General features: G+C 30.6%; 1 protein-coding gene across 3 annotated transcripts; it reads left to right on the forward strand.

Moving 5' to 3' along the window:
- Positions 1-991: 991 nt before the first annotated feature.
- LOC121116493 (innexin inx2) lies at positions 992-91575 on the forward strand. Of its 3 annotated transcripts, XR_005863878.2 has the most exons (8): positions 1001-1172; positions 22803-22929; positions 67937-68319; positions 68556-68759; positions 72056-72417; positions 86618-86883; positions 90889-91158; positions 91228-91575. XR_005863878.2 is itself a non-coding variant. In XM_040710749.2 (7 exons), exons 3-7 carry the CDS (start codon positions 68119-68121, stop codon positions 91032-91034), a joined length of 1179 nt encoding a protein of 392 aa, XP_040566683.1. In that variant the 5' UTR covers positions 992-1172; positions 22803-22929; positions 67937-68118; the 3' UTR covers positions 91035-91575. The 3 variants fall into 3 exon arrangements, 2 of the variants coding, with proteins under 2 accessions (XP_040566683.1, XP_040566684.1); XM_040710749.2 differs by having other exon boundaries at positions 992-1172; positions 90889-91575; XM_040710750.2 differs by lacking the exon at positions 22803-22929 and having other exon boundaries at positions 992-1172; positions 90889-91575.
- The last annotated feature ends 31499 nt before the right edge of the window (positions 91576-123074 follow it).

The raw sequence follows: 123074 nt of genomic DNA on the forward strand, positions 1-123074 counted from the left end.
ACATATATTAAGACTGTTCAAAAATGATCTAGTTATAGTATCAGATGGTTCTAGGAATATTGGCCGAAATTAATTTTCTTGAAGGATATTTCACCGAATGTCAATTTACCGAACAGACATTTCGCTCTCCTACGTTCCAATCTTTGAGTGCCTCCCCGAATCCTATCAGTAGTTTTTTCTTACCACAGACAACCGCCCTTCTTTTGACACATCCTGGAGCATAACTAGGTGGAAATCACTGCTCTGCTCTAATAGTATATTTTTTCATCTATCCATGAGTCTTTTCAAATATGAATAATCCTCCATGTCAAATATTTATAATTTATTGATAACGAAGAAGTGATGACACTTCTTCCATTCGAATTGCTGTCGTGTTTGTTTATTATTTAATTTATTAGAATACTACAACGATAAAGGATTCGAACTGTGTTGTGCTTATATGATAATCATTAATTAATATAAAGAAGTTCTTTCAGCGAAATAACACTCATTAATTTACCCATTTGAAATATATAGTATATGAGAAATACTTATTCATCATTATATCATTTTAAATTGAATTAAAATATGCAATTACATACATCAATATATCATTTTACGGCCGAATCTCAAAATGGTCCTTTGGTGAAATGTCCGATCTTTAAAAATAGTTTCTGTCAATAGTTTGCTTACAGTATCAGACGGAAGGGCATTCAGCTTAAATCATAATTGGCGAACATTTATTACTAATAATTATTGGAGAATTTTATTTTTTCATAATTAGGATCATTATAGGGAGCAATTTTATAATAAGTATGTACAATATGAAAGGGTGTGTGAGAGGAAGACGAATATAGGAACGGAAAAAGCACTCAGAGAATCATTTCAACTCTCTCCGCTCTCTCCCCTCTCTTTGTCATCCTTCTTCACATCTTTCCCTAGTAGACACGAACAACTTTTCCTTCTTTTTTTTTGTTGTTGTCGTAAGAAGAAAAAAAAGAAGTATTTTCTTATTGAACGTGTGTTGCTCCTTGAAGTGCTATCCGAGAAGAAGTAATGTATCAATAGTACACATATAGAGTGATGAATTAACCAATTGTTGATCAATCTATCTAAATACATGTTACCTATATACATATCAATGTAATTTTAACGGTGATTGGAAAGCCCTTTTCTTGTTTGTTGGAAATAAGGTAAGATGTGTCTTTAATTGTGAAAAAAGGGATATAAACATTATTATCATCTTTCTTATTTATTTTTATTAAGTGATATAATAGTTTTAGGGGAGTGATCTCCAACCGGTGCTCCTCGGAGCCCTTCGACTTCCTAGTGTATTGTCAAGGGCTCTCCGAGAAATTATAGAAATAATTAATAATGTATAGTACATATGCCGCAAGATATAAATATATAAACTAGCATTGGGGACTCGAAACTCGAATTGGAGCTGAGTCCATATTTTGAAGACTGTCCACTGTACTTGATTCCACAATCAAAGACTCGAAAGCTAATTTATACTGAACTTAAAATAAACCTAAAACTATAGACCCTCTATTATAGTAATGGATTTGAAATGATATCGAAAGAAATATTAGGACTTTTTCCCCATTTCTGAAAAATACATACTCTAGGACTCTGGAGTGAGGAAAAGGTTGGAAATAACTGTATCAGAGTATCGTTGACCCAGTTTAGTATAAAACTGTTTCTCTCCTTCATTAATTCTGCAAAGTCTCTTTTAAAACACATTACTGGTCAGATCCATCACTCATCAATAATTGTCTTTCATTAATAAGGAGGAAAAACATTTTTTTTTTGTTCTTTCAATCAATTCATTTTCTTTGTAAAAGCAAAATAGGAAAATACATACTATTAAAGTTCATTTAAAGAAATGAATGAAAGTTGGACCAAAAAACACCAAAAGCGAGGCCAACAAAAATTATATCAGAGCTATGAAACTCAAAACCTCATAAAGTAATTTTATTTGGTTAAATTTTCTATGTTTTACAGTTAGATTTGATCTTTTAAGGCAGTGCTTCCCAACCTTGGCTCTGCAATCTATGGACAAGGGCAGGGCTCTTCATATTTTCTCAAAATAAAGTCATCAAAGATTACAAGGAAATGTCTTTTCTAAATAAAATAAATTGTTCAAAATCCTAGACCTAAATAGTTGGGCAAAATTAGCTGCTGCAACCTCCTACAAGATTAAGCTAATGGGCGCCGTAATGATGAAAAAGTTGAGAAATACTGTTTTAAGGTAAACCCTAATGATGACGTGGCCCTTGTCAAAATGAGTATGCACCCATTTTTTCATACAACAGCCTAAATGAAAAAGCTACGTCACTCAATCAATCAAACACTTTTTTCTCTCGTTACAATTAATGAATCTTAACACTAATTAACAATTAATTAATTTTGGTTGAGTCAAGTCCGTCTTTTTTAAACTAATTAACATCTTAATTTCCCCCGTAGTTTACCTAATATATTATTAATACTTTGATGCAAAACAATTACTGTCCCTGTAGTTTTGAGAAACCTTTCATGAAAGTTGTAAAAATATATTATATTAATTCAAGGAGTGCGGATACTTTCAACATCATTATTAAACTATTGGTGAATACCCATGGTGTTAATTGGTTTTTAAGCTATTTTATTTATTTGGTTAGTCCAAACTATTTGGTCAAGGCTCTTACTTTGGTAGAAGATCTTCCTGAAAAATCGCATTAATAGTTTTATTCAATTATAATGGACTCAGAGTTGATGGTCATTTCATGTGAAAAATAACTACTCCTATATAGAGGGTTGTCATGTGACTTCATCATTGTTGATGACGGCCATTTTGAGGTCTAATCCATAATATTAAGGAAAGTAGTAAACTATTGGATACCTTTTGGAGGTCTAATAATTAATATTGAGGAAAGTAGTCCACTATTGGATATCAAAATGGGACCAACAAATAAAAATACTTAAATTTAACTGTGTATCAAAATTCCATCTCTCTATTGCTTGGTTTTATTACTATATATCTCACCCTAATTTAAATTAAAAATCTGTTGTTACATCAAGTAATTACATAAGTATGTTGTTACCTGCATCAAGTTGGACTCAATGTAGGTATTTAGTCTTTTTTATTCTTAAAGCCATTTGATAAAGTGTAATGAAGATTTATTCGAAATTTGTCCATTTTATGTAGTAAAAATATCAAGTTTGAGCCCCCAAGATGGTGTCTCCTTCAATTGTAATACAATTGATGACGTCATTGAAAACTCTGTATAGGTTAGTTTTTTAATTCCAGCGCCATTGATTAAAAATAAAGAAAGAAACAATGCATGAACGAAAAAAAAAACCCAATGAAATAACTTAAATAAATAGTCATCGGAAAATAAACTATTTTCATAAGTGTAAGAAAGTTTAATTTAGTTTATAAAAAATGTATTTTTTCATTTTGTAGAAAAATACTTTAAAATAGGCAATTTATTCAATTTTGCCCCTCCTAAATATATTGTGTTTTTTTTTCTAGCGTTGACAAAGTATTTTGATCAATAACATTTTTATTTGACTCTTCTTAGGGTCGTGACTAGGATTTTTTGACAATTTTTGACAGATTCTCATACAATATTAGATGGTATTTCTTTTTAAAACTACAAATGACCTCTTTTTTTATTTATAAAATACATACTTTTTTGATGATCGTTAAAAAAAAAAGTGTTTACTAATATCATTTTTATTGATTTGCGTCTAATTTTGACAAAAAATCATTTATGTTTATAGATTAAGTTTTTTAATACTTTTGACTTGATCATAAATTCAATGTCTACTATAATGAATATTTAATGTACCCATTATACCTTTACAGATGAGTTTAATTCGTTCCTGGACCGAGCTCATAAGTAAAAGCAATTTACACCATAAGAAATATCCCATCTCCAACTTTTGACCAGCTTGTATATTAGGGTAACTTTGTGTTCGGAATCCACTTTGTATCTTGCAAACTCGTATATTGGGGAACTCGTATCTCAAATAAAATTATTGTATTTGAATTCATTATATATAGGGTAAATATCTACACTTCAATTTGATACTCTAAAAGCAAAAAAATAAATGTCCCTTTTAATATATCTATTTGTATAAGACTAGTCAAGGATTTTTCGATGAAGGATACATTATTATCATATATTGTGTATATGTATGCCTTGTTGCTATCCCTCTGATATTATTATTTGATGATAAAAATGCATTGAGGTAGGAGTGATTTTATGGTTAAATAATGTACAAACTATATAATTTGAAGATTATTTTTTCATGCCAATAAAGACACCGTAACGAGTACTTATGTATATATGTACATAGTAAAGTGAATTAAGCACTTTCAATAGCCAAACAAAAAAAAAAATCCTTTTTTGATATCAAATACTTATCAAAGAGATGGGTAAAGTAAAAATAAATAAATAACTACATTTGTTTGTGCCATTAATTAATTAAATCTATTCAAAATATTTATTAGCAATTTTTTGTTCATTTCCACATACTTTGTACTAGGGTTTTTCATATTCCTAAGAACATTTTTTTTAAATTACGTTATCCCGTGAAATACCGTATTCCTTTTAAATAACATTACTTGAACCAACTTTTGAAAAAAACTAACTAACTTAATTAGTCAGTGACGGTGAGGTTTTTTTTATGGAGCTGGGAGTTGTATAATAGCGAAATACAGAAAATGATTAGCGTGGTAAAAGTCAATTTACGCTCTGCATATAACTAGAATCGCTAAAACTTTGAACCGAAAGATTCTTCAATATGTATTTTTAGTCAACTTGTACATTACAGGAATCAATGAAATTATTTTTATAAAAATATGAGACATCTGAAATGACAAATCTCATACAGCTTCAAAAATCTATTATAACAGCACATAAACAAGCAACGTGGCTACTTAGAAGGGAGGGGGGGGGGCTCAAACCACGTCTATCCTCGTTCGGAGGGGGTCAACCTAAAACCCCGTCGACATGAATAATATGCAGAGATGGTATAAACCACGTTATATGGAAGAGAGGACTAAAGTTTAAAGTATAGAAAAAGGATCAACCTTGTCTCAAAAAGATCATTTTAGAGGGGATAAAGGAACTCGTGGTTCTAGGGGGGTAATTTTCCTTTCATTTGAGACTCTGAGAAATGTCGGGAAAACGGAATTCCAAGAGATAAACTATACACATAACATAAAAATTAGTAGCAACGATATTCTATAGTTTCTTTTTTTGGTGTTGTGTGAATAGATAAATAATTATCATTTATACAAAGAATAACTTTATTTCTCTTTTATATAATATACAAAGAGCTAATTAACTTACTTAAACTCAAACTATAATAATAATCATAACAAGAGAAGCAACACAACAACCAAAGTAAAAACATTCAAAATTTACGTGTCACATGAGAACAATAAAAAAATTATATATACGCCATATTTTATCATTTCATAGAAAAAGGATCATCTCATGAGAATTCAATAAGAATTTTGCCAAAGTATTGAGTCAAAATAATGTAGAGTGTATAAAACACTAGGGGAACATTATTCAATTCTGAACAGCATTTGCTTGTTAAAACACTTAACGTTGAAATCGATTATTTCCAGGATTTAAAGAGTATTTACATAAATGTACACCCACCAACAAAGAATATGACTATATGTAGTGTTATACCAGTCCTTATTTATTTATTCCAGTCTAGTCTATTCTTAAGAAAGGTCCTTAAGACCGTCAGCCATTAGGACTGTAAGTACAAGAACTTATTTTTTATGAGTTTGCTATGCAGGAAGGGACGACAGTAGTCGTCAGTCTTAAATAAGGATAGCCACAACATAAAATATAAATAAATATGAATTGGAAAGAATACATCTATTTTCAATAGTGTTCGGAATTCAAGTATATGACCTAATATGAAAATTAAAACGGGGTTTCCCCCGTCAGCTGTTCATTTTTCTATCACTCTTGCTCCTTATTAATGTTAGGAATAACATTTATTGTTCCAACTCGAATTCATTAGTGTTAGTTTAGCCGTAAACAATTACATAAAGAATAGAGGATAAAAGTTGGGAAAAATTGGTTAAGTAAAAATTGATTTTAGACTGTTTTTTTTTCTCTCTTTGTAAAGGAAATGTTGAGATATGAAGAGTAACCATCATATAATTGGGAATAAATGACTTACTTCGAAATTTTCATTATAATTTTATTAGAAATGTTGAGAAATGAACACGGTGTTAACTTACAAACAGAAAATTATACTTTGTGTTTTGTTGTAAGTTTGAATTTTTTTCTATTTTCGCCTTATCAGTCTTTTGAATTGGCCTTTTTTCTGATTATTTTTGGGTTGAGACATACAGTGAAGGTAACAATAGTCCAGCATTTGGTAAGAAATAGTTAACTAACAACTGTTTCTGGGCGCTTTATCTTTCTCTCTTTAAAAGAAAGGCTGAGAGATGAAGAATAGAAGATTTAACTAAATGATTTTGGGTCATTTTCTTTTTTTTTTAAAGAAAAGGTTGACAATAAATATCACATCGTTATAAAAACATTCAGAGGTCATTGCCTATAGATCGATTTACAGGGTCATGCACTAAAATTGGAACAAACTTCGACCTCATCCAGATCTCGTATGAGTACATCACAGCTGAGACTTTTTCCTGCCCATACAAGTGATTAAATGATTAATACCATAAATTTATATTTATTTTTAATCAGTTGTCAAGATAAAGAAACACAATCACTCATTCAGACGTGTTTAGCTAATGGGAATATTATTTTAACGCAAATAACTCCAGAGTTAATTAGGCTAAAGTGCAATAAGTAGTACTATCTGATATCCCCTTAATTTAACATTCCAAATTGCTGCAGTTGGTCTAGATCCCGTATTGTGAACCAACTCTGAGACCGTTTTTGGAAGATTCACAATTTTCTTTGTGAACGGTAAAATAGTCACGATCGTTTTTACTTCATAAATTCATTTAAATCGAAGTATTGAAAGGTAAGAGTTGAAATAGTATAAAATGTCAGTAATACCAACGTTTTTAAATGGTAACACCTGCTCTAATACAGTTTTGAAATTTTGAAACTCTGAATAAAACCAAGTTTGTATGATCTGGCTTAACTTTACAATTTTCTCAGTGTCGTAGTTTTTCAAACAATAGACGCTTAATGGAATTTTTTTCAAAGTTGTGTACATTTAAGAGTTCTACAATTGTTAAAAGCATAATTTAACTTTAAAATCAATATTATTAACTCTGGGACTATTTATATAAGATTAATGTTTTGATTTATGACGTAAAATGATTACTCCGTATTATAATTGAGAGAGTGATTGAGGTCCATGGAGGTTATATTGACATTTGATATGCTATTACTATCTATACTATTCAATAAAACCAAAATGATCTCAGAATGCATATGTTGAGTATCTGGAGTACGTCAAAGTTTGTTTTAATTGATCCCGTATAGACAATATATGTATATATGGAGTTGAAGGGATCTCATTTTTTATCGACCTATCTTAACAAAGACAAATGACTTTTATATATATGAAGTCCGGAGTCATCATCATCATTATACTAGCTACTCCATACATACAAAAAATGATCATTAATGTATGAAGAAATAATACTAACAAGTGAACTGTTGCACCCAGAGTATCAATTTTCTTTTTCATCAATTGGAAAGTAAGAAAGGGGAATGATGTGTGTACCTATGCACACACATAGATGGAGAGTTTGATTACCTATCTATAAATGTAAGCAAATGTGTTGTTTCTATGACAATTAACCTCTATACTTGGAATTCTATATACATGGAAGTCTATCGTCGTTATTTTTTTTAATGCTCCCCCCCCCACCCATCACCAACTTGAGTCATAGAATCTTCTTCTTTTATGAACTGTATACAGTTAAAGTGCATAATTTTACTTATTTGATATAATTTGCCTTATTTGACTCCGATTTATGTTTGTACACATAAAAGAAAAAAATGACTCATAGGGGGAAAAGAAAAATGGCGTCTTTATAGCAGATATCTAGAGTTCCATGGTTTATCTATCTATTCTACATATTTATACATAATTAATAAATGTCTTTTTCTACCTTTGTATGGCCTACAGGCGGGAACTTTTATCAGCCTCCACAGCTAAATTAATAACATCATTGACTAATGTTAGGATGACAATATTTTGATTTTCAAAAAGGAAAACATTTGACTCAGGAATATTTGAACTTAATAATTGTAAAAATACAGTAATATTAAATGTTGATTTTAAAAACGGATTTTTTTAAGCTCAAGATATTTTGGATCTTATTTATCATTTGTTTTTTTTTTAAAGGAAACCTTTTAGATTTTTTGTACTTCATTAATTAAAAAGATATTTTCTATTTAAATTGATTTTTAGAATGCGTCATTTTTCCTTCATAAAAGTATTTATACATTGATCTTTTAAATAGTCGATATTCATTTCAACTGTTTGTCTCACAATAAATATGGACATTTTACAGGTTTATAAAAAAGTCACTGCACGCTTATTCTAAATTTAAAAAAATTTCTGATAAAAAAAAAATGAAACAATGCAGAGGGAGTTTCATAATAATGCTGTCAATTATTGTTGAAAACATATACATGGCCTACAATTTGCCTTACATTTCATATTCACTCTTTCTGTCTCGAAATTGAGGAGAGCAAAAACAGAAAGTTGAAACTTCAATTATCACAACCTTTTCATAATAAGAAAATAACTTACTAAGTGAAGCCATTAATATATTAGCAATTGCCTTTTGGAGACTGAGAAGTGACTGATTTGCCCCCTACGACTCCTTTAGGGAGTATCATCTTGTCATGGTTCATTTTAGATACAAGAAAGAGGCGTCAGTCCCTCAGTTCACGGGTCGACTCTGAGTCCCTCCCCCTGATTCTACTTAAGACACGAACTCACAACCTCCTCTACATAATGAGACCTTCCATCTACTTATTTTCTATATCTTCCAAATTGTCTGAATAACTCGAAAGAGTCGAGATCCTTTTTGCACTACTCCAATAATAAAATATAACTCGCGTCGCATTCCTAATTTTTAAAAGGTTGTGATGATTGAATGTCAACTTTGTGTTGTCTCCAATTTCGAGATAAAAAAGAAAATATGACGTGCATGCCAAACTGTAAACCATACATACAAAAAATCAGTAATCATGCAACTTTTCATGGCTAAAGTCTTTCTAAAAATAAGAACGCAATTTTCAACTGTTTTGCTGCGCATATTGGGAAGGGGACACATCTGTTCATGTAGGAAATAGGACACAACGTCGAAAGATCAAACATTGAAAAGACACAACGTCGAACAGTGGGTCTTGCATATGGATAATACAAGACCCCACTCTGGAAATCTGGTTAGCAACTTCATCAATGTTAATAAGATCAATCTCCACTCTCTCCAACTCCCCTGAACTAGCTCTTTTGGCACAAGTTATTTCGGACTTATACCATAACAAGACTTGTATTAGTTTCATTTTTGATAACTGTGCAACGTTTTGTCTCTTGACATAATGTATAATTACCCCATTCATTAGTGTTGTGGCATTCCTTCTTTATTCGGTCCGGTTCAGTCTTAGGACTAGAACTATTGGTCATTGGGATCGGTCTTTAAGACCTTCAGTCCTTTGGACTGCGAGTACTTGAACTGATACAAAAAACAAGAAATATATGTAGTTACGGGATGCCATCAAGGACTGATCTTTATGAGTATTAGGACTTATATGCTGGCCTGAATTGAAGGGGATTGTAGTTTTCATTCCTAATTAAGGACCAACACAACACATTTATTGTCTGAGGAGTTCAGTCTCCCATACCTTGAAACCCCTTGTTTTAAACGAATTCATCAATTAAAACACACAGAAAAGAACACCATTATCCTCCCCACTCATAGTACAAAATCCCTTTCTTCTCAATGCATGCAGATCCCTGAAAATGAAGCAAAAAGAAAAAGAAGAAGAAGAAGAAAAAAAAATAGATTGTAGCCAGGAACATTCTTTTTTAATGAAATGTAAATGAGACTATAACATTATGCAAAAGAAGAATGGAAGGAGTTACCCGTTTCGAAAAAAAACGAGAAGGGTGTAACAACACACACCATCTTGTTTCTATAGGTTTTCTATAAGCTTCAATGAAAAGAGAGAGAGAGAGAGAGAAGAGGAGAGATGAAGTTGGTAGACCAGGAACAACAACTCACTTCATCATCATGCCTTAATTTGACTTTAAATCTTTTATTTTACGATATATATATATATAAACAAACTTCAAAGAATAAAAAGTTAGAAAAAATAAAGCCTTCAAATCAAAAATGTATTACGTCCTTTAAGTACACTTTTAAGTAAAGGAAAAAATAAATTAGCCAAAGGAAATAATTTTATTTAAATATTACTTACATGTTGCATTATTAACTTATCAATTAATGCAAAATTAAAATTAAATGAAGATTACCTTTATGCAAAATACGTAAATAAATCCATTGCAAGTTTAAGCATTTACAGAGTGAAACATAACATTATGTGCCAGAATATCTCCCAGAAACGTGGAGGCATGGTCATAATCACAGGGGGAGGGGCTACTAATTTTTCAGCACTAGTAATTATCGGCTAATTAATGGTGATTCATCCATAGTCACACTATTTAGATCCTCAATAATAATAAAACCATGATTATGGCAATCATATGGGTGTGTCTTTATTTATTTGGCCCAGTCCAGTCTTACAATCGGTCCTTCTTGTAATCAAAAACTTGAGACTCGACTTGTATTCGATTGCTAATACTCGCATCTCGAAAGATAGTTTGTTCTACATCCAAAAAAAAACATATGAAAACCCTACGGATCCTACATTATAATTATGGAAATAAATCCAATGTCTCCAATTGGATTCTATGAAAAGATATTCATCAACTAGGACGTTTGAACAAAAAATTGAGATTCCACTTGGACTTGCAACTCTTGGAGTTAAATAAAATAGTTTATTGTACTTTAATTGTAAAACCAATTTGAATGTGGGACATTTTTTGGATCCAACTTGCCTCATTGGTGGGGCAACTTGCTGCAGCAATAATGAATTATCTATCAATAATAGTAGATAGTTATTGTAGTAATTCAAACAATTTTTAAATAATAAAAAAATACATATTTCAAATAATTAAAGAACATGAAAAAATTACTCATGCCTCTCTAAGAGTTGTATCTAATGCAACATTTATTGGTATTTATTCCATCAAAATACTGTAAAACAGTTTTTAAACTCTTTAAAGAAATTTGTACGGGTCAACTTGACTTGTGCACCAACTAGAACTCTTTTCCCTCGCGTAGTTGGAATTACATATGGTACAAAAAACTGTATAATGTACATATTACTAATAAATATATATATGTATATTAATTTATCAATTAATGCAAAATGAAATATATATTTGCACTCACAAAATGTGCATATAATATGTTTAAGACATTTGCACATAATATTCTCTTGATCCATTGTACATAATATGTACGCCTTTGAGTAGCAATAAATCACTTGTCCATCATACTTATAATTGATATCCGACCTTTATGCACAAAAATATTATCTACGAATATGTGAATCCTAATGCAAATCTTTGTCTATCATCCCTTAATCAGATATCTATATACTTAATATGTACATGAAGATAAGAACGGGTCATTAGAACCGACTTTTTGAATGCTCTTGTTTACATCTATGTATGTATCAACTATAATTGATTAGTCATCATTCGTCATAGTCAATTGACTCTTTGATGAGGTAAAGTAAGGCTCATGTGTGCACATCTATATAGATATAGAGAATAATCTCTATTGTCATTTGATTGATTCTGTAATGGAGTAATACGAGAAAATAGTTGCCAAATGGAGGAAGTGGCTTTTGAATTCATTTCAAGTTACAAAATAATGAAGTACGTAGATTGTCATATCCTGCTATATAAAAGAAAGATGGATAAATTGGGAAATAAAGGAGCTGATATTTTTGTTAATGTTCCAAATGTTCAATTCAGCTTTGTGTATAATTATATGTAGTAGAAAAGGAGATTCACTCCTCAGATATTAAATCCTAATGACAACAGCTAAAATAAGAAAATTTACTCCTCAGTTTGCCAACTCCAAAAGAACGGCCCGCCTGAAAAATATACATGATTTTGCTCAATATGATACAAAATTTTACCATTAATATATGGAACATCCATCAAATCTTCAATAATTGTATTAGCCTCTTTCCATGTACTGTAAATCCTTAATCTAATCTTTTTCATCTCATTTTTAGATTACAACTTGTACAAACATAGACAATAATTGTGATTTCGAAGATGATAAATTAAGTTTCAACGTTTTGAAGCGAGATGACCCTTAGACAAATTCCGTTGTAAAAAAATACATCTCCCTTATATTTGAGTGTATTCTTATTTTCGAAGTTAACTTTAGATACATTCTTAAAGCTATCCAATTTTGAGACATGAATGGGAGATTGACATAAAATGCTCATTGTCAATGCAGTGAATATTAATAATTTTTGAAAATCTCATTCATTTTTTGTTAATACTTGGTAATAAAAAAATAAAAAAAATGAAATTAATATTTTCTAACCATTTTATCTTAATATAAAAATTAGATAAAAAAGTATTAGCCACATATAAAATACAGAAATGTGATTTGGATTTTTCACCCTAACGTTTGTTTTGTAAGTAAAGATGTACATACATGATTGTGATTGTTATTTTTGGCTTTCAACACAAAAGAATCGATGTAATACAATAACAATTTATGTACAGAGTGGTTCCCCTCTTTTATTTTATGGAAGGTATGTCCAATCCTTGGTTAATTTCAATCCACAAATTATTATTGGACTTTTTTTTTCAGAAATACATATACTGTAGACAACAAAGAAATCTGAAATCAAATAACGTTAGAGGCTCAAAAGGGGGTCTTGAAATTTATTAAGCAATGTAATGCTAACCCAATTTCTTTCATATGGTCAAATATGTACGTACATTTTGTAATAAGGATAATTTGTGTAGCAGATTGGAGCACATGGTCCTTGTTTCCATTTCAAATACTCTACCTACTTTTTGGGGGAAAATAAAGAGGGTGGGGTTTTTTACTTTGGTTATAAAATGTTACAAGTCAACATTAAAGTGGGCTGGAATGAAAGAGAAAAAAATTTAGAGAACATATTTTTTTTTTTAAAGCTATTTTTTTTGTATGAAAGGATCATATGATTTTTTACTGGCCATTATGCACACTTATAGAAGCAAAATATTATTTGTTGGTATAAAGTATTGATAGTTAAGGCTTTGGGCCTTTTGATAAATTTTAGTCATTATAAAGGGGCGTCCGAAAGGGTGGCCTTTAGCCCCAAAATATTTTTTTTTTTTCATTTTATTAGAAAATTAAATTTTTGAAACTTTTTCTCATAAAATTATACATAATTTTTCAAAAAAATTTATATTTGAAATTAAATTTTGAAATTTTTTTCAAAAAAATTAAATTTTTTAAAAATAGTTTCCATTTTTTTTTCTTAAACAATTAATTATTTAAGAATAACTATAGATTTTTGAAATTTTTTTCCAAAAAATTTAATATTTAAAACTTTTTTTTTTTGAATAACTGTGAGTTTTTGAAATTTGATCTTCGAAATTTTTTCAAACAAATTTTAATTTTTGGATTTTGTTTGAAAAAAATTTCAAATTTCCAAACCTCCCCCACCCAAAAAAAAAAAAAATATATATATTATACCTGCAGACAGCCGTCTTAATAGTTGCGATTATTTTAATCTAATTGAATATTTAACGCTGCATATTGAATTTAAGTAGTTAATCCGTAGATAAATGTGTCATCTTTTATGTTGACACAAATGTATCTTAAACCTGAACACCTTATTTATTTTTTTGCCCTAAATATAATTTTATCAGATGAATAACATTTCATATAAGTAATATAACGAAAAAAAAAATTATTTGATTACTTTTTTTTCTAATTACCTACTTAGAGTGTTTTTTTGATGCAAAGTTAAATTAAAATCTACTCACGCTTACCAATAAGATTCTTTCAGATATAAAAAGTAGCAAATTGATACATTTTAGTATTTTTTTTTTTGTTATGTTGAATATGTGCAACAAAAAACATTTAAGGGCTAAATATAGTTTTTTTATTTGATTAAAACTAAGACACATTTTGACACAATTCCTTTTTTTTTATAACTCTGTATAATAAGTTTACTTTTTTTTAATGAGGAAAATGGATTATGTCGTCACAAAGAAGCAGATCATACTTTTATCAATAGGTGAATAGCAAGGATTACGGATTAGTTTTTAGCCTTCTTAGTAGATGGGTAATTAGGTTTGCTTCTTTCGTACTGCTCAATTTATTAGATCAAATAAATTAAATCACAAAATATATATCTAGATTATAATCTACATATAATATCCATCTAATAATTGATGTAAGATTTTTGTTGTTAAATCAAAACCGTCTGCGCTTTATAGGTCATTTTCTTGACTACTTTTTGTCTTTTTCTTAATACTTTCCGCTAAGATTATCAGAGCTCAACGTTGTACTACTAAAACTTGGATTTTCCAAAATATTCTACTAGCAGAATAATGACGTCACATGAAAATCATTGCCTCTCTCCCAACATTTCCTCAAAGAAGAGACATAAAATAAATAGGAAATGAACTAGTAACAATCCAATTACAGCCTACAATAAAATTTTGAGCAGCTGGTTATTATGAAAATTGGATCATGACGGATTTGAGCAGGGTCTTTTACGTTAAATTAATCTCAGAGAGCATCTCTTTGAGCCGTCAAAAGACAGCAAAGCCGAGGAAAGACGTATCAAAGCAGCAAGTAAACATATAATCCATATAAAAGAAAGCCGGGGCATTGTCCTTGATGAAGTTTTGAGAGATGTTGTCTGTGTGTTGCCATATCCAATCATTCCCATACTTCTCATTGAAGGACTCTAGCTTCAGATAATTATTGAGAGGGGCACGGCTTAAATCTATATAATCAGGTACAAGACTGTGAGAATGAGTAAGCATGTATGGGACGTTAAAGCTGCATACTTCCGACCATTCAGTCTCTCCATTGGACAGCAAAGGTTTTTCATTTTTTCACTAAAAATGCAACGTCACAGTCCCTAAATGCACCCCCATGTTTAAAAAACCAGACTAATTCGTTCGCCATCCCAGCAATATTTCTACCACTTAGACAAAGTTAATTTACGAACAAATTACAAATTACGACCCTTTCGAACTTATTGTAAGCCAAAACATCGAATATTTTTTGATTTTTGAAATACGCATACAATTGGCAAGATTTAATGCAAATTCCAACAATGCTGCTAATATTAAAAAGGCCAAAGGTCCAGACTTTAAAAGTGCTCAATCTTAAGTGCCGACAATTGTAGCTTTATTTACTAATCATGAATTGTTGATGTTGTGTTGATACCATTGTATATATATTATATTTGAATTTGAATGTCTCTTACTTATTAGTGTTTAAAAGGAAATTATTATTAATCGTTCCTTGTTTTTTTTTGGTTTAGTTATGCATGTACGTACGTAATCTTTTTTCTTCTCCATCTTGTCATGATGATGGATAGACTTATTCTTCCTTAGTTGTACTTTTTCCCTCTATTCATCCCTTAATCTATAAATTTTGTCATACCTTTTCACTTTTAGTAGACCAAACATTCATCTTTCTTTACAAGACACTCTATGAAAATACAAAATATGTGGTAGGTAGGTAGAATGCCTCAAGGATAAGGACAATTTTTTTTAAAGAAAGAAATTATCTCATACTTGCAGAATTAATTAATAGCTGTCTTAATATTACTTAATGTTCCTCAAATACACCCTCTTTTATGACAACCAACCAAAGGAAGAAAGAAACCCTTAAAGTGCATTCCCTCTTTTTTATATTAAAGAAATGATAATATGAAGTTCTTAAAGATACTTACTTAAAACCTTGATACAAATAAAAGAATACTCTATATTCTTTTTTAAACTTTCTTGTTGAAATGAAAGAGAGAATGGAATTAAAACAATCCTGTAAAGAGTGTCTTAAGGAAGTAAAATAACTTTATTTGTTTTTGTACAAAAGCACAATCCTATTTCAACATTATCAAAAACTATTAAATACAAAATTCAATCATATTATATACACAGCTTGATAAACAGGGAGAGAGGGGGTTTCACGTACTACTTAAATTATAAAAAATATGCTGAATTTTAGTAAGAAGAAAATATATATTCTCCGCCCATAGCCAATATAGATAAAACATAAGTCTTTTTGATTAAAAAAATAATTTAGCAGGTTAAGTAGCACACATTATTTTACACTCAAATAGAAAGTGTTTGGATGTTTCTATATTGTTCCACAAAAAAGAAGCATTTCTTCGATTAACTTTGCCTGAGTACTACCCAACGGGAGAGTGTTCCTAATAATTCTGTATTTTAAGCAATAATCAAACCCTACATTCTGGATAGTCCTCAACACATCTATGTATTATACTCTAAAAAAGACAGATGGGATTGAATTAAAACTATCGTGTAATGAATCAATTAATCAATGGCAGCCTCTCAGGGGGGCGTGAGAGAGGTGTCTCCCTTTGAGACTAATATTTCAAGGAGGCGGTCAATTGAAAATAAAAAAGAAAAAGATTCTTATTTTTATTTCAACAAAGACTAAAAAAATCATATTTTATGTTAATAATAATAATACAAAAATACATGATCGAGAATAACTTTTATCTAAATATAAAAAATCAGATCAAAATTATTATTTTTTAAAAAATGTTCCGGAGTGACAAATTTTGTAAATCTGTGTACAAGGGGTGGCCCTTTTTACACATGGTTACTTGAATGAAATTTGAACAAGGTTAGCACTAGTCATAAAAAAAATATATATTTTATGATTAATGTAATACATTTATGTTCGCAGAATAATGATTAATAAACCTACCAAGATTTTTTTTTACTTGCAGAACCAAAAAAGTTATGGAGAATAATGTTGTTTAAAAAATTACCCACGATAAATACTTCGATGTAATGTTATTGTTTCAAATTTATGTCCAAAAATTCTTAAAAATAGAGGTTTTAGGAAAAAAAAGAAAAAAAATTAATAAATTATGGAGAAAATGACAGATATTTCAGTTAAATATCAATTTATATTTGTCAAATTTATATGCAAACAAATTTCCGGACAAATTTCTACAAACTTTTTTTTCTTCATCGAATCCAATATTTCATTGCAAATACAATTTTTTCCACCTAAAAAAAACAAAAACGAAAGTGCTATTTTCATCTAGATCTTTTTTGTCCATAACTTTTTTAATTTTGCATAAATTTAGAAAACTTGGTTATTCGTATTGTTGTTTTTTAAAACGTTAGTCACTTTTTAATTTATAATTCAACCTCTATCTAGTCTCCTTGACTTCCAACAAAACATTTTTTGTATTTTGAGTATTGAATAAGTCCTTTTATATGACCCCCGAAAATAGAACCCAATCGTAGCATGACAAAGTTCAAAAGAGGCACCAATGCAAAGTTTCAGCTCCCTAGGTCAAACGGTGTGGGCACCATAAAAGACACACACAAACTGTAGTATATATATGTATACTTATTATTATGGGAAATACGTGTTAGGGTTGGTACAGTACGGGTTTATAGCGTAGTTCTGTTTGGTATGATCCTTACGGTTTGGATATTTTACTTTCGATACGGCACATATATTTATAATCACATATTTTGATATTATAATTATATATATATAAATAAACTGGAGCAATTGTGGTGGTGATTATTTTTTATATTGATCGGGGAATCAAAAATGTGTCAATTTTTAGTTTTAACTTATTATATATATATATGTCGGATGCCTTTTTTTGTATATATCTCTATTGCATTAGGCAAACATAATTTATACATATGCTTTCAAGTATGAGTATTTTTATATAAATAGAAAGTAAATATAAATTAATATTTTCATATTTTTTCATACCTATGTACATATTCACATAATATTTGGATGATGTTTGTAGGTACAACATATTTAGATGTGTACACAAGTTGCAGGATTTGTATATGTACATCGTAACAGCATATCCATTAGGTATATGAAACAGGATCTCTCGTACATACGTGTCTTTTAAATCAAATCAAATACTGTAATTACATGGGCTTACTAAGGGGATGGGCTGGAGGGCTGAAATCCACCCCCCCCATTAAGGAATGTTTACTTTTTACTATATTTTTTTTGGTCAAGATGAAAAAATTTTACTTAAAAATAGGAGTCAACATTTTTGTTTCGGACAAATTATGCAGCAGAGCAAAAAATTTAATATTTAAAATTTTTTTTGTAAATAGCTATGGATTTTTGAACTTTTTTTAAAAAAAAAAAAATATTTGAAACTTTTTTCCAAATATTTAATTTTTTGTGAAAAGCTGTGGATTTTTGAATTATTTTTTTGGAAAAATGGAATATTTGAAATTTTTTTCAAACTGTAATTTTTTTTCCAAAATGCTGGATTTTTTAAATTGTTCGGAAAAATTTAACTTTTCAATTATATTTTGTGAATAACAATGGATTTTTGAAAATTTTTACATAAAAATTCAAATAATTAAACAATTATTTTATTTATTTTTATTTCGACTACCAGCGATAAAGAAAGCCTGTAAAGGTTTACTTATTTTATAAAATATAAAAATTATCGTTCTTAATAATAGTCATTCATTTATATTACAAATATTAAAATATAAAAATATAATTAAAACGTGACAGTGCAGAATAGAAAAAACAAAGAAACAAGTGTCACACCAAAAAACAATTTACTAAAAATTGCTTGAATTTATCCCCACTTCCCTGACGAAAGCAGAAAGGTATTTTGTTCCAAAGAATAATAGATCTGTAATAGAAACTATACTTAAAATGACAATCTTTGGTTTTGATGGTGTTTTGAGTTGAGAGCCTTGTTTTGTGGAACAGATAGCCTTTATTTAGTATCCAGGTTGGGGAGATAGGTTATTTAAATGATAAAATCCCATTTATTAAAAAAAAAAACAAAGAAAGATACCAACTTTACACATAAAATAAAAGTTGTTCAGAATTTTGAATTATGTACATAAGGCCATTTTTAATTCTTATCAGACCAGATCCCAGGGCTCTGGAGGGCAAGTTTTATTTTTCACTAATAAGTTGATTTTTTTTCAAAAACAAGATCGAGTTTCTGTGTCTCAATGTTTTTGTGACAGTTATAGGTTGTAGATTTGGAAATTCAAAAAAAAAAAAAAAAAAAAAAAAAAAAAAAAAAAATTAAAAACAACAAAAAACGAATTATTGTACTAACAGAACGTATATTAAATACGCATCAGTAAATCTTAGTATCTTCATTATGTTTGAAGAAGAAACATGGCAAGTAACCAATGACAATGACAATAAATAGATCATTGGGTCAAAAATTTGAAAAAATGGCTTTACATTTACCGAAATAATTATTTTCACATGGTCAATGAAATGTTCCATTTTCAAGAGTGTCTCTAGGGGGTGCAGGTTTGATTATATTTTTATCGAATGGACAGAAACGGCCAAAAAGTTGTATACAAAGAGGTTTTACAATAGAAATTTACATATTATATTATTAATTGTTTAAGTTTAGAATTTTAACATAAATAAACTAAATATAAATAATATCTTTTTCATTTTTCATCGGTTATCTTTAAAATAGCATGTTCGTGATAGTATTATTAGGAATGACTCTTGCTGCATGTTTCTATGTGTCTTTGCACAGTTTTTTTAATTGTTTTTTTGACTATAAGGGTTAGAAAAGAATAAAGATGAACTGTCATTCGCTTATCTTTCATAATATTCTCAAAAATCCTTTGTCTTATTCTCTCTTCCTTTTTTCATCTCTAAACCTTATAATTTATTACAAAAAAAAGTTTGCAAAGATACTTTTCAAAATGTGGCGAGAATAATTCTAAAATTTAAAAACTCTTTATTTTTGTATTTTATAAAATGGTCGTTTGTTAGTAATTTTTTTTTATTTTAAAAAAAGGCTATTTTAAGGCTGCCATGGCCTCGAAGGGGAAAAAATTGTTGGCAGAACCATCTGTTGATCCTTAATAACCTACATGAAAAATTTCAAGAAAATCTATTCAATGTTTTTGCCATGATTGCACCTCCCCCTACACACACACAAAGACATTCACATTTAATCACACAACGTAGTTCGAAAGGTCAGGGGATGAAGGAGGTCATATTTTCGGCTTCCAGAACCCCGTCACATTTTTTCTTGCAACAATGAGCTTATTTACGATGGAGCAGAATCCTTTTTTACCTTCATGGGAAGTCCGTGTCTAGCAAGGGCTAAAATCAAATTCTTTATAACATTCAAGTAGGAATACTTGTTGATTTTCAGACATTTTTCAAACTAATGAGGTTTGGTGCGCCTTCCATTGGAAGAAATGACGCCAAGCACCATCCCAGAAGCAGGTTGTTTTGTCCCACCACTATCTGGTTCCCTAGAAAGGTCTTCTCCACGCTCTGTAAGCTTCTTGGCAGTAGTCACATGCTTCCTGGGGCAAGAAATAATATGGTACAACTACCCAGTTGAGAATTGTGCGTCGAAAATATCTGATACACGCGCTGTTTCTTGGACTTTATTTTGAACGGAGATGTAGATAGAATCATAGATGGATCAAAATTGTCATGTTTGACCTAAATAAAAGGCAAATACCATAAAAAAAAGATGAGATAAACTATAATGATACAAGTAATCAAAGTGATGTTTCTGTTTTGTTTCACCACAGTATACAAGATTTAAATTAAATTAATTTTCTTAACTATTTTTAACCCTTTATTTATGAAAATATGAATTTTATCATTCAGTAGAAGGAAGAAAAATATACACTGATTGAAATCAGCCAACAATAACGTTTGCTTAAAGTTTGAAACGTGTTACTTATTTACTGATCTTTTATAGATTGAACTCTGTTCAAGTTTGACTAGATGTGAGTAGTTTGTAAATAGATTGTAAATTTTGTTAACATTGAGTTAGACTTTGATTTATTAATATAACTACCAACATATGTACATAGGTTACTATCCAATGAATAAATAATGAAAAATGAGTCTTTAAAAAATCCAAAAGTTAAGAATACAAAATTGAAAATCTTTTAGTATATACATATATATGTATATGTAGTAGATTCTTTAAATCTCAAAAAAGAAAAAAGAAGTTTAAGAAAAGATAAATTCAAGGATTAAAGAAAACGTTTGGAACCATTTTGTGTTGAAAAGGATCTTATTATAGAAAGATAAGGAAATCATAAAAATTATTTTACTTTTTGTATGTACAAAGATGCTGAGATTGGAGATAGTTCCAATATTTTTTCTTTTGGCTCAATTATTTGAAAGTGTCTTGATTCAGACGCCCTAAAATTTAATTAATTACAGACTGGGGACCAAAAACTTTACTAACAAAGGGATTTTTTGGAATCAAGAAATGGCAACTCAAAACCAATTGCTGAATTATTTAAATATTATATTTTCATTCAATATTTCCTCCTTCGAAGGTAATAACAACCTCAACACGCCGGCGAAAATATTTGCATCTCTTGGCAACGAAGGGCATGTCCATGGTGTACCAAGCTGTCATGATGGGAGCTCAGAGCGTAGCCAATGGGTTTTAGGTCAGAGCTGGAGGAGGGTCACATTGAGGTAGGCTAGAAGTCAGTCTATTGCTGAAAAAGCGTTGTTTCTTTTTGGCTGTATGCGAGTTTAATGGACTTCTTGATATTATAAGTAGTTCAGTTGGAGATTCCAACGGTCTCTGCACCCTTCTCGGTACTGACATGGACTGGTAGACGATAGCACACGCGTTGCCTTTTTAATGCTGCTCTGGAATTTTTTACACAAAATTTTTTTTGTTTTTGCTTTGAGCTGTCATTTAGTCCATAATGAAACCTCATAATTAACGATAATAGAGATAAAAGGGTAATGAAATGCTACTACAAACTTTGGTTCCCCAATCTGTATATCAATCAATATATGTATGGTATTGTTTGAACCTATATATACAATTCAATGATTTTTCTACAAATTACATTTGAATGCAACTGACCTTGGATACAGGGAAGGTTGCAAAAGTAAAAATATATTTAATTTTTGTTAAAAATTGTACAAATAATATTTTTTGATGAATAAAAAGCAGGACTTTTCAAGTTGTTGACTGATTAAATTTCAATATATTATAATAGATTAAGCTACGATATTATTTATATCGTATAAATTCAGCCTGAAAAACTTTTTCAGAGCCCGGTTTAGACGGAAAAACATAATTGATTTGAAGTGTAATTATATATAATCTGTATTAGAAAATTGTTGAATAAAACTAAATACCTTAGTGGCCATCAAAAAAAATAAATTATATACCTAATAATAAGAAAGAATAAACAATGCAAGGGAAATTATGACACTTGTTGCAACTCTCCCATTTGTACTGAGTGATAAAGTATCTCAAATTTTCCCCCACTGGAAAACAGACCTTTGAATTTTAATAAAATTGTATCGAGTAATGATAAAGAAATCAATGATTCAAATAATATCAGTTACAGAAAAACAGTGTGAAAATTGGCTGCATTATTACAAAAATAATTGAACTCTTAAACAAACTAGGTGTATCCTATTTTTGTTTTAATATCTTCAAAAAAAAAAAAAAAAAAAAGACAAAAGTTAATGATTACTTATTTTCCAGGATAATTTGCAATATATATTATACAATTGCAATGTGGATTTTATGGCTGAACCATTTTGGAGGTTTAAAAAATAAGGACTTACTGCAACTGCTTCGGTCTTCCCTACATTGATTGGACGCATCTATGGTATGTGTTTTTGTGTTATAATACGGGATTATTGATGGATTTTTTTTCATTTTTCTCGTCATTTCATGTCCCCTCACGATTTGATGATGGGTTAGTTGTAAGTACATTCAGACGTATGTCGTATAATTCTTCGTCTCTCATGTAATTTTGACCCTTTCCAAACACATTCTGTCAATTTTTTTTATTTCTTAAATATATATTTTCGGACATATAAATAAGTTACCCTCATATTATATTATAACCTTCAATCACCATGACTCAGTCACATTCTTTCATTCAGGGAAGGAATGCGTGTTTCTTCCCTGCTCTCATAATAAATGGATATAGATTTTTTGAAAACACATCCTTTTTTGGGTGGAGGGGGAAGGGTTTATTCCATAAAACTTATCCTTTGATCAAGAATTGCAAGAACAAAAAGTTTTATGCAATCAAGACTTTTGACATCCCATTCTCTTTTGCCTTGCAAAACGGATGCCACATAAATCAAACATGCATTAACTTACATAGTTATACTCTTCTAAACTGCAAACCACTTATACATATAAGTTTAGTACAAGTTGAAACTTGTACTAAACGCATATTGGATCATTAGACTATTTAATTGTTACATCCTTTATTTTATTTAGTAACTTTATTCATGCTATTATTTCATTTGCATCTATTAAAATCACGCATTTAGTATATACAAGCAGTAGTATCAGGTATTGCAGGGAGCTATTATGCTTCCTTGAACAGACAAACTTTGCTACTCATTGTTACTTACCGTTTTTGATGAACTCAGTCACATGTAGATATTTAAATCATAGATGATAGATCTTCTCTCCTCAAGAATAAAATAATTATAATAAAAGCTCCAGAGGAAAAAATAAGATGACGTTATGATGGATGAGCCAGGGAGTACTTTAGTCTCTAGAGCGCTATTTGCCCTAGCCGTAGCTACACTCTCTCGATGCTACATGCCAAACACCTGCAAAATTTTATTGACATGACTAGACAATTATTTCTTGGATCTAAAATATGAATATAATATACATTATGGAACAATATATACAGTACACCCTGTATTCACAATTAATGTTAAATGCAAAATTCTTGCGAGATTTCATTGGCATGACTACATCCTTATTTTCTAAATCAAAAATATGAATATGATATATTTTCAAACATACAAACATCACTAAATTATTTTTTACTCGCTAGATAGCTCTTTAATTGAATCAATGTTACTTTTTGAAGACTTTTTCGCAACAATAAGCAAGATTTTGTAAATGAACAGATGTTTCACTCAATTCAGTCAAATTATATCAACTAACTGAATACTTACATTGTACCTCATGGTCACAAAATGAAATTGCCTAATTCACTTAATAAAACAGCATTTTAGATTAAAGAAAGCTAAAGTTCATATTATTAAAAATACCCAGGACTGAAAATTTGTTGTATTAGTTAAGATTAACGAGTGTGGACATTTGAACTTACTAATGTGCTATAAATCCAATTAAATATTAAGGAGTCATTTTTATTGAAAATGTCAAAATAGAATCAATAAATATATCAACCATTCATGGAATATTCAATTCTTGCATAATCCTTATGACTGGTACTCTAAGCTCTGAATCTATTTCTTGCTTGCAACTTGGACAATTTGGTTATAAAAGTTACAAGTTGTACAAAGCATGTATTTATTTCGCTTGACTATATGCCCGTAATAGTATTCAATATTTGAATAAACGTAAATTCACGTTTGGACCGAACATTATGAGTAGTGTCAAAAAAAGCTTTTGCTTAGATAAACATTTTATATCTTCGAGTAGAGCCTTGAATCTGTAGTGGATCTTACAACCCTCTTCCTAAAAAAAAGAGAGAAAAAAGTACCACACGAACCACAATCTTTTGAAAATTAGACAACTATCAAATTATTATTTAACCATTTTTAGGAATTGTCCAGAGCTTAACAAAAGCTAAATCATATTCAATAATTCAACGTTTAGAAGACTGATAAGGGAAAATAAAGAGACAAATACAGAACAGACAATAAAACACTGTATAATCCCTCATGATAGTGAAGTAACGCCGTGCTAAGTGTGACTCAAGTTCTCAACTCTGTAGATAAATACACATAAAGACTTCAGATTGAGCTCTTTCGAATATTTTCTTAATATTTATATACTATTATAATTTGTCATTTTAGGAGTCCCTGTCAATAAATACTTACATACATCATTAATATATAAATCCAATTTCTCAATCAAATTGTCAATAGACGAATACTATTCGTCAAATCCTCAGCAAATTACAAATGACTCTCTATCAATCAAATTTATTGTACGCGCTAGTTATATATTATTTCTATAAATATTGAGAATTACAGAAAAGATTATTAATCCATTTTTTTTAATGAATTTCTCCTAGGATTTTTATATAAAAGCCTCAAAGTAATTAAAACTTTTCAAACATGTTTTTTAGGAAAAAAAAAAAAATATTCGTACTTACTTAGGGAAGATTCAAATTTGAAAATTCATAATTAATATGTGGAAATTTTGTTTCATTAATGCACAAAAAATAGTAGTCAAATATTACTATTAGTATGCTTAAAAATAGAGTTTTCATTAATCGTATTATTAAGTGTTATGTTCACATTATTTGCATTAAACATAGGTAATATAAAAATATATATATTAGGGTGATCCTTGTCCCTCAAAAATTAAATTAAGACATTTAATGTTTTTTTTTTTTGTTACGGTGTATGCACTTAATGAATATAATAGTATAAAACATGACCTAGAAAGCATGATGGATTTTTTTCTAGTTGGGAATCTGAACAATGATTTTTTTTCTAATTTTCCAAAGCTGCTATCAAAACAATTTAATTATTGACAAAAAAAAAATCTAGCAATAAGTATAAAGTAATGACAAGTGTGTGGCATTGGTACTTTGTTGGGGAGTTATAAGTAGTTTTGAAAATCCACGGATTTTTTAGCTCACCTATTTTTTTTGGAGTTGGTATATTGAAGACTATATGTATTGTCATACCTAAGCTGTTGTTATTACCATTTAATTTCTGAAGAGTGAAATTCCTTTTTTACTGTAGATTCAATTATAGTCAAAACCTGATTGAACGTTTGTATTTGCACATAAAAGCCAGAGTGTAACACTGAGGATTGAAGATCGACATCGGAGTCATTCTTGCCAATGTCCTTGTTTATTTCCTTCTCTCCCTCCCCCCGTCACAGCTGCTTGTATTTGAAACGCCATGACAGCTAAGTTGTTCTCCTACAAAACTCAGGTCTACTAGATCATTTTTTTATTTTTAGCAAACTGGCAGGTGTAATTTTAAACAACTCTACAATTTCTTATTAATATTTAACTGGAGTGCAAAGGCGATAAAACTATTAAATAAGTAAGAAGAAACATCCCATTTCTAGGTTTTTTAATGTGTCACATGATTTTATGCTGTATACATATTTTAATTTAATATTTTTTACCTACAAGGTGTGACTTGTTGAAGTAAATTATGCTATTATAACCAAGAAATGAAATGCATAATTTCAAATGAAGTATTTACAGTACTTGGAATGTGGAGTATGCAAGAATTGAGTATTTCATGGATGATTGATATACTACTGGTGTTATTTTTGTCCATTTTACTGCAAATTAGTAAAATATAAAAATCCCATGACACATTATAAAGTTCAAAAGATTAATAGAGTTTAAGATAAAAAAATTACAACTTGTACAAAGAATATACAATAATCATATCTCTATTTTTATTCGAAAAAAACAAGTCTCGTGTAATCTAATATATTTAGCTAAAAAAAGTAATTGTAATTTTTTTTTTTTTCAAAATTCCATTGGCTTTGTTTTCATTGTAAATAAGAATATATGTATTCAAATGAAATCGCACAGATAGGTTGATTAGGTTTCATACTCAATGCCAAGAATAGGTTAAGTTTGTTTTGACAAAGTTTCGGCATCAGCCTCATCCTATTATACTTGTATTTATGTCTATAAAATATATCTTAATAATATACTTAAAGACTATGCTTAATGTGTTAGATATTAAACATATATATATAAATATAGAAGTTGTTAAAAACGGAGGACATTAAAGTTAATGTTCCTTTAGCAGATGGTTTACTTTCATCTTTGGATTTGTATCTATTCAATAAAAACTTTTTTTCTAATATGGATTATAATAAATTTAATCCAATGAATACTTGTCTTTCATTTTATCTACATATATGTATGTACATACTCAGTATTTTTATATATACTTGTGTACATAGTATGTTCGAGTAACTTTTCCTTAATGAAGTCTCAGATAGACATGTTAATTAAATGTATTAAACGCTCATAAATGAAATTTGATTCGTTTATACAAACATACATAGTTCTCCTTAATTTGCTCCCATCTATTTCAGCTATAATTTAATTATGTATGCCAAAAAATTATTAAATGAATTAAAAGTTTAGCTCAAAACTTTTATATTCCAGCTTGCTTTGATGTGATGTTTTGTAAGTGAGCGCAATGATAAGGGTTCGAAATGAAAAATGAATTCAAATTAATTTAAGGGAATATATAAATTATAATACCCAACACCGTTCTACTTCACTAATGTATGACTATTCTTAAGCTTATTACTTGATTTGAGTTGTATTTAACTTTGGGAAATATAATATTTCTAGTCTCATAACTCGATATGGGTAATACATTAATATTTTACTGTCTTTGTATACTTATTTACTATTCTGCCTTGTTACTGGGTTCTAGCACACTGCTGAAAAAAATTATAAATATATTTGATGATGTTTTATGCTGCAATAATATGTCTTTTTACACTATGCAACAGCATTTTCGTCCGCCGGCTAAAATCCACATTTATTATTGTTATTGAAGGCATAAAAACACGAACATAACCATTAAAATTTTTCATCACAGTAGATTTGGCCTTTAAGCTATTTTTTTGAAGTAGTATAATTTCGATTCAGAGCCATATTTTTGAAATAAAATAACTATGGCGATAAAAATTTAAGTCAATACCAGTTGATATAAAAAACAAAACATTCCAGCATTAAAAAGATAAATTATTTATTACGTTATTTTATATAGAGTTCCTACAAAATGGTTCTAATCAAACAAATATTTTATAAGCTAATATTTTTTTCAATTGCTGTCTAAAACTAAAGAACACACCTTAAATATATATCAACTTCAAAAAATTTGCTGTAGAACAAAAAAATTTCAATTTTGATTGATTTTTTAAAGTTAACTTTTAATTTTCGAAATTAAATATTACAAAGTCAATTATTTGAATAATTGTTCCTCTAAATTTATATGTTAGAGGCAGGAATTTAAATATATTTCATATATAGTGTATTTGATTAGTAATTATTTCAGATTAAGTAATCTAATTGTCTTATTTATATATTGTTTTCTGAATTTTTCCTTCCTTTAAAATGTTCAACACTTCTTACAAATAATTGATATTATTATATTTAACAAAGCATTTCATTAGATTACATATTTATTGAATATTGTATAAAGAAACAAAAAATTAAACTGAAACAATCAATCAAAATTGAACTTTTTTTGACCCGTCCCTGATATATGTCATCGAGAAACATTTCAATTTTGTAAGGACACTCTGCATGAAATTGTTATCACTTTCATCATAGTAAAGTAACTCATTTTACCAATATTCTTATAAGCATAAGATCCTTGATATGTTATATTGATTGAGGATGACAATATTTAGAAAAGTCCGTGTCTTACATCATTACTTTTATTGTATCTACCCCCTTTCCTCCAAAAAGAAGCAGAAAAAAGTCACTAAATCAGTTGCTACATGGCCAATTATTCCCAACTATGGAGTTATTACTCAATAACTCTTACTCAGTTGTTCACAGCTTCATAAGAGCTAAGCATAGAGAAATAAATTATAGAGGCGACAAGGATTTTTACTTGGGTTAGTTAAATAGACAGAGAAAACAAATTCTGATATTTATAAGTTGTGTGGGTTCTACTAGTATATATCGTGTTGAAATCTGGAGGAAAACAATCAGCCTATTAAATTCATGGCTGTTTCGGAAGGATAATAACCCTTAAGTATGCCACAGTTACAGCTGAAGGCAATGGTTGAGCCTTTGCGTACCTATTCCCCTCTATACTTTCATTTTCATTCGTTTAGAAGACACTGATAAGGGGAATAAGCTGAAAAATAGTCAGTGTATATATTTATATTAGTTAAGTAACGGCATGTTCTATGGTAAGGCTTATGCGTCCGATTCGGACGCATCTCTAAGATTAAGGACGGTACTGGACCAGGCATAAAAATCGTGTGACCCAAACCATCCTATGAAAGGGATAAAAAGCTCAAATGATAGAAAGAAAAGGGGATTTACTATCAACATTTATTTACTATCATACTTTGGCCTCTTGAGTAAAGAATTGCCTTGTGCTCCACACTTGTTGAAATATATGTGTTTACGTACATAAATTGTCATACTATGTAGTGCATTATTCGATTGTGTGTCTCCTGGATTCAATAGACATTTAAGGAACAAGAAAATGAAATATTGTTCAGGAAGTAACTTATGTACATATTATTATTACACATATATTTACAGTATAAAGAGAGAGAAATTGATAGGAATAAAAGAAGAAAAACAACAATATGATGATGACATTCTTAAATTTATGTACTTTTCATCTAATAGTAGAATATATATAAGTATAAATCCTTGTTTCTTAAAGGGGTTAGATGTGTAGTGTAGTATGTATCATGTATTTAGCTTACACTATGATGATACATACCCTACAAGAAAATTGAAAAATAAGAGAAGTTGGGGAGGAATAGGGGGGATTGATTCAAATCCTTTGAATAAAATAAAACAAGAGAAAAAATATATTTTGAAGGAAATGAAATTCAGAACAACAGGGAGGGTTGGAACATGAAAATCCTTATCTAAAGGTATATATTAGATGATTAAATCCATATCACCAACAAACATCTTTTCATAATATCAGCTTATCTTGTTATTAATGCTAGGTTTCATATAAAATATGCATGCGATTTTTTTACCACACAAAAAGATATTTTCCTTCTCCAAAAAATTCCCCTATTCCAATGTATTTTTTTTTTTTTGGTGTGCTTATCCTTAGAGTTATACAAAGTGTGGAACCAAAACTTTCAGTAGTATTTAATTACAATATTTCATTACGTAACTATATGACAGGTGAAAAAAAATAAACAAGTTTTGTTTTTGTCCCATGTCTCTAAGTTTAAAAATGCCAGAGCAACATCATCAAAAGCAATGCGTGTGCGATTTCCTACGCGCCGTTGTTAGTGCTGAGAAGGTTGCCGAGACATTTGGCATCCCCATTAAGACTATTTACAAAATTAAAAAGTCCAATACACCCTCATAGAGCCAAGAAGAACCAAAGCTTCTGCACTAACAATATGACTGATTTTTATCCTCCCACCATGTGGCCCTCCTCCAGTCCTGATCTAAAACCCCTGCACTTTGCTCCAAGCTGAAAATGAAGCTTGGCACACTATGCACACAACCTTCATTGTCAAGAGCTGTCCACTTCTTTACCGGGGTGTATTGGCTGTTATTGCCTGCGAAGGAAATCATAGTGGATAAAAAATATTGTATTTAAACCATTCAAGATTTGGTTTTGAGTTATTTTTTCTTGATTCCATATAAATCTCATTTTTCGTAAATTAGTTATGCTACTCTAAGTTTTTGATCTGACAATAATATGATGTTACGTAAATTAAAGAAACTGAGAAATGACGTTCCTACGGTAACCCTGACAATTGTCTTAAAGGATCATAAATACAATTCATGTTAATATGTTTGTTTCTTAAGAATGAAAGAATAATGATTAAAGCTTTCGAAAAAAACACTGCTCAGATTGCCAACTAGAAAAAATCTCTTACGGATTTTATGCCATATTTTCTACAACTCTACACATTCCCTTATCGATTTTAATGACTTTGATCAACAGATTGTTTTCATGTAATGTCAGTACTATTCATATGGGCCATCTTGGAGCCCTAAGCAATCAAATTTTAATAGAATGAAAACACTACTTTTTATTTAGATTAAAGTGAACTACTGCCGTGTATTTAGATGTCAAAATGGGACAAACAAATAAAAGTACTAAACGCCTATAAAATATCTGCCTCTTTAAAATCTATTTTTTATCATGTAATTTGATATTACATCATTCAACATTTTATTTTATATAATTTAAACAGTGAATTAAAGATTACATTTGCAAGTATCAGATATTTTATTTCAAATCCGAGTCTCAGAACGATAAAATAACGCTTTAGCGTTTGAGAACAATTAAATTCTGATCCATGATTTGGAATACAGTTTCGACAGAAATATCGTCCTAAATCAGTATAGGAAAACTAAGAAAAGGCCTTCTTTTTTAAATAGAAATTCCTAAGTGTTCTATGCTTTTCAAGCCTATCATATCGATATTTGTCAGTCAATCGCAAAGCTTTACATTTCTAAAGTAGTAAAAATCTCTTTCTCGTATGTGCTATAAATCTTGGCTTTTCCCTCTCTCTTTTGTTTACTGGTTAAGATTTATACAATCAATTTTCTTAGAAGGTCTCGATTAATACCATGTTAGTGGTGAACAAACAAATGAAAAAACAAAAAAAAAAACCATTACTTTTATTTCTAAAGTAAAGTGGAAATCATTTTTTTGTTTGTTGTGGTTTTAATGTTACAACGCACTGTTGATTAACTATAGGGCATAGTAGGATGTAATTATAGTACAAAAGTATGTAAGTTCCTTAAAATGTAATACATTTTTTTTAATATTGGATCAGAGCATGGATTCCTGTTAACAATAGATATTTATGTAGAAAATAATATCCCTTTTATGGAAAAAAAATAATTTTGCAAGAGAAAGAAATAGGGGGGGGGAGGGGGGGGGAAGAGATGTTAGACAGTTCTCACTTTTCCCATACATTGATCGAAAAGAAAATTAAATTAAATTTCGAATACTAACATACTTTTTGTATATTTTTTGTGTGCCTTATTGAATAAAATGGCAATACTAATGTAAATTCAATGCACTATGATTATTTAAAAACTCCGTATATACTAAGGAAATATAGGCTTGAATGATTCCAATGTCGATCCTCAATTCTACTTTGAGTCCAACAAGGACTTACCCTCATAACTTCCAACAAATTCTCAGTGTTCCTCTCCATCTTTTATGAACACACGCACATTGGGGCGGTGCGTATTAAGTGTTAGTTTTTAATGGTATGCTGCAGCTGATGGAAGGAATGCTGCAGGACTCAAAAGAGGGTGCTTTAGCGAATAAGAGGGATACGTACCTGCTCGCACACATAGTTACTTTTGATTTTTAAATTTTCTCTCCTCAATAATTTAATAAACTATTGAAAAAAGCTTTGGAAATAATAAAAAATTAAAATAAAATTGAAAACATCTGGTAATACTTAATTACAAAAACCCCCGTTTAATTTAAGAGAGGGGAAGTTTTTAGATTTAAAAAAAAATACTAAGTCATACTTCAAAGGTTTCTTCAAAAATACGAGTAACATAAGTCAGCAAGGTCAAAAAAAGATTTTTTTGTTAAATATGTATTTTTTAAAAAGAGATAAGAAAATCGGGACTTACTCATCGAATTAGAATCCAGTTTTATCAATTAATGATTATTTATATATTGTATTTGTAGTGTGTTTCTTTAGATTTTTAACAATTTTGTTAGCTGTAATATGTGATTTGGTTTTATCTGTAGTCTGGAGTGACAATGGATGACTCACCATTAATTGACCAATAATTAATACTGCTGTTGGTATTTTTTGAGGGGTGTTTGTGGTCCTTATAAAGAAAAAACTCTAAAATGATATTTTTATTTTATAAATGCATAGAGCCAAATATTTTATGAACAAGTTTCAGTCAATTACATGCTTTATATTCAAATTTCTGGAATGAGTTGAAATGCTAAATTATTTTTACTATTGTTTTAAACATTAATTTGATTTATGAGACTTAATTCGACCCAGATATAGTCTTTCAAATATACTCTACTATGCTATTTTCTTAAAATATGCTTAGAAATTATCAAACAAAAAAATAATTATTCTCAATTTACGAAACACTCATAATGCGAGGTGTTCGTAAAAAAAAGTGTGTACACGTAGAAAAACGATGAGGGGAGGACCATGAGATGATATACGTGTGTAAACATTAGTCCATTGTATATAGTGTTGTGTTGGTCCTTATTTAGGACTGAAAACTGGAGTCTGTTAAAGTTCAGCCTGATCTGCTCAAGTTTAGTCCGACATGTCAGTCCTAAAACTTATAAATTTCGCTCCTTAATGACGTCCCTCAACTTTATTTATTCTTTTGTAATCAGTTTTAGTACTGACAGTCATAAGAACTAATAGTAGAAGTCATAATACTGGACTGGACCGAATACCGGACCAACTGTTACCTATTATTTACTCATATCTATTATGCAAATTTAGAGAGGTGTAGAGTCATTTTTTTACAGTTTTCCTTTATGTAATGTTGTAGAACACATAATTAGCTGTCGATTGCTGAAAAAAAAGGTTATAGTCGCCACCATTTGTACACAGAACGAGAAGAGGATTGAGATAACAGGGCTCCTCCGCGTGGAATTGTCCGAGAAGGACATCGCTGTTATCTCAATCCTCTTTTCGTGCAGTGTGCTCATGGTGGCGTCTAGAACAATGGTTTTTTAGCATACGACAGCTAATTATGTATTCTACAACATTGTTCATTGGAAATTTGTAAAAAAATTACTCTTAACCTCTCAAAATTTGCATAATATAGATGATTAAATAATAACGGTTGGCCCGATAAATAAAGACTGACCCAACACCAATTGTATACCATATGTAAGCTAATCCTTTATGTTTATTGTCTAGAATTATATTATTTCTATTTTTTCTTCTAAATTTCCTAATTTAGGGAGATTATAAATCCAGTGCGAAGTCTGGGTCAGCCTCTCCCCCATTCTCTAGATCTCTCTTTTCCTTTTTTTTTTTTTTTTTTTTTTTTTTGAATGGTGTTTCTTCAATTTTGTCTTACATAATAATATATTAATCCATTTATAAAACAACGTCTTTATTCCTTCTTCTTCTTTGATCACTATTCTTGAGACGATCCCCTTTATGTGTTATAGCTTTTTTTTGCTACTTACTTTATATTGGTATTAAAAAGAAGGAGAAAATCTGGCTTATACCCTTTTGTAAAGACGACACCACCCACGTTTGTACTAACATATGTAACATTGGTTATTATACATTATGTTTTTAATAAATACAAGTTGTTTATAGATACAAAATATGAACTAGAATCAAGCATAGGTCTCTCAAGTCTAACACAATTGGTGTGAGATCAACGCGTTTTTAAATAATCTCACGCTACACATTCCATGTATCGCGCATTTGGATAATCCATCAAAAAAGTTCAAAATGGCTGATTTTGAAACACACTGTTTTCGAAAGGAAGTCACAATTGAGATAACATACGAAAAGTTCTTACGCTGTGCAAAAGCAAGGATTTTTTTGAAGCCTAAAAGTAGTAGGTCAAAACATTGGAAAATATAGTTATTTATAGATAAGATATGAGAGGCTTCTTTCTTTTCCAATAAGTTTTTGCAGAGCTTGGATGTATGTTTTGGGCTGTTTTCTTGTTGAAAACAAGTTGTAGAACATTTTGAAGAATGCTTGGAATGATATAATCAAGACTTGTGAGTTAGTTACATTAGCCTTTGACATTCAAAGTTGTTATATTCAAACTTTCTAGTTTTATCAATTTGTTTAAATATAAAAATAAAATGGCCGGATTGGGTTGGTCGAGCCTTCAGTTGATAACTAAAGTTGATTTAAAAATAATCATTATGCTTGCAATTAGTACATACCTACTTTAAAATGAATGTATTTACTATAACTACAGATCTCGGAAATTTAACTTTAAAAACCACAAAAGTAATCATTAATGTTCTTCAAATAAAAACAAACAAACAATGTACAAATGCTAAAACTCTCAACTAAATGCATCTGGCAATTTAAATTTATTAATGAAAGCATGTCCTTGCTATAAGAATATACAAAAGTGAGAATTGAGGAACACATATTATGAACATTAAAGAGACGTTATTAATTGATGTACATATATATATATGTAAATTCTAATTAATATGGAATGTACTCATGTGTAATGTGTATATAGAGCGATGAGTCTCTTAAATAATTTGGATAATGGATGAGAATTGAGTGAAATTAAAAAGTGAAAATAGTCATTATACTTATATATGTTACAATACGTAGTTAGTTTTATATATGTAAATATACAGGCTGGTTCAGAAATAGAGACCCATCAAACAAATTAAAAAAGCCATAGTTAAAACATGGTTTATATTGGAACATTTATAATACATTTCTACAGGGTTCATATTGTCTTACAATTGACCAAAACTTTACTCTTTGTCCCTAGCTTGGGGGTAACATTTTCCAGAATATTTTGCTCCTACAGCTCCCATACGGAAGTCCTTGTTGAGCCTATAAACTGCATCAGTCACCCCCATTAATACAACCTAACTTGCAAAGATGAAAAGGAAAGCCAAAAGTGCTCAAAATTGTATTTGGACCATTTCTACATTTCATTTGCAGTGTGAATTGAAGCCCCATCCCGCTGTTCCAATTTTTCTGACTTGGGTTACAAATTCAGAAGTAATGCAGGATTATATTATATATATATATTGCGTGTTTTTTTTTTTTTTGGGGGGGGCCTGGTTTTTAAAAAATAAATCAAAGAGCATATTTTAAAATATTGCATATTTTCGAAAAAATTTCAAAAGAGTACAGTTATTCATAAAAAAATATTTTTTTTTTTTTTCAAAAATCAACATCTAATCACTAAAAAAATCAATTTTTTGAAGAAAAATTCAAATATGAAATTAAAAAAAAAAAATCAAATTCTAGATTATTTAGAAAAAAATAACAAAAATCAACAGCTAATATATAAAAAAATCAAAGTTTAAATATTACATGTTTTGGAAAATTTTAAGAATCCGCGCACCTATTTACAAAAAATTAATTATTTTATTAAAAAATTTCAAATATTAATTATTTGGAGATTAAAAAAAAATTCAAAAATCTACAGCTACTAAAAAAAAATTTCAAAAATCTACAGCTACTAAAAAAAAAATCGTCTATATGTATATTTGTTTTTTTTGTAAAAAAGTTTTGAAAATCCAAAGTTATTCACAAACAATTAATTTTTTTATTCAAAAATTTCAAATATTACATATTTCGGAAATAAATTTCAAAAATCCACAGCTAATTACAAAAAATTTAATTTCTTTGAAAAAAAGTTTGAAAGATTTGATTACAAATATTAAATTTTTTAGTAAAAAGCAAAAAAAAAAATCCTTCATTTGGGCAGGGGGTCCATAGCCCTCCAGCCCACTTCTGAAATTATCTACACACAATATTCTTAATTTAATTATTTTAAAGTTAATGGGGACGACCCTGTATTTATATATGACATTTTTGTAAATGTTTTTGAGTCTGACTCTCTCTCTCTTTAAAAAAAAATACGAAACACACATTTTTATTGTAATTACCAAGACAATAACTGAGACGATTATGTCTTTGCAATTATATTCAAACATGGGCTAAAAAACAAATAAATGTTTATGTACATATGTAATATATTCAATTTTAATGGACTTAATTTAATACATACTATGTTTCTAATACATATGTATGTCTTTATGAGTCAAATAATGCCTTCAATTTCTGCAATTCAAAAATATGTTAACTAAAATAGGGACTATTTAAGTAGGTACATTATATATAAATTGTAGATAAATACTTTTTACAGAAACTAGGGATGTATCGATTCCCAAACTTTAGACGTACTGTCCAAACAGTATCAAGAATACCATGCTTATAATTATAATACATATATACTTTGATCAGGTCTAAATTAAGAATAACTACAAATGTGTATGAAATATACTTGAAATTTTATTAAACTAAGTCAATTGGTAAATTCAGATACTTTACTATCCAATTTTAGTGAAAATGAGCCTTTGTAGAGGGTGCTTTAAGATTAATCATTTTCAAGGACCGATAACAAGGACAAGAGTGCACAAAACGGGACGGACCCATTTTAAATGCCGTTTTAAGGAAAAGTATATAGTCCTAATAGAAACTTTCTATTCAGTGTTGTCTATAATGTATAGAGATAAGAAAATGTCTAAATCCCTGTGAGTGAAAAAACCAAACCTGATCATAAAAATATGATAATCCTCAGAGATAACCTTTCTTCTGACTTTAGTGATTTTTGTCTGCTTATTTGTTAGAAATTTTTATATAGGGGAAAAAAAAATTATGAATAAAAACACTATTATCTTGCAGACATCACCAACATATACTTTCTTTTTTAAATTTTATGCTCGCTGGGATTTTTACATTTTTTTAAAGGTCTTTAATTTACAAAGTATTATATTAATAAAAAATACATCAACAAAAATTGGATGATTATACTTAGCAAAAAAATAAACATTGTAGTTTAAAATTAGTTCCCAAAGAGAAAACCTACCTAGTCACAACATCAATATAACAAATAAACATTAAAAAAAATAACTCATCAATTAAAAATATAACAATCTATACGTCTATCTCTCTGTAAAATAAATAATAAAAAAGATACCAACAGCCAAGAAAAACATAAAATACCCAAAAGTCAGAAATCTAAAAAATAATTATCGGAGATAATTACAAGATCCATAAAATTACTTGTGTATTATATAAGTAGAAACTTTTATGTAAGTTAAAATTTGTCCAATCCGCCAATTTTTTATAGATCAAACTGTAAAGTGAAGTCCAGTTTCCTAAAGTTACTCCGTATTTGTCCCACTTAATCCCAAGAACCTCTGAACGTTCACAAACCTGGGGACTTTTTTCACACGTTTAATAACTAATATATGCAATTAAATTTAAATTAATGAGTTTTGAATTTTAATAAAATTATTTCAACTTATAATCAATTTAAAGTAGAAATAATGAATGCATTAATTGTTCTTAAGCTGTGATATCTGGAAACTTGTCGTCTCATAATTAATGATCATAAAATATATTTTATATATAAAAAAAAAGAGTATCCAAAATTTATAAAACAAAAGAATCAAAATTTACACAATGTTCGTACTTGGAACATCTTGAAATTCTCTCAAGTTCTTTAAAACTATCATTATTACAAAAATATTGATCTTCAAAGAAAATCAGTTTCAATCGCATATCTCTAAAAAAAAGTGAACAAAAATGACTGATTTTTTAAATTTATAACTGATATCTTATTAAATATAATTCAAATGTAATTATTTTTATGATTATAGTTGTCTTGATGTTTCAAAAAGACAATTAGCTAAAAAGTTTGGCCTCCCCATAATCTATATACTTCCATGTGTCTAATAATGTCTTCCATTTGTAAAATTCAAAAGATATTTTTTCTTCAATTACTGGGACAATTAGTGTAAGTACATACTTTTTTATAAGACCTTCATTTGTGTTTAATGTTTTTATATATAAAAGTAATTTATAGAGAGTTTAACAATTTTGTTATTTAATTAGTAAGTAATTTGATAGTAAGACACACACAAAAGAAGCCATTATATTATTGTATTTTGTATCCTTTTGCAACAAAGTCTTTTTAAACAAGCAAAAAAAAAAAAAAAAAATGTTTTTATTGTTTTATCATGTTCATTCTATCTTGAGATTTTGTGCCTTTCTATATTATTTCATATGTATGCATTTAGTTTATTTAGATTATACCTTGCTCACTAATCAAAATAGTGAAAAAAATGGCTTTAATTTCCGTAATATTCCTTTAGAAGATTGAGGGTAGTTATTTATCATGTAAAGCAAACACACCTTAAGCATGGAATCGTATATATATATATGTAGTATGTCTCTAAATGCAAGTTGCTTCTATTTTTATTTATTTTTACTTTTTTGCTATTTGAAGGAGTTTGTCCCGGAGGTGTACTTTGAAACTTTTAAAATCATCTTTATTAGAAGAAATTTGGTTATAGTTAATACAAAAATGTTCTTCTAATAAATTTCAACATTTTCATTAGGATTTTTTTTATATTACATTAATTTAAAATGCCCACCATCAGCTTATCCAATGAATGAAGTCTGAAATTTATAGATACACAGGAGATCTGGAAACAAATATTCTAAACTCGGGCTCGACCAATATATTGATGCAGCTATTGACCAATTTTATATTAAACGGTAGTTGGTGCCAGTTGTCGATCATTATCAACATCATATTTCTCAAATAAATAAGATCCAGTTTTTTTTATATGAATGATCAAAATTGAATTTTTTAAATGATATATATATTTATAGTTACTTATTATTACTTAAACCTAATTGCGGCCATTTTTGAAAGTTCTTAATTAATTTTTTTGACTCTGATAATTTATGTCATTTTTTCGTTGGTGTAACAGCTGTCGAAATGACTATGTCTTGGCTTTGAATTTAAGTTGGGATATCTAAGTTTGAATCGGAAAAAAGATATCGGCGTATTGATGGTTTTTTTTTACCCACAAATAATCTGTATGGGTATAGCCTCTAAAAAACATTGATCAGTCTTTAGTCCAAAGTCACAAATAGTGTACCTAGGCTGTTGTATTTGACATATGTTCATGTTAGTAAGCTGTCATTTTGCATATTTTTTGAGGTATTGACACTTCAAAACTTTGCAAAACAAAGGAATTGAGTTGTGTATTACAATTGTTGTGAAACGTTTAAACTTGACCATTATTACACAAGGTTTGTTGCTAAGAATATGACTCTTGAAATAAAGGAAATTTCTTGATCCTTTGCCGCCCTTATAAAATCCAAAGTAAGCTATCAAAAATGGATACCCTCCCCCTTCCCCATTTTTTTTCCTAATTAATAACTCTGCTACTAAAATATGAAATAATAAAATCTTTAGAATAACGATAACAGGTGCCGACGAAAGGCAGTTTTTGATACAAAATTAAAAATGTAATATGTAAAACCTCACTGTCTTAAAAATATACTAAGACTGATTGGAATACTATTATGATGAATTTAAAACTATTATTTATCAACTTGAAAAATAAACTCAACATCATCACTTTATATTGAGTAGGGTAAACTGGAGAAAGTTGAAATATGTTTTATTGAATTACTTGGAGATGCTTCAAATTAAATAGACCAACAATTTATGCAACAAACATACATCAATTTACGAATAGTCAAACGAGTTTAAATAAAATTATCATAAGTATTTTTTGTTTAATCTTCATTTGAATGTAAACTTCCCGGTACATCCTATGATCAAATCATCAAATTGACTTTAGGCTCTTGTTGGCAGCTATTATCATTGCCTTAGATAGTTTTTTTTTTCATATTTAAGAAGCTGAGATGAAGTAGAAAAAAAAAATGAAAGATATGTATTTGAAATTTTTAAGGATTCATAAATTATGAAATATACCTTGGGAGACCTTACTCTACAGCAATTTTGGCCTTGAGTCATTTCAACGATCTTCTTTTCTGTTCCATCGTTGTTTTTTATAGAAAAAAATCTTAAATACTTTCGTCTTAGCAAAAATTATGTGTTCGCCAAGGTTCCCTCCATGTTTTAAATGCACAAAATATGGGATATTAAATGATAAAGTCTACAATGTAAATTCAACATACAAACTACAATTTGATTCACTTACGCAAAAATGTACACTGTATTTTGTTATCCGTTGATATTTTTTTTGTTTCTTTTCCTCTTATTAGTAGTATTGTGTCAATACTTATTTAGTACAAAAGACTTCAGTCTCATTGGACTCCTTCTCGATTCAACTTTCATTATTATTTAATCGGTTCTAGTATTGACAGTCCAGAGGACTGATAGTGATAGACTTTGAGGAAAATCAGATGTATTTTTTGGCTGGCCCGTCTTTTTGGAATTGGTAGTCTGAAAAATGGATTTTATTTTCCTTAGCAGTTGTCATTATTATTTAATTCCTGAATAGTGAACATCCTTTCCTAAATAGATTCAATTAGTTTCAAAACTTGATTGAACATTCGTGTGTGCTCATAAGAGACGGAGAATGATCTTGATGATTTGTTGTGGAGTTTTAATTGTAAGACCTTCTTGACCTCAGAGTGAAATGGGCATCGGCATCGGAGTAATTTCAAGCAATTCTCCTTGTCTATATCCTTTTCTCCTTCCTCTCTTGTTACAGCTGATTGTAGCGGATCTAATGAAACGTCTTGGGCATTATTCTTTTTCTCCTCCAAAAAAATCTTAAAATTGTCAGGGTTACCATGTTGATTTTGGGTTTTCTTTTTTTTTTAGCATGCCCATTCTACTCTGGATCTTTAGGTCCTAAGAGTGGACTTGACCCAATAAATAAGCATGGACACAACACTTCTTATGAGTTTTCTGAGCTTTAATTGGTTGAATAATTCCCACGAAATAATTGACGAACATGCAATTGATTTTTGATCTTTAATCTGTTCTTTTTGATGGAAAGGTTGCAAATTTAAGGAAATACATATATAAAGAAGTCCTATTAAAGGTAAGTGAGTTAATCAGTGTTGATCACTAGGAGGAGGGGTGGGGAATCCCAGTGTTTTGATGTTTATGAAAATGAAGAAAATAATTCAAACAAAAACATTTCCATTAGTTGAAGAGTTTCATGCTACAAAGAATTCTTTTGTAGGTAGTTCAAGTATGTAGACAATTTGTATTTATATTGTACATGGATGTTTGTAGGAGGTCGATAGAGACAGTTAAGAAGAGGATGAAGAATACGGAGATATTTCATTTCTAGGGCAATGAATAATAACCTGAGATCAATGTTTTGTGTACAATATACCTACGAAGGCGAGATAGATAGAGTTGACGGGAATAGAATGGGTTTAAAAGAGAGGGGAATCCTTATATATTTTCATAAAGGATTTTGATAAATAGCTTAGAAGGGATAGAGAATAATAAAGATAACATTTTATTAGATAGATATTTTGTGTCTCCTTCCATTCTGCTTGTATGTTATGTTGTACATAGTTTTTCACACATTTTCTAGGGTACATAAAGGGAAAATTATCTGTTTATTTCAAGACTTTTTTTACTATAACATATTAAGTAATCACAGATTTTCGTACATTTGAATGGATTATTATATTAGTATTTAAGTCTTTGTTACAATAAATCAAACACTCTCCAATATACAGGGTCTGACAACATAAATTCCCTTTCCCAAAAGACAATAAAACAAGTATTTTTAATCAGAAAAGTTGTATTTTTGGTTCATAATGATAGTCAGCATTTAAAGTTTTGTTTTACATAGTTTTAAAAGTCTACTGATGTAGTAGAAAGAAATTGAATGTATGTTTATATTTCAGTTGGAAGGTGAGAGTGGATACCCCTTTAGTTATGAGACTGCATACATCCATTAGTCTTGTGTCTGAAAAGAAAAGAAGGACAGAAATACATACTTTTGATACTCAGCAACTTATCGATCATTTTTTTTAACCACAAGGAGCCATCCTAAGACTATTTAAACCTTCGTATAATATTGATACATTCCTGTACTGATCTTAGAAGTTTAGACTATGACTTCAGACCCCAGTCTTTTAATCGGCTATTTTTATTGTTGTTGAAATCATTAATTTTTTTCATCTCCATCTTCAGGTTCGTGAGTACCTTATCTCTCCTGAGTAAAATTTTGTTGTCAAATTTTAAAATTATTTGTGCAAAGGACAGCATTAAAAAAAAAAAAATCAGCTAAAAAAAAAATTAAATGAATGTTGTCAAATTGTATTCAAAAAAGTTTACTTAAAAATATTTTGTTTATACAATATATAGTTTTTTCTTACAAGTTTTGTATAACGTGTTCTCAAAAATTTGTCAATTTTTTTTTTTTTGTCAAAAAATTACTTTCCTTCTTCTTCTCAAAGAAAAATCCCGGTTACAGCCCCGTCGGTCGTAACCAACTTTCTCTATTTATATTCAGAAAATTCTTTAACAACGAGATATAAGTATTCTATCCAGACATTTAGGTCGTTTTTCAGAGTCCCCAAATTATCCACATTTTCGTATATCTGCATCCATACAGGAAAAGGGTGGATATTGATACTATACTTTTTGAGTAATTAGAATCTATATGAATAATTTTTACTGGGGTTAATTTCAGAAGAAAATAGTTATTCTGAGACAAACATTTAAAAAAAAAAATGTTACGTCAAATATTTTATCTGTTATTTTTTTAATCACATGGGTACAAGGAACTTAAGTTTGTTTAAGCTGTACAAAGGCATAATTTGAGAGCAAGAGTGTTGAAGCAATCTAACACTGTCCTCATCCAACAAATATACTGACTCTCGATCAATGAAACCATCGGACTAGTAATGTATCGAATACTCTCTTCCATTGCTTATAATTATCTACTTTTGACATATAGATATTCGATATCCGTTACACTGCATTTTTAGAATTTAGATACATCACTCATTCATGTATTATAGGTAGTATTGTGTTAGTACTTATTTAAAACCGCAGTCAAGTCCAGTCAGACCTTATAGAAGTTAAAATATCGTGACGTCATTCATAGGTTTTTGTTTATTTAATTACTCTGTTATATAATATAATAAATTATATAACTAAGTAAAAATAATCTATAATAAGTTTGTTTTATAATGCACTATAATGCAAAAATGAATATGTTTTGCAAGATATGTACAATGTTCTTAATAAATATCTCAGATATATTATTGGGGTTAATAAATCATGGATATATACATGGAAAATTTCAGGGACCGACAGTTAAAGACGGGTTACAAGGACTAGTAGTCCTCACAACCGGTTCCAAGAACCGTTTCTAAGACTGGCCCGGATAAATAAGAACGGATACAGCAGTATTAATTGTAGGTACATATTGAACAGAGATAATGGAAAATACATTTGAATAATGATGACGATAGAAATTAATGATAATTAAAGGAAGTGGAGCTTGATTAAATTACATAAATACATACATATATATAAAATGTATGAGGGATTAAATGGTGATGAATATGCTGTACGTCATAGGCTTTCCCAAAGACTCTGGATAAAAACGTTCTTTTCTTTTTAATAGATGCAATTTAGTCTCTTTTTTTTCTCTCTATCTTTTAATAATAGTAATATGTATCAACCAAGATAATCTCCCCCCTATTCCCTTCCTCAGTCTCATTATTATCAAGTGATGATCCTTGGGATGGATGTATGTATTGTATATATAATATGTAACCAAATACTTTGTTCGAAAGAAAGAAAGAGAAATACAGAATGGATGATATAAGAAGACAAATGATACTTTACACTTCACTGAATGAATCCTATAAAAAGAATAAACAAAAGTGTACAAAATTTATATTTCCCCAAATGGCATTTAATTTATATTGAAGTTGAACAACATTTATTCCCTTCATATGAAGGAACACATAATTTATTGACTTTCACTTTCTCTCTGGGTCTCTCCGTTCTGTTCTTTGTATTCTTTCAAACAAATAGGTATATATATACAATTAAGGGTAATTCTTTTAAACGTTTCCAATTTTCTCTGCCCTCATCCCATCCCCCTATAAACCGGCTTTAATACAAACACACACTAATTGAGATTAAGTCCGGTACGAATGTCACTCTACCTCGTAAGTTGTTCATTATGCTTCCTTATGACAACAAAACTCTGTCTTCTTTTAATCAGGAATAAATACGTTGTGTACTTTTGTAATTTAAGCTGTACAATAGACATCGGGTTTTTCTACAGCGGTCCATTGCACTACTCGATTCATCCAAAAATTCAGAAAACGTATCAACCAAGATGATGAGGACCCACTAACGATGATTTCCCAGAAGCCTAGGGAGCTGAAAGCGGCCGAAATTCTCCAAAGTCCTATTTTGTTGAGGAAAATAAACACAAAATTGCGAAGAATCCCGGCCAATCTATGAATGAGTTCGCTGACAGCTTCAACGTAGTGTCCCGTTCAACTTGCCATCATGTCATCAATAAAGACACACAGTGCCACACCTATGCATCTCAGCTTCCAACACCATAAAACAAGGAGAAAAGCGTTAGCTGAATCAAGGTTTTGATCAAAGCTTAAACTAAAGCCTCCTGTAAAAGATCATGTCTGGTTATTCTCAGAAGACACCATTTCTGTCAAAACCAGAAGCATAACACGAGGAATAATAGATAGTTGGCAAACACTCCTTATAACGTCCTTAGGATCATAAAAGCCAAGTATCCAAAGCAAGTTATGGTTCTTGGCATTGTTAGCTGTGAAGGTACAATTATGGCGCCTTTCATCTTCAAGAAAGGCCTGAAGATCTACACCAAGGCTTACATCAGTTTTCTACCTGCATTAATGACGATTTTATACCCATGATTCTGAATTACAAGGTTTCAATACGCCACCAAACAGTAGCTAAATCAAAACTGAACAAGTTTTTTTGTACCTCATGTCTCTAAGTCTCAAAATGTCAGAGCAACAGCAAAAAAAGTCAACGCATGTGCGATCTCCTCCCCGCGGGTTTCAATGCCGAGAAGGTGTCAGATACCATTTACATCTCTATTTTGACTGCCTACACCTTTAATAATTCCATTATGGACTATATTTCCTGGCATTTGCTAAGAAAAAACAAAATTTCTGCAACATAAACATGTCTGACGTCTGGTATTCCCCTATTTACCCCCCTCCGGCTCAGACCTCAACCCTCAAGACTTTGCAGTTTGGGCCGTATTTACCAAAAATATGTGCTGCACCTTCTATTCAAATTTGGAGATACTAATAGCCAGTGATATGTCGTATACAAGTTGCGACTAGTTTGCACAATCAAAAAATGCAATGTTAGCATCAATAAATAGCAGGTGATTAAAATGACTGATGTTATAACTAAAAAAGGAACACTTTATACATTAAACATTTACTCTTTTTTTTCCTTCCTATTTTAGAACAACTTTGTATGTATGTAGCTAGTTCGGGATGCTAATCGGTTGCATTTTTACCGCGCATGTTTTTTCTTTTGTTTTTGAGTTGACAACTTGAAGAGTGAACTTTCTTTTCTTGAGCTTCTATCATTATCCTTTTATAGGTACTGCATTCAAAATGTTATTGAATCGGAATAAACACATTTGCGTATCTTCATAAAAGACAGAGAGTAATCCGGATGATTTTTTGCGTCATCGGAGTAATTCTTGCATCTGTCTTTGTTTACTGCCATCTCCCCCTCACTCCTTGTAGAGGATCTAATGCACATCATGCTGCTTTCCTACTAAACATTCTTCAAATTGTAAAGGTTACTATGTTGATTTTGGGTTTCTTTTGATTTAACATGCCCAACATGTTACCGATTAGAATCATTGTAGTTTAAAGTCACATCACCTACAAATCAAAATAGTTATGTTAATTCGTTAGTTGTGGATATGATGACGTTTTAATTTTTGTAAAAAGTTTCTCTTTGGGTTTATTCCTTTTACGTTTTGATACAACCGTAAAAAAAAATTCCAATGTATAAAATATTATTATATACATAGATTGAAATGAATAAATTGCTTTTGTTTCAATAGAAAGTACCCATTTTATATGGATAAGGCACTAAGTGTATTTATCTTAGTAAGAGTCAAAATATGTAAATATTTAATGAACTCTCGTAGATAAATATATTTTGGAAAGTCAATTTATGTACGTGGGGAATGCGAATTAATAATGACAGAACTAATTAATTGCAAATGTTTATTGATATAATTTGATAGCATATTCTCTCTCGATCTCTTTTCACTTTTGCCACCGCCAAATCTACCTTTCTACTCACTTTTTTATTTAGATTTCCCAACTTGGGTTCGTCGCCCCCTCCAAATCATTTTTAAACTCAGCCACATATCTTTCAGCAAAATGCTTTTTGGCCAATGAAAAGAACAGAAAATATGGTGGTGAGGAATTGGGCAAATGAGGCTGGCTGTCTCAAGCCGTTTTGAGGCCATAAAGCTTGCTACTGTCTTTGTAGAATGTAAACGCGCATGGTCCAAAAAATAAAAACAATTTTAAATTTAAAAATAGCTACCTTTCAAATAAAATGGTCGAAAATTGTCCGAATAATTCCTAAACAAAATGCTGTATTGACAGTTGTTCTCAAGCTATAGTAATTGGTGTGAATTAGTCCCTCGACGTCGATGAAAGTAATCACCATAACATTCTTTGCTGATCTAAAAACCTTTAGTTACTATGAGAGCTTGATATCCTTTCAAGACCTATTGACGAGATTGCTTATTTGTTCGTGATTTGATGAAATAAATATATACAAGATTCATAAGCTTTTATGACTCTTTGAAGGTGTCTGGGATGGATATACCTGCATGTCTGTAATTTTTTAAAATACACATATCCCTCCTTAACATTTAAGTACTTGAGTATGTAATCTGGGGACACACCTACATCATCTTTCAAGATCTTATTAACAATGTTAGTTGGATATCTAGACTTTTTTTCCTTGACAGTTACACGTCAGACTTGACTTGAGCCTATCTCTCTTGATTCGAATTGGGCTCATGTGCAAAGACTCGTTACTTGAATTTGACTGGTATCAGGTAAATGGCACGCGTAAAATTTGACTCAAGCATTGTCTTCCATGAGGGGGTTGAACTCCCAAACAGCTCGGATACATAAATAGAGTTGAAAAAAATATGACCAAAAAACACATGTAAACTTTTGATAGTTGGAACCTGAACAGTGTTTTTATGTTACACAGCTCCATCATTATTGATTCATTCGTAGGGAGGGAACCTCTAATAATAAAGTGCTTGCGCTCTTTATCAAGATGGAGAGTGAGGCTAAGGATTTGTCAAGGAGTTGAAAGTGCTGGACTCGGTTTAGAATTGAGGATCGACATCTTTACTAGATATGTTGAAGGATTTATGTTCATAACATTTCTACTTATCCCATAGTTTCTTGCAACTAATCTAATAAAACGTCATGAGAAATATCTGATCATCTCCCAAATTTTCTTAGAACTATCAGGGTTTTGCATTAGTTTTCGGTTATTATTATTTTTTTTTTGACATAACGGCGGGTCATATTTTTTAATGTTATTATATTTTATAAGCCATTATTAAACGATTCCTTTAATTTAAAACTATTTTACAAATAAAAGTTTAGAAAAAATAGGCTTTAGTTTGTGAAAAATAAGGAAGGGAGAAAAATGAAGGCTCCAATAAATGTGAGTTTGTACATCACATCAGTTGGGAAAAATACATAATTATTAGTGATGAAAATCGAGTACAATTGTTAGCTCACTGTTATTTTTAAGTAGGTTAACTAAATAGTGAATTTTTCTTTTTCTAAGCTGTTGTCAAAATTATTATTAATTTCAAAGGAGTGAACTTCCTGTTCTATTACATAAAAGTATATACAAAACTAGATAGAACATTTGAGTGTGCTCATAAAAGACGGAGCGTTGATTGTGAGGATTTGTTGGAGAGCTATAATTGCATGCCCTTGTTGGACTCAGAGTAAAACTAAGGATCGAAATTGTAGTATTCCTTGCCTATCTCCTTGTTTACTTCCATCTCCCTCTCCTCCATGGGCACAGCGTCTTGTAGCTGATCTAATGAAACGTCATGACATCTAATGGTGCTGGTTGTCATATTTTTTACAACTCTATACACAAATGTATGCAAATACGGAGTATTCTTTAATAAAACAAATTATTTTTGCCTACATACACCTGGGTGATACTTGGTAATCTCGAAAAAGATTAAATTTATAATTAAAAATACTGAAAAAAAAATCCATTTGTGAAAAAAAAAATATGAATTTTCTTTCACACTTTATCATTTGTATTTGTACTTACATACATCAGGTGAAAGCCTGGCAATTATTTGAAGATTCAAGCTTAAATTCATTAATTATACATAAGTGTACAAATATCTATGTAGGTTCAGAAGATTCCTGTTATTAAAAAATGAAGTGAAGTCCATAGGGTTCTCATAGGGTGACTCAGGATTTTTATCAAATAGAGACCAACAGAGCTTACTCACTTTTCCTTTCTTCCCAATCTCTGAAATGTCTTTCTAAAAAAAGATCTGGATTTACTGGAATGATGAGATTTATGAAAATAAATAGTTTGTTTCCTTCTATGCATAACGATGATATATAGTTACTGTGTATGAGTATATTTTACATATATTCATACATACGTACGTATACAAAATATTCAGTAGATTATATGGTGTACCATTGTTTTTGTTATTTTCTTACAAAAAAGATATTTCAATTCATAATTTACTTATTCTATTATCCTAATCCACTTTGGGATATGTTGATTTTAACTTTGAAAATATATTTAAAATCAAATAATACTGAATAACTACACACAGTAGTACAACACAACGCTTCGTGCACTAACTTTATATAAACCAAAGAATGAGAGGCTTATCAAATTTTTCGCTTTCAAATCCCTTCCTTTTTGTAGCACCCCTGATTTGATTCGGTGGCCAAACGCTGAGGCTGTCTACCTCATGAAGTCTTTTGACATCTTGGTCCGCTCCTTCAAAAAGTCAACATATGAATGCTGTGTGACACATTGACACACCTACACAAGCTTCTTAAATCATGGGATGAGCAGGGACCACAAAAACAAAGGTCTAAACGTAGCAATAATCTTGGATTGTCTTAGCATAGAAAGATGGAGTCTACTCACACGTAGTGTGTATTGTCAACGATAGCTTCACCACGGTTTGTCAGTGCTTTGATGTATGAAGACCCTTTTTTTCAATCCTGAACCCTCTACAGACTTAAGAGGCTACAACTCCGATCATAATTGTTGTTTTAGATTCTAAGGACAAGCTTATAATTATGTAAATGTTAATTTCTCAAGTGTGCGTGATTTTTTTGTAGTTGAGAAATTGAAAAGTTTTTTGTACTTTCCTAAGGTATAATTATTCTTATTTATTTAATATTAGAAAGATAATTTGTGAACGTGAGCTCATGAATCATGGAGGATATTACTGAGGGTTTGGTGGGAATTTATAAATGTAAGTAGTTGATGGACTCAGAGTATGTAGAATTAAGGATCAATATCGGTGTAATTCCTATCTACATCCTCGCTGGATACGGAGTGGATTTTGTGTTTATTTCCTTCCTAGCTCTCTCATAGCTGCTACCAGCTAATCTAATGATACATCATATCAGTCTACCTAGGCTCTTCTGAAACATCCTTCAAGTATAAACTCCATTTGAACTATATGAAGAAATTGGAAGTAAATAATGGACATCTTATTTATACCATTAAAGACAGAGTTATGATTACAAGTGTTATGATAGAAAACACGTTTAACGCCATCACTGAAGCGATGAATCATTATTTTAGCTTCATAAAATAAAAGTATATATAATAATTATTTGTAAATATATTTACGTATGTATGTACCTAGTAGGTAAACGTTCATAAAGGATGAGATTCAAGATATAAAAGGTTGAATCCAACATACACTACCTTTTCTAGAGCATCCATGTTTTGCGTTTATTAACATTCCTTATTCATTGAAACATCCTTAATGGGCCGTGTGAATACCTCCAGGGGCTTCTTCTTCCTCCTTCATATTTATATTCTCAATGAAAATAATAAAAAGATATATTCCTCAATTTAATTATTATGAATACCAGAGAAGAAGGAGAGGAAGAGGTAAAAAAAAAACTCTAATGTTGTAGCTAAGAAATTGTATGTATGTAAAATAAACCATCATCCTACCTCAAGGGTTGAATATTTTCATAACCTATTTTCACTCTCATAAACCTCTTAAATATTCCTCAAATTATAGTGATGTTTGTAGAATCTATAATTATTAAAGAAGAAGAAGTAAACTATTCAAATTAAGTCATTGATTGGTCATCTCAGTTCATTTGTGAAATATAAAAGTTGTAGCAAGTTGTACAAGTTGAAACAAAGTAAAATATAAGTAATTTATTTCCTTCTTTTAAAAAAAACAAAACCATTTTCTGATCCACATTTCAAAAAAAGTATTCTCCAGTATCCTTTATAACTTTTTATCCATCAATTTATTGACCATGAAGTATTTAGTTTGATGGTATTGCATCGCATCTATGTTTTATATAAACCCCGTCTTCATTCTTAGGGACAAAATCTTTTTTTAAATGTAGAGCAGGTTCTTCCAGATCATCGCTTTACTTCTTATTCCGTGTGTCCCTAATTGAAACATCCATGCTTTTCTCTTCAAATCTTATGTATTCAAAATTGTCGACTCCAGTACTCTAACTCCTTCAGTGTGCCGTCAATTTCGCAGAAATTCAATTCATAGCCAATAAAAATGAAGATTTTTTTGAACTAACATATTGATATTAAAAGCAATCACGCTCTGTACAAATGGGGTCATTCGCAAGTTTCTTTCTATCGTTTATTCTTCTATAATACTCTATATACTTACACTGCAGGACAAACAATTTGTCAGTCAGAGCAAAGTCCTTAAGAGGTTTGTAAGAGTGAATTCATGTAATCCGTCATCCATTATATGAATCACCATTAATTGTTGTTGCACTTTCCGACTACTCAAAATTTCACGTTACTATCAAATGGCTAGGTTAAAAATTAAAGAAATATTTGCTCTAATTTTTTTAAAGCCATAATAAAAAAGTTTGTTTATGGAAGGTAGTTTTATGAACATCCATGTTCAATCATCCATTTAAAAAATAAATAAACTTTTTAAAGAAGTAAAAGTTTGGAATATTTCCTAACTCAAAATTTACATTGATTTGATGTATGTTCAAATACGTATGCTATTAAAGTAGTTTAATTGTGCAAAATGAGATCAAATAACATATTTTTATGAGGGTCATGTATAAAAGTAGATTATAAAAACAAATATATTTAGGGCATAGTTAATGAACATTTTTCAAACTTATTTTTTTATATTACATTTCCGGACTATTTGGTATGTTACTTTGATATTTTATGTATGGAAATGATAATGTTAATGAGTAACACTAGTTTAAAAATTTGTATTCTTGGATTGTGAGGGTAGAGTATGTTCCTGATTGCTTTTACATTTTGAAAAATGAAAGTGATTTATAAAACCCAAAATTGATACTTTTGTGGCCTAATGAGAGCATCAATAGACTTTGATAGCTTTTTATAGCTTCATGCATACAAAAATATTGTATGAAGCAAAAAATTAAAATTAATTATAATGATAATTTTGATGTTTCTTGTAGTAAAATGAATAAATAACTCGTCATTTATATCCAAGGGCAACAAAAAGTTGAAATTTTTTTGACTAGCATTGTTAATTAATTAATTGGTATTACAAACTAATTTTCCATAATAAAATTGATAAAGAGTTAAAATCAAAATTAACTCAAACATATATTTTTGTGGCTGATTGTTTGAAAAAAAAATTGAATAAACTCCTTAAATTCCTTGTAACAATAATTTAACAAAAGCTATTTTGGAATTATGGATTTATTGATGTATAGAACATAAATATATTATATATTATTGATAACCTCCGTGGGCATGTTTATAATTTTTGACGAAATATAGTAAAATAAGTATTGTCAAAAGCTATAAAAACTATACCGGTAAAAAAAAAAATTCTTACTTCTTTTAATTACATTCGTTGCTTCAGGATTAAAAAATTAATTATATCAAGAGTGAGAGAAGTAAATAAATTTTCTAAAATGACCAAACCATGGTTATCAAGAGTTAAATAGTATTGAAATACACAACAACATAGGTTCAGGTCAAGTGAATTCCTAATCGGTTAATTAACAACAGGAAGAAATGACCTATGGGTGTGTGTGTTTACTAATAGTTTCATAATGTATTTTTATACCAGAGTTGTATTTGAGTCCAACTTTTCCGAGTTCAAATCCAGTTCAAGTTCACCTCTTTCTAAGTGCAAATCATGCCCGTGTAAAAATTTGAGGACTACATTTCCGAGTATATAAATATTAAAACCAAATATTTTCTAAAAATTTTGATTGCAAAATTGTTCCAAAAACAGTCGCTGCTATTTATATTCCAATATTTGTTGTTATTGGACAATCAAAACACACTAGTCAGTTATTAACCATAATTAGTGAGTTTTGAATGGATATTCAAGCCATAATAGGGAGTTATTGTGTTCTTCCCATTTCAAAAATCAATCTTCTGATTTTATTGAAAAATTACATTAGACATTTTGTATATTAGGAAATTTCCTAAATATACAAAGGTAACTTTTTAAAAATTCGATACTTTCTTGAATCTTGAAGGGTGTCTGAAGGATATTTATTTAGGTAGGAGGCAGTTTAGAAATTTGAGGATATTTTTTAATAAAAAAACAATACTCCTTCTTCCTTGCTTTATAAATGACATTCTTGTTTGGAGTGAGGGGAGGTTCAGAAATTTGAGAAGTTAGGAGGCAATGTTTTTATGAGATATAAGTTTGTTTTCTCTGAACTTGGCTATTTGTACATATGATATAGGTACAATCAATGATTACTAACTTTCAGCAGAACAATAAATAATCTTCTATTCGGTTATTTTCTATTTAATGGACACGCCTTTTTGGATAACCCAAAGTATTTTTCTGGCTCAAATGATTTATATTAGATATACTATGGTTTTTTCATGGGATGAAGGGAGAATGATGACGGTGTATAAATCATTAATCAATATTTAATACAATATATTAAATATATGTATTAGTTGTGGCGAGATACATACACTATTAAGAATCGTAATGATATTTTATTTCATTACTTAGAATAGCCAAGGAAAGTATCATCCATGTTCCATGAGCCATAGTAATACATAATAGCTGTATATAATGTAATGTTTATTGAAACTAAAAAAAAAACAAAGAAAATATAGGGTCAGGGGCTTAGGAATGTAGATTCGTTTATGGGCTTAATGTCCAATCATATCTGGAATGCAATCGATGATAGTTCCTCGTATTTATATACTATGTGCGGGTCATATATATCCACGTAGATGTACACAATTTTTTTTTTTTTTTGCGTACATTTATATTCTTCAATCAATGCTAATAATTATCTTTGCTTTCTATTAAGAATATGAAATAATTCTCATCATTCTTCAAAGGTGTCGTAAACGCTCCCAGTCACAATTTGAGAGCCAAATGTAGTCAAATATATATAGTGTTATTAATCTGGTAAAGGCTTTAAACCAGTAGTTTTTTTAACCTTTTTTTACCTCCATTGCCAAATTCACATTTTCAAAAAGCCCAAAGAAAAAAAAAATATTTTTTTTATTCTGAAATTTAATGATCTTCTTCATCTTTAAAAAAAAAAAATAATAATTCCTTAACAAGGTTTTTGTACAAAATTTGGATCAACTGACCGCAATCTAGGCTATGAGTTTTTGAATAAAAAAATATATCTTTATTCCGAAATTTGCGATAACTTTTTAAAATTTTGGTAAAATTGATAATTTTTCGGTGATAGAGTCATAGATTAACTCCAGGAATCAGCCCAACATCCAAAAAGATTAATAACTTCTGAGAAGGACTATTCTTGAAGCTTCTTAGATAAGAGAAGTCAGCAGAAATGTAAACATGTAACAAGGATGTAAAAAATTGTTTTAAAACACAAATACACTTTCATAATTGATGAAATCTGTTCTTTCCAATGACGTGAAATGTAATAAAATTGGGATATTCAAACTAGAGGTAGATGTTTTAGTTATTAATCAATATTTTTTGTGGACACTGTTTCTAATGAACGATTTTAAACAATACCTAATTCTTCCTCCCTCCTGAGCATACAAATTCCCTCCCGATTAAGAACTACTCCTCTAGACAATGACTAAAGTTCCTGGATATCCCAAGAAATCCATGAAATTAAAATTCTAAGCCCAGAATTTACTGAAAAATCCTTTAAAAAATATTTAGCTTTATTAAGTAAAAAGATACAGTCAAATAAGGAAAAAGGAAGTTACTACTTTACAGATGAAAAGTTGACTATATATACCCACATTTTTCTTAAATCCGAAGTATATAAAAAAACTCCGTTTCGAATACTTATGTAAATTGTTTATATCTAACACAAACATTTTTTTATTTTAAACACTAATATTTATTCCATATATTCAGTACTTGTTTTGTGTTATTTTTGGTGTCTTTGGGTACTTTATTCTCGTGAATTTTTAAAAAGTTAATACATAAAAATGAAGAAAAAGTGGACTTTATGTGGATTTTTACTTCATATTTCTTGTCTGCAAAGTATTTTTATGAATTAAAAAATAGATATATGAGAAAACGTTGACTTTAAGCGACTTTTTTTATGTTTGGATTTAATTGTAAATGGACAATTTCTGGATTTTTGTTTGATATTGTTTTTGTGTTGATTCACCACATATGTATATGATGAAGCTAATTTTGTTATTATGTATGTAGCTTCTTTTTTGAGGGTGTCAACACTTTGTTCTGATATAAAAATAAACACTTCAACAACAGAAAATGTCCTTTCGTTTATTTTCTGTTTTCAGGGACGGCTTTATCAATGGCTATAGAGCATACAACTGTAGTTTTATGTAGGATCTCAAATGTATGTAATGTGAAGAACTTCGAGTACATTGTCCCCTTCCCTACCCTTCATAGACATTTGTACAATCACACTCCAATTGTCTTTCTTAGTACCTACATATGTATGTACATAGCAATTGAGTACTTCTCTGCTTATGATTGAAGTATATCTATATTAATATGGTGTGATGTCATTAAGAGCTCCTTTAGAACCACCATAAAAATCGGTGGATACATAATTAGGGCCATTATATCTATATAAAAAGAGATTTATGTATAAAAGGGATCCATTGATCCACTTTTTATACTGAAAACTCCGCGATACAAGAAAATTATCTCCTTTCCCCTCAAAACAGATAATATTGGAACACTGCTCTGCAATGGTTATATACAAATAAAATATAAGATAATCGACATCCAAAATACCCTATTAACTTAATAGCTATAACCATAATCATTTTAATAAAATTTGAAGACTTTCTTCTTAATAATATTCTTCACATGATAGTAGCAGCATGAAAACAGATGACTTGGATCTATAATTTTATGGTTTTTTCCTACTTTTTGTTTTCTGAGTCCGTATGTTATGTTAAAAAGCATTTCCTTCGATGAATACTAATGAAATAACTCTTGTAGTATTCTACATTATGATTCATTTTTATATTTGTCACTTTTGGAGTTGACAATGTTTGTAAATATAATTGATTATTTACCTTTATTGTATCGTACAACCTTTCCTTTAAAAAATAAAAAAAAAGCCCAAACACCATTAGGTAGTTAGTTGTCAGTTAGTGCTTATTTTTCTGAATTTATAATTAAATTTGAAGTCGTGAACGCTACCAAAAAAAAAATAAATCCTAAGTTTCCCTATATATATTAAATAAACGCATAATAAAGTTGATGTATATTATTCATATAATCTAGCAAAAACCTAAAAATGAGTTAGTTCAATTTTTGGGACCATGGACCTCAGTTTCATCTATAATACTTAATAAAATAAAAATCCTGTAACTTGATTAAAATCGATTATTTGAATGAAATAAATAGAAGTTTTCATTTTTTTGACAATTTAAAGATTTTTTAATTAAAATCCGACCATGAAGAACCATTTTTTTTTGCACGTTTGATGTTTATTTTCTTGTTCAAAGGAATAAAATGCAAAATAAGAGATCTCCAGCTATATATAATATGTTATTGAATACACCATAATATAAATATATACATATATATAACAGACAAAATTGACTTAAGATACAAATTAAATGAAAATGCTTTAATTAAAAAAATAATCATCGATTATAATCGATAATTGATTTTAAAATACCTTCTACCTCTAAAACTGACACTGATTCGGCCATATTTCCTCTTATTGGGAAATCAAACTATGATTTACCTAGAGAAAGAAAGAAAAAGATGTATTCTTCAATGAAAATACAATGTAGATTGTGTATTTTAAGGATCATATCTAAAGGATATCCAAACTGAAAAACAAGTTAGACGTGCGCATAATTCAAAATTAGGAAATATAGCCAAAATTATTTTAATAAATAAATAATAATAAAACAAATAAAGATTAATTAAGACAGTCGTCATGAAATTATATTTTTGTCTTTATGGAAACGGAAAATTAGTAGAGCACCATAGCCAGAGTTGTATAAAATATGTCCTCGAAAGTTGGAACAGCATTTTCTAGTTGGCAATCTGAAGAAACTTTTTTATTTTCTCAAGCTGCTATCCTTTTATTTAATTTTTCGAGAATAACTGATGCATAAAAGAGAAGATTAACAATGAGGGTTTGTTTGAGAGTTATAAGCGTAAGTTCCTTTTGGGCTCGGAGTAGAATTGAGGATTGACATCTGACTAATTACAGCTTATAAGTCCTTGTTATGTATGGATATATATTTGTGCTTATTTTTCTTCCACTTATGTCTGCTTGCAGCTGATCTAATAAAAAGTTATGGCTGTTCAGCTGCTTTCTTCCCAAAATTCCTTAATTTTTTTTATTATTTTTACATATCAATAGAACATTTTTTAGGTATTTGTCTAAAATAATATATTATCAACGTATAAAGTAAGACGAAAGAATCGACAACTGAAAACAAAATACATTGTAAATTCTTATTTTGATGAGGAAATACTGTTTGTTATTGATATTTTCAATAAAATTTAAGTAAAATGCAAAAACTACTAAATATTGTTATAATTAAATGTTATACTTACATAGTTTAATTGTATATATATATATATGTATTTATATTTATACATTATAACGATTAATTATCGGGAAATTGTAAAAAAATATTCACTTTCTTGCCTACAAAAATTGCAATTAAATCAATATTGCTGCAGAATTACACTGTAAAAGCTCATGTTATGTTTGTTTGATGATAAAATATGAATTATTTAGGTTTCAAATGCGTTTACTTTGTCTTTAAAATAATTAATAACCTAAATATTATTCATATTCTAAACAAAATCCTAATAAAAAAGTAGATTTATATTGACTTTTACTTTACATTTTCTCAAAAATGTCAAATTCCACATTAAATATACTCTCATATTTGTTAACAACTTTACATTTTTGCAGAAAATTAATGTATTTTTATTAGTTCAGCTTTTTTTTTCTTACTCAAAATTGATAAAAAGTATATGAATATTTAAAAAAATTGAATTTAAACGAAAACCTGTTTGGTAGTGAGAGCCCTTTTATAAATTCAAAATGTATGCGTGACATACTACTAGAATGATATAAATATAGAACATAAATATGTTAAACTTTTTTGTGTTAAATTGTCTGTTTAACTCTTCAATTCAATTGCTCCCATGAGACATATAGAATTGAATAAGAATTATGAATACAAATGCTACTGATAATAATATGAAACGCTGTGGAGAAAAAATATAATCCTTTGAGCATGAGGGTGAGATAATTAATTCATTTATGGTAGATATAATGATCATTACTCGGTAATGACAAGTGTGCATCATTATTTTTTAATGAATTTACTATTAGTAATAAATAGAGAAGTCAATTTTAGTCTAAAAAGTATAGTATAATTTTGTTGGTGTTACTTGGCTTTTAAAAAGTCTTTCAACAATTAAATACTTGATTAATCCTTAAATCTAAAAATAAAACCACATTCCTTGATGATTGACAACATTTAATAAATGACAACTACGTTTGACACGTAGTTTACTGTGCCTTTGAGACAAGAATGATTCAAATATCTCAAAAACTTACCTCCAGAAGAATTGACACATCTCTTCACTGTGGTGGGACATTCTGACTTCTTCTAGGCAAACACAACCATGGATATTCCTCAGTTTTTGTTCAATACTTTTTAGTGATCTCTATATATATCATGTTTAACCGGTCGTCCTTAGCGAGAACGATTCTCTAGTTATTGCAAACCGGTCCCCTAGAAACTCAGAATCCTTTTTCAAGTTGTGTCCCCCACTTCCTTCTTTCCTTGAGAGGTCTTTTTCATCTTGGCCACCTTGAAAATGAGGCTACGGGAACACTTCACAATGTCTATAATCTCTGCTACCTCAATTTTTGGCATCCAGAAGGTCTGATATCCTCTGCCTTTTTACTTCTTTCTCACTCATGATGAAAGATTTGAGAAATGTTTCTTATTATTTATTTATGCAGAAAAGACAATAAATTAGGAATATGCAGGGAAAATCACGAAACCTCTCTATTTTGATTAATTAATTCGCATTTATTAACAGTCGACGTTTTGCTTCTGAGCCCACTATATATATTTTCTTTTTTTTGTTGGGTGGTGAGGGGAGGGGGGCATAGGCCCAAAAATTATCAACACTGTTAATTAATTACTCATATAAATCGGTTTATTTTGTATATATACTAGCAGATGTTTCCTGCTTTGCAGGGCTGAATAGAAACAAAGCATGAAGGTAGCGGAAGAAAGACAGAGTTAGAGAAAGGGATGTAGAAATATACAGAGGGAGAAGATAAGACGGAAGAGACAGAGAGAATGAGATATATATGTAAAAAAAAAGTTTTTAAAGGTTTTATTACGGTCAAAAACAGCTTTTCATGACCTTGGAGGCCTAAAAACATCTTAAGAACAAGCTTGAATATGTTATACGTCTACTTGCCTAAATTTGAGACCGATTTGATTGACCATTTTAGATTAAATGTGTGATAACACCAAAAAAAAACTTATAAATATGTAAAATATATTTAGGAAGGTGCAAAAGACAACGATTGTTGGCTAAAAAATTATACTATTTAATAACGGAAAAAATATAATTTAAAAAAAAGGATATCCAAAAATATGCCTTTTTTCAAAAAAAAAAAAAAAAAAAAAAAAAGTCCCCAAAAATTTTAATTCTAATAGTTTAAAAATTTTTACACAAAAATTGATGACTTTAGTCATATATAAGTTAATTTAAAACTACAAAGAGGGGTTAACCATTTTTTTGTTAGCTACCAACCCCCCCCTTCTCTATGTAGAAAGTTCTGGCAGAGCTTAAGACAAGAAAATAATTTGACAGAATATTTATTACTATTATACAATATATTATATAAGGAATTTGACAAAAAATAAATATGATTCTTTGTTCCCTTCCGAGTACTTTTAATGCATAATTGTATATATAAAAATAAACAAAAAAACAGTAGAAGGGAAATTTCCCGAGGGGGGACTGGGGTGGAATATTTTATGCAACACGTTCCACAAAGAATAGCAGCAGTATATATATGAACGTGGTCCTTGTGCACGTGGTTCCTCGACGTAATGAATAGATGAAGAATATAAATAAATAAATATTGAACGTGATAGGAAAGAAAAAAGAAAAATTCTTATTTATTATGTTGTATTGTTTGGTTGGTGGGTTGGTGGTGGTGGTTCCCTATAATAAAAGCACTGGAGTGTCTTAGTCCACAGATGAAAATACAGATAATGAACATAATAACCCAACAACGTGTCTCCTTTTCCTTCATCCCTTTCTACTCAATCCATTAATTCTATTACTTTCTCTTTCTTAATCCCTACACCTTACCTATTTATGTTCTCTGTAAACTATTAAATCCAAGATATGGTTTTTACTAGTGTTGGACTCGAGTTATAGCTATCGTGTTCGAGTAATTGAAAATTGAACTTTTCTGCTCGTTATCTGTAGTTTCACTTTTGGACTAACAAATAGGTTTGTGTCAGTTCTCATTTATTCCGTCCTGTCTTAACGCTGGTTCTATTGATTCTTAGGACTCTCAGTCCTTGGATTTTTTGCAGTATAGAGTAATATAAAATGAACATATATTATTTTTAATTAATTATAGTATAACTTATTCTAGTATATAACAGAGTAATTCAAAAAATACCCTTAATGGTGCCACAAGGGATCGACATTACTTTATTTGAAGACCCATAAGTGGAACTAGACTGGACTACGTTCCTAATTAAGGACCAACACAACATTAGTAACAAAGAAGAGTTCTCTTATTACTACCTCAACGAGACAGTAAAACAAATTGACGAAAATTGACTCAAGAAAAAATCCCACAGGAAGAATATGACTATGAAATTTATAAGGAATTATCCCACGTGGCATTTTGTTAATGACTTTCACTAATCACCCAAAAGTTGACAAAAAATAAATAAATTGCAGATTAGTTAATAGTAGAATACCAAAGTTGCATAAACGCTAATCTCACCATAACTTCTTAATTTGATATATATCTACTGGCTTTTGACTATTTGATATTTGAAACTATAGTTGCAGTAACACACGTAAATGGGCTAAAAAAAATCGATTGTTTTTGGTGGGGATGTTGGCCGCTTAAGAGGTTTCATATTCGAATTATCCTTTACTTTTTTTTTTTTCCACTGCGGGGAGGGGGGATGCTTGGCCCCTAAAAAGAGTTTTAGGTCAAGAATGAAACACATTTCTGCCCCTCCACCTTGTATATTGAATATTCATGATTTGTCCCTTGTTGGAAACCTATTACCTAAACGAATTCCTCAGTCTTCATTTGACAGCCCCTTCCATTAAAATAATTTAGTTAGTGGATTATCGTTAGCAAACCCATGAACTTGTTAGATTAGCGGAATTGGTTAAGTGGAAAGGCCAAGAAAATTAGCAGTTCAGTGGACTAACGAAAAATTAGAACGTACCCACTTTTAGTAAAATTGGTTTTTATTTAGTTAGAGTATTACTCGAATCCAACACTATTTTTTTATGGTTATTATTCATCTACTTTGTATTTTTTATTTTAAAGATTTTTATGCATCATTTAACATTTTATTTAGTGTTTATATTTTGAAAAGAATAAACAAAATGCTCTGAAATAGGGGTAATATTTAGAGTAGTCAATTGATTAATACTTGAAAAAGTGTTAAACACTTATTTATTAACAAAAATTGTTAAAATTTTTGTACATACTTATTCATGAACAGATTATACGAATTTGATAATACAAAAGTAAACTAAAATGATTTTTCTCAAAATTGCGCCTGGATAACATATTTTCTACTCTCTGATAAATTATCGTCAATTTCAACCAACAAATTATTCGGAGACACTACAAATTGTACCTTGAAAATAATTATACATTGATAGATTATTTCTGAAATACCATTCCAGCCATAAAATATGACTCATAAATCAAATGAACTTTTAAACTATATTTACTTACATTCTTGGATTTCCTAACTCATACGAAAAATTTGAATACAGAGCTTATAATTGACCAGGATATGTCTATGAAATATTGGACTATATGGATATTGTATGTAAGAAAAAAACATATTTTTATGTTTGAAGTTAGCAAACATTATGTCGGTATTCCTTCTACTATTTGCCAAATACCAGGTCTGCGCCTATGAAATTATACTTTTTTTTTAAATTTTGAACGTTTATTGTGAAAAAATGGTTACAAATTTAATTTTCAAAATATGCACCTTCGCTAGCCACACATTTTCCCATCTTTTAGACAATTTATGGATGCCTTTCCAAAAAAATTATTCGTCTTTGGCTGCAAACCAGCCATCGATCCATTTTTTGGCTTCAGCGTGAGAATTGAAGCGTAAATCATTGAGTGCGTGGGCCATCGAAGCAAACAAGTGTTAATCGGAAGGTACAAGGTCTGGTGAGTAAGTTGCATGAGCAAGGGGTTCCCAATTTTACGATTCAACAAGATGGCGGATGGCTATAATACAATAAATGATCAAAGCTTAACAAGCTTTAGTGCGAATTCAGTAGATCAACGATCAGAACAGTAATAAGGGGAAGATCCCATAGGCTTACAGCTGACAAATAATTAATACAAATTTTTGATGTGAGGATCAAAGCGATCTATTGCCGAATGCGGATTTGGAATAATATTATCTGTTATGTATCTTTTATTTATAGAACGATGGGATTAGTGTTAACCATACTCAATGAATGCACCTTCTTAGTAGAAGTGTCAGCTTGTATATATATTTTATTATCCTAGTTTTATGTACATTTTTTTAAATAGAAATCCCTTACAAATATAACTTAGTGTAAGATTGTACCCTTAATCCGATCGTCTACTTTATTAGCTCTTCCTCCGGTCCGTTACTTCCATACTTATGTAGTTTTCTTGGAACACTACATACATTATCTAGGTGGAAATACTTTTTGTCAGATGAATAAAAGGTTCTAGTCACCATTTATATTAAATGTCAGGAATATTTCTTTGTTGGGGGGACTATAAAACTTAACTTTGTCTAATATGACTGTTATCTTGAGAAAATTCCTCGTCTACTGATATCTTTTTCACCACAGAATATATTCTCTTTTTATGATACCACAATTTATCATTTCCTTTAATTTTCCCTCATAACGTATGCAACTGTTTTTTTCTTTTTGCGTAATTCACCTTATCCATTCAGTTAAAGGGGACAATTTCTAAAAACTGCGTAGTAAGTAATATAAAGTGATGAAAATAACTAAAAAAAAAGAACCAAAAGCCCTGACAATTTCAAGAATATTTTGTAGTAGGGAAGAAATAATTTTCATGACGTTTCATTAGATCACCTACAATCAGCTGTCATAACGGAGGAAGGAGAGACCGAAATAAACAAGGGCATTTTCTAGAATTACTCCGATGTCGATCCCCAATTCTACTCTGAGTCCAACAAAGACTTACAATTATAACTCCACAACAAATCGTCAGGGTTACGATCCGTCTTTTATGAGTACAGATGAATGAGCAAACAGGTTTTGAATATCATTGAATCTATTTTGGAAAGGATGTTCATTACTCCGCAAAAATAATAAGGATAACTACTAAGGAAAAGAAAATTTATTCTTCAGATTAACAAAACCAACTATTTTGTACAAATATTGATCACGTGATCATTGTTTCGCCACTTGGTTCATAATTTTGGTGGAAGGACGCCATTATGCTAGGAGTTAATCTATTCGCGCACTCTTTTCTTTTGTGACCAACTAAAGGCTATTGGGTACATTGTATATGTTTGCCACCCCGTCATAACTTTTCTTTCTATCTCGAAATGGGAGACCCCGACAGGGGAAAGTTGAAATTCAATTATTACAAAACTTTTAATACTAAGGAATTCTCTTCGCTAAGTAAAGTGAAGAATATACTATTGTCATTGAAGTAAGAAAAGGGGGGACTCAACTCTTCGAGATATTCAGACTATTGTCACTTTAAAGAACCATGAAAGTCCCATTACGTGGGGGATGATGTTATGAGTTCCCCTCTTTAGGGGGGGGGGCAGAGTCAAAGTTGAAGGATGAGGCCGGAGGAGACAATACCGTTTGAAAAGTTTTAGCGCCTTAAAAATTAGGTGTGATCTCCTCAGGCCTCATCCATCAGTCCACGGATCGACTTCGAGTCTCTCTCCTCCTACTCAAATAATTATTTGCTTAGTATTAAAATATTGCGATAATTGAATTTTAACTTTCCCCAGTCACTGTCTAATTTCGAGATAGAAAGATAAATTATGACGAGCAGGCAAACTTATACTGTGTACCCAGGCTATTATTTGTATTTATCTATTACTTATGAAATGAAGGATATAATTAAATTAGAACCATTGTGTAATGAATATCTTAAGGAAATAAAATAACTTTATTTAGTAATTCTTCTGTCGCTAACACGAAATAAATAGAGCCACCGAAAAACATATTCTAATTTCTTAAGATATTAGTTAGTCTCATATAATTTTTGGGGGAGCAATTAACCTATTAGTAACATTAGTGCATGAAAAATAATATAATTACATTCATAAAGATATATTAATATTTCAAATATGCATTTTTAAAACATGATTTACCACAATGGAAGGTAAGAATCCTATACTTTTTCTTTATGGGGTATCAGTTTTCACCAAAACGATCTAACCTAAAACGAATATAATTTCAAAAAGGAAGTGCAGTTAATTAATAAATTTAAAATATATGCCAATCCGTTGGAAACTTTATTTTTATTTTTACAAAATCTAAGAATTTTAGTGAAACAAAGTATTTCACTTCAATGTTTATTTAGTTCAATTATTAATTATTACCCCCAACATCAGATGTTGCGATCTTTTTATCTAAAAATATAAAATATTACCTCTGAGGTATTTAAAAATAATAGACTGTGAGTTAAAACCCCCGAGTTTTTCTAGTAAACCTACTTTTCAATCAGAAATGGAAAACTTGATCAACGTCTTGAGAACGTTAAGAAGTTAAGGTCTTTGAGTCATACCACCCTTTTTTCCTCTTCTAATCATTGAACTGTTTTATTTCTTAATAAACAAAAATAACCTCCCTAATTATGATATGTGAGACATAAGCTGTAATATTTTAATTTATTTCAAAATAGATATATATGATTTTTTTTTAATATTTGTTATTTGATAGAAATTTACATGATCATTTACTTCTCATACTAAATTCGAACAATCATAGTTTGGATCTTGACAAAAGTTTTACAAAAGCAAAATAACTTATTTTTTTGCAAAATGCCTCTCCATTTGATTTTCGTTATTTTCCAAACGTCAATCAGATCCAGACAGTGTTCAACAATATGAACAATTTTCCCCACGTTTTTTAATAGGTTCAGCCATTGTCCACCCTTCTGTGTTGTATATAAGATCTGTCAATATATGTGGTGCTTCAACATAATAACAACCTTAAACAAAAATCAAAGAAAGGAGAAAATCCTAATTTAATTTCTTCTTATAGGTATTCATATATTCTAATATTTTATTGACATATTGGTGTCAATTATAGGCTTTGTATTCAAATTTGTAGGATGAGTAAGGATACCTAAGAATTTTAGCTAAAGTAGGAAATATTTATTTGATTTAAGAGACTAATATTGTCCCCCATATGAACTTTTTCAAATAAAATCCGTCGATTTCTCATTATTTTATTGTGACTATCAATTTTGTCTACTCTGAGTTCAATTTGAGAGACACAAAAAGGGTTAATATGAATAATTTGCTGATGGAAATGGGGGAAAATTTATTTGAATATAAATGTAATAGGGCGTGAACAAACTATAAACAATATATTATCCGCAAGGCGGTGCGACAGTCTGTAGTTTGTGGTATAGTAGTTGTTTAAAAAAATGGCGTAGGTTTAGAATAATTTTTACAGTGCCCCTCGATTTGAGTACTTCACATTTATATTTTTTATTAAAAATACCATCATTCTAGGAGTTATATTATTATGCCTCAAGATGGCTTCACTCAATGTTGCTTTGCTCACAAACTAATATATGTTTGTAAGCAACGCTCATTGGCCATTCGCAATCAATTTTGAGGAAAATCATTTGCTTTTCTGCTAACAGGCTACTCAGGAAATATAGTTGTATAAAGCCTGAATAGATTCTGAATAACATTAAGAATCTGTCCTTGGTATCTAAACGTCAAATAACTGCATACGAAGCAGACATTATTATGGTTATGTCTCTTTTATCAAATATCCCTCCCCCTGCAGATATCAGATATGATAAAAAGTACCTACATATAATCAGAAGAAGACGAGAAAGCCGAGGAGAAGCTCTCTTTAACTCAATTCAATCATAATCATACATTATTAATATGATCATAGGCTGTCTTACCCCAACTTACTTTAATAACATCTTAATCAGATTAAAGAAAAATAAGTGAACCTCAGATGTGTTTTATCACGTTCAACATACATATATAATAGTATTATTATATTATATATAAATTCATATCCCTCTAGTAACAACGTGCATAATATTACTTCTTCATCCCAAAAAACAACAACAAAAAAACGATATCATAATGTGTACAGATACGATTTGCATATCACTTTATTCGGCAGCCGGGGTATTTTGAAAAAAAAGAAGTATTTTCATAAATAGAGCTTTATTATTTGATTCAAGAATAAGAATAAATAGAAAATCAAACAATTGCCAAACCCATTGTCCTCTGTAGATATATAATTTAGATTAAGGTAAATAATTTGAGTTAATTAAATGGGGTTTTATTGTTTGAAAAACAGTTTATTTTATTGAAAAGTAAAAAAAAACAATATATTTATTTGATTTTTTTGTTCATTTTTTAGAAAGTTAAAATTTCATTGTACTAAATATAGAAAATGCCTTATCAAATAAAATATAATTCCTTTTAATTAATGACATTCTTTAAAGATTAACAATAGGTTCGTTCTAGGATAATTAGTGTTGAAACTCTGCCTTGAACCGATTTTTCTTTCTACCCTTCATATATAATTCCTTTTTTATCAATTTAAAATGGAATTTTGCTACAAAATTGGTCTGAAACCCTGGACCTTAAGTTAATATTTCTCAAAGTGTTGACTGTTTGTTTATTGGATTCATACTATTGATAAAAAAAATTGTTAGTATGCCAGCAAAATATGTGACTGTAAAACGTCGGTTGAAGCACAATTGACGTCATGAACAGAAGTTTATTAAAATATCAATCCAGATCGATTTTTTCATGAGAATGACCCAATTTAATCGATATACTATATATCCCAAATCCCAAATTTATGGACCGAATCCTAACAATACTATTTTTGATGAATCAAATTGAAACGTACAGCAATAATCAGTCCGGATTACGGTATTGCAATGACCCTTTTAGTAATAAAATCCTTCATTTACGTACAAAAAGATTATAATGATACATAATTGTACTGAGAGTCTTAAACAACGTAGTATACAATCTGCAGAACTATTTATCCATCTTAATATTATATTTTTAAACGTTACATAACTCTATTTTCATAAGATCGTAAATATTTAACTAATGTCAAACTTTGATCTTATCTATCTGTCAAAGTTTTAACTTTCCATTTTCATTTTATTCCATTCTTAGTCTAAAAATTACATCATATTTATTTCATTTTCAGATACCCATGTTCTTATTCTATGATGAAGAGAAAGTAAAACTCAGCAACGGTGGAACGTAGAGACAAAGTCTTTCTTCAAGCATTCCCCAAAGCTCAATTGTTTGATTTGATATCCCTCAAATCAAATTTTCCTTAATAAAGAGCTCTAAAAAAAGAAGAAGATTATATTCAACAAGGGATTCATGTTTAAAATGGGCGGTGGAGGACCCACCCTGAGTTTGGACCTATGGTATCAACTCCGACGTTTAACAGATCTTCCTGATATTCGGATTGACGATTGGTTCTTTCGACTTCACTACTGGGTCACATCCACAGCTTTATTCCTTGCCTCAGCCATTGCTTTTGCAAAACAGTATTTTGGAGATCCCATTGAGTGCATTTTTGTAAGTATAGAGGGTGGAAATCAGAGAGGTGACTATTGCTCAATGATTTCAAATATACACATATTATATTCAACATTTTAAATCCAACAATGGAGTTAAAGGATTGATACCCAATAGTAAATATATAGTCGTATATTGTGTAACCCTTTAATATATTCAGGGAAATATAAAAGTTTTTAGGAAACAAATTGAATTTATGTACAAATGTGTGTGCTTAAGTATTATATAATTTATAGGATGCTAAAGAAGGTAATGAAATGAAGGCCGTGGATGCCTACTGTTGGCTTCATTCCACCTTCAATTTAGACTATAATCTACTCAAAAAAATGAATGAAAACCCAAAGATACGAAATCCTTGTAAGGGATTTTTCCAATTTGAGGACCAACCTGATACAGACACTCTCTACTACCAATGGGTTCCATTTTTTCTACTATTGCAGGTATGTAATTTTTTAATTATAAGACTTAGTGTCGAGACAGCAAGGCTTTCAATAATAAATTAAATCCTAGTATAATCTAGGATATAGAGCAATAAATAAAAATTTAATTCAAATTGTTAGCGCTTGAGTAGCCTGCATTTCTTTTTACTCCATCATAAATTTAGACCTTGTTTTAAAAAATACATTATTTTAGAGCCTTTTTAATGACGTCACAAATGACATATCTATTGAAAGGCATACCATTTATTCAGATATGAAACAAAATGAACAATATAAAAATAAAATTCAGATATAGGAAACAAAATGGCTTATTGAAATTGATTTAAACTTTGGTTGTTTATAGGTCCTTCAAGATAGCCGACTTTAAACCATTAGGTCTATTACTCATTTTTTTAAAGTTTGATCGTATCGAACCATATTGTGTGACCTTGTTTGTGACTCTAGATATTAAATGAAAGTAAAGCCTTTGACTTCCTCACCCTAATGTATTCTACATTTATATAAATACAAAAACATAGCACATATTACCAATGAACACATTAAAAATTATTTTTAAAACTTAAAACCTATTATAGAATAAGTAAATTCATAGAATTTTCTATATTTACAGAGCATAAAGGCTAACTACCTAATTCAAACTTTTGTCACTATAACCTCCAAAAACTTTATTCAATTTTATTTCTATGAGAAGGAATTAGTTACTAACAGAAAACAAAGGAATATTCTAATTTGATTGTTCTTTCGGATATGAATTGGTTAATCTGTTAACATGTAATCACTTGTGCAATAAATTGTAGCATTTTAAAGAAAAATGAATTGTAATAATACAATATTTCGTGATGAAGGCATAAAAAGATGCGGAAGAGTAATATAGGTGAAATAGGCCCAGGTGGTATTATGTATGCAGAGGATTCCGTATGAAGTATACATACTCTCACGTCATCATCATTTCTCATTTTTAGAATTGTCGGTCAAAGAGTTAATCCTCCCCCCCAAAAAAAAAAAAAAGGACTTAAATGAAGTCAATTTTATGGGCATCTCAATTTCTTACGTACTTACCGGGTTCGGAAGCAGAACGTGAACTGTTAATTAATGCTAACTATGTAATTAAAATAGAGTGGTTTTGTATTTTTTTTACTAAATATTCCAAATCTCCTGTCCTTTCTGCATAAGTAAACAACAATAAACATTTCTCAAATCTTTCATCATGAGTGAGCAAGAAGCAAAAACACAGAAGGTACTCTGACCTTTTGTATGCCAAAATTGAGGTGGTAGAGATTATGGAGATTGTGAAGTGCTCCAGGAGCCTCATTTTCAAGTTGGCTAAGATGAAAAAGACCTCTCAAGGAAAGAGGGAAGTTGGGGACACAACTTGAAAATGGATTCTGAGTTTCTGGGGGACCTGAAGAAGAAGATCAAGGAAGCCCCCACAAAACCCATGAATCGCATCTCTAACGAGTTTGACGTGTACGAGGGGACAAAAGGGAGGGATGTGAAGGAGGGCTGTGAAGGAGGACTTGGGGTGTCCTCTTACGCAAGGACCCCACGCCACCTGTTGACAGAAAGGAGACTGCAGAGATGCGAGAAAGTTTTTGTGTGGATCAAGGCAAATGTATCCACAGTAAAACATTTCTCTGACGGTAAGATTTTCACCGTGGACCAGGTTTACAACCGTCAGAACGACCATTGGCTTGTGGAATCACCAAAGAAGGTCAAGGGGTGTTCCGTACAAAACATCTGGCCCAAACAATGGTCCTAGGGGTCGTAGCGTCCGACAATAAGAAGATGGATACCTACTTTTTTTTTTGGATGGGGAGAAAATCGGCCAGGAGGCCTACTATAAGGTGTTGAGGTTCACCATACTGCCCTGACTCAAGGCACCTACCCAGAGGACAACTATGTGTGGACCCAATAGGGTGTACACTCACACACATCGACCAAATGTCGGAAGTTCTGCGCCGACAATATGCCTGATTTTTGATCCAAGGACATGTGGCCATCATCTTCACCGGATTAGAACCCGTTGGACTTTCTTCTGTATGGCACTTTAGAGAGGGAAACTAACTGGACATCTCACCCCAACGTGGACTCACTGAAGGGTGCCATTGAAAAGGAGTGGAACAACTTCTACGAGAAGTTCATCGTCAACTCCTGTAAGGATTTCCGTCGACGTGTGGAAGCTGTGATTGCTACTGAGGCGGACATATTCAGTGAACAGATTTACAAAAGTCGTTTTTCAAAGTTTTAACCAAAAAAATTTCAAAATTATTGACATTTTTCTAAAATCTGTCATTCAGTCCACGTTTTGTTTTCGAACCCTGTATAAGATTCTGCAAACATTTTCTTGAATTGGTTGACTCTGAGTGTAGCTATGTTTTAAACATTGAGCATCCTTTGAAAAGAGCTTTTAGGGACTCTCAAATGGGGCTTCATAGTTCATACTCCACAAGTCTAAAATTCCCTACGTAGCGTTTTTTTTGTTGAGATAAACAGCCTTACTAAAAATGATCAAAATCGGTGATGATGCTACAAGTGTTGTACACTTCACACGGAATGCCCTTGGAGTAAATTGCAATGGTATTATAGCAAGGTTTATTAGCAACAAATTTTATTCCGCATTAAGAATTTACTTACATAAGGAATGATGTCATTGAGACCTCAAATACAGGATATAAAGATAGAGAATAATTGAGTAACCTAATATAGCGTTAATAAATATGGAATCAAGGAGGGGGAGGGGGAAATGACTACATTTTTTATTTTTTATGTGTTAAACATATGCACCTAATGACGTCACTATAAAGAGAAAGAGTTACTTAATTAATGTTGTGTATGGGTCCTCCGATTTTCTCATCAGTTACCCTTGTTCTAATTGCATTGGTAAATTGTCTGGGGTTTTGAACGGTTCATAATGATGACCTCACGTGAATATGCTCTAATTTTAATATAAATTATTTGTAAAAGACATGGTATGGAAAAGCATTAGCTAATATATATGGAAGAAAGATATATCCAAGATATTTTTGAAATAAGATAAATTGTCTAAGTTTTTTTCTTTCTCCCTCTTCAATGTATACTTTCTATTTGTTTTCCATACAACTATCATTTACAGCCGATATCAACTAGAAATAAACATTATTATATAATATAATATATATTTTTCTTTTATAATTAAACAATGTAACAATTGGTCAAGGAAAAAAATAGTTTATAGAGCCTTGAGAAAGGACAAATAAATACTAAAACTTTTGAGCACACATAAGTCACAAAAAAATCTCTATAATAAATATTTACAGGCTCTTACATTTCGAATATCATGGCGCCTCTGGCAAAGCTTTGAAGGAGGTCGGATGGAAGAGTTTGGCCTGGAGGCCAAGAAGCACTTAATTCCAAGTGATTCCGCAGATATAATTGCCAAACAGTATGCACTCCTTTTTCGCACCATCATTCGTCGAAATAATTCCTACTTTGCCAAATATTTCTTTTGCGAAGTCCTCAACGTCGTAATTGTTATTTGGAACATTTATGCAACGGATGGCTTTTTAGGAGGAAAGTTTGTGCATTATGGATCTCAGGTCTGGAGGTTTTATAGAATGGGCTCGAGGGAAAGGAAATTGAACGTGAATCCGATGTGCGCCTTGTTCCCTACAGTCACTTCGTAAGTAGCTGTTAAAAACATTTCATACATTCATTTCTTTCATTCATTCAATCAATCATTTTATTTGTATTTATTGTTTACATATTTTAAAAAGTAGGAGGGAAAAAATAAGAATGTACTAATTTATGTAAATGCTTTAAAGCCGAAGAAAAAATAATGCCTAACACATTAGAATAATGAATAATAAATTCAAAAAGTAGTTTGTTCATAAATATACATTCAATCTACCATATATGTAGACTTGTAAAGAGGTAAGTATGTAGAGCAAGAAAATAAGAACTAATACCCATTTTTTTACATTTGTAAAGAAATTGAATAAATTCTCTCTCTAAACCCACAAATGGCTTAATAATAATAATCAAAAACTCTTTTGAAAATCGTTAATAACTATTTTTAAAATATGTTCGTATATTTAAATCATATTTTTTAGAATAAATTCTAATATACATACATAGGTATGTATTATTATGTGTAAGTATGAAGCTATTTTTTAAAAGTAGAAGCAGTTTCGATTAATGTATGTAAGTAATCCTCAAAAGCAATGTTATAATGTGAGTACATTAAAATATAATTAGAATAATGTGCGTTTGGATATGACGCCTTCAGCCTTGAAGTTATCCATTCAAAAGGTATAAATAGAGTAGACATTTTTGTAGGGGGAAAAAGAGTTGGAGGAGAAGGTGGGAGCGATACATATGGTAACACCTTGATATTATCAGCTGTCAATTTGAGGGCGGAGAAAATGAATAAATGATATAAAGACAATTAAAATAGCATTGGACCAGGGAAAATATCCTAATTGTAGTTCAATTCATATATATTTATTTTATTGTGTATTTTTAGAACAATTTACACCAAAGATAGGCGAGAACTCTTCTTTCAGAGGGAGATGTGAACGCACATATGATTAATTAAATAATGAAGAAAAAACAACCTTCTTTCCTTTTCCAATTTCTATACTTAATTTTTCCTTGCAAAAATGTCAACTCTGGCATAACACTCCGTTACCTCATTTTCACAAACTTTTAACTGTATTTTATTGTCAGCTGTTGATTGGTTGAATTGGCTATTGTGAAAAATACCCAATAATTATTGATTATTCTTTCCATAGTTGAGAATCATCAGATAATAACAACCAAATCATTTTGGTGCTTTATTTCTTTTTTTTAAAGAGAAAATGTTTTTATTTTCATATTTGTAGTTATTAAACAAAATTGACAAACTTCCAGGTAATGGAGCAAGGCCTTTTTATTTTTTATAAACTTTAGATATTTATATATCTTCTAAGATGGCCGACTTTCTTCTTAATATAGTCACATGAAAAGGTTCCATCATAACAATCTATATAGAAACCAAAATATAAATAATATTAAGAGGATTAAACTAAGAATATCAATTGTTTTGATGACTTTTTAGTACCTTGTTCATAATATTCATTTTTGTATCATTCATTATTTTTTGTTTGGGTTTTATTTTAAATCAATTTACTCGATAAAAAGCCGGACATTTGATTAATTTATAAAAAAAAGTTACTAAAACGGATGCAAAAAGAAGTCACCATAAGATCAGTTATTCCCAAAGTTTTCATTATTCTTGAGCTTCTCGGAGTATTTTTTCTATTGGAGGGGGAGCCAATAATTTTGCTGCAATATTTGGGTAACTTATTTTTATTTTATTTTTAGAAAATACATTTTTTGATCATCTTGATAACTTTGTACACCCCTAGACAGTGCACTACGGAACTCTATTTGGGTATATCTGTCTAGTTAATACTTTGCTGCAAATTTTTGTTTCATAGTTTTAAGGATTCTTAATATAAAAATGGCGGCAGTACTCGGAATTACCCGGAGTTATTAGACGTAGACAGACTATGCATTGATAATATAGAGTCTAAATTCCTAAGAAATCTTCCGCTTTACTCTTTGTTTCTCATGAGCACACTAATGAGTTGGGTACTTTAGTCTTAAGAATAAGGTACTTCCTGGTGGACTCACGTTACTCACGCCACATCTAAAGTCAGTATTTTATATAACGTACTTCCCTTTTCTTGAATATGAAATTTAGCCACACACATTGCTTGATAAATATGAGTCCTTACTTCATATTTTATAGTATTGAGTTGTTTGAGTTAATTCAAACACCTGGGAGACAGGTTTAAACCTAGAAAAAAAATTAAAAAAATCAAATATTCAGCAGAAATTACGGAAAAATGTTCCATATTTAAAAAAAATGTCTTCAAATTTTTTGTATCTTGCTCCAAACTTGAGAAAATCCCATACTAGCAAAGAAAATTGCCTAAAAATTACTTCTCAGGTAATAGCAATGACTTTTATGTTAGTTTATAGAATTGAGAGGCTAGAACACTCCGGATTCTAATAGTCAGATGTATCGACGAATTGTTCGAGGTGTTGTATTATATTCAAATTAAAATAATTTCATATTATTCAAAATCAAATGTGACGGCATTTATTGAGAACCCTCTTGAACCATTGATAGATATACATAAATTGCTTAAGGGCGCTGTTATCCCATGATTTTATGTTAGGTGTGCAGGGAGTAACTTTATTATTTACTTTTCTAAACTTAAAAATCTTACATATTAGAAAACTAAAAAAAAAAAGGTTTGTTTGGAGCATTAATTCCCCAATAAAAGTCTACATGAACCCTATGCCTCGAACATGTCACTTTTGTCTGATGATGTCCCTGACATCTATGGAATAATTACAAAATCCCAGTTGAAATATTGATCTTACATTTAGTATTTTTTTGTTTATAAAAGTGGCTATTTTTTCAAAGACATTTTGATCCCCTCGTTCATTTTTACGTAAAAGGACTCTCCTTTTTTTCAAAAAGATAAAATATATTTTAATGTCCGGAATTTGACATATCTTTGATTATAACAGATTAATAAATATCAATGGTTTTGATCATTTCATAATGATGAAGTCGTCTCTCATTTCCTTTCCAGCTCCATATGACATATACACAGATATGAAAACAGATTTATCACAAATTGCCTTCCAAAAAAAAAAAAAAAAAAAAAAAAATACATAAGTTTTTTTAAGAGCCATTTTTGATACATCAAACGAGATATCATTATTTATTATTACCATTTGATAAACATAACCAAAAATGAATTTTTACCCCTATGTACTTACTAGTGATACAACGGATTCATAAATGGTGGTTCCGAGTTCAATAAGGTTCTTTGCTTTAACAACTTCCGGTTCTTAATAGATCATAATCTAAATTGTTATCCGATTCTGACCGGGTTCCTTAACTAAATCTTGTGATCTGGTTCTTTTTTACTCAATTTTCTCCAAAAATATGTAGTACCAATGTAACACTAGGGACGAGTAGGGAGGGGTAGAGACAAGCCATAGAGAATATATAGTGACGCAGTTTTAGATGATTACACTGTAGTAGTGGACTATGAGTCAGCGGTTGTCAAGAAGATAGCTATATTATGAATTAAAACATGTTAGCTATTAATACTTATCGCTTATTAGTTATCAGTAACAACTAAAATATTTAAATATAAGACTACAACATAAAATAAAGACAAATATTTTTACCCTGTCCTAGACAAAAATTTATAATTTGTTTGAATGGAAAAATATGCTATTATTATGTCCATGGAAATAAAGGATTAAATATCGCACAGATGGGTATTAATGTTAGCGTTATTCAATTTCGTCAAATGATAGATTAATAATTTTGGTTTAGTAATTTATTTTAAAAAATAAAACAGCACTACTATGAGCCATTTTGGAAACTAATTTGAATTATTGATTTCAATGACGGATGGATAAAGGACTTCTTTTATAATATCTGGCAAATACAAAATTAAATAAGTAAATAGATAATAACCAAACATAAATGATTATAATTGACACCACAACCTCTTCATTAAAAATTACAATATGTCCTAACTCATATGTACGTCATACATAAAGTTATTTTATTATTATAAAAGTAGTAAGTAATATAAAGAAATGTAGGATCACTTTAAGTTTTCTTTACTTATAATAATAAAGTTGATTGATTTACTGCCCCAACAATGTTAGAGCTCTCAATGAAGCGTTTGTTTATCCACCTGCTGGTGAAAAATAGCAATATACGATGAAACGTTGATTGTTGTTAACTGAATAAGTATTAGTAATAACTAATTACTCATTGTCAATTGAATATTAGGTTAACACTTAACAACAATCAACATTTCATCGGATATTGCTATTTTTCAACGAATAAAGGAACGTACATTGAGAGTTCTAAGATTGTCTATATAGTTGACATAAAATGTTGCTACGAAAGCGCACTTAAGCAATCTATAGTTATCTTTTAGGAACCTATTATTGTTAAATGCGTGTTAAACTGTCGTCCGAGTAGCGGGAAAAATTCTTTGTCAATCAAAGAAATTGTTATTTTTCTCTAATTATGAGACGGTAAATATTATTACAATTTGTCAATAAAGTGAAAAAATACTAGGACTATCACTGAGTACAGGTTGATTGAGCTGATTCCTTACTGTCGAGTTGGTTACTTAGTAAAAATTCCAAGTTTATGAACCAGTTCATTTTGGCTCTTTTAAGTATTTCAAAAATAAATAAAAATAATAATCATCACGTGTAAACTCCCTTTCTCAGTTGATCAGTTCACAACTGGTTCGAACACACAGTCTGTGGCATCACTAGTACTTACACATCTATATATGTATGTACAATATATGTATACACATATAATCATAAAACCCTCCGCGTTCAGCTAGAATATCATCATCATTCATTGGAGGATTTTATGGTATTCTTAAGTCAATACATTTTATTATTTTCATCTTTTTTTTTTGACAAATTTATATTCCTATTATAGTCATTTTATGGTTATGACAATCCTTGTAATGCACATAAATGGAAACGATCAGAAATTCTATTGTCTATGTATTATTGTTGATTCTAATAGACTCACTCAACAATAAATATCAACAACTGATGGTTCCATAGGGAAAAATATATTTGTCTTTAGTTAATATATATATATATTTATGTATGAAATAATTACAGAATCGAATCCCAAATTTACATTTGGATAACTTTTTACTGAGAGTAGAGAGGCCCTTCATTTAAAAGTTAAATCACATAAAAAGTTATAGAGTTTAAATTAAATTTAAAAGTTTTCCTCTCAAAAGTTATTGACATTTTCGTTTTTATTATCACACCTAATCTACAGTTTATTCAATTTCTTATACTTTTGAAGAAATACTTCAAGAGAGATGTATTCAACTTTGTAAGGCCCATGAACGGATCACTTTGGCGTTCCAAATAGATACATATGAGAGCTGCATGTTTGAATAATTAATTACAACATATTAATAATTCAGAGTACAAAATTTGCAATTTCTGTGGTTCTGAGGGAAGCTATTTAACATGTTTAGTGACAGGGGCGTCCGCAGAAGGTGGGTTGTAGGGGTTATAGCATCCACCCCTCAGATTAAGGAATGTTTGTTCTTTACTAGATAATTGAATTTTCCAAAAAATAATAGATAATTTTTGATTTTTTTTTCAAAAAAATTTCATTTTCTATGAGTTTTTTAAATTTTTCTCCCAAAAATTTAATATTTTAAATTTTTTTTCTAAAATTTTTTTCGAAAAAAATTATTTTTTTTGTAAATAGCTGTGGATTTTTGATAAAATTCGAAAAAAAATTAATTTTTGAAATTTGTGTTCCCAAAAACTTAATTTTCCAATTTTTTCCCAAAGAATTTTAATTTTTCAATTTTTTTTGAAAAAAATTAAGCACCCGCCCCCTCTAAAAATAAAATATTAACATTCTCCTGTGGACGCCTGTGAATGATCATATTTACCTTAAGGGATACAAGTTCACGAACCCTGATTTATGACATTTTTTTTTAAATTACCAGATTGATATAGTACAATTCAATATTTCCATGGAATTTAGACTTTAAATTAATCTAGTTTATGTAGAGTATAAGTCTTGGTTACCTGTTTGTTTGTTTGTTTGTTTACTAGACTCAGGATCTCTGCGCTAGGATTACAAATTTTCATAGACTTGTGATATTTGATTTTTCTCATTCTTTGCTTTCAGAAGGTTAGAACAAAAATTTGTGTATACACCTTTTAAGAAAATTAATGGATTTATGTGTATCCATATTATTTTCATTTCGACTGCGTGAGTTTTTTTTTTTTTTTTTGGAAGGATGTCAGAATAATATGTGGGGGAGGAAGATATTTAGTCAGAAAATTATTCATTAGTTCCCTTCTTTTTTTTCCCTCTCTCCCTTTCTATCATAAAAATACATAAATGATAGAATGTTGTTTCTCTCTTTAAATATGAATAATTTCGATATTAAGGCACTTTTCTTTTCCATTTCCCTCCTTCCCATTCATATTCTCTCTCTCTCTCTCTCTCTTTACCCTAATATTAAGTTAATCCTTTGTATGAAGAATAATTTATAAATGGTTGGTTGTGTATACATGTATTTTGTTTTAGTAATGGTAGTAGATCAGCATATATGAACATATCCATAATAATGCTTACTTACCGTTAAATATATGCAAAGCCAAAACTCTATATTCCTGGGTGGGTTTGTATTAGAGTTCTCATTTCCCGGGAAATTGCAGTTGAGCAAAGTCCCAGGAACTTTTTAGTAGCCAGTTAGTAAATAATGTATACATTGACATTTCATTATTTATCAAGAAACAATAGATTTTGAGCTAGTCTTCAATACCCATATCATCTATGTTCTTCATTTTTATCAATAATAGTACGTGGTTTGATTATAAAGTCCGTGGCTCCAGGTATTTTTTGTTCCATAGGCCACAAAGGCAAAAATATATATACAAAACTGGGTTAGCTGCATATATCACTCGTGGATACGTATACGTGTATAGACATATTTTAATCTTCAAACCTCAACAATTTTTCCTTTCAATGTAAAAAGGTTCCGTGATTTTAAAAAAAACAAAAAAGCCTATCTATTTTGTTGTCAGTTCCTCTCGTCTCACTTGATACGTCATTGCTATATCATAATGTATTCTTCAAAAAAAGTAATAAGTTATGCTATACTTATGTTTCCTACCCAAAAACGACGGGATTTCTTGTTGATCTCTCGTCATATATATATAGTCGTTTTATAGTGATAAAAATCGTCTGTATTTTGGGGATGTTAAACAAAAGAAATGGAAAATCAACATAGTATCCTTGACAATTTGAAAAATGTTTTTGAGGAGAGTAGCTTTGCCGGCAGGACCTTTCATTAGATCACCTACAATCACCTGTGACAAGGGGTGAGATGGAGAAGGAAATAAATCATTGACAATGATTCAACTGATGTCAATCCTCCATTTTACTATTATATAGAAGTGTAAATATATAGCTACGCTTTTAATAAAATATCATAATGCAGTACGAACAGAATACTGTTTAGGATTTTAATGTAATAAAATATATGTAATGTAAATATAATTCATTATATAAATTGCGGAGAAATGATATGGCAATGACATTCTGGGAATACTTAAGAGTTAAATAGCTGGTATGGCTGACTTATTTGGCTAACTATAATTGTTTTTGGGTCTTTTCTATGTTTTTTTTTTTTTTTAGGGGGGGGGGGAAGATTTCATGATAAAATAAAGGTAGTGAGTGAAAATATCATTATAAATTAAATTTTGAATGCACAAAAATTGGTGATATAGTTTTTACTCCCCTCGAAACAAGAAAGTTTTTCATTCACAAACTCTTAGGGTTGACAGAGTTGCACGAGTTAAGTATCAGTATACATTTTAGAACTAACAGTAATCCATCTGACCTAGAAAATAACTCCGAAAATATTTGTATATTTTCTTCTCTAGGAGTGACCGGGTATCGAACTCACGTATATCTCTCGAGCCCCTTGCCAACTTTGCTATTGGTAGCTCTATTTTCAAATTTATGAACGATCCCCCTCCCTCCCACTCGGACATCACAACTACGGATGTGAATGTTACCTTAACCATTGTTATTGTAAATCAAAAATTAAACTATATCTTGCACCTTTGATAGATAAACTATTTGATGCCGGAGATCTCCAAAGTTGAAAATAGTATGCTTTATAAGTACGCTAAATTAAACCCCGAAATTTAACAAGGTCATCTTGACAATTTGAAGAATTTCTGGGAGAAGAGCAGCATACTGGCATCTGTATGTAAATCATGTGAATAACCACAGTTTTTTGGGATTGTAAAAGCTATTTAGATTTAGGAAGTAGCTAATTAGTGGGGATTAAGTCAAGTTAATTTGTTTTCAGTTCGTGACTAATTTATCAAGCAAGCAAATCTGGAAAGCATCATTTATTCTGTGGAGGCAAGACAAAAGACTGGAAAATATGTGAATAATAGGTTTTACAAGCAAAATACAGCACAGCTGTTATGGCATTTCATGAAATTAACTGCAAGCAGCTGTGAGATACAAACTCCACTCTGGATCTATCAATGATATAGGCAGTAATGACTGGGAAGTAGATCCTCTATTTTATTCCGAGTCTAACCACGATTTAAACTTATAACTCTACTACAAATCATCAGTTATACATTTGGTTTTTCACGCCCTCGTGATTACTTTAAACCTTTATGATCTCTCTTCAGGAATACAATGAAGATGATACTACCTATAGAAAAAAACCCACCTATTCACGTAACAAATACAATAAACTGCTCCAGCTAAGAGTAGTTGAGTTATTGTAACTCGAGTTATCCTTGTTTAAAGTTGAAAATAGGTACTTTTTATTCAGAAGCTCATATCTTCAAGACAAATATATTCAAAAAGTTTAAAAGTATCTCACTGGATGGCTGAAAAAATATGAACTTTAATTAAAAAAAAAAGAGCCCAAAAAATCTCTGCATCGTTGTTAATTTGAGATAAGGTCACGACAATATTTCAAGGATAAAACTCATTTTTGAATTGATATCATATGAAAAGTGTATATATTTGTACGCCATGGCTTAAAGAAAGAGAGAGAAACGAAATATAGTCGTGGCCTTATTTGAAATTGACAAAGATATAGAACGTTTTTGGGGATGCTTTTTAAAAAAACTTAAAGTTTATATTTTCAGCTATCCAATGAGATACTTTTAAACTATTTGAATATATTCGTCTTGAAGCTATGCGCCTCCGAATAAAAATCAACTACTTTCAATTTTAAATAATCACAACTCATGTTATAAGCATGATACAAACATTACAAAAATGGTTTTAAAATTAAAAAAAAAAAGCTTTGAACCTTAAAAATAGCCAAAAATAACAAAAAAATGTGTGCCTTTTTCAGAAGGCTCGAGGTTAGCAGATAAAAAATAAGCATATACTGTTTTTGTGCCATTTTGCTGTTGGACAGTGTACTTATAGCTTTTAATATATATTATATATGTACCTATATTCATAAATGTTCATAATGCCATTTACTTTAAATCCTTCAATACGTTTCACAGCCTGATAAACTCTGTACACTAGAGTACATACACACACATATGCAGAATAATTATCATGGACGTATTTTATATAAAATGTACATATAATCTAACCTCATAAAATAAATCAGTGTTAATCAACCAGAAATTACTATTTATTTAATATTTTCATTAGTATGCATGAACCAAATGCTTTTTATGACAATTAAATCGCCACTATAGATGAAGCTGCAGTTTCAAATGTTATTAAATCATCTTGATGCAAATATATTGCATACTTTACTTGAATATAAAAGTCCTATTGGATTTGAAACTTCCATATATACATTTGAAACAGATCCTATATATATGGTTGATCTTATTTAGTGGTTCACATTTTATTATTTTCAATCTGGAATGACATTGGTGCAAAACCACAGAAGAGGATGACAGGACAACTTTTATCTGAACAGAGCAAGCTGAGACGGTTGAAAGAGGAGCAAAGAAGATTCTAAATTTTCTCAAGGTCAACAAAAATGAGGCAATGTTTTGCTCTTTTCTGAAAGAAAATTTTTCACCCTTGATGCCACTGTCAATAAGCAAAACAGCCGGTATATCACAACTGAACATCCAGCCAATGTCTCAGCTTCAGTGAAACATGTCTTCAGAATAAAAAAATCAGCGGCTAGCATTGGCTAAGTCCAACCCTCCCATTTTTGTGGAAAGAACCAGTGGTTCAATGAAGATGCTTATATATGGGACTGTTCGATCTAGACGGGGTTGGAGGGCAGGGGTTGTACTACTCCAGCATACTTGTTGAAGATTGTGTTTTTTTAAATTCTCACCACATACCCAATAACATTTTCCTGAGTCTTGACAATTTTTTCAAAATTAAACAATCAGATTTTTGTTGACATAGGGCGAAACTTTTTGGGATTAACCATAGATGGAGATTTTGTGTCTGTAAAATAAAAATGGTCAAAAATCAATATTTTTCGATATCTCAGAACTTTATTCAGTACAATTTAAACCAGATAACACAATCTAGCCCTGAATTTAAGATATTTTGCCATTTTCCAAAAGTGTACTTTCTAGTAAATTGTAATTTTATAAATTCGGTGTTTATAACAGACATGAATAATTTTAAAGCTCACAACCTTGTGAATAGTTTATGGTAATGATGATAGCTAAATTTGAATTCCCTAGCTATAATATTGGCAAAGATATAGTCCCTCAAATATTGAAAGTTAAATATCATAGTTCAAGGTTGAACTATAATATTTAACTTTCAGTAGGTTCTGATAAGATTTTTTCGCGCTCGGATCTTCTTGTTCTTACAAAACCTCTCCTTATTTCGACAATCAAAATTAATAGACGTACCAAATAGAATGATTTTAATACGAAGGGCTCTAAAATATTGTTTAAATTTACCACAATAAAAAAAAATGCAAATAAAAAGTAATAACAAATTTATTTGATTTGAATCAAACAGTTTGTTTATTTAGATCTAAAGTTGCTTCGAATCATTTTATTTTATTACATTCAATCAAGTTCCTTTTATAATGAATTTTTATTTTTATTTTACAATCTTTTTTTGAGAAATATGTACTAATAGCAATATATATAAAAAAGAAAAGAAACTTCTAACAAATTCAACGTTTAAACACATTTCCAATATTTGTAAGACATTTATTGGATTTTTCACACACTTCTCTTTCACGTCTAATAATAGAGTGTATACACATGTAAAGTAGATTGCTTGTATTACCATGAAGCATATATTGAACGTCCTCTAATTTATAGATTTATTTTACATTTTCAATTCATACTTGAATATAATTTTTCTATTTATTTTTAAATGTCTGCATAATTGGCTATAATAATAACTTTACATATATTTATGTGTAAGGGAATTGGTAGAGCTTTGTTATTACAGCGTGTCTCAGCGAGTGTGAATGAAACTTTGGAAATGTTTCATTGACTTACTAAAATTCTTCTTGATTTTGTGCCCAATATCATCTGGTCGGGCAATAAAAACGAACACTTCTTATGAATATATTGCGTTATCAAACCAAGGACAGCTGAGATATATGACATTCTTTTTTATTCTCTCTCAACCTCGATCGTTAAAAAACAACAACAACAAAACAACAGCATATAGTAGCTAGTTTTTCCCTTCTTGCAAACTGTTAATTATTACCTAGAGCATTGGTCGGGCAACATGGGAAATAAAATTTTTTTGGGAGGTAATTGGAGGACTACTTCCTGCTAAATGAAATAAACAACATGCGACTACAAGGGGGTCCGCAGGGGGTGGGATGGATTTAAACTTTTTGTGAATATTTATGGATTTTTGAACTTTTTTTCCCTAAAAATTTAATTTTTTGTGAATCGCTGTGGATTTTTGAATTTTTTTGATTTGGGATTACTGATACAACACTGGTTATGATCTTGTTCATCTTCCCCTACTCCATGGGTCTCATTATTAAGATTAAAACGCTGATGGAGGACAACAAGAGCCTTAAAAGACCAAAAAAAAAAAGTCCAAAAAAGGCCATAAGTTGTGTGAAGATAACGCGAGGAATTTCTGGGCCTAGTCAAAGGGGCCTCCACCCTCACCAGACTGCAGCTCTCATAACTATGGAATCTGGCTCATCATCGAGGGGAAATAGTGTGCCCCCTAGAAGACTAAGAAAAACGTTACTAGATAATATTTAAAAAAAGAAAAAACCCAACTAGAATAACTATTAATTGCAATAATCTATAGCAACAGTTATAATATTTGACTAGTTGTATTCAAATCCAACCACCTATTCCTAAAATCTCTAAATAAATTCAATAAATAAAAGATATATGTATATTCTGTGTCAAATTTAGTGAGATTAAATCAAACCAGCTTGGAGTAATTGAAACAAAAAGGTTTCAACTGTCCCCACCCAGTATGTGCAGGCTTCAATTTTTTTACGTTAAAGCACAAGGCCTAGAACAGCTTTCCCCAATTATTTTCCTTAAACAAAATGTTTGAAAATACGTATCAGGGCTTTATAAGTTTTTATGTGCACTTCGAAAGATGCCACGTATGTCAAACTTTTACAAAAAGTGTAAGCTATATAATAGTAATAATACTTCCTTGAAGATCAAATGAAAAAAAAAAAAAAATATTTGATGAAACCCCATTCAAGGGATTTTAACTCATTTGATATCCATACCAGTTATAAAATGTTTCCTTTGATTAAATGCGAGATTATAAATATAAAGAATCTTTTTTCATTTACTGTTGAAGCAAGAGGGACATTTTTAAGTAAAATATCAAATAAATTCATTAAAAATCCTTCTAATGGAGTCAGACGATGCAAATTAATGGTTATTGATAGAAAATGAAGTTTTATGAATCTCTAAAGGACTTTGTCTTTTAAGCAATACAAATTGGGTTTTTATAATATGTTCTTCATTAAATAAAGTAGACAAACCCTTAAAGATAATGACATTGCAATAAGCAAAAGGGTTTTATTTTTTATTGCAATATTCCCTATAGGTGCTAATGATAATATAGATATATTGATTTTATGTACACATATATAAAATTTACATATTTTGTCAGTTAACAAAAAAATAAAAATACAATCTTGACCAAAAATCAAAGTGAATATACATTCCCAGTTTAATTTGTTTACATCCTGTATACAATATTTAATAGACATATTTTAGTAAATTATGCATAGGGTTGTGAACGTTAAAGCCATGGCTGAGAGAATTTTATGAAAAATATAGTAACCTTGAGAGACGAAATATCTGCTGACAAAGATGACTAAATATAAGATATAAACAGTGCTCCATGCTCACTGATAATCAGTGATGTATCAAACATATCCTGGCGGGTTAAAAAAATTAAAAAAAAACAAAAACGAAAATTAATGTGGTAATCCTGACAATTTGAAGATTGTTTGGGAGGAGAAGAGCTTATCTATCACAACGATATATTAGATCAGCTGCAAGCAAACGCGAGAGGAAGGAAATCAACAAAATCCTACTCCGTATATAGCAAAGACATATAGCCTGGAATTACTCCGATGTCCATCCTCAATTCTACTTTTATTTTAACAAAGACGTACAATAGTAACTCCCAAGCAAATCCTCAGAGTTACTCCCCGTCTGTCATGGACACACACAAAAGTTATTAAATGTTTTGTCTTCGATAATTGAATAATAATGACAACCTCTTTGGAAAATAAACGAGCCTGTTTAGACTACCAACTAGAAAAAACAACTCTCACATTCTAGGACGTATTTTATTCACTTATGCTGATACATTAGAATGTTCAAAATCGGGAGAAATAATTCATAAGACCATTGTTCATTTTTTTATATTTACGCTCACTGCAATTTATCCCTCATTACAGGCATTGTATTCAAATTTCTGCGAGAATTTGATATATTCAAAAGTGTTATCTATAGTTTTTTGTTTGATATATGGGACATACTTTACCTCCGATGTGGCCTTTCAAATACAATCAATCAATTTATAATTATTATATTGTGACAATTAGTTTTTGCACCTTTAAATTCAATTTGCAGCAGTTTCAAAATACTAATCAGAATAATTTTTTTGATAGAATTTGATATTAAATCCATCGAAAAATAAAAATATAATCTATTCTCCATTTTGAAACAAATCATTCTAGCTTGTTTTTGTGTTTGTGGGCACATATGTATGTTAAAGTATCCATTTTATATATTATATTTTGATGTTTGTACCATTTTAGATGTCAATTCCCATCTGGAGCCGTGACAGGTAGCTTGAACGTGGATCATGCCATGTGTGTTCTGAGTCTCAATATAATCAATGACAAAATATTTTTATTGGAATGGTTTTGGTTCTTCACACTCCTCTGGATCTCTCTCTCCAACATCACTCTCTCCTTTGCCCAGATCCTTTTTCGTAATTTTAGAAGATTTCTTTTCCTTTGGAAGTGTAACAATGAGACTGAGAAAACATACTTTAAAGAGGTCTTTGATAAAACAAAAACAGGTATGAAATTCAACACTGTCTATTTAATATTTATTAGAGTTATTTAGAGTTAAACTATTAATAATAATATACCCCTTTTCTTTTTTTAAATATAGTTTAGCGTCTAATGTCAAACTGAGCATAATTTATATTTCTTTTAAATAGTACGCCCTGAGTTTTAGATACACCCCCAATTTAAAAATGCTATAAATATTTTGCTTCATAATTCAAGAGTTATCAAATAATGTACTATATGCATCCATCATATGAGTGGTTGACAAACTCAAATCCAAAATCTTCAAGACGATTTTTGATGAAATTCATCTTGAAAAGGATCTCAGAACTGGCTGGAATTATAGATATCTAATTTCCTTTTTGAGTTTTCCAATGATATGTTATATGAAATATCAAATTTTATTCTAATCAAATGAAAGAAAAAGTGAAAATTTTCTATGGATTCACCGACAAACAGATGATTTGAAAAAAAATAAAGTTTTTCTTTTAAAAGTCGGATAATAACATTTAATTCATTAGATCTATCAATAGTAAGAGTGTTGTTAGTACTCTCTTTCAAATTACACTTGTTAAGCACTGTGAAAGGGGAAAGTGCAAATCATTGAACTATAATTTTTTCTATTATGACTTGCTTTTAGAAATTAGCAAATACTCTCATTTCAAAGAGTCAGAAGAAAAGACTCATACTAATTTTATGAGGTTAAAAACACTTTTTAAGTATAAACACATAAATGTGGGGATAACTTTGCTCATCACTATTATCCTGATATTATGATAATACAATGTCCTATATACATAACATTATGATAACACATTGATCCATGATTTATACGAACCTTGAATATCATTACAACTTTTTTGTTTTTACACAGAAACCCTTCTCTTTCATCAAAAATGTAATATTAAAGATCCCGGTGTAATCTCACAAACATGAAAATGTACAATTTATTCGTGTCAAATATTGGATTATTACTGTGGGCCTTTTTAGGGCTCTGACACCTTGCAAATCCAAAATATGCAGTGCTTTTGTAGTTAGCTGTCCAGGTTTTTGTTTCTTTTCTCCAATTAATTTTCTGAAAGTTGATTGGTTGATTTATTGTTAGCTCTTTTTAAGCTGTGAACAATTCCTATGAATTAATTATTGATTAATACTTAGTTGGGAAGAATTGACCAACTACATCTGATTTTTTGGCCTTTGGGAGAAAGGTTCAAAAATTAAATTAAAGTAACAGCTAATTTAGAAGCCTTTGTCTTATCTCTGGACGGCAAGGTTGAGAGGTACATTAAAGATCACATCATGAGATACATATCTTACACAAATATTTGTAAAACACACTTTATTTGAATGTTTGGATATTTGCCAATGCCTCATTTTTTAGTGTAAGTGCTTGGTACAAGATATAACAATGTAGCAACGAGAGGGTGTAGTTAAAGTTCAGCGTGGATGTCTGCTAAATTACAATTTCAAATGCATATATATAATGATTTTCAGAGGTATCATGCCTGTAAAGTTAAGCAAATTAAGGGATTTTAAACACATTCACGTGTAATATTCATTCTCATTAATGATTGTTACTATAGTTTATTTCTCAACCAAATACATTATTTTTGTTAAACCATCCGTTGTATCAATAATATGAAACCCATAAATAATTAAACTAAGCTACTTCTTTAATAACTAAACAATTCAGGCAGTATAATTTGAAGATTGACGATATTATATAGGCATTCATCCTCTAAAAACCACTTTATGTAAACAAATTAAAGCTCTCATATAGGTTATAATGCACCTTCAATCTTCCAATTATTCTGCATAACTGAGTTAGTAAGATTGTAGCTTAGTTTGATTGGCTTATTAATAGAACCATTGATTTACTTAAATCTTCTACCTATGGTTAAAAAAAATGTATCCATTAATAATATCTTTAAAATCAAAATTTAACTTTTATTTTTAAACAATGTAGTTCACCACTTTTTTCGATGACGTTTGCAAAACTCAAAAGTTCGTGATACGCAAGGAAGCTTCATTCTTTTTGTTTAACGGTCCATTGATTATACATTTTGCAATGACTCTAAGATGCTTTTGCCGACAAAAAAATGATTAAACAACGTGTTTGATTACTTTAATTATTCAATTAATAAGTATTTTTATTGTATTCGTGAGGTTATGAGGCAAAAAAATGTCAAATTTCTCAACCACGTAAGAAAATTGCATTCTTTTTATTTAACAATCCATTGATTGCGCATTTTGCATTGCCTCTGAGGTTTTGCAACAATGAAAGGTACATTATGCATAAGGAAATTCATTTTTTTAGTTTAATTATCAAATTAGTTACGTATTTTATTACATCTGTGAGGTGTTTAGGTTTTTAACGCCCTGTCAAATTCTTTTGCCACATTTGATAACATTTGCACCTAAAAGGTTCATGAGAAGTAAGAAAAATGTTTTTTCACGTCAAGTAATCCATCGATTACATACTTCTTATTGTATCTTTAAGGTTTCTTAGAAAAAAATTGTCAAATTGTTGTAATTGATGGTTCAAAAATGAAATCAATGTAAATCCCTCCAAAACGAATAATACATTTTCGCTTCAGAAATAATTAATGAAAAATGATAATATATATATATATATATGTAACTTTTATCGATTTAACTGATTTATATTTATTTAGTTGTATAATCTACTTGTTTAGGTACTTTGATTCCCTTGATTTTATGTTTGCAATGCAAGTATTCAATTAAATATATTTTCTCATAAGAAAGTAACTATTTACTTCGATTACATTTACATATAGAGTATACAAGAACTAGAGAAACGATACTAAAAAAATGCATTTAAAAAGTTAAAATTGTAAACAGCATAGTTTGCTTAATCCCGGTTATTGTACATAAATACCGGGTGCGGGTCATTTATTTTTTCGTTTGACACATGAAATTTCAAAAACATAATATGTACATTTCAGATATTACAATTTTATTATAATCATACAAACACCAATTCTAACATTTGATTATTTTAGTATTTAGCAGTTATTATTATATTCAGCCTCTTTTTGTATGAGCAGTACCCTTAAATGAGTATTTAGCAGAAGTAAGGACTCGAGGCTTGCAACTATAATTGGACTCGTGTCCATATTTTGAATGCAATCGACTCGACTTAATCACATAATCAAAGACTGGAGACTTGACTTGAACTCAAAAGCTAAGACTCGCTACTTGATTTGAACTAAATAGTCCTTCCAATTTTTTCACTGGATATAATGTAATCTTTAAAGTAGCTTTTATTGTTTTAGCAAGTTTGAGACTTGACTTGGACTTGCAATATAAGGACTTTTGCCCGCCTCTGGTATTCATAAAGAAACATATGATCCAACATTTGTTGGCATAATTCTGGAGGTTGTTCTTATTAACGTCTTACATGCCAAGTTTTGGGCTCACTCTGCGGCTTATGTTATATTCCAAGGTGTTATCATCAGAGGCCGTAGGGAGACTACATATCCTTACAAGTCCATGTTTATCCTAAGATATACTTAAGTCTCGCTAGATGCGTGGAAATATGCAGAATACTGTTGGAGGACAAGGTTGTCATCAGGGAATTTCGTTTCATCCCATGGCTTAAAATTGTTGGTTAACCATTCATGTCGAACTGAGTTTATAACTAGAGGGAATCAAATTTATATGCAATATATCTGTTTAGCCAGATCAGTAACCTTTTCCCGCTTCCAAGATTCATTTTGATCCCTCCATTCCTTATAATATTGTAAACAATAGACTTTGAGAACCTTAATTGCCTTGAAATCTCTATTGATGTCTTGTGTACTTCCAAAAGCGAGTGGATTTGAGTTTGTTTAACAAACCGTAAAAAAATATGTGTGATGTGTTGTAAATTTTGTATCCAGTTTATGCATTAGTAGATGTCATTCAACTTCCCCTGTACCATTTTGCTCGATAATAATTATAAGAATATATTTGAGAGTTAATGAGACATTGTTTTTTTCTTATAATTCTAGGAGATTGGTTCTTCCTTTCCATCCTTCAACGAAACACAAATTCCTACATGTTTAAAAGAATCATTAAATGCATTGCCGAACAAATTAAAGACGATCAAAGAGTGAATAGAACAAGGAGATCTTCATCCTCTCAGAGTGGAGTTTAAAATTCATTTGAGGATTATGATGACCAGGACTTTTGAAGGAAGTACTCAGAAAAGCTCAATCTATTCCAATCCTTCTCTTACAACTCACTTTTCGAAGATGTCAATCGATATAATAAATAAATATGTATGTACTATGGTCTTACTAATACCCATTGAACAAAGTTTTTTTTAATTGTTATTTATTTTATAATAGCTGGACTTTATTTAGAGGACTTGGGATAATTTCCCTTGACCAAAGGCTTTAAAAAGCAAAACGAGAAATACACACATTTATATGCAAACTTCCATAACTGTACGTGTGGGGATTAATCTTTATATTTTTTTTGGACCAAAAACTTTTATTACTGCCAAAAAACTAACAAAAAAAAACTACCATTAAACATTATTCATTAATTTCTAACGCAAGTTTTATTTCCAATCTCGCTCAAAATATTTAGGTTTTTCAGAATTACACTGTGTAGCAATTTTTACGTTGTATTATTATCTGATTAATTATATACTGTGACTAAATACCAAATAAATAATATTCTTTATGTCTAAATTATTCGTATCTATTTAAATACATATAATTAACAAAATCCCTAATGAAGAAATCCTTTCTACGAGGCCTGATTATACATTACCTATATGATTTGAGGAATATTAAAAACTATTTAAGAAGTATCTTTCTTGCTTCTAAAAACAAATAAATATTCAAATACAATTTACAAGGGTATTAAACTTAAAGGATCTATAGACTAGCGTCACGAATTAAATAAAAAACATCCACAGTAATACCATTTTGGGGCCCTAGAATTGATACTTGTATAAAATAAGCTTGACAAATTTCCAATGTACCGTTTTCAGTGACGTCACAAATGGTATGATAATTAATGGAAACGTCATGTTTGGGGGCTCAAAATTGACATTTTTACTCCATATATAGACAAGCTTTCAATCAATATTGTTGAAACTCTCTCAAATGGCTTTAGGATTGAAAAAACACAATTCTTGAATTGAATACTATATGATATCAATGACATACAGTTATATTTGAATAAAATTGGAGTAATATGTGCCCAAAATCCATATGAAATGTCTAAATTTGTACCATTTATTTGTTTTTGATCGATTAACGAAGACAAAAGTACGATAATATGATAAAATAGCAATGGTAATACTTAATTTTTACCTACACTAAGGAAATAAGATTGCTTGACGAATAATAACATATTTTTAATACATTTAAGGGTCAAATATGATACTAGGGAATAGGAGTATTAAATTTTGAAAGGCAGTAAGGTTTAAGTTAATTTACTTTTTCGTCCCATTTTGACATCTAATGGTTCACTTTATATTCCATAAGGTTTTTTATTGTTATAAAACTAGCATATATAGGCCCCCACAAATAAATGACTTCCAAAATCCTGATGTCATATCAAAACACTTTATAAACCTTGATATAAATTCATCAAATGGCTTTAAAAATGAAATAAAAATTTATATTGAATACTTCTTTATGTCAAACAAAACAGTGATACAGGGAAAAATACATTTATTATAATTAATTTACTATTTTCTAAAATAAAAGGTATTTTGGTTATTTATTTACCGGCTTTTTTTAAATAAAAAGATTCTTGGCGCCTTTTTAATGTACTATGTCAATATTTCCATAAATGACGTATAAGAAAAACAAAAACAGATTTATTTATATTTAATGATGAATCCATTTTTTGAAGCGTAAAAGTCTTCACTTTAAAACTGGTTTTAGTAGATTTTTTCAATTCATTCGAAATTTTGAGAGAATGAATATTATGACATAGACGTAAATGAAGAAAACCAGTTTAATTGGAAATAAATCAATTTTTACATATATGTTTAGTCTGAATTGGTTGATTGAAGTACTGATCAGTGATCACTATTATAAAAATAGTGAATGATTAAATCAAAATATAATTAAGTAAACCTAAAACCAAATTGTATAATTATGAGCCCCTAAAAATAATTTGCTAGAACTTCAGATTTTGAAGTGTGTCATAAAGGTTAAAGATATGTAACGCAGCACAATAAATTCATTTGAAGCTTGATTAATTAATATTTTATTATCAAAAGTAATATTGCTTCCAAAAGGTTTAATTCAGCAAAACTCATGATTTGGTTTCAATTTTTTTGAGGTAGTAGTTTTCAACTTTTGATTTACTTTGATTTCTTTTTAATTAATTAATACATTTAAATCTCAGATCTTTATTTTGATGCGATAGTCAATCATAAAAAATGTTACAAATATTATAACAGGTTATATAAAAATATAGAGTTAATTCCTCCTAGCTAGGAGGAAACAAGACAAGGGAAACATGTATAATAGGGGTTAGTATTTTATTAGAAGATACTCGAAAGTGTTTTTTATGTTAGAGTTATTATACCAAAAAGTTTGTTTGTATTTGCTTTAAGTAAAATATTTTATTATTGAACTTACTATTGAAAATTCAAAAGTATCATATTGACGTATTTAAATGATATTAAAAATCACAAAAACATATAGCTATGGAAATACATATTTAATATTTTAAAATTATGAGTAATCAAATAATTAGTGGAAAAATATTAATACCTATTTTATAAATAAATAATATAATGTAAAAAACACGGATATTGTTTAACACTCACATAACCTCTCACTCACACAATTTCTTATATTCGATACAATCTTCACTATTCAGTGATGAAAAATGAAAGGTTGCAGGACAAATACGTTGGGGTTATATAGTTGCGTGGTAATTGTTGCGTTCTAATATCGTTGTGTACATTATTATTGTGTGACAAAAACGTTGTAGGTAATATCATCGTGAAGCAATATGATTGTAAGTAATTTCATTGCAATATATATTATATTCGGACGATAAAACTATTCAATGGTGAAGAAAAATGGCAGGATAGAACCCTTCTAATTTGTTATAACACACCCTGGCCAACAGGTCTTGTAGGTCAACTGCTGTTGCCCGAAGTAAGTTAAATTTATTCGGCTCCACTTCCTTGAGCATTAAGGTACCCTTCTAATATTCACAAATACACCCCGGCCCACAGGTTGTACAGGTAAAGCCCCAAGGCAGTTTAAACTTCACCACCGCTGAGTTTCTAAGCATCAAAGAACCCTTCTTATATGCTATAATACACCATGTCCCACGGGTTGTGTAAATGAACTGCTGGGCCCGAGGCAAGTTTAATTTATCGGCCAGTTCTTCCATGAGCATTAAGGAACCCATCTAATATCCCTAAATATACCATAGTCTCATAATGTATTAACTTTTTGTAAAATACTAAGTATTCCAATTTAGGACTCCGGGCTCACTTTCGCGTTGAAAAATATTTTTGTTTATCAATGTTTTAATGTAGGACTATCAAAAATTTTATGAAGTTTTTTTTGTTTTATTAAAATGTTAAGCAGGAAGATATCAAAAGGATTTAGTCTGTTACAAATCGTGGGCCGGCGTTTATTATATCATATCAGAAGGGATCCGTCGTCCTTAAAAGTTTGGGGTGGTGGAGTTTAAACTGCCTAGGGGACCAGCACTTCAGCTGTACAACCTGAAGGATGTATTTGGGATATTAATACGGTTCCATGATGCTCATGGAAGCAGCAGCGGATAAATTTAACTTACCTCAGGACCCAAAAGTTCACCTTCACAACCCGTGGGCCAGAGTGTATTATAGTATTTTAGAAGGGTTCATTTTTGCTTAGAAATTCGGGGCAGTGGGGTTTAAGCTGCTTAGGGACCCAGCACATCACTTGTACAGCCTGAGGGCTCTTTGATGCTCAGGGAAGTGGTAACGAATAATTTTAACTAATCTCGGGGCCCAGCAGTTCACGTTCACAACCTGTGGGCCAGGGCGTATTAGAGCATATTAGAAGGGTTCTACCTAAGAATGTTTCTTCAATATTCAATAATATTATCGACCGAATATAAAATAAGTTGCTAAGAAATTACACAAGATCATTTTGCCTCACAATGAAATTACTCAAAATCATATTGCTTACAATGATATGACTCATAACGTTTTTGTCTCACCATGACAAAGAACAGAACGATATTACCACGGAACGATATTATACAAACAGTTAGGTCTGGAACCTATTTACCACAATTACTTTACAGTGAACCATGAAAATCCGGTGAATTTTTTAGGTGGGTATTTTTTTTTTTTTTTGAAATGGTAATCTGAAGAATGAATTTTCTTTTTCTTAGGAGTTGTTATTATTATTTAACTCCTTAGCAGTGAACATCCTTTCCTACTACATTCGATTATATTCAAAACCTGAGTGAACAGTCATGTGTGCTCATAAAAGACGGAGTGTTACCCCGAGGATTTATTGCAAATGTTAATTTGGTGGGGGTGATGAAATGAAGAAAGAAATGTTTTTAGTTGAACGTCTCGCTTCGTTGCTTGGTTGTGTCTCAGAGAGGCTCATAAGGTCGGTCGGCTTGATGTCGTCAAAGATGTGATCTATCTTACCTTTACACTCGATAATGATCGTCTTACGAGTGCAGGTAATGACTGAAAATGGTCCTCCTTACGGTGGTTGGAGGGGTTTTCTGATGTATTCGATACAAAAAAATACTTGTGTGCATTCTGCAAAGTCTGTACTGATGAATGTCTTTGTCTTCTAGGGGTTCCTCTACTTGACAGGTTTTACCGCTTCCATCCTTTCCTTCAGGGGGGAATAGAAGTCCTGAGGCGCAAATAAGTGTGATGTAGAGAGTTATGCCAAGGAATTATCTAGGAAGAGCGAGCTTAGAACCATAGAACAACTGTGAGGATAAGTGATGATCAAACTCCAAGGAGGATGAGTGGAAGGGAGGATGCCCAGCAATGGCCGGAGCTGTAATGAGTGTTTGAGGTAGATTTTAGTTGTCTATGAAAATGTTTGACCATGTTGTTCACTACAGGATAGCTTGCCGTGTAAAAGTGAGACACTCCTTTGAATTTCATAATGTGCGACCACGGCAAGGACCCGAATTGGCTTCCTCTGTTGCTGGTGTAATGGTGAGTGGGATTCCAAAACGTGAAATCCATTATTGCATGATCAGGGGACTGTCTAGGGAGTGATGTGGAATTACCTCAGGCGAACGAGTGGAACAATTGATGCTCGTAAGAAGATATTTGAAACCATTGGAATGAGGTAGAGGTCCAACAAGGTCGACGTTTACATGCTCGAACCAAGACTAGGTTGGCTTAAAGGGGTTGGCGGCGAAACTGAATGTCAAGTGATCTTGGAAGTTTGACATTTAACGCAGGTACTTATCCACATTCGAACGTCTTTGTTGATGCAAAGCTAAAGGAACCGGGATGTTACCAGTGGCTGAGTTGCTCTAATGCCGGGATGTAAAAGGTATGGATTTGTTTCAAGAATCGATATCAGAATTGTTGAGGTATGAACGGCCTTAGAGTAGGAAGGGAAGTATCAGCGTAAAATAAAAAAAAACAGTTCCATGTATATTCCTCTTCTTTTTTTTTTTTCAATGGAAGGATTGACGATAAGTTGCTGAAACTCTGAAAGACTGACTGGGCAGATGGGATGTTGGCATAGTCGAAGAAGGATTCGCCGTAGATCGACGAAACTATACGAGAGAGGACATCATTGAAAACTTTGGCTATGTGGAACGTCCATTGGAACTTGCGTCTCAAGACTAAACTCAACTTCAAAGATGCTTCGACATATATGACAATCTTGCTACTGAACTATTCGGGATCAGAAGCTCTATCATAATTTTTGAATGTACCTTGTAGTCATAGACGCATAGGCCTTATTGACATAAATCTTTGGATCTTAATCCGAAATTTTTTCTTTCCTAAAATATAACCAAAACAAATTTATGATTTTTTTAAAAGTCATAGCCCCAAATTTTCATACAAAATTATATTATCATTCCCTACGTCTATGTCAATAACCTTCTGGTGCTTGTGCATAGTAAAAAAATCCCTCCATGAGACTCCAGTCGGCTCATAAATTTATTTTTTCTAGGTGATGTAGACATAAACACATTCGCTGTTGAGTTATATCATATATGTAGGAAATTGTAAACATATATAAAATATAATTTCTTCATAATGGAAATATGCTTTTTAGATACGGATCTCATGTTCAAACATACATTACAACATAATACCTCATGAAGATTTGTATTTCCTGTACGTTCTCAGATCTATGTAATAAAATGAATAATCAATGGTCATTCGTAAATCTATATAAAGTGATACTTCGACTTAAGATCATAAATTGTTCCCAAAAGTTGTTTGAACAACAGTATGAAAACGGTCTACATATTTATCCGTTCGAAATTTATACTCGTATATTTATTTAGCTAAAAATATTTATTTTAGTTATGTTAGCTTGTCTGATTTAGCTTGACTCACTTTATTTTTAACGTCAAAATACATATATTTTCTATACTAACGTTGGGTTTTGTTTGTTTGACTGATATTTTAATTAATTCATTAATTGTTAATTAATTCTTGTTAAACTAACTAGCATTCATATATGTATATTCTTTAATTTCAATAGTTTTTATTGAATCATTTTTTGTATGTTTCTTTATTTATAATAAAAAAAACGGAGTTTGTTTGTTTGTATATATTTATGGCATACATATAGTAATTTTTGACTTAAAAATAAAAAAATAGCCATATTAATGAAATCTCGTAAGCACTTTGCATGTAGCATTGAGCCTGAGTTTCATATTATAATTAAATGTATACCTATATTGAAAATAAAATAAAATTTTTAAGAAATTTTTTTAACATATTACATTTTTTCCAAAAAAAAATTCAAAAATCCAGTTATTCACAAAAAATTACAAAATTAAATTTCAAGTATTACATTTTTCATGGATTTTTTTTCCAAAAATCTATAGCTATTCACAATAAAATTAAATTTTGTGGATAAAAATTTGAAAAACTAATTTTTTTTTTAATATTTTCGCGTAAATTGTTTCATGCTGACCAAAAAAATTGGTTAAAATGCAAAACTTACTTAATTTTGGGAAGGAATACAGCCCCTCCATCCCATCTCCTGCGTACGCCCGTATATTGAGCAATTACTGTGATTGTGCTCAGCAAAAAGACAAGTAAGACCCAGCATGTATTCCATAGGATTAAAGATCTCCTAATAACTCTTTCCAATGTTAGCTACACTTCTAGTATTTGATACGTTTGATTAACACTAAGAACAAGTATTCAGCTTTGAAATGTATGTATATATTTTTACGTAAAACTGTTGGCAATACATATGTAACATAAGAATTTAGACGGTATTTTATTGACAGCTGTCAATTTTCTTCTTTTTTCCCCTTTAACTGTGTTTTGAACGTTGATTGGTTGAATCAGAACTAGTTTTTCATAAGGCATGCCCAATTTCTCACTATTATTGAATAATAGTTAACAAGTTAGGAGGAATTGGTTAATCATCAACTGATTTTGTATCTTTTTGTGTATTTCATTTTGAAGGAAATGTTGAAGGTACAATAAAAGTAAGAACTTGAAGTAATAATGAAGTTTTAAATTGATGACTCATCATTTCTGAAACAAAATTTGCCTTAAAAAAATTGCAAAATATTTATAAATCGATACACCACTATACATATATAGAAAATAATCATAATGATTGCGAAAATATAGAAAAGTAATGAGAAAAGGAATTAGTTCTTCATTATAATGTATTGATGAAAAAATAGTGTAAATAAAAAAGTCATTATAATTCCACAATTGTTGCAAATATGTGCATAGATTAAACTTATATTTATTTGTATCATCTGCATAAATTATATTAATGTATTCATAAAACAAAGAGCATTCAATTCATCTGTAACTATAATATATATTTAAAAGTGATATAGATTTGTAGTTACAAATATATCATTGATAGATTTATCCATAGCAGTTTTTGCATACGTCTCAAGTAAGCACTTTTCTCTACAATTAATCTAGAGAAGTGCTACAATTTAGAGGTACCGGAACCATAATCACATGACCATTAACCAACCATTTTTGTTGCTTGAAATACTAAAAGGCTTTAGCCACACCCTATTTTTATGGAATAAATATAATCCTTCTCTACCAAAAAATAATTCCTCAATATTTGCAAATAATTTTGTGTCTTCTTTGGCGAGACAGGACCTTATTTCCATCCCTCATTAGTATAATTTAGAGGCCACTTCGCTCCAGCCAACATATATAATTATCAATTGTAAGAAAACTGGGAACTATTAGACAATTTGAAATGAAATCTTAAATTATAATTATAGATGGATACAAAGACAGAGAAGAAGAAAAGATTGAAAAAGATAAAAAGGATTTACTCGGAGGACTCCCTTGAATGTATGTTCTTTGGAATCCCTCACTCACTACGGGTATGCTACGCGTCATCTTGTGTCCATGAAGCTTGAAATAATTTATTTTTACAGTTTGAGACATGAGGCTTAATGTTTTATTTTTCTCCTTTTTCTTTTTCTATCTCTTTTCTTCTTCTCTGTCTTTGTTTCTATCTCTTCTAGCAGGGGCATACGAATACTTAAGGACTTTTATAATGAGATCAATTCAAAATGGGGTTTTTCCTTGAAATATTGCCTTGACCTTATCTCAAATTGACAACAATATAGAGCGTTTTTGGAGAGGCTCTTTTTAAAAAATTAAAGTTTATAATATCAGCTATATAATGAGATACTTTTAAACATTGTGAATCTATTTGTCTTCGGCATATGAACCTCTGAATAAAAAGCAACTATTTTCCAATTTAAACAAAGATAACTTGAGTTATAAGTATGATGCAGAAATTTTATAAATGGGTTTAGAATTTTTTAACATTCGGTTTTAAAATATATTAATATAGTTTATCCCAATCTTTACACTGAGGGCTTTAAACAGTTTTGAACCTTAAAAATAGCCAAAAGCCACGAGGCTATGAGAGAAAAAATAAGGCCATATTTGGAACGAGGGGATCGAACTATACTAAGTTATGCATATTCTATTCTTGTGCATAAAAAAAAGTGTGATTTTGTTGGATAGTGTTATCGAATGAATGATAAATTGAATTTAGCTATAACGGCGTGGTAAATTTGTAGTGCCTAAATCCTCAAGGAGGCAAGCGTTTTGTGTTTTTAAAATATGATGAGCTATGGAGGCGCGAGTCACTTATTTCAAGGAAGTCTTAAGTTATAAACTGCTTAGCTTATTAATATGTCAAACCAAATGGAACTTGATTCTTCCAACTTAATGAATGCACCCTATTTTTAACAAAAAGGACTACTTTGTATTTATGGAATAGTAATGCAAAGATGTCTAGAGGAGATGGTTTAACATTAGGAGGCTTGTTTATCGGAGTACTTTCTGATTGGCGATCAATTGCAATATAGAGATATTATATCGCTGATCTTAGTACTGCAAATCGTTCCTGATCTTTATAATATCGCTATATTGCAACAGAAATAGCAAAAAAAAAAAATGCGATCCGATCAATTTGTACACAATTACATATCATCTAATAGTGCTGTAGATTTCAACATTGGTCTTTGTCTTGGGACAGCTCTCAAGACTGCTTTTTTATGTTTTTAATATCGTCTCCGTCTCAAAACATCAAAGTCTTGGTATTGGGTCTATTACACTCAAACTTGGTCTCGAACTAAAAATACTTGTCTTAATTTTCGTCTCAAACTTTATATTCTCGGTCTTCACGAGGTCTCGATCCTTATATATATGTTGTGGGAACTGATTTCGGCCAATATTTATAAATTGCAGTGCTAGCAGCGAGGGTTTCTTTTCCAAGGTCAAACAGATCCTGGGAAGAACTAGGCCGAGGCTGAGAGACGACTACTTCGAGAAACAGTTCGTTTTAATGTCAAATAAAGAGATAGACGAGAAGTGATTTATGTAGGTATTTTATTATTTGCCGGCAGACAATATTTTATTATTTTTTGCATATATTTTATTTTTTTATTAAATGTAGTAAAATATTTAAATATTTAATATAAATATGAAATATATTTGAAAAATCTGTATAAATCGTTTATTTCAGTTAAAAAGGTATATATTCCATATATATATATATATATATACAGATATAGGTTTCGTTATAGGTTAAAAGAAATTGTATTTTTGAATATGATTGCAATTAAATTGACTGGATGGCTGATCGCAAATGGCCTTGATCGTTATATTGCTACATCGCAGGGAATTGCTGATCGGATTGCAATTTTTTTCCTGATCGCTCACAAGCCTGAATATAGCTTAAGTTATTATTAACAGATGAAACTAAAGAATGTAAAATACTAGAACCTCAGCATTGTCTATCAGAATACAATACTTACTCCTGATTGTTGAAGTTCATAAAGGATTTAGAGTTGACGACAATTCCTCTACAAAATTGATAGAGTATTTTATCACGATAATATAACTCTTGATATGGAAGAGTCCCTATGAAATATGAGATTGTATTGGAAATGAAGATTTTAACTTTCTGAAGTTGACGATAGGAGCAAACAAGATCAGATAATTATAACATGTCATATCTATGGAAAGTTGATAATTTTTTCAGGGTGGTGCGTTGAAGTGACTCAGAGACGCTCGATACGTTACTTGTCTAGAATTCAAATCCGGATTGAGATTTAAGAGAGAGGCATATTATGGAGATATCTGTGGAATAAATGACATTATCTTGGCAAACTAGATCCGTTATACTTCTTCCTGATACGGAGTAAGAAACACAGACGATATACTACCTTTTTATTATTATGATTGAGGGAGGTTTCTCTTTCAGATTTACGTACCATGTGTCTGTTCCTCCCTCTATTCATAATCACAAAATAATATGAGATAATTAGTTCCAAGCAATTTGATAATCTAGTGCAAGGGATGCCCAACTCGTGGATTACGGGCAACATTACGTCCTGACGAATTTTAGGTGTTGCACGCTATTCATTCTCATTTCAATTAGTATTCTTTTTAGAAAAAATGTCGCAATATTATCAAAAAATGTAAAAAGCTCATTATACGTACAAACATTGAAAAATAATAGAAAGTATCTCCTATTTCCTAAAACTCTAACAGTTTGGCATTGAAAATGGAATTTGGCCTTTATTTATATTTGGTCTGAAATTAAAATAAATTCGTATACAATAGTTTTTTTATATAGCTATTTTTCAAGAAATTTAACTTAATAGGTTATGCGACCCAAAAAAATATTTCATGTAGCAATGTGGCCCATAACATTAAAAGTCTAGGTATCCCTGATTTAGTACATTTTCATTGAAATTTATATTGTTTTCAGACAATCAAATTATACTATGAAAGACATTGTCACAATAGACTCCATTTAATTTTGCATAATATACCTCAGCCAATATCCTAAGTATCAAGGATCCTTTCGAATGTACTATAATACACCGCTATCCACGGGTTACGCTAGTTAACTGCTTGTCCACAAGAGGGATCCAAATCCGTCGGTGCTACTATCTTGAGCATCAACTATACACCCCTGGCCCACGGGTTGTGCAAGTGAACCCCTGGTTCAAAAGGTGTACTATTACAGCTAACTCTTCCCTGAGAATCAAAGGCCCCTTTTGTTATCCTATTATGCATCACACCCATAGGTTTTACGAAAGACCCGTAAGTTCAGGAGGTGGATCATTATCCACCGCTTCTTTGATTATCAAGGAGCCTTTTCAATATCCTATAATTAAAGTTGATAATCCCGTAAATAAAAATGCGTGCAAGGAGAAAGGGGGGGGGGGAGATATAGACTTATGGTATCATTGTTTAAAATACTGATGTGATTATCAGCTGCCTGCTTTATTATGATTTTTGAGGGTATAACGAAAGTATTTATCAACAAAATGTATAATAAAGAATTTACTAATGTATAATTGACTTAGACGTTTTTTATCCATAACAATAGATTTGAAAACGTCACACTCCATGAAGTTGTAGTTCATTATGAACCATATTCTCGGAATAATAACTAATGAAACGACAAAGTAGAGTATTTCGAAATATATTTGAAGTTCCAAGTTTAAAAAGAAGGCTTAAGTTAAATATAATTTACATACTAAAAAATAACCCTCCATACATTTATGTTAAATATACAAAATTGAACCATTAGAATCATATAACTAATAATAACAATAAATTATAAATACAGAATATTGAAATAATAGATTGATCCAAATAATATTTTCTTGTTCTGACATCAGAATTCAGTTAAATATGTTCTAACTTTAGGTTAAAAAACACAAGCCAGACGTGAATTTCCTCATGTGGAAGTTGCTATATACAATTCTGCATAGGATAGATATATCTCTAACGATGAGATCTAAATAATTATTAATTATAAAGTAAATGTCAAAATCATAAAATTAGACAATAAATATACAAATTTAATAAATATTTGAATTAAATCCATCTCCTCTTCCAATCTTAGTACGAACAGCTTTTAGAATCCTACTTTGATTTATTTCATGTTTATCTAAAAAAAGAAAAAGTTAATCCATGCAGTTAAATGTTAAACCTTAATTACTTATATTAGATATTAAAATAAGATTTTTTCTTTGATTTTGGAGATGGCATCATTACCAACATCCTCCATTAATTTAATAATAGTTCCTCAGGAAGGGACAGGTTTACCCGTGTATTTCTCCATAAATTTTTTGAACGTAGGATGATTAGCAATGGATAAGGGTAATTACATGCAATAAGCATCTTTGTGAGATCAGAGTCTGACATGATGTTTTCATCATTAACTTGATTTTTTAGATGAATATCCATGCTCTTGATATAAGATGAGGATAATGAGTGGTGTTTAATTCTAGACGGGGGACTAAAGCCACATTTATATCGACAAATCCGACAAGCCATTTGATTCTCGTCAGGGAAGTATTTCCAAATTCCTGGGCTCCATTTCCAAAAATCCAGACAGAAGGCAACGTTATTTTAGGCATTTTATTAAGTTCTTTATCGAATATCTGTTTCTAATTTTATATTAATATTGAATAATAACGGCAAGAATTGATAACGCTCTTGATAGAGGCAGATATTTATTATTTTAATCAATGATACCATTAGTATGGACCACCGTCACTGCTTCATTGATCATTACGGATCCCTTCTAATAATTTATACAATGACGTTGCCTCACAAGTTGTGCAAGAGAACTTATGCATGGAAATCCCCATCATCTCAGGAATCATATGCGAGAGCAAAGGGAGATATTGTAGATATTCTTATTATGTGGCAACATCACAACAAGACAAGTAAGTTGGTTGAGGGGCAGTAGTTTGTTCAGTATGCCCAGAATGACCGCTTTCACTATGGTATTGGGAAAACTTCATACAAAGCAATGTATGACCATCCAATAAAGTTCGTCGGACTTGAGAGCTTACATTTACCCAAAGAGTGTGATATAACCACGGAGTAGTATGTATTAGAGATGTTTGGAAATATAGAACATAAAAGGCCGGAAGTGGAGGACATAGAGAGAACACAGGTTATTGACAAGAAATGGGTATTCTGTCAACAGTCTTTATCCAGAGAACATAATTGTTCCATCTGCGGCCTTTAATGCTACACTTTAGAACCGGAAATGAAGATGATTAGAAATATCTAAAGTACTCGCATTGACAATCTTCTCAGGACAGCCAAGTGCAACAGAGAGGAGCTAATCACAAGCAAGAAAAACAAGTTAACTGGATGATGGAACTCTCCTCAAGGCAGTTTAAGAAGACTGAGGTAGAACAGTGCGTCATTGCCCAAGTTCATCTGCAAAAAAAAAAAAAAGGACATCTCTGTATCAGCAAATCCATAATTGCACAACATGGTGTAAAAGTAGCCAGTTTACTCTATATTTCCTTTAATTGAACCGCGGAAAGATCTTCTATACACGTCATCTATCATGTTTTAATTAACTTTAAACATGTTTTATAAATGAACTTAATTCGAAAGAAGCTACTGCTATCTATGGCACGAGGATATAGCTCATCAGGAAGCCAATGGAGTATGCAGCGTAATCGACAACTGGCTGAAACATAAAGATGAAGCTGAAATTAAAAGCCCCGCCTTGTTTTGTCACGGGTGTCCGGGACAAATTATGAAACAATATTGCCTGCGATACTACACCACTTTGTTCAGCAGGTGGTACATGTACACATATTAAACCTCCTCTTTTTTGAAACCCAACATGGCCAGTCCGAAGGTAGCATGCATTCTACTATCGCTCAAGCCCTCAAGGATACAAACATACAGCTGCCTTCTGAACTGGCTTCTGTGTTACACATAGCTCGAAAAAACGAAAGCCATACATCGTTAAACAAATTGAAGAAACTGACTTTTATGAATAGAAAACCTTTGCATCAAACCTCCAAGCTATCAAGGGACGAGTTTTCGTTTGGGAAGGAATCAACTGGAAAAAAATCAGGAAAGTTAAGTAACAAAAAATTATCCACTCTCCATTTTGGTAGGGTCTTCAAACGGAACGAACGGTCTCTCCTACCCTAGTGAGGTATCAACATCCAAATACATACCGGTGTTGTGGATAGCAACCTGCAAAAATTGCAATAGTTAAATACAATGACCTACAATCCCTATGGACAGATGTTACTCCCTTGATCCACACCGTAGAGGATTTTTTTTTTTCGAAAATTTACCTTACTTTCTGTAAATGTTGTACATTATTATTGTGCATTACCGAAAACTATTATATATTTTTTTGATTACTCTTTTTATAAATGAGAAAGTAAATTAATAGTTACATAGAGTAGGGATGTATTTTTGATGCTTTTATTATTTCGAGTGTTTATTGTCGTACCCATCCAACTTTATAGCAATATACAATCAATGTGTTTGTGATGTTTTTGGGTATTAAGTTACATATTTATGCCCAATTTGAAGATTTAATACAATATTTTTAATGAATTGAGAGTGCTTTTTTTTTGTATAACAAATATCCAATTTCCCATTTAAAGCAAATAATTATAGCAAGGCACTTTTCCTGATGCCACTGTTATAATTTTTTTTTAAATTACAAATACCAATGCTTACGTCTTTTTAACATTTTTATTTTGTATAACTAGATATGGTAACAACTTCTTTTTAAATCCAACTATCAAACTGATAAATTTATAGTACTTGATATTCCTCTTTATAATATACAATTATAATCTAATACTAAAGTCAAGTTGTCACAAGTCAATAAAATGGAAATACACGTTTTAAAGGAAAAAAACATTTCGTAGACATGTAATATATCGATAAATGTGCAATGACAACAAACGGTCTATATTAATTAATATTTAGCAAACATATTTAGCAGCGAACGGATGTTTCAAATAAGTGTCCCAAAATTGTTAATTATGGTGAATATAGTTTAACAGTTATAAGGTAATTAAAAAATACAAACTTTTATTTTCTCAACACTGAGAGGTGGCGAAAACGTGGTATCACAAGTCTACAAAACAGCAACAAAATATACAACCGTGTAGTTCGAATATTATCAAATACCATTAACAGTTCAAATGTAAATTTTAATATGGTCCACTTCTTATTCCTGTGGTACTTTTGCACAAACGTAGGTGGGTATATTATTGGATATCGAAAGGGGTACTTGATGCTCAGGAAAGAGGTGGCGTTGGGTAATAATCCACCTTTTGGACCAGCGGTTCACTTGCACAACCCGTGGGCCGAGGTGTATTATAAAATATTAGAAAGGGTCATTGATACTCAGAATAGTGGCGATGATAGGTTTTGATCCCCATTGTAGACAAACATTGCACTTTCGTACCCAGTGGGCCGGGGTGTATTAATATATATTAGAATTTGTCCTTGATACTCAGGATAGTGTTGCAATAGGTTTTGATTCCCCTTAGGGACCAGTTGTACACCTTCACAACCTTTTGGCTAGGATGTATTTTGCAAAATAAAATATCTCGTGATAATTTATTACACTACAATAGTTTGCTTGCATGAATACAATATAAATTTCAATGAAAATAAACTAGAGTATCAAATCGTTTGCATTATAATTCTATCATAATCAAATTCTTAATGATTAAATTGCTTCGCAATGAATTGTCTAATAATTATAATTATAATCAAATTACTCACAATCATTTTCCCTGACAATGTAAAATAATTTAAAATTACCATTGACCACTCTATCAATTTTATAATTTGATTGGGCATTTTGCACATTGCCACTCTAACGTGCATTTTGCAGATTGCCAGTAAAACCTACATAAGCATTACTCATAAATTAATTATAAATTAAATATGATACGCTTTAAGAAAAGTTTTGTGTTATGAGTTTGTTGTATGTGAAGACACTGGGGGTATGGTGCTCGAACCCTGATCCTCAGTAATTGCATTGATATTTTCTGGGTTCGTAATCGTAAGTCATTAGTTTTTGTCAGAGTTTCATCACTGTCATAATATTATTTTCGTCAGACATCGTCATTGTTTTGTCGCAGTTATCTTTTATTTCGTCTTCGTCTCATTTTCGTCGGAGTTTTGTCTTCGTCAGAATTTTGCCTTTGTCAGTTTCGTCTTCGTCATGATTTTTGTCAGATTTTTGTCTTTGTCATGATCTTTGTTAGATTTTCGTCTTGTCTCATCTCTTTCATGAAAAAAAGTTTCGTTCGTGAATTAATTTGGTCCTGACTGGCTTGACGAAGTTAACACTGATTAGTATTTATAGATTAATTAAGGGCAAACTATAAGAGCAGAATTAGGACATAACATAGGATAACATAGGATTTGATGTGTAAAAGACAAGGGTCAAAATTCAATCTAAACTGTCAATTGGAAATTTGATTGCTTTGATTAATTTATCTTATACATTTGTGTATGTATGTATATTTCAATTGAAATCAATTCTTTTTAATATTGAAACGATTTCTGAATATTTGTTTTACAATTTCAACCTGTAATTTTCAAGAGAATAGGACACATATTATCAACTTTAGAATATATTTATATTTAGAAAGTATTATTTAATAAATTTATATAGATAATTTTATTATATCTTAACATGAAAGAATACCTAAATAATAATAATGCAGTGATGATTATTTTATACATTGGAGAATATTTTTTACGGAGAATATTGTTCCTGGAACGTTTGAAATGCTTCAAAACTTTCACAGAAAGATATTTAGGCCTACATTTAAATATTTTTTTATGACAAGATGAGTAAGACTCCAATTTATAAGATTTGGAAAAAAGCTTATTTTATAGATTGCCCGGGCATTCTGCATATTGCCCCCTTTGATTTCCATCAATTAATACATCAGGATACTCCTCCACAAGCTTGTCTCTCATGGTTTTAATTTCTTCATCGGAAATATATTTCATTTCCTTGATTCCACGAGCACTAGGTTCTTTGGCTCTTTTCCATTTACCTCGCTCAATTTGACTTGGATAATCTTCTGGTAAAATGCTTAATTTTTTACACAATACCCACGACATTAGAAATTTAACATTTTCCTTTACTATTATAATCTCTTCTTTAATTTCCTCATTTCCAAAACCTACATTTAAAATTATGGATCCTAGTTGATTAAAAGTAGCTCCAGTAGCTCCATTTAAACGAGAATCTGAAGGTCTATTTAAATGTCTAAGTGGTATTCCAATTTCTTGTAAAAAAATTTCATCCGCAATAGATACCTCACTACCAGAATCCGGAATTGCATAACTATAATTGCATAAGTATGTTCCATCCAGAGATTTTAATCGAACTTGTATTGCTGGTGAGGGACTAAATGTGGTCACGTTTCTTACTGTGACTCTTCTGTTTCTTGCAATTCCATTTTTACAGGCCTTTGAATCTTTAAAATGACCAATTCTTTTACAAATTCTACATTCCTGTTTCCCTGCAGGACATTTATTTATAATATGGTCTCTTGAGCAGAATATACAATCCATTATTTTTCTTTCAGGAGGATTTTTCCTAAAACTATTTTTGTTTCGACTAAGGCTTTGATCCCTGAATTTTCCTCTTGTTATCTTGTTGACTTTTGCAGAATTTAACTTTTCGTCATCCCTCTTCGACATTTCCTCAGCTCTACATCTATCAATAACTTTTTGAAGTGTACATTCTTTTTCTTCTATGGCCATAAGTTTTTTCCTCGTTTCTTCATCCCGAAGTCCCACAATTAATTTAACTTTGATATTTTCTTCTAAACAGTCTTTATTTCAACATCTTTCATTTAATTCGGCACGATTTGCAGTTCGAGTTACTTCTACATAGAAGTCCTCGAATGATTGACCTTCTTTTTGATATAAGGAATGGAATTTAACCTTATCAAGAATGATGTTATATTGAGAGCGAAAATACTTCCTCAATTCTTCTAAAATTTCAGGAATGGATAACACTGTGTTTTCTTTAATCCCAATTGAGACTCTTAATTTCTCCCTCATTTCTATATCCATGAATGATCTTAAATTCGCTAGCTGTTTTGCGTGAGAGTAGCTATCAACTCCTGCTAGTTGCCTGTAGTCTTCAAAACTGGGTTTCCATTCAATAAACTCATTCAAATCCATGCTTCCTCTCAATAGTTCCGGTTCCTTATATGCAATTTTTCCGTATACTTTACACGCTCCATCCTTTGAAGGCAGATGCTGATGCTCCTTGCCAGCTAATTCCTCCATTTTTTCGTGAGTTCCTTCATAATTTCTTCATCCATGCGATCTCTTTCTTCCATGAACATCAAGATATCCTCTTGTTGCTCCTTTGTTTCAGACTTCAACTCCATTAATTCTAAAATATCCACTAAGATGTGTAATCTTCCACAGGCCCTTTGATGAGAAATTTCTACTAATTCCATTCTGTTTGAACGCTTCAGTTCATTAATGCTCCTTGTGACATGACCTTTGTATGCCTTAACTTTTGATTTTATAAAGTCAAACTTCTTACTTTTAAGTTCTTCCATTATGTTTCTTAAGATTGGTTCTGGTTTACCGACTGCGCCATATGATATACGTGGATATGAGATATATGAGGATATGGAGTTTATATATATACTTTATTCTACACGCGGAGAATCCAGAATGACTCTCATATTAATATATTATTATACACAAAACACACACGGAACATTTATACATAGGTCATCAAACCTATAGCTATGAATATATATAACATTAGTTTTTCTAGGTACTCCAACTGATATTTTTCATTTATAAGCCGATATATCTATTATTTTTTAATCTGCAACGTACAGGGTATGTACTCGGATACACAAGAAGTAAATGTAGAATCGTAAAAATAAAAACTGACTTTCGGTTCTTGTAAAATAATCATACAAATTCTAGTTGACAATCAACATCATTCCCTCACTCTGAAGCTGTGGTTGCTAACCTTATTGGAGGTACGGAACCTTTAGAAGCATCAGAGCATTCACCAATTCGTGATTGGAAAAAAAAAAATGATATCTTCAGAATATAGGTATACATTTTATTCATGCACAAAATGAACCATGCATCAGTTGCAACAAAAAAAACAAAAAACACTTTGCTCAATGAACATGACCAACAAAACATGAATTGCACACCAAAACAAAATAAAATTAATATTTGCTGCAAATCAACGTGTATTTCGCTGTTGCCTTTCAGACACAAGTTCAAAATACGTGTTTTCACCTTGGTAAGTATTTTCGCTACAGAGTTTGTTCCTGTTTTCTTTTTATATAGACCATCTTCGAAAAGAATTTCTCACAAAAATATGTTGTTACAAACGGTATGAGTATCTCTAGAACTTTGTTTACAAAAATAGAGTATAGTACGATTTGCTGACACCAAAACGTTGACCGCGTTGTTGTTCTTGAAGAGTTGAAGCTGACTGCTGAAGTTCAATGACTTCATCTAGATCGGTAACGTCTGCTGTTGCAACACTAAGCCTGAAAGGCTTTATCACCCATGCTAGATATGACCCTTTGGTGGGGAAGTATTCTTCAAGATACTTTCCAAACTCCTGTAAGTGCATGGCAATTACTTGCTTAAGTTCTCCAGATGCAGAAATGTCTCCATTTCCAGACACGTCCTCGATCTTACTAACACAACCGTCGAGCAGGGGAAAGTTTTGAACTTATCATTCTCTGTTCGTCGTTCCATAACTGTAGTTTTTTTTTAAATGGTGACTCCATTGAAAAGCGCTGTAATGAATGGTTTGTCGATTGGTACCAAGCCGAGAACAGGCAGAATAGCCTTTTCATCAAATCTGGCTCTCTTCACCTACAATTCAGCAAGCGTTGTGTTCTTCTATATCCTATCTCCATGCAGCTGTAGAAAGTTTTCCTCTATATTGCCAGTGCTAGACTACAATTACTCAACTTGGCAGTACAAATCATTCATTGAGTACGCTGACTCACATCACGTTCCTCTCTATATGTAAATCCATATTGTAAGTATTCGTCAGACCTAGTTACTAATAAGGGATTGAAAGATTAAAGAAAATAGCAAATGACGTACAATTACTACAGCAACAATTTGACAACTAAGCTCAACAATTTCCCTGCATCAAATATATCAAAGCGTAGCTATGTGGTATTGTCACCTGAAGGCAATGATGGACAATCGGAGCGTAACGTCACAAAGAACACGAATGGGCTGTATTTTATTTTGTGTAACACATTTTTACAAAGCAACTAAATATGTTTAATCTAACACGGATAAAAACTTGCTTGAATCTCACAGTGGGTCCATCCCCGTTATTTTTTCATGTTGTTATCCCCTCGGACTCTGATGGTGTTGCTTTAAGCTATGCATCACAGTTGCGTCAGTGGATGCAGGGGGCTTGCAAATCCCTTGAAAGTGTCTCGCCGAATCCCTGGGGTTCGATTGAACCCAGGTTAAGTACCATTTCTCTAGAGATTTAAGCCATTAGCAGTACCCAGTGGGATCCTATCCATTTCAGCCCACTTGTTGGTCCTTAAAAAAAGTAAAGTATATCATTCGTGACGTCAGTGAGTGCGTTATGTTCGGATATTCTTAGAACCATTTTAATTTTATGTCCAAAATGCATCGTTTAGTGGCATTTCTTTTTAAAAATTGATGTTTGATAAAAAAAAGAGAAAACAAATTATAATTAACGTTTGATGAAACAAATGGAAAAAAAAAAGAAAAATTATTAAGAAAATAACACATATTTTAGTTAAAAATCCATTTTTATATGTTAACAAATTTCCAGACAATTTTTTACGGACTTTATTTAATCTACAAATCCAATATTCCATCTTTTTGCTGGGTTTTTTTTTTGCACCTAAAAAAAAAAACGAAAATGCAACTTTCACCGATTTTTATTTTGTCCATAACTTTTTTTATTTTGAATAAATTTTCAAGAGTATTTTTTCGTTTTTTCAGACGCAATTCACTTTTTGATTCAAAGCTCAACCCCCTATCTAGTCTCTTTGAGCTATAAAAAACATTTTTTGTTTTTTGGGTATAGAATATAAGCTCCTACCCAAAAATCAGCACCTTCGTCTTAGCCTGATCAGTTTCAAATGAGTACCTATGCAAAATTTGAGCATCGTAGTCCCATTTGTGTGGACACCAATAAACGACACACACACACAAACTGTGTCATATATACAAATACCATATATGTTAAGTGTAATGTGGAAAATCGCATTTTGCAAATGCCTAATCTATGAATTTTCAATGAATGTGGTCATTTTACGTCCATTTACATTGTCAGGTAAAATAATTGAGGTAGTTATATTATTAAAAAATTCTTTGCAAGCTATTTGATAATTTTGTGCACATTGATTGGAGTTTATATCGTATTCGGACAATCAAAATATTGAATGATAAGAAGCTGTCACGAGAGTCCCCATTTCATTTTGTAAAAGTATACCTCAAACGACAGGTTGTGCAGGTGGACAGCTGGTCCCCAAGGGGATCAAAACCTATCGCCCAACCCCTTCTAATTCACTATAATACACCTGAACCCATTGGGTTATGCTAGTGGAACAATTGTCCACCTCAAGTGTTTCATTGCGAATTAAGATCGTACTTCTAAATTTCTACAATATACCTCAGCCCACCGGTTGTACAAGGTCCAAAACCTGAGTCAAATCCATCGCCGCCACTTTAATGATCAAGAATCCTCGATATTCTACACAACTCATGTGCTTGAATTATTTTTGGTACTATAATTAGAGGCTTTGTGAATATATGTCAAACTTTGGTTGTGGTTAAATATAACTTCTGAGTTTTATAATTCCTTTCGGATTGTGGAAATCACCCAGTTAGAAGCGAGGGCTAAAATAGAAAATTTAAGGAAAATAAGAGATATCTCCTAGAAGCTATAACTAAAGGATGAATTGTTCTAATCCCCAAAAAGGGTGATGGCTTAAACCTAGACAATTCCAATCACTGACCAAGTCATTGTTCTAAACAAAACATACAGAATAATTTCAAGAGTAATAGCAAGTCAGATTGAGCCTATTTTAGATAAAAAGATAGACCCAGAGCAAACAGGGGTTTTAAAAGAAAAAAAATCAAATCTGACATTTCCCGGAATATTCAGACAGCGATTAAAGCAATGGATAGGATAGCTGTTATTGTGAAAGATCTTTCAAAAGCATTCGATTCCCTTTTTCATTCTCACACTTTGAGATCGGTAAAAAAACTACTACCAATCTGTTTTTTTTAACCCTGTCGGGGCATTGCTAGCTACCGGATCATCGACAGTAACTGTTGGAAGTAAAGTTAGCAGACCGATTTACTTGAGTAAAAATTGTAGGCAGGGTTGTCCTTAGGCCCCGTTGCTCTTTGTAGATGCAATAGAAGAGCTCAGAACCCCCATTACGAAAAAATATCTTGGATTCGGTGTCAGTTTGGGAAATATTAAACATCTTATAGATCTTTATGCCGATGATGTGACCGTGATGATAGAAGCAAATTCGAAGTTCAGTTGCAAAGAAGAATAGAAGTTGTTCTATCTTATTTTTAAAAAAAGTTGGGTTTCAAAATCAATAAATCAAAGACTGCAATTCTCCCGATTGGCTTATGTTATCCTGGAAAAGGTTTGTAAGTTTTAAATTTTTCTACCAAAGAAGTGATAACTGTTTTAGGTATTAAATGGGTGGCCTGTGATCCCTCGAAATTAAATTGGGTGGAACTAAAAACCAATAATATTTTCTTAAGCTGGGCAATTTTAACCTTCAAAAAAGAATAGGCCTCTATAACACTTTTGTTATTTAGAATGTTTTGTATAAGGCTGTCTCTTTACCAATATTGGCGGAGGATGCCTTCTGAGAGGAATTTTTTTGGTTGGAGAATCTTTTATATCATAATTATGTTTCAACTTTAAATAGACCAAGAAATCGATTGGGGGTGGGTTCAAATCTTTTGTGGAGATAATCACAAAAATTTATACGAAAGTTTTGCTTGATATAATGAAGAACCCCAACATGGAGTGGAGATATCAAGTCCATACTATGAATATGTTATACTTAGAACTGATCTTATAAATGGATATATCGACGACCTTTCCCTTTGCTTGCTGCAACACAAAAGGTTCTTTGGAAAGCGGCACCCAAATGGAACGACAGTGGATATTATTAAAAAGAATGTTGGAAAGAAACTTTTTTTAAGAATTTATGTGACGCTGTATCTTTGGAATGGGAGGCACATACAAAAAAAAAAGGGGAGTTTCCTTTTCCTCTCATTACATATGTCTAGCTATACAATGTACCCGCTCCTTGGCATTTGAAAATGAATTTATCTAATTCAGAAGAGGACTCTGCGTCTCCAAAGTGTGATGGATGGATGAGATAATTTAATTTATCTAGTAATTGGATGGATAGGATTATATCCTCGATTTCCCGAATAGCTGATGAAAGAAAATCCATAGCTCAAATTCAAATTGCCACAGGAATTTGGTTTTTCAGCACTCTATGTAAAGATTGTGGTGATGTTATTAGACACACTTTTTCTGAATGTCCACAATTATATATTCTGAGATCATTTATTAGTTCAAACCTGAGGGGTCTGGAGGACAATAAAAGCGATAATTCTATTAAGCGTGTCATCAAATGGAGTTTGTGCAATTGCACCACTTAAAGCTTCGTCCATTTCAATTTTACATAACTAATACGGTATTTTGAAGTAAAACTTCCTTCTCGTGAGAACTTAATCAACACTGAGGAAGGACTCCTTGCTAGGCTCAAACTGGTTTATTATATAGATATGTCATTAAGACACCATTTTTGACTTAATTTATAATATCCATTCTCCACTACATGGACACCAATAGCCAAGATGTTGCAAGCTTTTTTTTTTTTTGTGTGGAAGCCGTGCTCATTTTTCTTAAATCAGTCATTTAGTCCACGTTTTGCTTCTGAACCCTGTAGATTTTCACACTTCTTCAATAAAACATATGGGTTAAGAACCACCGTTTGGACTTGTATTCACTTACACAACCCGTGGGCCGGGGTGTATTGTAGGATTTTTAAAGGAATCATTGACGGCCAAGGAGGCAGTGGTGATCAGGTTGACCTAGGTTTTTTAACAGCAGTTTACTTGCACGACCCGTGAGCCTAGGTGTGTTCCAGTATATTAGTAGGGATCCTTAATACTCAAAGAAGAGGTGAGTAATGACCCAGCTTATGTTAGATAACTCAATCTATTTTTATTCAAACAAATTTGTCTGTTACGGTGCATGATTTTCAATCGAGTAAATCCTTAACTAATAAGGGCTAAAACAATACGCGTCAGTAGTGCCCTCTCCGGACTTTGTATGGACTTTTCAAATTACCCTCATAATTCTTACCTTAAATGTATTACTATTACTAACAATTATGTTTTTATATTTAAATAGGTCGACCATTTTATGCTTTTACTATTGCTGTTCGAAATAAATAAATTCGCATTTCCTTTTTTTCTTTTATATTTTTCCATGGTTCTAATATTTCTATACTTCTATATGCATATATTGTAGATATTATATACATAAGCATATTCAAATCCTAAAGTTTACTTTACGATTATAAATCTTCATTAGATACATATTTCCCCTATTCTTTAATGCTGGAGGGAAGAAGCGCTTTTGAAAAAAGTACTTCAGATTTGTTTTTATAGTTAAATATTATTATGTACTCAGTTTTAATTTATTAAAGAAGTGTCACGTACACCTTTTTGCTTTATATTAATAAATAGTTATATGCATATTCTATGCACTACATGGTTTTGGATATTGATGTTGCAAAAAATTAATTTATGTATAATTCATGTGATAAATGGAACTTTTTTCTTAAATTCCGACTCTTTTGAGAGAATCATATCTTTCGGCTCCCAAACGGCTCTTCATATTTTTTTGTTGCTTTAATAGATATACTACAATTACAGAGGCTTCTGCAGCTGGGTGGGCTTAAAGGAGGGGCTGTTTATTTTTTCCAAATTTCCAAAAAATTTAATTTTCTATGAATAGCTATGGATTTTAAAAAAAGATTTCCCAATATATAATATTTAAAATTTATTTTGTGATCAGCTTTGGATTTTTGTTTTTTTAGACCAAAAATTTAATTCTTTTGTGTATATATCATGTGGATTTTGAATTTTACACTTTTTTCGAAAAAATTTAATATTTGAATTTTTTTTTCATAAAATTGAAGAGTTGAAATTTTATTTTTAAAAATTTTCCGCAAAAAATTTCATTTTTTGTGTACAGCTGGAGATTTAAGAGATTTTTTTCTTTTTAAATTCATAAGTATTAAAAAGCAGCCCCTATTGATCTTTTTGAGTGGTCTATTAAAAGACCTCAAGATTACATTTATTAATTAAAAATAGATTTTCCCCAAAGACTCCTTTCAAATAGTCTTGTAGCCAAGGAAGTTGGTTTCTTTCAATCTTGTTGTCAAAAGGAGCCTCTCCAGTCTCACAAGGCTCTTTCTACCCACTTTTCGATAGGTCTCTGGACAAATCGGATGTGAAATCTCTTTCATGGGCCCTCATGGAATGGAGAGGATTGTCTGGGGCTGATTTATTTCAATCCTCCGGATACAGTTTTTTTTTTTTTCTTCACATAACCCTTCTTTCTCTCTAACGTTTTGGACTTGCTGTAGCGTAGACGGTGGTTCTAGAGATGCCCAACTGTTTGGAGTGACCAAATGGAAATTCGTAGATTACATTCAAGTGTCATTTTCTTGAATTGTACGTAATCTAGAGAGCTCCGATTCGTTTTTGTTTTGTAACTAATGGCTTTATGCTTTAATATAGCTAAGTATGAATTAATTTTAATCACTCAGTCTTCATTAATTAATGAATTATTAAGTGTTCAGATTTCAAAAGACCATCCGGTAAAACTACACAGTTGAGTAAGTAAAATGTATGATAGTTAGGGATGGTACTTAATTGGATGTTAAGGAAACGAATATTAAATTTATTTAGGGTCTGAGTATAATAAATAAATAATTTAACACTAGATGGCACAGCCCCCTAGAGCCCTGTTCATATAAATGATATAAATAAAAGCTATAGTCTATAGCATTTACATAGGCAGTACTAACTAACACTTTTCAACAGCCAAAATCTCACAAGATTGAAATAATTTGATCTCGGGATTCCAAATATGGCAATAGTTTTTCAAGATCACCCACAGGGCTTTCAGAAAAAGGGTAAAAAGTCTTTTTATAAAAAGTATTTTTCATGTTAAAAACTTTAGTTGTCTTTGTTTAAAATTAAAATAGATCAAAGAAGAATAAATCCAGAAAGTGTAAAAAATATCTTATTTGATAGTTGAAAGTCTGAACTATAATTTAGAGCTCGCATACGGAAAATTTGTATAGGGAAAGTTAGTACTGGGATTACTCGCATTAGGAAAATTCGTATAGGATAAAGCATGAAATGAGAAGGGAAGACTCACATCCTTTATTTAATGTAAATAATAATCCACTTATTATTACAGATGTGCATCAAGCGAGTGCGTGTAAAAAGCGGGAGCGATACATATGATTAAAGTTACGGTCTTGGAGGATAGAATATCACGTGATTCTACTATAGAAATGAGAATTTTCTATATTTTAAATTACACTATAACAGTTAAAATAAAAAGTAGTTGAAATTTTCAAATTCAAGAATAATTGATTTACTTCATGAAACTCATAAAAATAACTTTCATATTTCTATATTATAGATTGATTACTATTGAGATCTCCTAAATTTCTTCCCTTAAAGATGCTAATATGATATGTTATACAATGAGTAATCAAAAACTAATGGCTAAAACTTAGAAATAAAATTTATCTTCATCCTATCATACTTCCAACACACAACAAAAACCTTTAAAATATCTTAAATAAATTCCACATCTACATGTTCGAATCCATGGAGCATACCCGAGTGTTTACCCGAAGAAACAGATGTTAGAAAAATACCTTGCTCACAATTTGAAGCTAAAAAATCTTTGAGGCCATTAAGGCTGTTGTTCTTCGGTGTTCGTAAATCCAGATAAAACTTAACATACAACTGCGAAAATCAGGGGTAGTATTTTTGATGAGACGAAAATACGAAAACTCTTTAAATATGTTCTCCAAGAGATAGAACCAAAGCCAGATAGAGGAAATCGAAAAAAGATACTTCTAACTCGATCATCCATCTCAAGAGAGCAGATTCGACTCCTTCTTTGGAAAGGAGATTAAAAAATTGCAACATTAGAGAGATCCATTCACGATGAGTAGGCAATTTCAATATTTCAAATATAATTACAAATTACTTTATTTGAATGTGTATGAAGCACGGCATTATATATAAATATTAATTATTACGAAGTATGACGTCTTTATCGTTATATAGAAATAGTAAATATTATGAAGATAATTTATTAAAGTATTATAACGTATATGTATAATAGTAAGTTAAATAAGTATGGGTAAATTTAAAAAAAAATACAACTAAAACAATAGAATTATATTAATTATAACTAGAAGTCATAAGCAGAGAATCAGACAAATTTAAAAGGACAGATGATGCGATATAGAAGATATAAATATGAAATAAAACAAATGTAAAAATTAACTGAAATCTATTTCACAATACAATGATAAAATGTATGTATTAGATACTTCTTATTCTGGTATCCGCCTGGCATACTACATCTGGGTAGTTTAGTAAATTTAAATATTTAAGTGATCTCCCTTTCTTTTTTTTGGGGAAGTTTATGTTCATCTGTATTAGCCTGGTATGCATGAAATATTTTTTTTTTTACTTTTCCCACTCTTCTTCTCTGTACTTGATGAATTTCGTTGTTTTCGTTTCTTCTCTCCCTCGTTTGCCTGAGACCCATAAATAATCTCTGAATCACATGCATGCACTGGATTATCACCTATCTTTAATATATTGTCTTCTTGGACTTGTTTGTCCTTTTTATATATTTTTTATTTTCTGGGGTGGAAGGCTGTTTTTCCTTCCTTGTAGGCTGATAAGGCTTTAATATTTATGGATATACAGTCATTCAAAGTATCTTGGAGAACGTCTACAGAGTCCCATTCAGTGTCTACATTTACAAGTCATAGTCAATGAGTTTTAATACTATCTGAAGGAGCACAAGCTCAAACACGTTGCTCTGGTGTGGAGATTTTTCATGATTAATTCAACTTGGTGATGGATTTTCTAACGTAAATGCTCAAATTATTATTAAACGGATACCTTTGTCTTTCAAAAATATTAGTTTTTAGACTCTCCTCATTTCGATGCTAATGTCAAATAAGTTCAATCTTTGGAGACTGTTTCTTTAATGAGCAAGGACTGACTCACCAAGATAACGAAGAACTATCATCCTTTTGGATCAGGATCTTTCAAGATAATACGAATATAGTCCATTCATGAATTACTCTTACTCATGAAGTTGAGGAAAGGGACCAACATTTCCTCTGATGAAAGTCAAGATTATTTATATTGAGGAATGATTACTTTCTTGCTTCTTTAAATAAACATAGATTTGGGCAGGTTGAATGAGAGATGAATAGACCGCTTCAGTATCGCTATTGCAGGTTGAGTAGTAAAACATAATTCATATAATTAAATGCCCCGATTCCGTCCTATCTCCTTATATAAGTGAATTATGATCACCGTGTTTTCTTGAAGTGGTCTACTCGCTCCCATTCTCTGACAATATTCTTGATCTTTGTTTCCGGCACCAAATTTTCCCATGGAATTTGATTAATGGCAGTGCCGTATGTCAGGAAGATTTTTCGGTCCGCTTTACAAGGGTGAACGGTTGATTTTCAGTGGTGAACGTGGGATATTTAAACAGGGCAAATGCTACAGCATAGATTAAATCTTGCAAGAATATCGTCCAATGGACTGTCTGACCATTATTTTCTTCAGGCAAACATTGGGAAAAATAAAATGAAAAGGAAAAACTCTAGACGGAAAGTCAATGCCGACCTATTCATAAAGGAAGGAGTATAAAATGCACGGTGCAAGAATGAGAGAAAATTTTTGAGCTATACAATTAAGTCAAAAAATTTAAACCTCCTTAAATATTTTTAAAATAATAACGGATGAAGATAATGAACGAGATTATAATATACAATCAAACGGTTACATCGACAGATGTTCTTAACTCACATGTATACGTGGTGATGTGTTTGAAAAAAATGAAGAAAAAAATGCATGTGCTCTTTATCATGATTAGAAGAAGAAGTTTTTCCTCTCTTTCCTTGACGCAAAGGTGTCAATCAAACTGTCCATGTCTTCATGGAGCACCTTGTCCACCATCACCCTGTCCATGTTCAAGAGGGTGAGGGAGGAGAGCCTCTCCTGGTCCATGGCAGTTCTCATGTGGTTCTTGAGCCTTCTGAGACAGGAGAATGACCGCTCCGCCTCACAGCTGCTGATGGGCATTGAGGCCAGGATAACGATCACCTTGTATAGCTCTGGCATCAGGCGGAACAACTCCCGAGCTTATTAACTCCGCAGCAATGTGTGACGAAACCATGTCTTCTGTGTCAATATCTGCCTAGAGAAACATAAATTTTAAACATATAATGCAAAATGAAACATTATAATATTAACCTTGAATTGCTGGAAGATTGCATGGTCTGACTGGAGCTGCTCGAGTTCAAGTCTGTAGTGCTTGGCAACACGCTCAATGACACAGGTCTCCACTTCACTGTCATTGACGATTGCAATGAGATCCATTGTGATGTTTGTATCGTCGGTGGCAAATCTGCTCTCAAATTGTGTCAAATTAGGGTTTCAAGAATTTTCTATTTAAAGGTTTGGGGAAACTTTAGAGCAAAAAAAAATAGTCAACTATCAACATACAAATTTGTTTATTTTGTATCAAATTTTAAGTTAATTTCAAGTGTTCGAAAATGAAATTGAGAGGTTAAACAACAATTTTATAAGAGTTTTGTTTGAAAAGGAATAACACTTTTGTTGTTTCATTGCTTTTACGCCAAGAGTACATAAAACGTAGTTTAGCAGATTTTATTTTAATGTTTTTGAAAAATAATTTTTATGTGTTTATTGATACCCAAAAAAAATTATACATAGTGATAAAAAAATGAACTAAAAAACGTATCTTTATTATTAATATTCCACTTTTTGACAATTTAAAATTTGAATAAAGGAGTAGATAAAAGGTATTACAGTTAATGACTTTCTTTCGTAAAAAGGGTCAACGGTTGTTGTCGTGAATTACTTTATTTAAAAAAAAAAGAATGTGACATGTGCACCTAATTCGATTAAAAATAAAAGATTTTTTTTTTTCGGGAGAAAAATAAGACTCATATTTGTGTTTAAAATACAGTATCCGCATAAGAATGTCTGAAAATGAAATATCAGTCGGAAAATTCCTCTCCAGATCTTGTTGACAGATGGCGTTCATTAAGACAAAAACTATAACTATATTATCCATGTTCAAAAATTTTTGGGAGGAAATTTGCCAAGTCCAAAAAAAAAGAGACTGATTTTATATTGGCTTGCCATGATCCAATTTATTTAATTTTACTTCCAAAATATTCCAAGCTTCAATTTCGTATACTTTGAAACAACTGACTTTACATTGATTTGCTGTCATAAACTTCATCATATTCCTTACTTTGGTTCCAATTATAAAAAATATTTTCATCTCGACACATAAAATATATTTCATTTAATTTTTTTAATGAAAAAGTTATATGTCCCAAAAACTGAGACTGTCTGTTTTTTTTACTTCCCCTCCGTGGAAAATAGGAAAACGCAAAAAAACCAAATTGTATAAACATAAAAAGTAGAACCTACAAAATCCAAATAAATAATTTTTATGTCGATATTTCGAACTAAAGCAATTTATGCATTAATAAAGATGCAAAAAAAAAAAGTTGTTTTTAAAAAAAAAATTCAGATTCGCTTTCAAAATTATATTCAATATTGTTTATTTTAAAAAAGAAAGAAAAAACGGACACTTAAGTATATTTGAAGAAGTCAATAATGCTCTGTGTCTTTTGTTCAGAAAGATAAACACTTGTTGGAAAAGTATAAAAAAACTTAATTTGGTATTAAATTTAACAAAAGTTCGGAACAATGAAACTGATCAATTGTATTGCTCTAATTCAATCTTTTTTTCTTGTTGTGGACTATTGTTCTGCTACACAGAAGGAAGGATCCTTTCATTATGTATCTTTAAACAATAATTCAAATGATGTAATTTCAGTGTCTCAAGATTCAATACAAAATGGTGTGAAAAGAAAGAATCACGAAACCAAGTTCAAAAAATCATGGAACAACTAGGTAGGCTTGATAAACTTATATCTCCCGATTAATAAATTTATTTAATTGTAATTTCTAGGTATATCTGAAGATTTGATTAAGAAATATATTCAAGGCAAACCAGCAACTTTAGAAATATTTCTCACCGAAAGTGTTTATATTTATGCAATCTTTGGCAAAGGTATGTCCATATCGGTTGTTATGTACATTTATCTAACTTTTTTATAATTCTAGATCCTCTTGGAACATCAATTAGCTTTCTCATAAGAAAAAATCAAACAAAGTTAGAACCAGCATATTTTTACGGAATACCTTATTTGTCTAAATCTAGTT

This window comes from Lepeophtheirus salmonis, chromosome 4 (genome assembly GCF_016086655.4).
Source record: "Lepeophtheirus salmonis chromosome 4, UVic_Lsal_1.4, whole genome shotgun sequence".
Lineage (NCBI taxonomy): Eukaryota > Metazoa > Arthropoda > Copepoda > Siphonostomatoida > Caligidae > Lepeophtheirus > Lepeophtheirus salmonis.

Excerpts from the sequence above, each read along its gene's own strand:
- LOC121116493 (XM_040710749.2), top strand. The coding sequence starts at position 68,119 with ATGTTTAAAATGGGCGGTGGAGGACCCACCCTGAGTTTGGACCTATGG. Across the intron at positions 72,418-86,617 it reads TTGTTCCCTACAGTCACTTC|ATGTCAATTCCCATCTGGAG; the intron begins GTAAGTAGCTGT and ends GTACCATTTTAG. Across the intron at positions 86,884-90,888 it reads CTTTGATAAAACAAAAACAG|GAGATTGGTTCTTCCTTTCC; the intron begins GTATGAAATTCA and ends TTATAATTCTAG.